Below are 144,179 nucleotides of genomic sequence, written 5' to 3' on the forward strand. Positions count from 1 at the left end.
TATTAAAAACCCAAGCAAATATTTCAGTCAGCAGAATTTCCCTTTTGATTCACAACTTCCCCATACCAAACCATGACACAATTTTACTTTTGCTCAGCATAGAGCTGTTTGAAACTTGATGTGCAAAAAGTGGAACCAAAACAGTGATTCCTTTCTGCCTCTCAGCTTAGAAGGGCATTTGTACACATAATGGAGTTTAATCCTCATTAAATTAAATTAAATAGGTTTATAAAATTTAAAAGTTTATTTTAGAACGTTTTGTTTGAACATAATGGCTGCATCTACACACCACGAGAGTTGTCCTTTAAGGTGCTGCAACTGTGTGTCTGTTTGAACAAGTGGGATTTCCTGCCACTTTAAAAGTCTTTTCAGTGCCTTAAAGGAAAACTGCTGGGACATAATTTAGTTTGCATTGCTGCCAATTACGTCGTCGCATCTATGGATTTGTTGCGTGTAAACACAAAAGCACTCAAAGACGTGTAATGAACCTCTTGTGATGCCTTGGATACCTGGCCAGGCAGTATCTGCGCAGCTGTGCATGGAGCTTTGTCTCATTTTAGGATGGCTATAGCCTCTCCCCCCTCACCCCCCCTCCACCTTGGACCCAGACCTACTGGTAGGATGTACAACATGGTGCGTGTTCAGCATAGTACAGCATCACAGCATGTCCACAAAAAAACTCTATAAAATTGACTCCTTTCTTAATGAAAATATTCTTCTGACTGTACTTGGCCCTTCCCCTCCACCACCATTAATATAATCAAATAATAAAATAGTTCCAAACCTGTATTACCTATATGTATATAATATAGCTCCAAAACTATATATATTAGTCCCAAACCCAGAAAAGAGCCTTGCCCTGCACTACCTCAAGTTTGAAGCAGTGTTTGAAGCAATGGTGTGTGCTATGTCTCAAGAGCTACCATTAACACTTCAAGGTCTAAGGCAGGCATCATTAACACTTCAAGGTCTAAGGCAGGCATCAAACAATCAAGACCTCTTGCAACAAGTGTCTGTATTCAACCCACACCCGGTTTTGTAATGGATCTTCATTAACACCCAGGCTACATTCATCCAGCTAACTGAGTATTGCAGACTCCTGTGCCCTGCTCTCCTCCCCTAACCTGCTATTTTTGATTTCGGCACCTCCCTCCCCTCATCTAACCAGAAGTGAATCAGTAATTCATTGCAAGAAAAGCAACTCTAGTATGCAAGCAACAGAGCAGGAGGCATAGGCAAGTGGCACTGTTTGGACAAAACAGTCAACCTAGATATATTTTCTTAGTTAAGCGTAATTTCAATATACAGCATACACGTATAACTTTGAGGTGTTCTGTACCTGTAGCTGTACTCCTCTTTGCATACAGATGTTGGCTCTGGAGAGCCAGGAGACAGAAGCCCTTTGTGAAGCTTTGCAACGTCACACTTTGTGAAACTTTGCAAAATTTCACATAAAAAGATGGTCAGCAACTATTGCAGTCCTCTGGCTTTCCAGATCTGGGCTCTGGGGAGTTGGTTTGATGATAAGAACCTTTACTAACCTCAGTGACCCATTGACCAGGCCCCTGGTGCCAGTGACCCCTGCCTGACCCTTCCCCTCCACCACCATCAAACATGCACACGCCTTCCCCATCCCTGGGATTTGCACAGAATGAAGGCTCTGTATGTATGACCTGGTCAAAGTACATTTGTAAGGCCAGGTCAAAGGACAGGGCTCATGTTTTACCTACACACAGTTTAGGCGCCCTGAGAAAAACAGATAGACAAAAGAAACAAAGTTTGCAGGATGGCACCAGCATGTCTGCGGTACAAAGCTTTTGCATCCAAAAGGGGGAACAGGGGGTGAAATGTTCCTTATTCCTATGGTTCTTGTGAAAAAGGTCTTGAAATGAAAGTTGTTACATTTGCCTGAGGTTTAGAAACGTGAAGAGTACTGCTCCTTAATAACAGTTACCTTGAATAATGCCTAACGGTTGGTTGCTTGTTTATGTAAGTTGGGCTTAATTATGTGCACCCCCATGACCCTTATAACACCCACCCGTGCAGCAGGAGGTGGATGCAGGTGACAAAGGTGGTAAATTTGCTACTGAGGGAGCATGCCCTGGCATGTTATCATGTTAGTGGTAACTTGTGCTGCTCCTTAAAATTACAATGGCCTTCCAGGAATCCCATGCACAGTGGACTACCTCAAGTATTTGAGTGCATTTCTGTTTGCACATAATGAATCCATGAACGTGACGCTTTAATTCATGACCCAAACTAAACTATGTCCGGATGAGGTTTACTTCAGTGCACCAGAAAGGCTTCTAAAGCACCAGGAAAGCCCATATGTGCAAATGGTAACACCACTGGAACACAAGAAAGGGCAAAAAATCATGAAGTGTACATGAGTCCAAAGAGGCAAAAAAGGCACTAATTCTCATAGAACATAACGTTTTTGCACCATGTCAAGGAATGAGAAAACTAAGACATTTCCTCCCAGCTCCTCTGCCCACCAAGTCTGCTCTGAAACTTGGCATCTCACTTGCTAACTTAATGATAGGCCCACAGAGTACCTGGTTTACTTAGTGCTGTAATGGATCTGGCTTGTGTAGCATTAAACTTCCTAAAACAAACCTGAAAAGATCAGTATTTTTAAATTTTATTGTATGGAAAATAATCTCTTTACAATCTGCAGTACTTTAATACTCCATTGTAAACAACAGTCAGTAGGCAACTGTTGATCCTCTGGATGATGGTGCACATGTAACACATCTAGTCATATGTCTAATGACTCCATTTGTGGCTGACAAGCCCAATTTGAGAGTAACAGAACTTGTTACAAGTTTCACAGATCCATATGTTGTCCGAGCTGGAGTCCAAGTTTACAGCATATGCTGCTTTCTTCTTTCTCATTTTGCCTCCATCCTTTGGATCAAAGGTGCTTCATGTTGAGTTGTACCTAGTGCCAGATGTTCCCTCCAGATTGGACAGGATTCTGTGTGCTCCTCCCAGCTCTCTACATTGATGTTGAACAATTTCATATTAGTTTTGTACACATTGTAGCCCCACCATAGAGGGTGACTCTTCTTTCTAGAGCTGTCTTGAACTTCGCTATACAAAATATTCTTGGGGATATGGTCTCTTGTTCTCCTGATGTAGCCAATCCCTTGCAACCTCTGCTTCTTGATAGTGGTTTCTAAACGGGCCAGTCCTGCGCACTCCAGTACCTCTGTGTTTGGTATTCTGTCTTTCCATTTCCCAACAGTTACCTTACCTTCAAAACATAACTTGTACTCAAAGGCATATTAAATTCAAACCGAGTAACAAATAAAATTGCCAAATATATCCTTCAACATAAATCCCATTGTTTTTCTCATCCTCTTAAAAAGTACACACTTTCTGTAAAAAACCCAAACCACAAGTATTTTAGGTGAAGAAACATTTTAAATGCCCTTTTTATGGGATTTAAGATGAAAGGGAAAAGTATATTTTCTAAATAGAAAACACAACATCTTATACACTAATACTTTTTTCATCATTCTATAGTAAAGTTAATACAGAGTCATTTGAAAGATAAAGGTAATCCACTAGTGCTCATCAGACACTCGTGGATTCATCCTTAATACATTAACTCAAAACCCTCTTCCTTTGTAGGATCCCAGCATCTCCCACACTTGCCACAGTGAAAGAAATTAGGAGCAACTTCTATAATGGAATAAAACTGGTCTGAACATGAAGAAGAGCCTGTTGTTGACTTTAACTGGGCTAAGATTGGGATGTTCAATCCAAACTGGTCAGTAGAATATGCCACTGCTTTTTAAAAAGTTATGCATTAAATGTAAGATACTAAAATAAATTAGCTATCCCACACATGAGAAAATAGGAAATGGGAGGAAAAAAGAATGAGACCTTTAAAGTGGCATTGCAGTTGACAAAAGGAAAATCCAGATTAAATGTACTTATATCCTTCACTGTTATGCTGGTGCTGTATGTGGGAATACAGTTTGAAATACCCTGGAATTCATATAATAAGTGCCTTTGCAACTAAGGAAATAAAAAGCAGCTTTTAAAAGACTGGTGAGCATAGATATGGAGTCAAGACCCAATGGAAATGAAATAAGCTCTCAGAAAAGCTGGCTTCATTGTTCAGAATTTCTTTAAAGGAGAAAAACATCTCAAGGCATGTTGGAGTAATGCTGGTTTATGATGACCTTTAAATGCATGTCATATTTAAATCAGACTGCATAGTTGTAATCCTTTACTGTTTGACACCTATTGTGGTTATCTGCAGCTGTGCAAATTTCATGTTAAATGCTACTATGCCAATTTGAAATTAAGCTGTACTGACTTTGAATAGGTGTAGAAATAAATGACTTACAAGATGCATGGCAGCGGGGAATTAGAACTGTTGCATACATCATCCTTTCAAATGTACCAGTGAAATAAAGCTGTACCAATGATTTCATTACCTAGTATCACAGATAGAATTGTATACCAGTGGACGATACCTTCTGAAGATATATACCTCCTCCCCCCACCAACACCACATATAGCTTGCCTATGGGACTTCTGCAGATTTAATCTTTCTCCTTATATCCCTTCACTGTCATTTCACCTTCACCGGTTGTCAACCTTTGGCAAAATGAGAGTATAACCAAGAGTGCTGCAGTGCCCATATGTCAATTTTTTGGCTGAAATCTAACTTTATAAGATATCAAACAAAATAAAAGTAAATAACAATAACAACCCCAAATAAAAAAACCCCAAAGCCCTGAACATGGCAGGAACTCTGAGAGATGTAGGGATGAGGGTAGCTTTATGAAAGATTTTAATTTTGAAGAACTAAAGCAGAGGAATGTGTTCTATATAGATGCTTTGATGCTCATGATGTTGGACCAGCCCGAATGTTTCGAGCTTTATAGGGTGGGTTTTCCTACTTTGACCTATTAGGCCTATGCTAAGCACTTTTTGAGAACTGCACCCATAGGTTCTTCTGTAATTGTCATCTATCAATGGCTCTCCCACATAAAAATTATCAGTGTGGCTTTGGTTGCCAGAAGTTGCTGCTTTCTTTAAACAAACTTTTTCAATTAAGGGAAATGCATAAATGCCAGCCAGTTTAGAAAATTTTTGCAAAAAAATTATATACTCAATTCAAGTCCAAATTTGAAGCAAAGCTTCCCTCAAAAGGATGGGAATGTATACATGAGAAAAAATAGTAGAAACATGATTCACTAAGATAGAGCACTACCAACAATGGAAAAAAGAATTTGGGGTCCTTAGACTCCCCGTGTTCTTGCAGTTTCCTGTGATATGCTTCTTTCACGAGGGCCTAGATCCAATTAATCCAACAAAACTAAATCAGAATGCAGTCATTTATAGTCTTGTACCAGAATCAAGTATTTAAAAAATGGCAACACCCACCCAAATATGCTTACGTATTTGTAACACTTGTGAAATAGAAAATATTAGGCTTCTCCACTGTTATTTGCCCAATGACTTGCTTATTAAGTTTATGTCAAGGGAGACTGATTAAAGCTCTATAGCATTCTTCAATCATGTGTTTTATGTTCTCTTTTAAAAACAAAACAAAACAACAACCTGCCTGGTATACACTTCGATTTTTTTTAATATATATATGCTGCTTTAGAATACTCGGCAATAGAGGCATTTTTACAATGCATTTACCGTAAAAATCACCAGCAGATTATTTTACATACTTTCAAAATAGCTCTGATGCAGACTTTTTGGTGATTTATCTAGAATGAGGGCTCAGATGACCAATACAGAACAATAAATTGCCAGAAACCTGGGATGACTAGAATGGTATTTACTTCCCATTCCATCTTGACAGTGATGTATGTCATCCAGCAGATTTCATAGAAAGCAGATGACTGATGCAGGGCTGGACTGTGATTCCTGCATGCAAGGTCAGTCTGCAGGCCGGATCCAGCACAGAGTCAATGCACAGGCATCATCTTGTGTGTGGAGTCACATCTTCCTCACCACAGGTCTCCCCAAAGGCCAGAAATTTGACAGTGAGGAGTGGTAGCAGAATTAACTGCCACGCTCTGAGAGCAATTAATGCTGCTATCGCTTTCCTGCCACCAAATTTCCAGGGAACCCTATGGGCCAAATGACATGTCTCTGTGGGCTGATTTCAGTCTATGGGCCAGAACTTTAACACCACTTAAAGCTTTCACAGACAAATTGGAGACAATTAATTCATGACCTGACTGTCCAACCAAACATGTTCCAGCAAAATATCCTGAGTAAAATTTTCAAGAGTATTTGAAGGTCAATTTATATCGCATAATGAAGTGCCACACTGAGATGCCCGAGGCATCTCTGAAACAGCTAGCTAAAGTATTGGAAGCAGGATAGTTGCATTCACTCAGCACTGTTTCCAGGACACTACCCTGCTTCTCAGCCAGGCGTCTACATGGCACAATGTTATGCTGTGTACAGATATTCAAGCTAGCTCTAAACAAGTAAGCTCTCATGTTGTTAAGTAGCATAACAGCCTTCTACTTCTCAGCAGAGCTAAATCTCAAGTGGCCATCATGCTACTGTGGCTAAATTGATTCCAGGACCTAAGCTACCTAACATATCTCTGTACTGCACTGCATAGACATATTTTAAATGAATATGGAGCCTAAATACTAAATCACTTCTGAACTTGGAGTTTAAGTCACTGAGACGTAGGTGCCTGAAAATAAAATTTAAGAATATAACTGTGATCTTCTAAAAAATGTAACCCTTCTTTCAGCTCCCCCCTCACTGTCTCTCAGTTCTGTGTGCGCATGTGTGTACATACAGAAATATCTGCTTAAAAATAAACATTTAAAAAAAAAAAAACAAATCAGGAAAAAGGGGCGAGGAAGACATAGGACATCAAGTCATTGACAAGCTAAACCATAATTCCCTGGATTGCTTGATGCAGGGTCTCAAAAACTCCGTTGTATATAAGATCAAGAAAAATGGAAAATGCTTGTGGTGACGATTGCTCCCTTGAGACCCTGCATGACAGTGGGGAAGAAGGTGTAGGGTTGTGGGCAGGCAGAGGGGAAGCGAGGCAAGGAAATCATGCTAATTTGGAAAATGTTTCTTAATTCTTTGAGAACAGAAAAGTATCACTATCCCCTGACTGGAGAATCAAGGTATTCAGTAAGTATTATCTTAGAGAAACAGTAATTTGCATACTCATGATTCTGCATTGCCACCCATCTGTGCTGAATACTGAAACATTGTGGTATGGGGTTCTTTTGAAACAGGTTGACAGTTGTGACAAGATGACTCCCATCTTTAAAATTATTTAAATTATTCCCCATTTTAAAGGACATTATGCTTAATTCTTTTCAAAGAGTATTTACCTACTTGTACATTGCCAGTGATGGAAAGTACTGGGAACTATCAACCTCAGTGCTTTGCACATTAGATACAGCATAAGCAGCATCAGTGCGACTTTTATGCTCTCTGGCCAATGCAGTCTTCAACCTAGGTGTATACAGAATATGTTCAATGAATGCTGTCCAGTCTACGAGCTGTTGAGCTAGCCTTAAAAACAAAGTGTCGACCTCTGTGAATAATCATGGCGTTTTCTAATATGCAAACAGCTGACCTTCACATACTGTCATATTTATCAATTGCCGTAATAATTATTAAGTGCTGCCATTCTAAATCATTTTCAGACCCGAAATCAAAGACTTGGTATCCCTTTACCGATTACCTCAGGATCTTGCAGCTCTGTGGACATCATATATAATTCTTGAGGGTGATGATGTAGGAAAGGAAGATAGTAAAGAGAAATTATTTGAAAAAAGAATTCTTATTGTTAAATAAAGGTTGTGCATTATATTCTTACATATCCCTGATATTTTTAGCTGAAGGTTGCAGTTTTTTCATAATTAAATAAATTCACAGAAATCAGTTTAGTCTGGTTGTATGCCATGAGAAAGAAGAGTTACTGTCCTCAGTCTTGGTTAGGGGCTGTCTGCCACTGTCACCTTTGTGAGGCTTCTGTGCTTTTAAATATCTTAATAAACTGATTCAATGCTTAAAAAATAAAAATACAGTACAAAAAATAAAATTATTTCTTGCTGAACATAGTGATTGCTCTTCAGTTCTCTTTATGTCAGGTTGACCACAAAGTTCTTGTCTCTGAGCATTTTCAAAAACCTTTGCTCAGCACTGATGTTGTGGTATTCATTCTAAAGGGGAGGGAGGAAACAAAAACAGATGAAAATGAAAACATTACTATAAGCAAAACAGATACTAACAATCGAATGGGTTATTTAGAGAGTGCTATAGTCAGAAATCCAACAATCAAATGTGTTATTTAGAGAGTGTTATAGTCAGAAATCTGTGGAAATAACTCATTTGTTAGGCTGGGTGGAATAGTTTCCCAAACTCTACTGCTACTGACCTGTAACAATGCCCTAGACTCTATTTTAAAGCAAATACTGCAAGAAAGAATCCCTCAGTAGCAGAGAGGTAGCCTGGATGACCATATACATACTTTCCATGACTCACTCCCAGGATTCTAAACTATGCTGCTGAGAAAAATTAATACACACACTCTTAGAATATTTCTTTTTAAAGAGGGTATCCAGAGAGCAATTTATTTTCAAAGCCCTACTTGATTCTCTTCTCCAGCCTGGAAGACAGAGGGGGGAAAGAAATGAACCCACTGGCAATGTCTCCTACTGTAAGGCCTGGGGATACGGAGAAGACTTTGGTGCTCCATTAAAAGAAATGGAGAACAAATTGAGCCCCTACGAATGCAGAAAGCTGAGGGGAGCAGTGAGACAGGGGGATACATGAAAAACTGGAAGAAAGTCACTGAAAATGGGCAAGACCCTTCCGCCATAGCTGGAGGAGAAGCAGGTCCCACACACAGTTAATCAATTATTTGCCCCCCTACCTCCACAGAATCATACATAGGCATAATTATACTTCATTGCTCCTCAAACAATTGACCACATTCCTCCTGTCTCTTTCTGTGGCTTTTCACCTTTTGATACCTTCCTACCTTTCTGTTTCTCTCCTCTCTCTCTGCATTGAGATTCAAGAACTTGTTTATGAAATTTGGCAGTTTTCCAAATTATGCAATTTTTGCCAGAAAAGCAGATTAGTGAAAATGTGAGCACTGCAGGCTACTGCTCAGAAAACTGTCTGTTGATATGCCACGATGACAGGAACACTGGGTTCTGGGAGCAAAACCAAAGCAAAACAGTGCAGGTAACAGACTAAAATTAATGCAAGAACTACAGAAGATGAAGCCATGATTATCTTTCAAACATTTATAATAATATTAAGCATTTATATATCCACTAGCCAATTAGCCCTCTTAACCCCATGTGAAGTAGACATGTATTAGTATTTCTGTTTTGCAGAGAGGAAAATTAAGGAAAAAATGAAGTGATTTGTTGAGGTCAAATCTTCACTCAATGGTAGCGCTAGAAATGGAACTCGGGACTTTTTCACCCCAATCCAAGTACATTCCTTCAGAACACTCTGCCTCCTAACTTATCAAAAGATGTATACTTTTTTCTTTAAACATTTCTGTAAAAAAAAAGAAAAAGAACAGTACATTACCTCAATCATTAGAGACATAGTCTCATTGCCATAATAGTGCAAAGAACTGTTTCTATCAGAGAAGTCGTACTTAAATCCTGCCAGGTGAACTTCATGGCAGAAGTGAAATGCCAAAGAAATGGCAATTAGTCCCGTTGTGGGATGCTTGGGTTTCTAAAAAAAAGAAAATAGGGACACACAAATTATAATTCTCATCTTGACAGACAACGAAAACCTGAAAATGAGGGTCTTAATAATAACAATTACCACTAATGACTCTGCAGTACCAACAGTTGGCAAAACTACTGGAAGTAGCTTGAAGCTTTTTTGGAGTAGAAGAATTTCAGAAAGAAAAAAATTACTTCATCTGAAGAAGAGGTTAGAGGGGAAATGTTTTATTTCTTACATCAAAAAACCCAGCAATAAATATCCACTTATCTTACAAGATATCACTTCATGCAAAGAGTATCTAGTGATTAACTGCACTGCTACCAGAAATGAAGTTTTAAATTAAGTGTATTACCAAAGCTGTCTTATTACTATATGTCCTATCAACTATTACATGGCTAGTTCATATCCATTTCAAAGCATGCAAACACTAAAGCAGTTCAGTCAAAGTTAAGCTACGGCATAACTGTTCTGGTGCAGCACAGCCAGAACACTCAGCTCCCAGGCCTTTGGGAACAAAATTGGTCCACACGGTAGCAAACAATTCTTCACAGGAAGGGAGATAGACTGGATAATGTAACTACTTTTTCTCCTCTCCCAGTTCAATGCCTCTAGAACAAGCTGGATTCAGTTCACTGAATCCAACACACCATCATGTAGCACATCATAGTGGCATATTTTGATTCCTTGAACATTTGGTTGAGGGTAAGAATTGACCAACCCCCACCCCACTTTTTCTGCTTTATAAGATCAGAACTAATGGTAATTTCTTTGAGAGGATATCACAATTATTTAATCACCTTTGGGGATTTTTACATCTTTATAAGAATCACAGTGTACCTTGTAAATAATATTAACCAACCACATGCAGAGTATTTGGCTGAGAGGCCCCACAGATTACCAAGATAGAGTTCTCCCTTTGAATATCTAGGGCATGAGTTCAGTGGTGTGATCCTAACCCCTGCTTGCTATCTACCTCTCATGTTGCCCACACCATGTGACACAACTGTCACAATGTTCTGAGGAGGACCCAGACAGATATGACAGGAATGCTGCAAATCAGGACTGAGGTGACCCAAAAGGTGTCTGGCAAATATTCCACAGAATTCACTGAGTTCTGTTTGGTGCTCTTTGCTTTTGACTTTTATGGGCAGGAAATCCAACTAAGATCAGCATATTGTTAAAGCATAAATCATATACTGTCATGCATGTAAAATGCTCTCACTTCCCAGATATACATGAGGGAAATGAAGAACTGGTATAACTCAGCTGTACAAAGAGCAATCCTTCCATAAGTAAAACTTTCCTGTGGACTTTACCTAGCTACAAATTTTGTCAGTTAAATGGCAAGGCTTAGAATCTGACCTCCACCGTAACAATGCTCAGGAAATTCTTGAGAGATTCTAGACTTTGTTAACAAAGTCCGCTGAAATCAAGACATTTAATGGGAAAAGATATGTAGCCTCTGGGTGACCTGTAATAATTTTGCTTTACTGTTGGCAAGGCAGTCATGTAGAGAGAACACACATGGTTTCAAAAATGGTGTTCCCAGAACTGAGCTAACATTGAGGGTGACACTGATAAACAAACTTGGAACATTCAAATAGAAAAAGAGGAAATGCAATGATGGCTTAATGGAAAATTCAAAGCTAGTTCAACATGAACACCAACAAAAGAAGGACTAAAAAACTGGACAGTTAGAGCCCAGATCACTCCCTGTTGTGGAGGTACGGAGGGAAGAGGGCCTGTCTGTGGGACAGAACACTCCAGGGGAAGTCACCAAAGACTTGTCCTTGGACCATTTTGTCAGAGATGAAGGGTACATATGTTTACTGTCTTAGAAATCAAGTCTGTGTTCAGACCCAATGGAACCTTCTGGGATCCATGGAAGACATGGGCCTTTTGTGCAGATCTGGGTCTCCATATCACCTCCAAGATATCACCCACATTTGTTTAATTGGAGCACGTCTTCACCAGTGCTTCAGCTATTGCTTCTTTCCCTGAGCCTTGTGGGGAAGGATGGGTACGGCAAGGGAGGGGATTTTCTATCATGAAGAGTATAAGGCTGTAACAGGGGCTGACTGGAAGCCCCAGTTACGGACAGCAGAAGCTGGCCAAATCAGGAGGAAACTTACTTGAGCACAAGGGAGTCACGAGGCCACTGGTGCACCCAGAAAATGGGTCTGGAAACAAACCCCGGGGAGAAGACATACTTCCAGGGGCACGTGGTCATGTGCCAGGGGGAGCTCGCCCCCACTGGCTCAGAACACTGACAAGTAGCAAAAGGGAGAGCTGTAAGATGGCCAGATATCAGTGTGGGAGGGAACTTTTGAGTGCCTGCCACTCAAAGGGCCTGAGCAGGCAGAAAAGGCAGCCTGCAGGTGGCCACACTCCTCAATCAGGAGTTGCATGGCCAGCAAGAGACTACCTGATTGGGGAAGAGGGCTCAGTTGCTAGAAATAAGAGCAGGCTTGATCAGTAAAGCCAGCAGCAGTTGCTGCAAACAGCTGGAGGCAGAACACCGCCTGTTTGGAACTGCTGCTCAGGAACACCCAGAGGACAGGGTAGGAACTATGCGGAGAGCAGGAGGGTCCTGGTGCTGGGGAATGACCTAAAACTACATCCTGCTGGGGTTTGATGGTGTGGTGGGGCTGCTTCTGGCAGGGAAACTTCCAGGAAATGCCACACCTGTGCTTCCTCAGTGAAGGGCGAGTATGGGGTGCCAAAAAGCCTAAGCCCCCACTGCCTTGTGGTTTACCCTGTGGAGGGGAAAACACCCCCCAACAGAAAAGCATTGCATGGGGCCTGAGGCAGGGTCCAGGTAAGTCGACAGATGCCCAAGGCCCAAAGGGGCTTAATGCCCAGAAGGGTCCAGGTATGTTGACAGATGCCTGAGGCCTGACTAGCTCAAGGCTGAGTTAGGAGGGCCCAGGTAAGTCATCAGATGCCTGATGCCCAGAGGCCCTAATGATGGGTTAGAGTTGTAGGGACCCTGCTGCCGTGTCGAGTAGGGCCTAAGACAGTCCGAAGGGCTGCACAGGTGCTGACTAGGCTAGCCACACCTGACAGCAATGGAGAGTAGGACCTGAAACCAATCTGAAGGGCTGCACAGAAGCTGACTAGGGTAGCTGGAGCAGAAGCCCCAGTGAGGGGCAGGAGTTAAAGGCCCAGGCACGTCCAAAGATGCCGAAGGCCTAGTTGGACCAGAGGCCACAGCAGCACAGAGAGGTGCCCGGGGAAGTAGTGGAAAATCTGGGTGCCCTCTGTGAGGCAAGGGACACAGTATAAGGGGAGTTTTGAAGCTGTGTAATATCTCGGCCTCTTGAAGGCTCAGATCGAGTGAAAACATTTACCCTTAGCATTGGGCTTTAAAATGGGCAGCCTCCTACTTTCAAAATAAACAACTTGTTATTTACATCAAGGTGTGGCAGGAGTGTGTAGGTGGGCAGACTGTCCAGACAGGGAGGTAGGCCAGCATGGTATTTGGCCCTGACAGTTACCCTGTTACAGTCGGCCTTCTGACAGAGAGGGGAAAATACAGCAGAGCCAGGAAGCTGTATGGTCTACATGGAGGTGCAGGGCCCAGATGCCCAAGCCAGGGTGTGAGAAGTGAGACCGGGATTCAAGGAGGATCTGAATGGAGGCAGAAGAGAGAGATATGTGAAGTGGGGTGCCGGGATAGTAAGGGCAGGGCCAACAGTACAGTGGATGGGAGGAGATGAGTGCCATATCTCGAGGCACCTGATGACTGCACTGTGATTGTAAATGCAGGGTGAAAGTACGTTACTGCATGAGAAGGGAATGAGCTCATCAGGGGATTGATTTGGGAAAGAAGGAATGAATGAATTTATGGGTATTAATCAAGAAATGAGAAGCAGATGAATTTGTAGATGTTTATGTTGAGAAATAAGTGAATTAATTTACAGACATTCTGAATGAATTTATATGACTGATTAAGCAATAAGTTAATTGATTGGTGGATATTCTGGAGGAATCTGAATGATCAGTTGAGAGATAAGAGTGACTTAATCCATAGATATTTGTTTAGTGGAATAAGGAATGAGTGAGGTCGAATGATGAATTGAGAAACCCAAAGGAGACCAAGACAGACTTAAAGTGGAAACATGAACATGTGACTGGTGTGAGTCATACACCACAGACTTGAGAGGAAAGGGGCAGGGTGTACGGAAAGTGAAGTTCTGTAAAAGAATAGGCAGTCCAGCAAAACAGACTGTCTACCTGAGAGCCAAACCTCCCCAAGAGAATTGGAACAAGGCTTGGTGAGTGAGCGAGGGGACAGGGCAGAGAATGGACACGTTCCAAGAGAGTGGTGGCTTAAGAATTCTTGCCTGCTCATAAAAGCCCATGGACTTTTTGTGCGGGGTTCAAGGATCTTCAGGCTCTCATCTCTACCTGCTCCTTTTTCTCCCACTTGACATCTTATAACTGTTTTGTCACACACTGCAGGTGTTTCCAAAGCAGCCAGTTGAACTACCATGCCCAGACTATGATTTGACGTGGGAGAAAATGCAAGAGGAGCAGATACATTTTTTTTTTCGTGAAAGTCAAACCTGCTTTGTAAGGGCAATTAAGAAGGTCAAATTAGACAAATGTGGTAGCTGATTTACAAAGGATACCTGTGAATAATATCCAAGGAGTGTCAGCTGCACTTTCAAGATAAAGCAGTCCATGTAACAGCTGTGATCTCCTGGTAAATAGCCTCATTTTCTGCACCTGACATTACATTTGCCTGGGCTGCCTCTGTAGTATTTTGGCTATACAGAAAAGATCTACATGTTAAAATCTACATTTCCCTCAGGGCATTCTTTAGTAGGAAACTAACAATTTTTATACATATAAATGACAGCCTGGTCCATCTAAAACATTCTGTGTATCCATTTACAAATAAGGCCACTAGACATTGCCATTTTCACTAGAATGTCAAATGGCTACTGGAAAAGTAGAATTTGAAAAATTTCCTTATGGCAGGACAGCACCCCAAATTTAAAATGACCATATTTTATTGCACACCACATGTACCTTTCCCCAATAAATCAGCTCTCCAAAACTGAAGCGAGTGTCCGCAGTGTGGAAGCTGATTTTCTGTGCTGGGACAGAGGCATGGACATATTATAAAATTCCTTTCCCCCTGACAGCCTCATAGGGAAGGAGCAAAGTTCATCCTTCAGAGTCACAGCTATGTGTTAACTCTTTCACAGCTGCTGCAGAGTCGGCAGTAGCCTTTGGTTGAGCAGCTAACCCAGGGGTGAGCAAAACACAGCCTGTGGGCCAGATCTGGCCTGCTAACTGATTGAATCTGGCCTGTAGGTGGGCACCTGCCAACTGACTGGATCTGGCTCATGGCTGCCCCTGCAGTGCTCCACATAGGGCCAAGCCCTGTCCAGTCCCACCAGGGGCAGCCTGCACCATGCTCGTGTCTGCACCTGCTGGAAGATCCAGCCCCAGCCAGCATGCACAGCTTCCTGGTGGGGCTGGCTCTGGTGCAACTGCAGTCACCCAGGTGCTGCTCATTCCCCTCTTCCTCCAGCAGCTCATCCCCTTCCTCCTGTTCTGCAGCACCACATCAGGCAGCAGGTAATGCAGGGAAGCCATGGGGATGTGTGCCCAGCAGCAGATGCCCAGCCAAGTGGGGAGGAGGGAAGGTGCAGCCAAGGGGCTCTTGCCCAAGTGCATGGGGCTCCAGTTCCAGGCTGCCTTCCACCCACTCCACCCACCTGGTATTATGAGCAGTTACCTGTGGGCAGTCAAGTGAGTGGATGGCCACTGGGAGCTGGAGCCCTCTGCACTGAGGCAGGAGCCACCTGGCTGCAGTTCCCCCCTGTCTGGCTGGGCATATGCTGCCCAACATGCATCTCCATGGCTTCCCTATACTGCCTGCTGGCAGAGTGAACCAGCAGGGGCAGGTGGAGTAGGAATCACTGGAAGCAGGGCGGAGTAAAGCAGTGTCCAGCCAGCTGCAGCTGCACTGGGAACAGCCCCACCAGAAAGCTGTCCACGCTGGCTGGGGCTGCAGCCATTGGTAGGCATAGGCAGGGTTCGGTCCCATGTGGTGTGCTGTGGGGACCATCATGGGCTGGATGGGGGGGGGCACACACCATACCTGTACCTACACTTGCCCTGGAGTGCTCTGCTACATGCACACCCTGTCCTCCACTCCCACCCCCAGCCAGCCCCACAAACATGTGCATAACCACTCTGCCCTAACCCCTGCACCAACACCCCCCTACTCTCCTACAGCTCCCCCCACACACAATATACAAAAGTAGACCTTAGTTTAAACTATCATGGAATCCCCTCTGTATACACTACTCAAAAAATATATATAAATCAGGACAAAAAATAGTTTTGTGATATTAAATTTAAAGATGTTATATAGTAGATATTTGATTTTTAGTATTTGATTTGTTTTTTTATCTATAATTTGGTAAAATTATACCTTCTGAAATATTTTGTGTGTGCAGCCCTTGACAGCTCACCAAAACTCGTTAAGTGGCCCTCCAGCCAAAATAATTGCTCATCACTGAGCTAACCACTGCTGGCAATTCACTAGTGACTGTGAGAAGGTTATCACTTTAATTTTTGCCTGAGCAGCACAGGTCAGGATTCAGCCCTGTAGCCAGGATCCCCTGCAGTCAGAATTCAGTCGTGAATCCAGAAAAATATTTTTTTCTTCACTCTGCTTTCCCAAAACAAAAGTGTGTATCTTATTTAAGGGCTTGCAGTATGTGACAAAATACAGTACAGGTTTCCTTTGCCAACCACTGGGGTTAGCTTCCTGAAAGTTCCTGTCGTTGGCAAAACAAAAGGCTTATGGGAAAAAATGGCAAGTGGCAGGCTGATGCGTGGCCATGGAAAACCATGGTTACTCAAAACTATATACCGTGGTAGCCAAAATGGTATATAGAATATTAAGCATGGATACTCAAAACTGTGGCTGGGAAAACCATGGTTGGTGAGGGAAACCTGTACTCACTTTACATTGTGCTTAAATCATGCATCCAAATTTTGGCCTGGTTTAGCAATACTCTGCATTGCTCAGTCCGATGTATAAGAGATGAAACCTTTCTAATGCCACTGGCTATGATGCGTTCAGTCTGCATTGCAGACAACATGCATTTTAGAAAAGTTTTAAGCAATTTAAATACACCCTCCCCTCCCCCATTTTTCATATTTCTTCTGCCCAAAAAGCTTTAGAGCCATGGATCTTACCAGGAAAAAAGGAAAACAAACAGAGGTTTTTGCAAATTCTGCATAATTATCTAGGTAGCTTTTCCCTATCATGCCTGGAAGGTGTGATATAGTATCAAGAAACCTTTTGGAGCTGAAGGGTATCCTATGTCCCACTGAAAAGCTAGGGTAAAAGCAATGGCATAATACTTTTTCTCTAGTCGTATGATAATGTTTTGTGTTCAGTCATGAGATGAAGTATAATGCTTCCTATCTAGTCATGAGATCTTAAAACCATAATTTATCTAGGGTAGAATATTATTTTGTTCCAGTGGCTAATGAAGTCACCCCATAGTTATTACCAGAACATTTTTATAACCCTTCTGTACTCAAACACTTTTGTCTCTGTAGATACATACTCAATGAATACATATGCACAAATGGAGCGTCTTCACTCTATGATTAAATGTATTTTCATCAGTTAGCTAATGCTGTTGGGCTCACCAGTTAACACATGTTAAAAGTACAATTTACCTTGTCTACACTAGAATTTTAGTATGTGCCAATTAAGATGCCTTAACTAAACTATTAAATTATCCGTTTTTCTCTAGTAAAGACAAGACCACATAGTACAAAGTATGGACAGTACCTACATTAAAATATCATAAAGAAGTACTTGACAGTTAAGAGATTTAGTCTCGCCTACAGAAATTTTCAACACACCAAACCAAGATTCCTATTTAAAAAAAATATATATATAATGCAAATCTAAGTGCTTCAATATAGTTAAATACAACAAAAAAATGATGGTAACCATTTCCTATAGTCTGCAAATGAATAAAATGTTAACAACAAAAATACCTACTTCCTTTCTGAAATATCTTGTAGGGAAATGAAGCCATTCATGTGCAGTTTTTCTGATAATACTAGGATCAAGTATCCTGATTTGGTTAGTCTTGTATATCATGTTCAAGGCTGGTTTTTTCCAAAAACTTTTAGCATTCTGCAATAGTCAAATACATATTTAGAGTTAGCATTAGGAAAGCTATGAAAGCAAAATTGACTAACTATGAAATGAAAGCTGGGGGCACAGTGATTCAGTGGGAGTACTGTATGAAAAGCTGAAGTGGAGGTGACAGGAGATGAAATGATGAGAGTGAGAAATGCTTCCTGGAAACCAAGATCAAAAACTAAATTGGTTTAGTTCAACCACTTGTTTTAGGTCAAGGACTGATTAGCTGTGGGAAAAGAAAACAACACTGATCTGAGTTTACAGTGGGGTCAGTAAGAACCGTAACCTGATTAACTAGGAGAGCTGCTGCTTTTCCTAGCTGGGGGAAGTAATAGAAGGTGAACATTCCCTTCTCCAGCCATCCAGCTCTGATTTACATTTAATCAAAATGACCTAAATTCACAGACTGTGCAAATCTAGGCCCTGCTGTTTGCTCCCACAGACTACTGGGAGGGATATGCTTTTCCTCGACTAAGCATTCAAATACAGATACCGCTTACTTTGGTATAAGTCAGGAATCATGCTAAAAAGTCCACAGAGTTAAATTAAGATTTTTTTTTAATAAATGAAATTAGTGGAACCATTATGACCATGTAGTCCATCTTCTTGTATAATCCAGTAATTATAGAATTACACTGCCCTCCATCTATGACACCACAACTCCCTTTAAAGCAATTATCATATACCCTATTAAAAAAATCTCTCCTTGAATCTGTAGTGTACTTATTCCTTGATATAAAGTATGAATCAAAAGAATTCTCATTTATTACATTTTACAGGGGGAGCAGAGAACAGATGGTGATGAACACTTACGGAAATCCAAGATCACATGCATAGATTACAAGCGATGTACAATTGTGCAGGAAGGAACTGGAGTGCATGATGAGAGTATTCTAAAAATCTACGTGACAGCTAGAATCAACCCAAGTCATACATTTTGCCCCATGGAAATTTCTGATGTCCTGTTGATTTCAGTTATGCTGATTTATACCAGCTAATGGTCTGAATTATAATATTTTCCAAAGTTTTTCTTCAGGTGCGGGTTGCTGTCCAACTATACTGCAGAAATGCAGCAAACACAGAAATGCAGCAAACACTATGCTCACACCAGCAGGAAGCTCCTGTAGACCATCAGTTCTATTTCCTAAAGATATCTGTTCCACTCCTTTGATTTGTTACAGCATGTTATATCTGAGATGATTAGGAAAAGCATGGTACACATGCTCAGCTATGACAGGCAGTCAGGACAATTTGACAAAACACAATAAATAAATAAAACTTACTACTTTCTCACCACCCAGTAAGCTCCAGAGCCACTTTAAATCATGTGGTTTGAAAACGACAAGAACAACAGTAGTATTAGGATCGTAGTGAATTGGGTCTGAAAAAACAGACTCTGGATAAAAAAGTCGGAAATCTGTCTTTCTCCCAACATCATCTTCATACCCTATTATGGGACCATTATTCATTCTGTGGAGGGTAAAAAGAGATATTAAGGGCATCGTCATAAATCCATTGTGTGCTATGGCTGTCATGTCTAGAATTCTGCAGGGCAAATGGCATAGCTGTAGAGTAAACAGCATGACTTGTATTCATACTAAATTAATGGGAGAGAGACAGTTTGGTGATGGGGTCCTGGGCTGATAATTTACCACAGGGACTTCAAACTTACAAACTGTTTTTGTCAAACTGTTCAAAATAAAAGTGCAATATTGCCTAACTTGCAGCCTTATCTCCCACTGACTTTGGCCCCTAAAGACATGATTAGCCAGGATCCTGGTTTTTCCTGATTAAAAAAAATAATTAAAAAATCACAAATTCTTTGATAAAAAAATCGCAAATTCTTTGATAAAAAATCCAAAATCTGTGAGATCCCCACCCCCGGCCCTGCTAGTGCCCCTCACTCCCCCCCCCCCAATCTTCCCAATCCTGCTCATGCCCCTTACTCCCCCCACAACAGCACCCCAGCCCCACCACACAGATAAACACACAGACATACACCCCCGCCCCCAAAAGCTAGGTGTGTGTGGGGAGACGGGGGGAAAGTAAGGGGTTGGGAGCACAGACTGAGAATGTGGGGAGGAGTGCATCTCTGTGCCTGCTCTTAGGGTGGGGGGGCAAGAGCAGGGGTGCCTCGCTGTGGGCTACACATGGGGTGCCTCGCTGTGGGCTACACATGGGGTGCCCAGCCAAGGAGCGGGGGAAGCTGGCTGTGGTCTGAGGAAGCAAGGATGTGTTGGGGAAAGACATGGAGTGCCTGCCAGCCAGCAGGCATTCTTGGTGGGGTTTCCCCAACACTTGCCCCTCAGCCCAGGCGCACAGGTGGGCAGGCAGGGAGAGGGGGGGAAGAGAATGCACCCCTGGGCCACAGTGGTGGAGGGGGACTGCGAGCCCCCCATCTCAGCTCACTCTGTGGCCACTCCCAGGAGCAGGGCCAGGGGGGCGAGGGCAGCAGTGCCCTTCTGCAGGCCACACACTGCTGCCCAGCCAGGGGTGGAGGAGGAGGGGGAACTTGCACGTGGCAGCCACTGCCACCACTGCTGCACCTCGCGCCACTGGCCTGCGACATGGGGTGGGGCGCATGGGACATGGGGTGCAGTGGCAGCCTCTGCTCCCTCCTGGCTGGGCGGGCATGTGCAGCTTGCACAAGGGCACTGCTGCCCTCACCCCCCTGGCCCTGCTCTGCGCAAGTGGCATGGGGCACGGTGGTGACAGTGCAGTGACGCTGGCACACAGTGGCCACCATACCACTGCTGGAGGCTGCCACTGCACTGTCATCTGCAGCTGCCCCCACACCACACCTTTGCTCACGCAGAGGTGGCCACCAGCACCACAGCACCACCACCGCTATGCCCCGTGCTGCTTGCCCAGAGCACAGGTGAAGGCAGCAGTGCCCCTCTGCAGGCCTCACATGCCTGCTTGGCTGGGGGTGGGGGTTCAGGTTTGCATGCAGCACCCACCACTGTACCCCACATCCCATGCAGCTTTCCCGCTGCCAGCCGCAGGCAAGCTACGTGCAAGCTCCCCCTTCCCCCCGGCTGGCCAGCACACATATAGCCTGCAAAGGGGCACTGCTGCCCTCATCTCCCCGGCTCTGCTCCTGGGAGTGGGCACAGAGTGAGCTCAGGTGGGGGGCTAGCAGTACCCCTTGCCCCTCCGCCCTGTTCCCTCCCATCTCCCCGCCTGCCCGGGCTGAGGGAGGAGAAATTGTTGGGGAAAGCCCCACCAGGAGTGCTTGCCTGCTAGCAGGCACTCCATGTCTTCCCCCTGGCTACCTCAGTCCCCAGCCAGCTTCCCCTCCCACCCCACCCCGCAACCCCCAAGTCCCACTTACCTCCAGGAACAAAGAAGACTGATCCTCTTCCTGCAGCAGCTTTCAGTAAGTGATTGCATAAGGTCCTGCCCTTTCTCCCTCTTCCTCCCCCTCCAGGCAGGACTGGGGCTTTCCTGCCCCTTTTGCAAACATTACTTGCAGGCTGGAACTCAGCCAGCCTGCAGAATTCTTTCCAAAAGGGGGAAATCCATGAGTTTCCCTGCTAAAAGGGAAAATCTGCATTTTCTCCAATTAAAATGGGAAGTCTGGGGTTTTCTCCATTCTTCTGTGGGAACCAGAAAACCCGGATCCCTGGTGATCAGCCTATCCCATACTCACGTGGCTCCTGAAACACACTGAAAGCACCCTAAGAAGGTCCACGTTACAGTTACATGTATCTAAATGTTGGGTGCAGTTTATGTTCTTCTGTGGCTTGCTGCTGTTAAGGTTCAGATTATGTCTGTTCACCTAGTTTTAAACTAATCTAGTTATATGCAACCTTTCCTCTCTTAGAACATGCTGAAGGACTGCTGCTTTGAGAGTCACAGTTAAAAGAAAGATGGTCAGGTGGGATATTGGGGACTGTCTTCTGCCCTGATCCGTGTCAGCAGAAGCAGTATGAATTGCATTCTCACTTTCTGTGGTTTGTACCTGTTCTGCCTTCCTTTGGAACAATCTGGCACCCTCATCTGTAAATAACATTTCCCCTCTTCCTTGAAATCCAATGTTTCCATGAAATCACTGCTTTGAAAAAAGATGATCCCTTCCCACACCATTTCATACACCCTCTGAAACTTCATCACATTTCTCAGAGTTATTTTTGTAAGTTCCTAGGCACTAAGCTTCATCAAGTGCTTTCAATATTTTTTCATCAAGAAACTATACAGATGGTTCCTGCATTCAAGGGAACAGTCTGTAGTGATACGGGGCCATTCATTTTTGACCCCAGAAGAAGAGCAAACTTAAAAAAATGTATATGCTGTGGTATCTATTATGACTTTAAATCTTTACTGATATTAAAAATCTCCCCAGGGACTTAGCTCATCACTAGCAGAAACGAAGTAACACCACAGTAACCCAAACCTGTTCTTTCCCTCCCCACCTTTTTTGGCGGGGGTTACTGTGCTGTTACTTCCTTTCTGCTAGTCCTCTTGTCTCACGTCTTTTGTTTTCTGTCTGTTTTCTACCTTTGTGCCTTTTTTCTTGCTCTTAGTACTTAGGACACTTTCTGTCAGAGCTTTTAGAGCAGTCTTTCCCCAGCCCCACCACCTCTACTTCAAATGCCTCGTCACAAGTTAGTTCTTCCAGGAATTCTGCAGCTCTCCTTCCCACCAGTATCATCTCCTGGGGCCTCTTTCCCTGAATTCCTGCCCTGTGTCTGGTTTTGTGCTTCCCAGGGTCCAATCTTAAACATTTGTTCCCAATCTAATTATCCCTGAGTAGTGGACCTTATTTGAAATTGAGAGCCTCTGTTAAGGCCTGCATTTATCAAAACCTGAATCTGTTTAATCATTTAACTAAAAATAATATGCTGTTATCAATATGCAAGGAAATCTAGAGCAAGATAATGAAGTGAACCTGAAATTCATAGTAGAGGGAAGCAGTACTCATCTGTTACTACCTTTGCCAAAGACTAAGCCACTGTGCTGTATATTGCAACAGTGCTGGGCAAATAGGAACATAAACTATGTTTATTTGCCCTAAAGAGATCACAATCTAATGTACTTTCCAAATATTTGCTATAAGTTTATTCTTGAAAAGAAAGCACCATGTAAGTTAAATTAAAAGAATAATTAAAACATCATTTTTATCCACACTGGATTTCAGATATTGTGGAAAAACTGTTCACTCTTACACTGATTAAATATGGAATGGGCTTTGCATATTATATGTTGGCAATATTTTGTCTGTGTGAATAAAATATCCCCTTGCGTTATCATTCACTGCTGCCCTTGGCTGTCACAGGGACACTCAGTCTCTCTCATAAGAGCTTCCTATACTTGTCTCCACCCTCCCAGGGTTGGTTCTTTTGGTGCCTTTTACCTGATTTACTCTGGCAAGCTGATAAACTTCATGAGCTTACCATCAAGGATAGGGTTGCCAGTAGCAAAACTGAGCACTGTTCAATTTAGATTTTCCCCAAAGACAAATGATTTTTTTCATCCTTACAGATGACTGCAGCGGCCAAAAGAAAGTAACATTTTGGCACTTGCTAGTTGCTCGGACATTTTGAGACTAGTTGTCACACACCAGAAAGTTACAAGCTTTGGCCATATACTCTATTTTAGCAGAGATGGGGGACTCAGGACGGGGAAGCACAGCAACAGCATGTGCCCTGCTGCTGTGCAACTGCTGGTGATGGTGTCCAGCTTGCAAAAGAGGGCATGACATATTCTGTAAGCAACAACATACTTCATCAGATTTTATAAAACCTTACGTATCCCTGAATTAGCCTATAAGGTACCCCTTCATCCTGCCTTCTACAATTTATGTTCATTAAACACACAATAAAATATCATACAATTTACTGTTTGAAATCAGGAGTATCCAAGCAACCATGTTGTTAAATCAAAGGTTTCAGCTATTTTCATTTATAACCACTGAACTATTCAGGGGGAACTTTGTCATAAATGAGAAAAGAATACAGCTTACCTTATTACTACATGATAGGAGTTAATTTTTTCCCCTAGTGTCTTGTTTCGAAGCACTCCTCCATTACCAACAACAATGCACTTTTTACAGGGCTCACTGTTGGACAGATATTAAAGATTTATACATTTCAAAACAAGATGAGTTTATGATTTTTCATTTAAGTTTGTTCCTGTCTCATGAATGCTTAGTTTCAGAAAAACAGTGTCCTGGGGTGGGATTAACTGTTCAGATCTCACTGTTTGGTTCAGTATGTAGCCATTAGCATCCAAAGCTATATTAGACATTCCATATCATATTACAAACATTCCTAACTCTAGCTGACAGTTTCTGAATTAATACAAAGCTTTGAAACAATTACTTTTTTTTTTTGTTTGTTTTTTATAGAACACTGCACTTATAGAGATCATATTTCACCTGCAAATTGCAAAGAAATTTGCATAGATGGTTCTTGGGATTTGCACAACACCTACTCCAAGGCACTCCCTTACCCACAAAGGATGAATGAATCGTGAGTGATTCATAAGTATTAGGAAAGCCTAAGATGAGTCAGGATTCCTGCAGGTTATAACAAAAATTCATTATATGCGAGGTAAATTCACTCTTATGCGATTTCTGTGGTAGAAGCCCGCAGTCAGCTGCTTTGTGCAGTGCACTGTGGGAGTGATGTGCACCAACATACAGTCTTCTGTGTGGATCTGTACTCCTTGCTCGTTGTCTGTGACACATTTCTGTACCTGCCATCCCCATTATGATAGTGTCCTGTGCTTGTGTGTACCATCTGCTGTTGGTGAGTCCCAAAACTGTCTTGTAAACGTGGTAGAAATGGGTCTGGGCGTCAGTACAGTCGAGGTCTTGGAAGGTATCCCTATTTGTTACATTGTAAAGTGGGTTCCCTTTACACAAATTTGAGTTATGCACCGTTTTCCAGGAATGAATGTACAGCATAAAGCGAGGGAAACCTGTACTAAATCAGGACACGTGAAACAAAAATCAGTGCTATGACCTTCAGGACTTCCTCAAGAGATCATTGTGGTCACATGTCAAAATAAATTCTGGCCTGCAGGCTTCTCAGCAATAGCTCTGTGGCCACATCTGTACTAAAACATACCCTTTCTTTACCAACAGATTCTTGCTTATCCTGTTGAAGGGCTAAAAGATCATTACACAGGTGCCTAACAAAATTAAACTGGAAGTGAGAAGGAAAGGGCTAGAATACCACTCCAGGTGAATTCAAGAGTTTTTCTTACAGAGCCTAAATTCTTATTAAAGAAAAAGGCAAAGTTTTCATTCCTGATGATTTTACGGGGAAATTTCCTGAGTGTGAACTGATTCATGATCACTTCAATCAGTTTGCAGAAAGATATTATGAGTTTTAAGTGGTGACCAGCCTCATCCATTTTAATTGGCATGGGATGAGAGGACTAATAATTATTTTCAAATATTCATAATATTACCTCTCTCATGGCTGAGCCTTTCAAGCAGGAACATCCACTTTTGCAGCACAGATGGATATCACAAAAGTTAAAAGTGGACTAGACCTGTTTAGCTATTTTACTCATCTCCTCCAAGTCTACTTTAGGACTAATTTTTCTACCATTTTTCTAATCTAGTGTAAAGATGTTTTGAAGCAAGAGAGTGTAATCTGAATTTTCTTCCAGATTCTTCTGGATTTCTTTACATACTCTTCTAGATTCCTTTGAACATGCCAGTCTTCTCTCTTGTACTTTCTCAGATGCCTCCACTACCTTCACCTCAATACTTACATCAGAGGATCAGTGAAGGTAGTGGAGGCATCTGAGAAAGTACAAGAGAGAAGACTGGCATGTTACAGGTGTGTTCAGAGGAGGCTGAAAGAAAATGTGGGAAAAGAAGTTACCAGAATGACACTACCAGGGAGAAAGAGAAGAGGAAGACTGAAGATAAGATGGAGAGATATAGTGGGGAGGCACATGAGATGGGAGTTGAAAGAAGATTTGTATGACCAAAGCCAGTGGAGAGCCCTGATCTACAACAACAATCTCATTTAGATGGGACAAGCGAGGAAAAAAGAAGAGCGCAATCTGAGTTTGACAGACTGACAGAAACTTTGAGAAGGGAAAGTGAGGCCGCAGCTGGAGTACTGCATTCAGTTCTGGGCTCCACAATTTTAAAAGGATGTGGAGAAGCTTCAGAGAGTCCAGAGGAGAGCCCTGCTCATGATTAAAGGGCAGGAGAACAGGCCCTATGATGAGAGGCTGAGAGCCATGGGACTCTTCAGCCTGGAAAAGTGCGGGCTTCGGGGTTACTTAGTGGCTGTCTATAAGGGTGTACATCAAGATCTGGGGGAATACCTGTTTACCTGAGCTCCCCAGGGGATGACAAGTTCCAATGGTCACAAACTCCTCCAAGACCGTTTCAGGCTAGACATAAAAAAAAAAGTCTTTACTGTCAGAGCCCCCAGGGCCAGGAATAGACTCCTTCCAGAGGTGGTGCAGGCACCTACACTGGACTCTTTTAAGAAACGTTTGGAAACCTATCTTGCTGGAATCCCTTGACCCCAGCTGACTTCCTGCTCTTGGGACGGGGGGCTGGACTCAATCTTCTGAGGTCCCTTCCAGCCCTAATGTCTATGAAATCTATTAAAATGAATTCCTTTTTCTCTGCCCCACTGCTCCTCATTAGGGTTCAAGGTGAGAATCTAGGTGGTGAGGGAACAGTAACCAAGGGGGAAGGTGAAAAGGAAACAAATGCAGGTCTTGACAGTGTGAAAGGAAGGAAAAAAATATCCAAAAGGGGAGCAGGTTAAAGAGGAAGGTGAAAAGGAAGGAGACAAGAAAGGGGCACAGCAAGGGAAATGGATGTAGATTTCCACTTATTGTTCTTTTCTTTAACTGCAAGCAGCACTAGCCACACAAAACAGTTTTAAAACAATTCAGCAAATAATCCATTCTTCAGTCATGTTTTTTCAACAGTCAACTACAGCCAGGTGTCTGCCAGAAATAACTGCCACTACCACGACACAAGTGGGTGAATGTTGCATGAGAAACATGGCCAGCAGCATGTGCAGGAGGATAAGAGCTACTTTTCCCATTGCATGCTGGTTTTCCAAACTTATCACCGCTCAGAATCCTGACTTGTACAATTCTAGCCGCTCCCCACCCTCAATCACTTAGCCACTGATCATCTTTTGACCACAGTACTAGGTTTCTGTGTCTTTACGTTTCATGGCTTTACTCTCTATTTTCTTGGGTTGTTTGATGTGAAGATGTAAGAATTAGAGACCTTTGTCTCTGTCCTGTTAGTTGTTTCGTACTGCTCTGATGGTGAGGAGGAGCCCTGGACCACACTCGATCTGCCTGCAGCCAATCAATTCTTCTCACATAAATTCTCTAATGATCTGGAGCCACCTAATGATTTCTAGTCTACCCACTTTCCAGTGTTTGAGGGGTTATGGCCAGGACACTTTTTCACCCAAGCCATGCATGATTGCTGAAATTATGTTAAATGGGCTGGTGTGAAATTAAAACAGCCCTTAGGGCTGCTCTTCTTTACACTATGGAACTGTGTCGGTGGCTGGGTACTGTCAGACTTGGGGGGATGGGAAGCTGACTTTGTAGTTTGGCTACAGCTCAGGAAGCAAGCTGATGTGGCTAGATAGTCTGAAAGATTACTACATACTCCTTCACATCACCGACATTCTGAGGGCGTCTCAAATTCTAAACTAGGAAAGCTTGATTTTAGTTCACATACGTTATTTATTATAAATAGATACTTTAAGCTGTCCCGTTTGCAAATACATATATTAAAATAAAAGTGAGGACCTCAAATGCCTTATGAGAAGGTCCTTTCCTCAGCAAGGTATTCAAAACAAAGGGAGGACATTCCTTTCTTAAGAAAAAAAAATTCTCTAAACAGGAGGCTGTTGAAAAAATTATATGATTTTCTTTAATGCTATATTCCTTTACCAGGAAACAGTGGAGAAGAAACTTTCCGTTTATCCATTACTGCATATTACATTTACTGCAGTTACTTGTAATACTAATATAAGTCAAAATTTGATTAGAGATTTCCAAGAACATCATGAGCTTTACTGAAAAAATGGAATATTTGCTAAGATGTGCAACAAAGCATTCCAGTGCTAGCACCCAGTTTTGTGAATCTCTCTCTTGTAGATAATTTCTTTGATTCTGATGGAAACACTCACTTGAGAAAGTTTCCAAAATTGAGTCTTTACACTATATGCACCCTACGTTGGACTGAGTCTGAAAACTGTATCACTAATAACCCCCCAACCCAAATTTCCATTGCTTTACCCTATGTAGTTTTACTGGCACCCCATATAATGTGGCTATCTTATGCCATTTACAGGTGTGCATAGCTTAATGGTCCTGAAAACTTTAAGCTTACTTAGGTCTCAACTAGAATGGGAAAGGTTATAGAAAAAATATACTCTTTGTGCGCTACACAGTTATCAAGACTTGACTGCAGACTAGCAAAACTAAGTAACTTAATGGATGTACAATACAGGGTTTTTACAATAATTCTTTCAGACAGCACTTACTATTGTAAAACGCATCTTGATAGTGTATTTTTGTACATTTACCCAAACACACACACACGCACACAGAGTTTCTAGGTATTTCAGTGACTCATACTCGATAAATAAATAAGTGCCACACAAATCAAACCAAATTATCACAATTCAAGTCTTTTAAACTATTGCTAGTAATTTAACAATACTACTCACTTCTTTCACACTACCAAATATACATTTCTGCTGCAAAAATGTGGTATTAGTTATCAGAACAATGTAAAAAAATTTATTTATGTACAACACCCATTGTATTTTGAGTGGAGCACCTGCATTCAAAGGATGAACAGTTATCTCATTCTTGGTCTAGAGGAAGAACTGTTACATCTAAAAACTTCCCCCACTTTATTACAAGTTTCTGCCCTGGTACCAATATCATTAAAATGCTAATAAAACATCTGCAGCAGACAGAATTGATTAAAATAATTTTCTGAAACAACATCTTCAGCCTGACATCAGATCAACACTGTTAACCACAGCATCTGTAGGTCTACCAACTATAAACCTCCCATCTGCAGTAGCATGGTCTTTCAGAGTGCTCAGAGAGTACTGCCACTGAATAACTAGGACTCCTCTACAATTCAGACAGATCAACTGGTCTCTATTTTCTCATCTCCTCCTCCATGACCCAAGATCTTTGGATGCTGGCAAGAACAGGGGATGGATTATTTTTTTAATTGAGAGTTCCTGGAACTTTCCAGAGGTGAAAAGTGTTGGGAGAGAGAGAAAAAACAGGTACTTTGGCCCAACATATGAAAACTGACCACTCAGAAAATTATAGGAAAACAATAGGTCCTAGAACAAACTAAAGCTTGGTCTTAAACTCCAATCTCTTCAGTAGGGAGTCCATGATCAATAAATAAATGCAGTTTGTTAAAAATAAGGCCAAGCACAGTAATTTCTATTTGGATATCCTCAAGGATAAGGGATGGCATACTGTGTGGCAAATTTTACAAGGCAATTTGCATGTGAGCTATGCTATGCATACCACTTATCTGTTTGTGTAACCGGCACATTTTTTTTTAATGGTACTTGGTAATTTGGTACTATCACCAACTTGCAAAACATGCTACCCAACAAAGAAACTGAAGGCCAAGGAAAGGTAGCTTCCACCTGGAAAACAGGTGCCTATGCTTTCTAGCTCTGTGAACTGGATGAATGATGCAGAACCAGTCCACAGGTCAAGCCCAAGTTCACAGGCTTGATTCAGTACAGAATCAGCATGCAAGGTTGGTCTGCAGGTACAACCCCATGCACTTGTTTAACCCTGCATATGAGATCTCGCTGTGAAGTGACTGGTTGCCAACATGACCTGGCGTACAGGGTTATGTCATCTGGATCATACGACTCCCCATGGGTCTGGAAATCCAGTGCCAAGGGAACCATGGCTCCGTTAACTGCCAGAGCTCTGGGAGCAATTAATGCTACTTTTCCTCTGCCCTCAAATTTCTGGGCCCATGAAGAGTCTGACAGGCCAAATGAAATGTCTCTGTAGGTTGGATCTGGCCTGCAGGCTGGAAGATGAGCACCACTGATCTAGAAGGTACCAAAGGACTACACCTAACATACTGCAATCAGTGTACAATGCAGGGTACACTCCATATACCCTGTAAACTATAAGTTTATCAAGGATAATATCTTATAGCTTAACTGCCAAACTGGATCAGAGGAAAATTCCTGTCACGTAAACATGACATTGGATCTACATTATGGGATTTTTGCTTTTTTAAAGATATTCCAAGCATAGAAAAGTACACCAAACAGATGAAAGCTCTTCTCAAGCACATCTTCTGAAACAGGATTACAATCAATTTAGCCTGATTTACAGTAGTGTTGGTTGTCAAAAGGGTTTTGGGGGTATCCACAATTTATTAAGGTTCTCAAGACTTTACTGGGGAAAGGGGCTGGACTTGTAAAGCATTCAACCTTCTTCAGGAAAAAAACAAGCCTCAAAATTCATCCATAGGATGATCATTGAACTGTGATCCTACATATATTTAACACTGGGATAAATTATACTTTGGAATCACTTACATAGTTCTTTTTGACAGACTGGGTCAGATTCTCACTTTGGCTGCATTTATGCAGAATTATCCTGCATTTGCACATCTCCTTTTCTGAATATTTAAATTAATTTTAAAACAGTAATTACATTTTAAAGCATGATGACTGTAATAGGAACAAGCAAACAACCTCACCCATCATCTTTATGGAAGAGATCACAGCTTTCCAGTCTTGAAAGGGCTAGGTGAAAATTATTCTCTGAAAAGCAAGCAGCAAGAAAAGGATTTGAAGTGAAAACATTTAGTGTTTCTTGGTGCAAAAATGGAAGTGCCACTTTGAATACAGCATTTTTAGCAACAAAGAAAAGCTTTTATCCATTTACATTTTCTTCCTAGAAAACAAGTTATAGCCATGTTGAGATTCCAGAACCATATGTTAGTCAGCAATCAAACCAAATCAGTCTTATTATAGCTTCTTGAAAATAACCAGCTGCCTTATCCCTCCCACACATGCCTTGGTCTGAGATCAGAACAAGTCATGTTCAGACATTATTGGTCTGAGACATGCACTGCTACAGTAATACAGTGAACCACTGTTGTACCAGATGGAGCTGGCATTAGTTATTTTATATGTCCACCTTAGGCACTTATAATTACTCCCTATTCTGCAATACCTGGGTGCCTTGGTCTACTATTTAAGATTCTGATCCACTGAGATAATAGCATTTCCCCACCTCACAAATGGGGAGTGAGGGGCTGAAAGAAACTAAAACCAAGATTATAAACTTAGCGCCATGCAGGACAACATCTATAAGGCCAAAGGACCCTACGGAACCTAAGGAAATGTCTACACAAAGCCTTGTCTTCAACAGGTCATTTAGGCACTTAGGAACCTAAGACCAAGTCTGGACTAGGAGTGTAGTCCTGGTATAGGAATAGCATGATACTATCCTGCAAAGTGCTTCTTGTGTGGATGCAGGTATACAGGCAAAACTGTGCTAGTTCTTCATCTCCTTCTTATGGAAACAAGTGGTAACCAGCCAAATTGTGATTCTTCTGGTATAAGCTGTGCCTGTGCTGGGAGTTTTTGTCAAAAGAGCTTGCCCATCTTCACCCACAGAGAATGTTGTGATGTTGACACAACAGTGCAAACATTGATATAGCTTTAGTTCCAATAATGGTGCAGACAAAAATGTAGCTCCCTGCTATAACTGAGAATGTTTTGCAGGAAGTGCACCGAATGACAACAATCCACTGAAACAAACAGAAGTTCACAGTTAGCTGCAGCCTGCAGCTGGTTTCCCCTAGCAAGGGCCCCTGCTCCCTACAAGGCTGCAAAGTTTTCAGAATGGGAGGGCAGGAAAGGGAGCAGAGGGAGCTTGTTCTAGGGTTTCCACAGCTAGCTCTGGTGGGTTGGGTGAGTGAATTGGAGGACCTCACTTCGGGGGGGGGAGGAAGGGCAGCTCCAATACACCCACCCCACCCTCCAGCGAGGGCTGAAAACCCCCCGGACTGGTTCCCTTCACTCCCTTTACCCTCTCCCATTCTGAAAACAGCTCAAGGCTGGCAGGCAGCACAGACAGAAGTTACAGAAGATATTCTTTTTTTAAACCTCTCCATTAAGGGGTTACCCTTATGCATAGATTCATAGACATTAGGGCTGGAAAGGACCTCGAAAGATCATCGAGTCCAGCCCCCTGCCCAAGGGCAGGAAGTCAGCAGGGGCCATAGGTTCCCAGCGAGATAGACATCCAAATGTCTCTTAAAGGTGCTCAAAGTAGGTGCTTGAACCACCTCTGGCGGCAGTCTTTTCCAAACTTTGGGGGCTCAGACAGTAAAGAAGTTCTTCCTTATGTCCAGCGTGAAACAGTCACAGAGGAGTTTGTAACCATTCAACCTTGTCATCCCTATAAACTTATAGGTAGCCACCAGATCACCCCTGAGCCTGCACTTTTCCAGGCTGAAGAGCCCCATAGCTTGCAATGAGGGGGTCAGATATTCACCCAAGCAGCCATTTTCCAGGATGTCTGCAGTCATGCAGTTGCGTTTGGTCACAGCTATAAACTGTGTTCTGTGGCCAGGTTGGGTGAAAATTGTCACTACTGTCTGCGCCCTGTGACCTGACTCCTATATCACTTGTACATTGTACTGGAGAGCAAAGCAATACCTAAAAATCTAGGTTTATGTGAGCTGCTCAATTTCACAGGGCAAGTATGGGGCAAAGCCAAGATTAGAACTCAACATCTCTCAGGTCCTAGCTCTCTACAGCACGTCTCCTCTTTATTAATAATAGATTAAAACCAGGTAGTATTCCTGAGTAAAAAAGAGAAAGATACATGTAGTAATTGACCATAACAGGTAGTTTTCATTTAAAACCTGACACATCCTTAATACTGACCTGCTCTCTTTATACCATACGGTAATTCAAACTTATCACTTCCATGGAATGCTGCCACTTTTAAGAAGTTATTAGAGCACAGGAATGGATATATTTTATCAGCACTGAGGGGAGAAAACAAAGTTGACAGTTAATATTTAAAAAAACTCCCTGAAACTATGGCACATTTGAATCATGCAACAGTTCCTGAAATGCCTTTTAACTTTTTAATCTTACTTGAAATAATAGGCAGCATCAGTTTTGAAATGAACACATGGGAATAGTACAGCCCAAGACAAGCATTTTGCAATATAATTATATCAAGTGTTCAGAAAAAGGAACAAATTCCCTGCTGGTGTAAGCTGACAACGTTCATTAAAACTAACAAGAATGAGAAAGTTTATTGTAGCATGGAATTTGACCCAAACTTTGAAAGATTCTTTAAGATTATGAGACAACTACAACTACTAGTTTGAAAAGTAGTTATTAATCACATTGGTGGGGGGAGAGGGGGGATGGGACGGGACAAAGGAAACCTAACAAAAATTTTGAAAAGAAAGAGAAAAAAAAAAGAGACAGGCCGGGTTCTAAAAGAGGAATTGGATGCTATGGTTTGACAGACAAGCTGTCTTTCAATTCCTTTTAATACATGTGAAAGATGCCCAGATTCCAGGGTGAGAGAGAGAACATATGAATCCAGATTGAGGAGACATATTAACCACTCACACTGGAATTCACTTAACTTCTAGAGGTGCACCAATATATCGGTTGCATATTGGATCAGCACTGATAAAAGGGAAATCTATATTATAGGCTAAAGGCTTTTTTTGGTTGGTGTAATCCATAATGTTCATCAATAAATATAATTAATTATGCCTTCTGACCGGGGTCCCTGGACCCTGCGTGCATGTGTGTGACAGTATGTATGCATGTGGCCAGATACACAGCTGGGCAGCCAGGAGAGCAGCTCCCTGCAAGTAAGTTTGTGGAGGGAAAGGGACATGGGGCGGGGGCAGATTGGGACCCCCACGGTTGGGTGGGGGGAGTGGGGCAGGGCTGGGGCAGCTGCTCAGCCAGGGCAATGAATGGGACCCAAGGCCAAGGTGGAGAGTGGGATGAAGCCGCAACAGCGCATAGAGGGGGCATGGAAGGGGCAGCTCCCCGCTGCTGCATGCACCCTTGAAGGAGGCATGGTGGGGGCATGTGTCCCCCCAGATTTGTGCACAGAATGGATATAGGTTGCTTGCTGTGAGCTTGGGGCTCTCTGCCATGCTGCCTTTCCCTTGGAAGCCCCGCACTGGCTGTGTGCCCCCTGCCCACCCTGCAGCACTGGGGGTGGCAAGTTGTGCCTCCTGCTGCCTGGTGGGTAGGGGATGCATGGGCAGCACAGTGCTCCCTGGGCAAAGGCAGCAGAGTGGGGAGCCCCAAGCCCACCATGGGCAGCCTGCATCCGCCCTCACCCTGTTGGGTTCTGCTCTGGTTCAAATCATCCCTGTTCTTAAAAATGGTGGCAGTGGTGCTTGAACTAAAGCTCATTTGGTGAATGCCAGGACACTGATCTCCTCCCATGCTCCCTGGATGAGCCACCCATGGCTCCATCCCACTCCACGCCCCAGCCTCATGTCCCAATTCACCACCCTGGCTGGGCAGCACCCCCAAGCCCCTGCCTCACTCCCTCCCTTAGCATAGGGGCCTCAATCTGCACCCCCCGCCACGCCCTTTCCCCTCCACAGACTTACCTGCAGGGAACTACTCTCCATGCTGCCTGTCTGTGTTCCTGTAAATTAGTTATTGGATCGGCATCAACCAATACAGTTAGTTAATAATCAGCTATCGTTACTGGCCAAGAAAATCTTTATTGGTGCACCCCTAATAACTTCAAATGAGAATTGGTCTCCCTATGGGAAGGGACTCTCTGAAAAAAGCTGCCACATCCAATCAGATGAACACACTGCAAATCTAAGTCTGTAATATCCACTGACTCCCGTGCACCTGATTTCACTTCAAGGACTAGTTTGACTTCAGTAAGAATTGAGGATACTCAGCACCTTACACAGAACTGACTGAATGTGTTAAAGAACTAATAGGGAAATGATTTGTGAAATCATTATACTTGGGTTTAAGTGCATTCATGGGAACATTGTTTTAATGCTATTTAATAAAATGACTAAAAAACAAATATTTCACCTTTCACAGCATCCTGAGTCAACACTGCTACCTCCGGAAACAAATACCTCACACACTAAATTAAATATGTACTCAACAGATTATACTAACAATACATGGAAAACTGGTTAATAAGCCACCAAATATGAAAATCAATATGAATAACTGCTTTAGTAACCTTCCTTGGTATCAGAGTCAGATGATAACCTTAACTAAGATAAGGCATTTGGGTCTTAATCGGTAATAAAAATGTGTCCTTAATTTGCCCCTCTATAAGTTGGAAGGTGCCTGGTTCCCTTGTTTGTAACCCACAAGTACAATGTACTGTACCTTTGGATTACAAACTCTTTCACCCTCCCCCCACACCCAGGAAAGGTAACATCAACCTGTAAGGGCTAGATCTTCATCCAGAAGATCAACCTGTAAGGGCCAGATCTTCATCTTTATCTTCATTCCATAATGGGGCTAAGGTCAACCACTGGTCTAGTACCACAGTTATTCTCCTCTTGTACCTCTCAGGCTACAACCAAATGAGACCACATGTATAAAAACAGGAAATGGGAAATTTTGTGTTATGCCTGAAGTTGGAGCTATTCAAAGTAATGTCCACAAAGGGGGCATAAGGATATCATCCATGGTAAAGATGTCATTAGGAGAGAGAGGTATTTGGCTCTGTTAGTATGACATCAGGCAGAAGGGAGGGTAGATTTACACCTAATTAAATTACAGATGTATGAACTTTCATAACCAGCAGCCTGCTTCATCAGTCAATATAAAGATGCCATTACCCTTCTTGACTGATGATCTTTGAACATTGTTTTTAAATAAACAGGACTGAATCAAACTCTGATTTCCCTGTAGGCAGAAGGAATGAAACAGAAGACTTGTTTCTTGGCATGTGGCTCTCTAAGCCTTGTCCAACTAAGATTTAGCATAAAAATCTCTAGGCTTTTTTTTCCCCAAGGGCCATGCCCTTGACTTTTTGCTCCTTCTCTGCCTCTTTTAGTGTATTTCTTCAGTGCTTCTCTCACAGACACATGCTTCTACTAAAAGCATACTCTGCAAAACATGTGTCCCTGCCCCAGATATGCCTTTATTTTGGGTGGAAGCTCTGCTTGTTTCAGTTACCTGCTTTCACAGAGGAACTTAATAACTTCTATTATAAATAGGATGACCATACTGCTGGCTGCTTACAGATTGGGGGGGGCAGCACTTTACTTTCAGCTTGGTGCACCCCTGCACCAAGCACAGCACATGCTCAGAAAAGGAACTGCATCAATATGGCCTGGCTCAACCAGTGTCTATATAGCTCACATGCTTCAGCTGGGCTTTTTGGCACTTTATCTAATAGCTGATTGAATCAGCTATTAGATAAAAGTGCCAAAAAGCCCAGCTGAATTGTGCAAGCTATATAGATGCTACAGAGTAGATCCAACTGACATGATTCCTTTTCCAGTAAAGCACTGTTTTATTTTTTCCTCATGCTTGTCTTGGGGAAAAAAAAACTAATAATGTGCCCATTATTATTAAGGAAATCCACGACACTGCTTCCTGTTTAATGTGCCCCCACTCCCATGCCACTCTGCCTCCCCACTGGACAGCAGGGGAAGTGGGGACTACCTGTGGAGAAATGGGGTGAGTGATGCCAGGCAAACAGGTAGCTGGTGCTCTGCTGGGCAAGAAATCAGGAGAAGGGCTCAGCTGGAGGCTCCTGCTGAGCAGGGAGAAAGTTGAGTAGATTTGAGACTTACAGTCATTTATTGGCAGTAGGTTTTCCAGGATAGCTAATGCAAATCAGCTAAAGATGTGAATTTAAGGGGCATAAGTTAAAGCACACGAAGCACTCAGATGGTTGCCCTCATTCAGATGCAAGGTTAATCTACAGCCAGTAGCCTATTTTCTATAATACGGGCAGCATCCACAGATAGGTAACAAGTTTGGGGAAATTCTGAATAACAATTTACCCAGCAAATTGCATTTGTTTTTATTTGTAACTCTATGGGTTAAGCACAGACAGCACTCTCCAAGTACTCACTATCTATCCTGGGGCAGGCAATTATTTTCGGCGGAGGGCCACTTACTGAGTTTTGGCAAGCCATTGAGGGCCGTATGACAGGCAGCCAGGAGCAGATAAATACTAATTTTCTAAATTTTTTAGGGGCCTCCCGGGTTGGACAGAATGGCCTGGTGGGCCACATTTTGCCCAGCCCTGATCTACCCATTTCCTAAAGGCTGAGCTGTACACAAGGCAGTTATGACTACCCATCAAGTTTATTTCTGTTTCTTAATCAGATAAGCATATTTGTGACCTTTAAAATAGACAAAATTACATGGAGTAGCAAGAATTATTTTTTTAAAGCATTATACTGTCTCACAGTATTAGGCCTTTACAAACTAAAGTAATGTCAACCCATTGAACTCAGTGTCAATACTCCCACTGACTTCAGGCCCTGAATGCATAAGATTGCCCTGGGTTACTGTATATGTAACAGCACAGATCAAATTCTGCCCTCAGATATACCTGTGAAATCTCACTTCAGTGAGGATAGAATTGCTGGAGAAATATCAATTTTAGTATATAGGAGCTGGATTTTCAGAGATGCTGAGGTTTCTGCAGAAGCACTAAATCGTGAAAATAGGATCCTCTTGAGTCCCTGAACGAAAAAGTTTTAGACATGCACTACATAAAGCCTCAATTTCCTGTACAAACCTGAAAAATGGTATGTGCAGCCTCCCTTGAAGATAAATTTATTATTACTTAATAATATACAATTACAATAGCTACCTATAAAATATACGTATCCTCATTTACTCACTACAGATACATATGGGAGCTCTTGCTGCTTTGTACTGCCCTGATGGCAAGCAGCCAGAAAGCTGCTTTTTACTGTCAGAGCAGTGTGAAGCAGCTGGAATATATCAAAGAAGCTGAACCCAAGCGTGAGATCTGTTCTACTGGAGAAGAAAAAGGAGAAATAACTCACAAATAGTTTAAAACCCAGCTCCAGCTCCACCTTGGGTGGGTAATAAGCACTTACACAACTAGCTTTAGCTGAATTTAAGACTGCTTCCATGGATTTTAACTCCTACTCCTCACTGTATAACTTACATTGTCCTTCTAAGCAAATTCAGAAGGAATCCATTCCAGCCACTTATGAAGTCATGCAACTTCACTTAAGTCCCTGAAATACCACTTTTCTGAGACCTGATGATGCCAGAGGAGGAGGAGACAATACCCCACAATTATTTCATGGAAAAAGCAAAAACACTACTGGGGCCAGTCACATGAAGCAGGGTTGAAAACCCAACATACTTCCCTTTCCAGGCATTGTTACTCAGTCAGAGAGCCTGGCTCACTCTTACTTGCTCTCTCTTTACATTCACATAGCTTCCCTTGATTGTCTGGTGGTCAGTTCTACTTCTCTGACTAAAGTAGAGTAGAATTTGGGCCTAAATGTGTAGATAACTAAGAACTCTCCTGTAATTAACACATCCCCCATAGCCTCAACACACACCTTGGACTTACCTCAATAGTGATGCAAAGGCTGGCTTCTGCAAACAAGTGGTTAGTACATTTTTTCTTTCCGTCGTCCTATATGAAAGCCTGAAAGAAGAGAATTTTAAAGAATCAGTAAGTGAATCAAGCATCTAAAAGAGGTGGCACCAACCCTTTTGCTAGAGAAATATTTTGATATAAACTACTAAGTTCTAATAGCCTGTCAATAGATCCTGCGAGTGAATGAAGTAGCCCTTCATTACTGCTTACATGTGCATGACAATTGGAACCCCTACTTGCTTTTGTGTTCATTTTGCTATGCATTACTGGCAGCACACTTATGCAGCCTAGCTCCAAGATATCCATCACTATCACCTGCTAGCTATTAAAGCATCTATAACTAAAAATCCTGCACTAGCCCTCTCTCTGAGAAAGCAGAACATCTCTCTGATGCCAACTGGAAGCTTGCTTAGGTGGATCTTTTAAGGTCTATCCAAAGGCCAACACTGAGTCCTTCTGAGAGAAAAGAGTAAATGAGATCTTGTGGAGAAAATCACCCTTCAGAATTAAGCTTCAGAGATAAGGCTTCTACTCATAAGCTCATTCCCACCTTTCATTTGTCTAAGAAAGGCAATAAGCTCTGGAGTTTATTCATGTGCAGCATACTGAGCAGGGTCAGAGCAACCCTAATTGGCAGGGGGCAGGGTCAGCCTGCCAACCTGGGGTTGCTCCTCCCAGTTCAACATGCTGCAGAGGGCTGGCTGGGGCACGAATGTGCTTCAGTGCAGGGCTAGCCAGCAGGCAGCCTCCACATTGAAGCAACCTTATGTCCCAGTCCGCCGGGGCAGTGTCTCCATATGCACTGCTGCAGAGTTTTTCATTCTGCAGTGGAATAGTACTTGTGTTTACAAGTACTATCCTGCTGCAGAGTAAATTAGTTTACTCCAGCCTAATAGGGGTGCACCTGTAGAGGCACAATGTTTACTACACATTAAATGTCTCATGTAGATGCAGCCAATAGGTAGTGGGGTCAGATAGATGTCATAACTTTAATGATCCAGGGAACATACACGAAGCAAGGTATGTTTGGACCAACAAAGACCAGAGATTACTCTTACCAGTAGTCATTTGTCTTCCACACATTTGTGTGAAGCACGGCATACATAAAAACAGCTACCAGGATAACCACCAGCAGGAACCGTTTCATGACTGGCAGACAAGAAATACAAAAAGAAAACAACAACAACAAACTTAGCTTTCAATTCCAGACTTACTTCCACCAACATATCCCAAGATGGAAAGGGAAGTGCTCATTATCACAGCTTGATCACAATGGTTGCTCTAGCCTTAATATCCCCAAATAAGGTACCCCAGTCTCTTTCAGCGAGTCATTCAAGATGTCAGTGACAACTGAACACTCTGCTGCTTTGCATTTATAAATACACACATTTGGTTGGGTCAATTTTACATGTAACCCTGGGCATGACACTTCCCATGCCTTCACCGGAATAATGGGATGCTGGGGTACCTGGTATAGAGTGGCTCCGCCCAGCTCCCTGGGTAGCTGCTGCAGGGTCTCTGAGCCCTTACAATCAAACAACCTTGCAGACTGTTATAAACTATTTACATGATTTAGTTATTTACAAGGTAACATATAACCAGTGCAATAGAACAAATGTTACACTGCATGACCTGGTGATGGTAGCCTAAAGGTTAATGCTTCTTGGATACACATTACACAAGGGGGAAGGTATACAAATTACCCACAGTAGATAAAGAACCAATACATAAATACATTGATACTCCAACTAATAAACCATTAAGAACTTATTTACACAGTCTGTAACTTGTACACAGGTTACTGAGGACCCTGTCTGCACTGCTTCTGGCTGGGTATCTCAGGGAGCACAACTGAATCCGTGTCCCAAGCACAGGATCTGTGGGTGGTCCCTGGTGTTGGCATCCCTCGCACGAGTTCCAGGGGTCTCCGTGCAGCAGGCGGTGGCTCCTCCCCTGCAGTCCCTGCAAGAGAGCTGATTACTGCCCAGACCCCTTCCCAGGCTCTGCAGGGAGAAGTGTCTAGGCTGCAGCTTGTAACACTTTCCCCTGCCCAGCACAGCCTCACAGCATCTGGCAAAATGCAGCCCCTCCCTGGGCCCTGCCTGCCCCAGGGTTTATGGTGGCTGGAGCAGTCCCTGTCCTTCTAGCCCAAGGCTCCCTCCAGCACCTGAGCCTGCCCCTTAGGGCTGTGCAAAATTTCACCAGGTGTTTCATTTTGAAGCTGCTTTGATGCATTTCGAGCTCAAAACAGTGAAATCGAAATGAAGCAAAAGGCTTCAAAACAGCTTCAAAATGGAGTAAGGGCACTGCAAACATTTTGAAAGTTTTGAAACGTTTCAAGTTTCAAAGTCAGGCTTACTTGGCTTCAGCACCTGTCCCAGGTTGCAGTGGCAGCCTCCTGTCATCCGGCGTGCAGATCTGGGGGCTCGCAACCCTGGGAGGGTGACGGAGCTGTGCCGGACACCTCCCAGGAGTGAGTGCAAGCCCCCAGATCTGTGCACTGGATGACAGGAGACTGTCACTGCCATCTGGGATCGGCGGCAGCAGCAATCTTCTCAGGCACTGGGAGCTGGCTGCACGCAGTGTCAGTCCTAGGCAGCAGCCTCAGCCTCCTGTCATCTGGCACAGATCCAGGGGCTCACAACCCCAGAAAGAGTCCAGCACAGCCTGGCAGCCCTCCCAGGGCTGGGAGCCCTTGGATCTGCACCCCAGTGAGAGGAAGCTCAGCCTGCTTGTCCCACCTGGGACTGGCATCCCCCACTCGCCTCTGTCCAGCCCCAGCCCCAGCCCCCCACATGACTCCAGCCCCCGGTCTGGAGCTTATCAGCACCAGCAGCCGTGCTCTTGGCCCCCTGCATGGTGGGTATCTGCCACCTTTGTCACAGCATGCTGCTGCTGCCCAGCTCTGAGCTGTCACTTGAGGCTGCGCACAAGTTGTGGGGACTGCTGGCCACACCAGCCTGGGTCCTATGCATATGAGCCCTGCACATCGCTTCTGTGCACAAGCAGCCTGAGCCTCCTCTCATCGGAGCACCAGATGACAGGACGCTCAGGCTGCCACCTGGGACTGGTGCTGGTGGCAGCCTGCACCCAGTGCTGGGGAAGATTGCTGCTACCACTGGTCCCAGGTGGCAGTGACAGCCTTCTGTCATCCAGCACACACATCCAGAGGCTCGCAACCCTGGGAAGAGTCCAGCACAGCCCCACAGCCCTTCCAGGGATGCAAGCCCCTGGATGTGTGCACTGGATGACAGGAGGCTGCGGCTGCCGGCAAGTGTTAGGACTTTTGGCTTGATCACTTTGAAGTGCAGTTTCCCAGAAATCTCTACACCCATCTCCTTGAAACCTGGCAGGCTTCATGCCCTCAGAAGGGGCTACCACCCTTGCAATTTTCATCCAAATCAGGCAAGAACGACAACGTTTTAGGCATTGTCATGATTCCCCATGATAGCCTCTGGGCGAAACGGCGAAACACGTCTAAACAGTGAAAGTTTCAACGAAACAAAATGGGACAGTGCTTTGAAACGAAATGAAACAAAACACTGTTCCTTTGAAACATTGAACCAGACGTCAAAATTAAATGATGGTGTTTCGCACAGCCCTACTGCCCCTCCCCGGTGCCTTCTCACACAGAGGAAAAACCAAGGCAGTCTCAAGCAGTCTCCGCATGGTCCTGCATCCTCCTCCCTTCCTGTGCTCTCCCAGCCACACAGGGGCTTGCAGAAGGGTCTTCCCAGGCTTGGAGTCTCCTCACAGGCAGCTCCTCTCTTGTCTTGCCCCAGCAGGGCTAAGGGAAGGGTGGGATAACGGATACAGTGTGGCCTCTCGCCGTGTAGTACTCTCAGCGCAGCCTCTGCTGCTACTTCTGCAAGGCTCTGCCAGGGGCTCTCAGGGGAGACGGCCATGGGGAAATCCTTTCCCTGGTCTCCAGCCTGTCTCTCACCCCCTCTCTGTCCTTTGTTTTCCCCACCGGGAAAACTGCTTCCCGCTTTTAACCAAGCCTCTCAGCCAATCACAGGCCAAGACTCTTTCCAGGCTTTTGCTAATGTGTCTCATTCAAATCCTGCTGGGTTCCATCACCCGTCCCACTTCCAAGGGGGCTACCTCCAAAACAGCTTCACTCACCCTCATGGCAAACGGTGTCCCTACTGGGACAAACTCTGTCTCTTTGCACTCTGCAGGGCAGCCCTTCCTAGTCCTTCAGGTGGGTCCATTTTTAATGCTGCTACATGTATTTGTGTAGCTAAACAAACAAGTTATTTTTCTGGAAAATATATACTGGTTGATAGGATCTTTGATTCCTCACTTTTAATCAATAGAGTCTTTCACCATCCTTTTTCACTGTTATATGTTGCTAATGTCGGACTCTGAACAATGGAGGGTTCTAAAGTGCATTATATCTGACTATGTATACCTTTTGAAGGCATGTCACACTGATGCTCTACTTCCCAGGAGTATATGGAACAAATGGTTGAACAAAACAAAAATATAAGCTAACAAGCAAATGTGTCAGGAGAAAAGAAGTGCTGGAAGAAAAAAAATCATAGTTTCAAATTGCCCCCTGTCTAGCACACCAAGCTGCCTTTTCCATAGTTATGAATGAACTGCCAGTTATTATACCCTATGAAAGTTTAAAATACTTCTTCCTGCCACAAACTGCCAGGGAAATTTGAGAGGAAGTTATATACCCTTTCATTCATTTTACTTCTCTCTCCACTATGCAAAATACTTCTTTGCAGGCAGATATGCTGCATATCCTCCCTACCACCGTTTTAAAGATATCTTTTTCAAAAGACAATTTAACTCCACTGGCCACAGGGTGAGAGAGGTGGATCATACAAAACCAAAAACACTAGTATATCTCCCCATGTAATTGAAAGCAATTACCTCTGGCTGTTTTTTTGTGCCAAATGTTGACTAAATACAGTGTGTTATGGCTTATTTGCAGCGGATGTTTTTAAGCAGCCTTACTCTTAAACCACTAAGCAAAAAGACCAAGACATCTGAAGTTAGCTGTCATGCCCCGCCACAAACATAAAACAGGTGACTTTACAACAGTAAGGCATATACTACTGCACCTCATTCCCATATCCAGATTAACACATGATGAAACAACATGAAGCTGCTTTACTGTTAAATTTAAATCACAGTCTTGCCATCTGATCCTCAATGACTGACCCATGCACTTGCTTAGAGTCCTATTGATTTCAAGGTACTTCTGCATGGATCTAATTTCAGGGAATTAAAGTCAGCATATGCAAAACAAGGTACAATCCACAAATGACAAAATAACACTATAAACATTATACATTCACGATATTTTCAATGTTCAGTTACAGCTATAGCACTGTAAAGTTACTATAAAGTCATTGCAGCCTCCCATTCCAACCTCAGCCTCCCACACTTTCTCTTCCTCTAAGCAAGTGGACACCTAGTCTAACCAGAGGCTCTCTATGCCCATGCACTGCAGAAGACAATGGCACGTGGATCTAGAGTGTATAAATGAAAAGTTGAATTCTTCCCAGTTTGACCACTCCCAAGCAGGAGTGAAGATTATAAGGAACATCATCAAATAAAATAATTGCCTAAATTGATTTTACTTATTTCAGCGGAGCTCTGCCAGGTTACGTCTGAGAATCTGGTTCAATAATCACCACAGCATAAAAGCAGTGCAACTAGAAGGCAAATCAGACCTCTCAATACTTCTGTCCAAGCAGCCAAGGTTTTCTTAAACTGAGAATTAACTTTGGTATGTTTAAAGAACACAAACTGGGAGTAAACTATACATTTTCTGTTGCTTAAAATGTAAACAAAGCTTTTGCCCAGCTACTCATTATCTCCTTGACCTTGCAAAGAAATTCACCCTTACAAAAGAACGTAACTCATTTCATTTTTCAAGTCAAAGACCAGGGTTATGATATTTCTGTTGTTACTGTTAGTATTTTAATCCATGTAAAATTCTCTACTGAAAAAAAATTAAGCTTGCATGAGCAGTCAGAAGTAGAGGCTGCTCATGTAACTGTAATCTTGTTCTGTGTGTACGTATTTTGATACTATCTTTAATGACATGACTCCATTTTTCTTCCTCCTTTGGTTCCTGACTTCACTCAGTGAATATCATGGGCGGTTAACAAGAGAGGTCTGTATAGTGAATACTGCTGTCCCCTGGAGGAGTATTACCTCATTTTCTGGAGAATTCGAGAGGAATATTTTTAACACTGATGGCTTTTGCGGATTTCCATCCCCTCCCCTCCACCCTCCACCATTTAACCTTCTTGTCAGCCTCAAGAGGGGCCTGAAAACACCTGGGATAAAACAGGCCCTCGTACCATTCAGTCAGTTTTGTTCAGCATGCCTGAAGATTGAAATGTTGTGACCTATTAGCTGAGTAAATGGAGGGCACTGATAGTAAAATCCAAAGTTTACAAGCATTTAAAAAGGTCCCTAAGGCCTGAAACAAAATGTAATAAACCAAGATCTGTGACTTTTTGAATTAATTGGTTACAGTCCTTTGTCAAGTATGGTTCAGCCATGAAGAGAGAATCATGAGAACTTTTTAATAGGAGCTTAACCAATCCTTTGAAGATGAACTGAACATCCTAAGTTTAGTTGAATTAATCTAACAGATGCTGTTACAGGATTAGATCTTTCCACATGTCCAAGAACACTGTAGGTCAGCTCCCACCAGTTTCAATCACAGATACATTTAGGGTATATCATGTACTATACTCAGTAAGGAGGTAGGGTTGTCTCTTGGGGAAGAGGGGGGCCAAATCAGGGCAACTGGCCCACACCCTGCGCTCTGGTGTGGCGATTCTGTGCTGCTGCCAGCTTTACATCTGGCCACTTGGCACCCTCCCCCCGCCGCTGAATCCGCCACAGCTCCCTTGCTTCCAGGGGTAGCGCCCTGCACAGGCTGATTTGCCCTGGGCCCCATACCCTGCTCAGGTCATCTCTGTAAGAAGGAATCGTGTAAGCATTTTGGCTACCATTCCTCCTTGAGAGGGTGGATCAGTATCCCTGCTGGAGTCACATCTTAGCCTTGGCTTTGCTACTTCACTAAATACAGCACCAGAAGTGCGCAGCTATTTCATGACAACTATGCAACCATTCATGCATACTGACACTAATTTACATATACAGTGGTGATAATCCCTTGTACAGAAGGATGCAGGAACAGCTATATTAGCAAAATTGAATAAGAGCAGGATTTGGTGGCAATCATCCTGTTCCTTCCTCAACCCTTTTCCCCTTGTACACATTTATTACCCTTATTCATCTAATTATATCTCTACTTAGGTGGCAACATGCACATGGGATAGAAGTCTTTTGCCTTCTATCCTATTTGTTCTGTAAAGCACCTTTGTGTGCTATTACAGAATAATACCAGTGGTACCAATTCTCTTGATACTATCACGGTTTTTGTGATGTTTGTGTTCCTTCAGACTCTGCAATGAAGAGACTGTCTGAAGCATCTCCGACAAATCTCTTCTTGAAAAACTAAAGCCCTTGGGATGGATCCCACTTACCTGATTAGGTCCCTACATGGACTTATATGCTGATCAAGTCCCCGGGGGGGAAAACCCAAAAGGTGGGTAAGTTTACTGCTTTTTTTGTGGATTACTTTTAAAGTGAAGGGGACAGCATGTTACAAAAGTAAGCCAAGTCAGTTTTTCAAGGACTTGGCTCAGGCTGGAACAGGATCATACAGGCACCTAATAGGTGGAAAGGGATTAGGCAGCTTGTGGGTCTGGAGATTGATCTTGAAGATATGAAAGGAGCTACCCTAAAAAAAAATACCAATAATACCGCTTTAAAATATTTTTGAGAGACCTGACTCATGACTGTTTTTAAAATGTGTGGGGTTGGCAACACTTTGACACAAAACTATGTATTGTTTGTTTATGGTCAGAACTTCAGTAAATTTCCAATTGGCCTACTGAACGTTAGGGTAGCAAATCCAGGAAGCACCAATACTAGGATTTACTGACATTCCTGTAAGAGGAAGTGTTTGAGGTTTTATTCTGAGATTTAAAAGGATATTTATACTGCCTTATCAATGCACTGTGTTATTGCTAACATTCTTTTGATAACTGCTACAAACTGTCTTTGACCAGTTTAGTATTTTCTATCTATTCCATGTTGAGCACAGCAAAATAGAACTGTGCTAGACTTAAGTTACTAATTTTGGGTGTGTACAGAAGTGCTCCGTGCACATTTTACAGTGCTGTAATTTATAGCACTTTTTATAGCACTATACAGTTACAACATCCTTAAACATGACAGAAGAGCAGTGTTTCATGTGGGCAAGAGGGGACTCTGAGAATCCATGCACTTTCTAGGCTAGGAGGCAGAAGGCCCTCCACATAGAAGCAGCTCTGGGCAGGCTTCAGCATACAGAAGTTAATTTAAAGTGCTATAGGTGGCTAAAGTGCTATAAACTACAGCACTTCAAATTTAATACCTCATTTAACAAGGGTTAATTTAAAGTGCTGTACTCATTTTTAAATGTGTTGTAAAGCTGTGCACTTCTGTTAGTCATGACAGTACAGCACTTTAAATGGCGAAAAAAGCAACTTCTGTACAAACACTTTACATTTAGCCTTGTCCTATATTCTTTCCTCTTTTTTGCTTTCAGTGCCCTATCCAAAGTTGATTTAGCAAGAGACAAAAGGCTTTTTTAAAGAATTTATAGTCAAATGAAGCTGGCAGATGAACTAGATATTACAGTGTGAATGGAAGAGAAAAAGCCGGACTGAACTCAGTGCAGCCAGAGCTGCACCTGTTGTGCCGGAGCGAGCAACGCTGAAAGAACAAAGGGCACCACGGAAACCTCAGACTACCCCATAGCTGTGCAGATATTTCAAGCCCACCGCCAAGAATGCCGGAGGAGTGAAACTGGCTGCAGGAGGAAGATGAGTGGCAGCAGCATGAAGATGGAGAAGAGGCTCCGGGGGTCAGGGAGCAGGCTGTGTGCCTGTGTGGAAGCTCCAAGCTCCAGTGAGCCAGGAGACACTTGTACTGAGCCCACCGCAGAAAAAGCAGTGGGAGATGGCAGAAGCTTCGTAGGGAGATGAGCCAGCCATGGGAGAAGTGGCTGCGCTCAATTAAGATTCTGGGTTTTCTTTTTTTTTTTCTTCTTCTTCATGTGGGTGTTACTTGGGGGGGCAGCTAGCTAAGCTGGACCCTGACCCCTAGAACTAAAAAGGGGAAAGGATAGACTGCAAGCCACAGAAAAAATTAAAGATACTGATTGGATGCCAGGCATGAGTGTGTGGACGCCTATAACCTGGCAAGGCCAGAAAAAGGTCCATGTACCAGGGGCTCGGACCCAGCTAGGAGACATCAGTCCAGCACAGAAGCCCCAGGGCTGAAGGGATCCTCTGCAAGCTGGCAAGACAAAGCAAGCCCAACCTGGATTCCTTTATTTTCTTTATCCGTAGAGGATGGGCCCTGTGAGGAGAGGGGAGATGTCTGCACCCTCTGAGCCTGAGAGAACAGTAGTAGATAAACTCCACTGATAAGCTGCAGGGTCCCAAAGTTTAAAGAAACTTACCTGAGTTCAAAGTAAAAATCCTGAGTTCTTCTTTATTTTTTTTGACCACTACCCTCTGCCAGGGGATTGTGCGGAGCCAGTGGTCCATCTTAACAAGGGAAATGGGACTGAGATGACCACGAGCCTATAAAGCCAAAGAAAAAAGAAAGATGTAGCCTGTCAAGAACCATGGGTGAGACCGACGCTGCAACATCTGGGTGGCACATGGATGGGGTATAGGTGAGGTTGAAGCTCTAGAAGAAGGATCTAGCCTGTCACTTCCTTGGCCAGCCATGGCTAAACTAAATACCTCCTGATGAAAAACATCACCTAACATCAAGATGTGGTACATGAGAGTTGGGTAGCTTCACAGCAAGGCTAAAGCAAGTCCAAACAGGCACAGGACTGTCAGGCCCTGAAGTCCTATCCTATACTGCGCCAACGACATATAGTTACCATATTTCACGGTGTACAGGTTGACCCCGATTGTCCAATGTGAAAAGTTAATCTTTTCATAGGAACAGTATATAAGTCAGGGCTGGGTTCAGCACTCAGCTGGTGCGGCCCGATCCCCTGGAAGTGGCAATGCCTGGGCTGTGCCAGCCAAATGCCAAGCCTGGTGCTGCTCACAGGGTACAATGATACAGTGTATAAGTTGAGGTTGAATGTTAAGAGCTAAAGATTGCGCTTCAAACCATGACTTATACAGTGTGAAGTGTGGTAAATGCTTCTGAATTAAAATTGCATTTTGTGAATCAGGGGCACAGGAAGACAAAGTTTTATTGCTCCCCAACTGTGCAGGTTTTATTTTGACTAACTTATAAAATATTTCTAAAATGAAACACAATATCCCTTGTAGAACTCTTTACCCTGGGTGTTCTATAACAATCCAAGACCACTGGAAGGGGCAGTTTAGTTTGTAAAAATGTTTTTGTCTGCTTGTTTGCTAAATATTTCCCTAATTAATTGTTCCCCAAACATTCAGCTTTCACCAAAGAAAGCATATGTTCTCTCTGGAGAGGGTTTTTTGCAAGGTAATTTCTCCGAGGGACATATCTGTTTAGTCATTTATTTTGCAGAAATGGAGTGCAGTGCTTGGGAAGATTTCTTAATGAGGTGCTACCCATGGGTACTTTCCTCTCCTTCCCCACAACCAGCAGTGGGATGCAGGTCTACAAGAATATTGCCAGGTGTGGGGCAGACAATTTCCTTCTTACATTTCATTTGCTCTCATCATCAGTAGCTTATAACTGGTTCTTGTTTAGCTGCTCAGTGCATTTGGACCACTCTGGAAAGGACAGCAGAGCACAGGTCTAACTTCATGTTGCCCTGCCCAGTGCAGCAAGCGGGGGAGCCGCAGCTGCTGCCACCACAGAGCAGCCCTGATGGGTGAGCCCAGAGGCAGTGCAGGGCCCAGGCTGGTTGCGGGGGCAGGTTACAAGCTGGTGCTGAGCATGGGAAAAGCGGCCCCTCACCCACCCGATGGCTGGTGCCCTGCACTGTGGATGCTCACAGCCCATGTGGCACTGCCTGTGCCTGCTCAGGACAGCCCCATGCAGGCTGCTAGTGGCTGCAGCAGAGAGGGGAGGGAAGGGGCCACTTTTCCCTGTGCTCAGCACCAGCTCATTCCCTGCTGGGGAGCAGAGGGTTGGGGCTGCACACTGCCCCCTGGCCTATACAGCAGGGCTGGGGGGGCACTGGCAGTAAGCGGGTGCATGGGACCCGTACCAGTGTCTCAGAGCCAGCGCTGGCAGGGCCCAAACCAGGGCCTCTATGAAGCTGAGCCAGCTCCCCTCTCTCCCTACTGGTGCAGCCCAACCCAGCTCCACAGACCCCTGCCAGCCTGTGCCCCGTTCTGGGCCCCACCAGTGCTGGCCCTGAGACACTGGTCCCAAGACTTTGGGACATTGGTCCCAAGATGGTGACCAGGGGACGGGGCACCTGTCAAGGGGTAGGGCTACCCATGTGGCCTGACAGCTTGCCAAAACTGGGTAAGCGGCCCTCCACCCAAAATAACTGCCCACCTCTGCTCTAAATTGTCAGTTTCAACTAGCTTGAACTAGGGTAAGACTTAAAAAATGCTTATATTCTAGGTTTCAGAAGCATGTGATATAAAAATATACAAAGACTTAAAGGATATAAATCCATAAGTATGGACCTGCCTCCCCCACTATGTCAGGGCTAACTTTCTCCCCCTCCAGCCTGCCTCCTTCTTCCTTAGCCACTATTCCCCCAAAGCCTTGGAGAATTAACAAGCTTTGCCACATGCTCTGGAGGTCAGGGTTCAAGTCAGTTCAACATTTTCTCATAATTTGGCATGCAACAAGAAAGCAAGCCCTAGTCCATTTCAGAAGGTTTTGTCTCTGAATCAACTGGCATTTTTTAGGAGAAAAAATAGGATACAACAAATAAGTGCAAGTCCCAGAAGCGGATTATCTATTCACACATATTTATGATAAAAAGCTGGTCTGTAGAGCGATTGGCACTTTGGAAGAAGGAAAATGCTCTTAATAAAAGGGCAGAGTTGAACCTCCAGTTCAAACAAGCAGCACCTCTTCTGTTCCAGGGGTAGGCACTAACGGGGAATACTAAACTGAACCCAGCTGAAACTAGTTTCGTTTCACTCTGTTTGGGGTCATAAACCATACAAGTGCTCTACACTTCCAGCAGAAACCACAAATCTACTGGAGTTCGCTCAGAAAATTCTGGACCCAGGTACTTCTGCCTGATTCCCATGTGGATGTTGCTGTAGGACAGAAATAGACAAACTGATTTGAAAGAGGACTGTAAAGTTTCTCTTTAACTATATCTATAGCTGGAAATGTTTTTAAGAGGGTCAAGGGATTTAGACACAGAGCTCTCACTGATTTTAATGGGAGCTGGGCATCTAGCTTCAGCCCTCCTTAAAAGGAATCTGAAAGATATGGCTCAATCTCCAACTCAACTTCAAATCTCAATTAGAAATTGTATTTGAAACTAAAACAAGAGTAGTATTAATTTACTTGCCTCTCACTAGCAGGCAAGAAGGTCAACACTGCTCAGCAGCATCAGTAAATCAGAGATAATCCCCTTCTCAGGTATAACAATCCAGGATAACTGCATTAGCTTCAGCAGAGTTATACAGATATACACTGGCACAATTAAGAATATGGTCCAAAATATAGGTTCTGATCCTTTCTCCAGTAGCACCTGGAGGCCTCAGTCTAGGTCAGGGTCCTAAAACAGTAGTGCATGCTCCAAACGCATATGATGCCAGGTCCTCTTTTGCAGGGAACGTATAGTCCAAGTTTAAATAGGGACATGTTATGCTTTGTTAATTCTGACGGGATAAACTGGCTCTAAGTCAGATGTACTAACATAACTCTCTTTCTGTACAATATTAACCTATCAAATGGGGTTAACAGGCCTTCACTCAGAGATCTTGGCTGCTGCCATTCCACAACAAACAAACAGGGACATTCATGCAAGGTTAATCCATACATTTCTCAAACAAGAGAAAAAGAATCAAATAAAAAACAAAGGATTTTGCGGTTGAAATTGCAAGGTTATGCAACATAAAGCACAAGACCTATTTGATTTCCTTTGATAGAGAAAGGGTGTTTAGTTCAATTGTCTTATGCTTACCAAGCCATTATTCTCCATGTGAAAGAAAGGGTTAGTTCTGGCATTGATTTTTGAGCATTTTGCTGTAAGCAAGATGATCTTTTTTTTGCCTGCTTTTGATAAAACAAGTGGAAGCAAAAAGGGAGGAAAACAGTGTAATAAAAAGTGGGGGACAGTATGGCTTTTTACGTTGGTATGTTGCTCAGACCCTAGCTCACTTTTCTGGTCTGAAACATTACCTAGCATAAACTCCCTATTTTTCGCTGGTTATTTTCAGGCTCAGCAGACCGGATAACCTACTATTAGAAGTAGATGAAAGGACAAAGGGTGAGAGAAACATATAAAAAAAAATTTAGGAAAGCTAGAACTCCTGTTGAGATCCCTGCTGGTGATAATCAGGCATCTTCACTGGTATGCTGGTCTAGACTGGAGCTTACCAAAGGAGAGAATCCTTTGCCTGGAGCAGAGATCTACCAGCCTTTTCCCTGGTCCTTCTTTTTAAAGCTCTGACAGGGGTGGCAATCACAAGGGACTATGCCCTTCTTCAACAATGAGGCCTAATTTTGCAGTTCAATAATTTTGTTCCATTTTACAGGTTTCCCTCACTTTTTGCGGGTTCTGTATGTGCAAATTCATTCTTATGCAAAGATTCTTTTTATACCAAAAATTCATTATATGCAAAGTAAATTCACTCTTAGGCGATTAGTGTGGTAGAAGCCCGGAGCCAGCTGCTTTGTGCGGTGCACTGTGGGAGTGACGTGAACCAAAACATAGTCTTTTGTAGAGGTACACTGATACATCAGTTCAACATCAGATCACTACCGATATCAAGAAAAACATCTATATCAGATATTGGCCCAATGGGGCTGATAAATGCTTGTGCTGCATGCAGTTACAGCCCAGCACAGAGCTGGTAAGTCAGAAGGGAAGCGGGGAGGGAAGAGGTGTGGGGGGGCAGATTAACGCCCCCTTGGCAGGGGGCAGGGAAAGGTGCTGCCCAGTAGGGCACTGGAGAGGGGAAGGCGTGCAGGACAGAGGTATAGCTCATGGGGTGGGGGCAGCTCCCACTGCTGCTTGCACTGTGGGAGAGCAGGGGTAGTACCCCCAGATCTGTGTGGTGCAGGTTAGGCTGTAGCTGTGGGGTGGAGCCAAAGCCAGCACTGCACTGCTCTTCTTGACAAGTGCTGGGCTCAGAGCAGGCTCTGGCGGCACTGGGAAGAGGCTGTAGCCACCCCAAATTTTGCTGCAGCTCTTCTCCCAGCCCCATGCCGCCAACTGGCATAGTCTTGGCTTTTCCCAGGATTTGGGTGGAGGTGGGATGGTCAGCTGGGGCTGCGCCACGTGGCGGTGCAGATCTGGTAGTGGAAAAATTTGGAGTGGCTGCAGCCTCCTCCCAGTACCTCCAGAGCCCACTACGAGCCCAGCCCCCAGCAAGAAAAGCCCAGCACAGCACCAACTCCACCCCACAGGTGCAGCCCACCCTGCACCGCACAGATCCAGGGGCACATGCCCCCCCAACCCTGCCCTCCTGGGGTGCAAGCAGTGGTGGGAGCCACCCCTATCCTATGACCCAAGCCTCTGTCCTGTGCCCCCGGCTGGGCAGTGCCTGCCCCTGACCCCTCCCTCAATGCAGGGGGCATTGATTTGCCTCTCATGCCCCTTCCCTCCCCTCTCCCCTTCCACCACACCAGACTTACCATCTGATGGCAGCTGTATTGGATATGAGATTCGTATCAGCCAATATGCCTCCTTAAATACTGGATATCAGCATCGGCCCCCAAAACATCTATTGGTGCACCCCTAGTCTCCTGTGTGGATCTGTGCTCCTCGCTCGTTGCCTGTGACATGTGTTTCTATAGTTGCCATCCCCATTAGGGTAGTACCAGCCAATTGCCCATCAAGAATGATGGGGGGAGTAGGTGGGAACGGAGCCCCGTGTCCCCCCACCATCCAAGCCTGCTCCCCACTTCCCACCTGCTGCTTGGGGTCCAGGCCCACTCTGTCATAATGGCCAGATGTGGGGGGTGTGGCGGAGGACTGGGCCCAAGGATGGGGAGAAGCTGACCTGCCACACTGGTGGGCTAAGGGGAAGAGAGCAGACTGCTCCACACCCTCAGGCTTGCTCCCCCCTCCACCCGCATCGGGCCCAAGCCCCACTCCTCCCCTCCCCACTGCCATACTAGCCCATGTCAGGCCTGCGGGCGGTGGCGATGGAAGGGGGGAGGGGCGGGCCGAGACCAGTGCCGGTGGCCTTGCCCGTCCCCACCGTGTGGCATCCTGACCCCACTCCCCCCCATGCCACCGCCACCACCTCCAAGGAGCAATGGGGAATGGGGGTGAGGCCAACTCCAGTGGCCTCACTTTCCCACTCCATTCTATCATCACCACTTCCAGGGAGTAGGGCAGGGGGGATGAAGCAAATAAAGCCTTATGGGCAGACAGATTAAGCCTTTTATAATATTAGAATTCATCACCACCCCGTGCTTGTGTATAGTGTCTGCTGTTGATGAGTACCAAAATTGTCTTGTAAAAATGCTAGAAATGGGTCTGGGGGTCAGTACAGTCAAGGTCTTGGAACGTATCCCTATTTGTTACACTGTAAAGTGGGTTCCCTTTATGCAAAAATCAAGCTATGTGCCATTTTCACACATATACAGCATAAAGCAAGGGAAACCTGAACTCTCTTCTCATTTATTAGACAGGATTTTAAGAGTCCTGGGGCTGTACTAGTAGACGTAAGTACTAGTCTTTAGTTGCCTCTTCTGTCTGCATTCATTTTTACTGGTCATTGTAATATCTTTTGATCTCTCCTCTGCTTCCAACAGCTGAGCTCACAGTTATGGTAGATTTATAGACCTCGACTATTATAACAATATCCCTTTTTTTCAGCCAATTCTGATTAGCATCAAGTTCTCTGGAGTAGGTTGAAGTAGAAGTGTTTTAGCAGAAATACTACAAGGAGACCATACATTTGGCACCTAGGGAAGGCTGGCACACATGAAGATTCTTTTAATTTTGCACTGCTGTGATACAAGAAAAGAAGTCCCTCAAACATGCCTGTTTTAGAGGTTATGGAGTACAACAAGTTTACAACTAAAAAACTCTTTGAAAGACAACAACAGATAGTGTCAAGATGGCCACACCTATACAGGGGTAAACAGGTTCCTTTTCACAGGTTTGGGTTATTTGATCAGCTTAACCTAACAAGTCATAGCCGCTTGTTGCCAGGCTTTTGAATGGACAAATCAAGCCTGTTAAATCTGGAGGGATAATGGAAACCATTCTTGCATGCATTTAGTGAGCCAATCCCAGTAAGCAGCAGTAGGCAACCACCAGCTACAATGGTGGAAGATAAGGTACTTATATTCTTATCCAGTATGAAAGGGGAGTTGCCGCAGGATGTTATGGAAGCTGATAGTACAATTGAGTTCAAAAAGGGATTAGACAAGTTTATAGAGAATAGGTCTGTCAAGGGCTATTAAACACAACAGTTAGGGATTTAACCTATTGCTGGTTACAGGACACTGGAGTAGATGGACCTATGGTCTAACCCAGTAATGCTTATGTTCTATGAATAGAGGACAGTCCAAAGACATCGGAGATAATAAAAAACCACCAATCCTTTCCCATCCATGTGATGACAAAACAGGAGTGAACAGAAGAGGAATTCTAGTCCAAGTGTAGCAGGTAACTGAGCTCCTATCCACATCAGCAGGGCACAGGACCTTTTGGAATTCCCTTGTCAACAGACCTACGTTCAGCTTTGCTGTGATGGTATACAGCAGGCTGTTCTTCACCAAAGGTAGCCAACCTGCAGCACAGGTGCAACAAATGGCATGGGCAGCCACTCTGTGTGGCACATGGCAAATTGGGGAGCACAGTGGCAGACAGGACAGGGAACACCAGATCAGGCAGGGTCACACAGGGAAGGAAGCAGAAAAGAGAGCAACAGATCAGGTAAAGGAAAGCAATTGGAGTGGCATTCAGGAAGGGTCCAGGGCTAACTTGTGGCATGTCTGTCAAAAAGACTGGTCCCTGCTGTCAAAGTGTGGCACTAGAAAGGCTGGCATGTATACAGATTATATTTTGCCTTGTAAGCATAAAAGGTACCTTATACACGAGCAGGGAGGCTGCTCCAATGCACTGTAATTCCAGCGTGTCAGAACAGACTTGATTAATTGAGTCTGCTGGAGTGGGGCAATTACTGTGCTCCAGCAGCCTCCTGTGTCTCATGAATCAGCGTCCCCACACTTCAAACTAGTGGCAGGGGCACTTTATCTAAAGCTCTGATTAAAGTCTTCCCTCCCCTCCCATGCGCACACACTCCTGGAGCACATGTATAAACACCTGAAGTGAGGCTTCAAAAATTCAGTCATATACAGGCAAAGGGTGGGAAACAGGCTGGCATATCTGCTCTCAAATCTTAACAAAAAGGTAAAAAGCAGCAATGACTTCTTTATATACCCTCAGTCTTGAAACTAGCTCCCTTGCTCCAGCTGCCAAAATTCCAATTCAAATGTACGTTCTATGTAGCTCAAACCTGAGAAGCTGCCACAGATCCAAAGACTAGAGGAGGAGCAGAAGAGACACCGGCAGTGTCTAGGGCTAAAGGAAAATCCTGTTATTGGATTTGTGACACAAGAGATACCCATACCTATGGCCCTTTCATTGATACCTAACATACACAAACTTCTGGCTACAAAACACAAAAAAAGCCTCCATCAAACTGAGCAATCCAAGCCCCTCCTTCTCTAGGATCCATGCTCCTTTAAGAAGAACAATACCAAAATATCAAGAGACATTCCCATGTCACACCCAGCAGAAACCCACTGCAGCAGCTGCCCTCTCATTTGCAACTGCTGATACACTGGCATTTCTGACCTTGCAAAACCATGGAAGAAATAACTGGGAACTCAAAACCAATACAAATTTTAAAGACGGCAAAAATGCCTGCCTTAGTACTCAGGGGAGAAATTTCAACCTAGAAATACACCATATGAACTAATGTCTGACAGTGGTTGGGAGGAGAGAGGGCAGGTAATCAAGACTATAGCAGAATTAGTTGGTGAAAAAAACCCCACAATTTTAAGATGGCGGGGGGGAGGCACAAGGAGTTGAAGGGGGGAAAAATGTCACCAACATTCTTTACCTTACTAATTAGTCTTCGAAGCTAATCTATTTTCTTTCCTAATCTATTCTCTTTCCTAGCAGTGGTCCCACCAGAACAGGAGAAAGATAAAGTTGCAGAACACTACAATAGAAGCTTGCATTGAAAGCATGAATACATTTCGAAAAAAATTATGCTCCAGTACTAACCACTCAAGATGCTCTGACAGTAGATTCTCACTAAACCGAATTTTGGAAAATGAACAGCACCACCATTTTAACTACTAGCCAGCCTAAGCAAGTTAAATCAAAACCCAAATCAAAAGGTAACATCAACCTTGCAAGACCTAAATATGTTGTATTTTAAAAGGTGCGTACATTTTCCAAATGCACATGTGGTTTCACTTTCCTCCATACCAATCTGTGTAAGGACTCCTTTCTTTAAGGCAAAAGATAGGCACCAATGAGCCACTCAAGGATAGACAAGCTGGTTGTGTACGCAAGGAAAGTTTTCAAGCTATGAAAGAACTGTTACATACTGACAGCAAGAATGATGTTAGAAGTATAACATCATCCCTTGAATGCTGTAGGCCAGTGCTTCCCAAACTTTTCCTCAGTATGACCCCATTTATGGCCCCATTTTCTCAGCATGGCCCCCCACCCCCACTCACTGATACTGTGACCCCATTTGGGGTCATGACCCACAGTTTGGGAACTGCTTTAGGCTATTTTTACAGCATGTATTACTTGTAGAAAAATGAACATGTTAAAACAGTGCTGAAGATTTCAGGAATTAGAGGATGTACAGCAAGGCTACATATCTGGTTCTAAACAAGAAAAATAATGCAAGCCTTTCATACTTAACCCTCTTAAATTGGCAGCCTTAGAACCCAGAGGGAAGGCACTGATCAGTTTACACCTGCGACTGATCAACATTAAATCCTTTCCTTCCTGTATATTTTATTTTCACTGTAGGACAGTAAAAGATCCAAAACCAACTTTCAACTCAGATTAATGGGACCATACCATTCATTTTTAATTAGAAGATGTTGACAAGACAGTTGCAAAGAAGGACTAACTATTAAGAGCACAGCTGTGTTCATTTTGTTTAAAAAAACTTGACCCTGCACTAAAACTACAAACCTTTACATTTTCTAGCTTTCATTTTGCCATAGTCTAAACTTTTTCTCACTATTGCATCAGTCACAAAGGAACGTGCTACTATCTTATTTTCTCCAGAAAAAAAATCTTATACATGCAATTAAATGTTTCTGTACCATATGATCCTACAGCTTAGACCTAAGGATCCAGATTCAGCAAAGGACATCTCAGGCACCACCCAGGTAAAATTCTGTCTTTTAGATCCATCTACAATGCATGTGGGTAGAAGGGAGATAAGGGGAGGAGGGAGAGTTAGGTGTCTGAGACAGAGACTTAGGTAAGTCAAAGCAATGGGTGGGGGCTACCGCAGTCAATCAACAGACAGACTCTTCTTCAGCACTTCCTTAAATTCTGTGGCTCCCAGAGGCTTTTGTGACTGCATATAAATTCATCCCTCCACACCCAGCAGGGGTCACTACTTTTTTTGAATAAGAAAGCAATGGAGCTGCCCCCTGCCCTTAGCCAACAGTTCAGGAATTGGAGCACTTGCCTTGGATATGGGAGACTTAGATCCTGAGGGGATTTGAACCCATATGCACTGGCCCAGGAGAGTGACCCAAGTAGCAAGCCATGGGCTAGACTGCAATGAGATCATTCTCAACCCCCTTTTGTTGAAGCTTTAGCACTTTGTACAGAATACTTGAAAATTTACTTGAGCAAGGACAACTCTCTAGCCTAGGAGTAAAAGCACCCACATAGGAAGAGAGCAGACCTACAGTCAGTCCACTCCCTACTCTGCAGTGCTCCCAGACAGCCTTTTCTTTTCAACAGCTTTTCTTTAAACAGCCTTCGGAGTTTGCCCTCCTCTCAAACTTTGGATGAGTACACACAGAGTACTGAGGGAAACAGTGAGAACACCTACCTGTGTAAATAATGCAATGCAATAAACTCCAGAGCTGTTATTAAGAGCACAGCTGTGTTCATTTTGATTAAAAAAACTTGACCCTGCACTAAAACTACAAACGTCATTGGGATAACGGAGACCTGGTGGGACTCCACCCATGACTGGACCACAGGTATAGAGGACTATACCCTGTACAGGAGGGATCGTGTTGACAAAAAGGGCGGGGGTGTAGCTCTCTATGTGAAGGAAAGCTACATGTCCCTGCAAGCTGATGTTGGCAACCAGCATGGACAGCTAGAGACCCTCTGGGTAAAAATTCGTGGGAAAAACGGCACAGGGGACACAACGGTGGGAGTCTACTACAGACCTCCCACTCAAAGTCCCGAGCTTGACCAGGAGTTCGCCCAGGAACTGACTGAGGCCGCTTGCTCCAGGACCTTGGTTGTCATGGGGGACTTCAATTACCCGGACATCTCGTGGGAAGATCACTCAGCTAAATCCGAGCGGTCGCAAAGCTTTCTCTCATGCGTGGATGACCTCTACCTGACTCAAGAAGTCTATGGGCCAATGAGAGGCAACGCGCTGCTCGACCTGGTACTGGCTACGAGGGACGACCTAATCGGCGACCTAGTGATCGATGGGAAGCTGGGTGACAGCAACCACGAGCTGATCACCTTCACCATCCGCCGTAAAGCTGGCAAGTCAGTCAGCAACACAGAAGTCCTTGACTTCAGAAAAGCCGACTTTGACAAGCTCAAGAGGCTTGTCGGTCAGGCCCTCAGGGACCATGACCCCAGGGAGATGGGAGTTCAAGAAGAGTGGTTGCTTCTCAAGGAAGCGATCCTCAAATGCACAAACTAAATCTATTCCAACACGGAGGAAAGGCAGCAAGAAGGCACAGCAGTCCTCCTGGCTCTCTAGGGACCTAGCGGACCTCCTGCGGCTAAAAAGGAAAGCCTACAAAGGATGGAGGATGGGATTCACTTCCAAGGAGAATTATTCTGCACTGGTCCAGTCCTGCAGGGAGCAAACCAGGAAAGCCAAGGCTGCAACTGAACTCCAACTAGCTTCAAGCATCAAGGACAACAAAAAGTCTTTTTTCAGATATGTGGGGAGCCGGAGGAAAAGCAAGGGCAACATTGGACCCCTGCTAAACCAGATGGGGCAACTGACAACTGACGCCCAGGAAAAAGCCAACCTATTAAATAGGTACTTTGCGTCAGTCTTTCATCAGTCCCATGGGACGCCCATGCCTGCTATGGGACAGGGAGATCCAGGTGTTGGGGATCCCCTACCCTCCATCAATGCTGACCTCGTGAAGGAACACCTTGAGAAGCTGGATACCTTCAAGTCAGCCGGCCCTGACAATCTGCACCCCAGGGTACTCAAGGAGCTGGCGAGTGTCATAGCCCAGCCCCTGGCACAGATCTTTGAAAACTCCTGGCGCTCTGGTGTAGTGCCCAAAGACTGGAAGAAGGCCAACGTGGTGCCGATCTTCAAGAAAGGGAGGAGAGTGGATCCGGCTAACTACAGGCCCATTAGCCTGACTTCTACCCTGGGGAAGATCTTAGAAAAGTTTATTAAGGAGGCCATCCTTGATGGACTGGCCCAGGCTAACATCCTAAGGGATAGCCAGCATGGGTTTGTTGCGGGTAGGTCTTGTTTGACCAATCTCATTTCCTTCTATGACCAGGTGACCTGTCACCTGGACAAGGGAGAAGAGATTGATGTCATATATCTTGACTTCAAAAAAGCCTTTGATCTGGTATCCCACGATCACCTCTTGGCCAAACTGGCCAGTTGTGGCCTTGGCTCCACCACGATCTGCTGGCTGGGAAACTGGCTCCGTGGTCGGACCCAGAGGGTTGTAATCGATGGCAGTCACTCATCGTGGTGCCTTGTGACCAGTGGGGTCCCTCAAGGCTCTATCCTGGGACCTATCCTGTTCAACATCTTCATTAATGATGTGGACATTGGAGTCAGGAGTGGACTGGCCAAGTTCGCCGATGACAGCAAACTTTGGGGCAAAGCATCCACGCCAGAAGATAGGCGGGTGATCCAGGCTGACCTGGACAAGCTCAGCAAATGGGCAGACGAGAACCTCATGGTGTTTAACACCGAAAAATGCAAGGTTCTCCACCTCGGGAGGAAAAACCTGCAGCATCCTTATAGGCTCTGCAGCACTACGTTGGATAGCACTACAGAAGAAAGAGACTTGGGGGTCATCATTGACCACAAGATGAACATGAACCTCCAATGCGATGCTGCGGCTAATAAAGCGATCAAAACGCTGGCTTGCATCCATAGATGCTTCCCGAGCAAATCCCGGGACGTCATTCTCCCCTTGTACTCGGCCTTGGTGAGGCCGCAGCTGGAGTACTGCGTCCAGTTTTGGGCTCCACAATTCAAAAAGGATGTGGAGAAGCTTGAGAGAGTCCAGAGGAGAGCCACGCGCATGATCAGAGGTCAGGAAAACAGATCTTACGATGACAGGCTGAGAGACATGGGACTCTTTAGCCCGGAAAAGCGCAGGCTCAGGAGGGATCTGATGGCCACCTATAAGTTTATCAGGGGTGACCACCAGGATCTGGGGGAACGTTTGTTCACCAGAGCGCCCTAAGGGATGACGAGGTCGAACGGTCACAAACTCCTGCAAGACCGTTTCAGGCTGGACATAAGGAAGAATTTCTTTACTGTCCGAGCCCCCAAGGTCTGGAACAGTCTGCCAGTGGAGGTGGTTCAAGCACCTACATTGAACACCTTCAAGAGTAAATTGGATGCTTATCTTGCTGGGATCCTATGACCCCAGCTGACTTCCTGCCCTTTGGGCAGGGGGCTGAACTCGATGATCTCCCGAGGTCCCTTCCAGCCCTAATGTCTATGAAATCTATATTCCAGCCATCCAAAATAGGACACAGGTTTCCCTTGCTTTATGCGGGTGGGTTCTGTATGTGTAAATTCACTGTTACGCGATGAACCTTTTTATATAAAAAAATTGTTATATATGAGGTAAATACAGGCATACCTTGGAGATATTGCGGGTTCAGTTCCAGACCACTGCAATAAAGCGAATATCACAATAAAGCGAGTCACACGAATTTTTTGGTTTCCCAGTGCATATAAAAGTTATGTTTACACTATACTGTAGTCTATTAAGTGTGCAATAGCATTATGTCTAAAAAACCAATGTACATACCTTAATTAAAAAATACTTTATTGCTAAAAACTGCTAACCATCATCTGAGCCTTCAGCGAGTTGTAATCTTTTTGCTGGTGGAGGGTCTTGCCTCGATGTTGATGGCTGCTGACTGATCAGGGTGGTGGTTGCTGAAGGTTGGGGTGGCTGTGGCAATTTCTTAAAACAAGACAACAATGAAGTTTGCCGCATCGATTGATTCTTCCTTTCACGAAAGATTTCTCTGTAGCATGCGATGCTGTTTGACAGCATTTTACCCACAGTAGAACTTCTTTCAAAATTGGAGTCAATCCTCTCAAACCCTGCCACTGCTTCATCAACTAAGTTAATGTAATATTCTAAATCCTTTGTTGTCATTTCAACAATGTTCACAGCATCTTCACTAGGAGTAGATTCCACCTCAAGAAACCACTTTCTTTGCTCATCCATAAGAAGCAACTCCTCATCCGTTAAAGTTTTATCATGAGATTGCAGCAATTCAGTCACATCTTCAGGCTCCACTTCTAATTCTAGTTCTCTTGCTATTTCCACCACATCTGCAGTTACTTCCTCCACTGAAGTCTTGAACCCCTCAAAGTCATACATGAAGGTTGGAATCAACTTCTTCCAAACTCCTGTTAATGTTGATATTTTGACCTCCTCCCATGAATCACGAATGTTCTTAATGGCACCTAGAATGGTGAATCCTTTCCAGAAGGTTTTCAATTTACTTTGCCCAGATCCATCAGAGGAATCACTATCTATGGCAGCTATAGCCTTACGAAATGTATTTCTTAAATAATAAGACTTGAAAGTCGAAATTACTCCTTGATCCATGGGCTGCAGAATGGATGTTGTGTTAGCAGGCATGCAAACAACATTAATCTCGTCGTACATCTCCATCAGAGCTCTTGGATGACCAGGTGCATTGTCAATGAGCAGTAATATTTTGAAAGGAATCTTTTTTTCTGAGCAGTAGGTCTCAACAGTGGGCTTAAAATATTCAGTAAACCATGTTGTAAACAGATGTGCTGTCATCCAGGCTTTGTTGTTCCATTTATAGAGCACAGGCAGAGTAGATTTAGCATAATTCTTAAGGGCCCTAGGATTTTTGGAATGGTAAATGAGCACTGGCTTCAACTTAAAGTCACCAGCTGCATTAGCCCCTAACAAGAGAGTCCTTTGAAGCAGGCATTGACTTCTCCTCTCTAGCTATGAAAGTCCTAGATGGCATCTTCTTTCAATATAAAGCTGTTTCATCTACATTGAAAATCTGTTGTTTAGTGTAGCCACCTTCATCAGTTATCTTAGCTAGATCTTCTGGATAACTTGCTGCAGCTTCTACATCAGCACTTGCTGCTTCACCTTGCATTTTTATGTTATGGAGACTGCTTCTTTCCTTAAACCTCATGAACCAACCTCTGCTAGCTTCAAACTTTTCTTCTGCAGCTTCCTCACCTCTCTCAGCCTTCATAGAATTGAAGAGAGTTAGGGCCTTGCTCTGGATTAGGCTTTGGCTTAAGGGAATGTTGTGGCTGGTTTGATCTTCTATCCAGACCACTAAAACTTTCTCCATATCAGCAATAAGGCTGTTTCGCTTTCTTATCATTCGTGTGTTCACTGGAGTAGCACTTTTAATTTCCTTCAAGAACTTTTCCTTTGCATTCACAACTTGGCTGTTAGGCCAAAAGCTAGGCCTCTTGCGCCAATCTCGGCTTTCGACATGCCTTCCTCACTAAGCTTAATCATTTCTAGCTTTTGATTTAAAGTGAGAGACGTGCGACTCTTTCTTTCACTTGAACACTTAGAGGCCATCGTAGGGTTATTAATTGGCCTAATTTCAACATTGTTGTGTCTCAGGGAATAGGGAGGCCCGAGGAGAGGGAGAGAGATGGGGGAACGGCCGGTCGGTGGAGCAGTCAGAACACACACAACATTTATCGATTAAGTTCACGGTCTTATATGGGCGCGGTTCATGGCGCCCCAAAACAATTACAATAGTAACATCAAAGATCACAGATCACCATAACAAATATAATAATAATGAAAAAGTTTGAAATATTGCGAGAATTACCAAAATGTGACACAGAAACACGAAGTGAGCAAATGCTGTTGGAAAAATGGCACCGATAGACTTGCTCGATGCAGGGTTGCCACGAACCTTCAATTTGTAAAAAACGCAATATCTGCGAAGCACAATAAAACAAGGTATGCCTTGTTTTATATGCTCATATGCTTATATAGTAGGTGTGGTGGAAGTCTGCAGTCAGCTGCTCTGTGCAGTGCGTTGTGGGAGTGACGCACACTAAAATACAGTCTCCTGCGTGGGTCTGTGCTCCTCACTTGGTGTCTGCGACATGTGTTTCTGTAGTTGCCATCCCCACTATGGTAACATTCACTGCCACCCTGTGCTTGTGTGTACTGTCTGCTGTTGGTGAGTACCAAAACTGTCTTGTAAAAGTGGTAGAGATGGGTCTGGGAGTCGGTACAGTTGAGGTCTTGGAATGTATTTGTTACATTGTTAAGTGGGTTCCCTTTATGCACGTTTGAATTATGCACCATTTTCCAGGAACACATGTACAGCATAACGTGAGGGAAACCTATAGTTAAAATCTTTTGAAATGCAAACCCAGTTTTCCCCAGAACAATCTCTTTGTTAGCCAAGGATCAGTCTGACCTGGCAAAAATAATGTAGGACTTGAATTCCACTTCATTTTAAAAATGGAGTCTTACTTTAGCAAAATTCACTATAAGCAGGTTTTACCCTGTCAGCCATAAACGTGTGCCCATTTCTCCATCAACCAGAAGCCTCTGTATCCAACATCATACCTATTCCAGTTCCAGCTCTGATAGAAGTTTCCCTACCCCGCCATCCTGTTGATACCACAAACCTCCATTAGTGTAGAAAACCTATACATGGCCAATAAATTGATTTTTGTTGTGCAGTGGTGTGGGGCTTGTCAATATTTGCCTTAAATATTATTTTAAGGCATAGAGCAAACCTTTAAACTTTGAACAGCTATGTAATACTGACCAGAGCATCACATTAGGACAACAATCTGTAAGCCTAAAGTGATATTTTGTAATACAACCAGGCTTTCCAAAGTTTGCAGGACTTTGTTATCTACACAGAAATATATTTACATATATGAATGCTTGAAGTCAGATATCTAAATACTATTTTTAAGGCATTAGCTGATTTAGGCATCAGATATTATTCATTCAAGTTTGAAAAATAAGGCCCTGAATAATAATCTTACAGAATATTTACTGTGTAATGGGTTTGTGAAGTCTGAAAAATGAGTTTCTTTAAACAGGCCATTCAGGCTCAAATTTCAAATATAAAAATTAAGTTTTATATTGGTATAGAGGTTTTCTTGACCTCTCTAAACTGCCAAACAGTAAGCACAAAAATGTAAACACTCCCTTCCAGTATCTAGAATCCAAAGGTTTCAGCAGCTCATTAGAGCAGAAACAAGAAATAAAGCTGACTATTATATTTCACTGCCCAAGCTAAAGCATAATACAAGGTTTTTTTTAAAAAGCACAAATGATGACAAGTACTATTTTTAAGAGGAGTTCTTAATAATAGTTCCATGACTCAAAAACTTTACATGATAACCTACTTGATGAGTGGTCATTATGCTGGAGAGGAAGCCATTGTCCAGGTGTTTGTTAGGAAAGATGTATAGCCTAACAAAGTTTTATTAGTTTACAGGCTATAATGTTGAGCTATAAGGGTGCCTATACACATCACAGCAGACTCTATTGATAAAGGCTGCTGGAGTGTTCCAATTAGAATGCTCTGGAGTGCTACGGCATCTTGTATATTGTGTCCCGCATTTCACAATGGCCAAGGGAGCACTTTAACTAAAGCTCGCCCAACAAGCTTTAGTTAAAGTGCCCCTGTGGTCATTGTGAAACACAGGACACTAAATACAAAAGATGCTGCAGCATTTTAATAAAAGAGGCTCCCAAGAGCTGCTCTAATTAAAACACCCCTCCCCCGCCCTGGAACACATGTACAGGCAACCTAAGAGATTTAATTAAACAGTGCTACCATGCCCCCTTCACTACGGAAGTCAGTTTTTAGAATGTGATAACAAACACGTCCTGAAGACAAGAACCACCTCTCTGGTGCACTCATACTTGAGAAACTATAGTGCAGCAGGGTTTACATACATTAGCTGAATGGCTGTTCACTCAGTGTGTAGGAGGACTGTGGTCTGTCAAACAACATTAAGCAAAGTCATATAGACCATAACTAGGGGCACAGCTGGGGAAGGATTCACTAGAAATAACAGCATTGCCTCAGCTGCTCTGTTAAAAATACACCTGGCAGAACCTGATCATATGAAAGGTTCAGGAATCCTCTAAACTTCTCAAGTAACATCTGGTGATGTTAGCAAGGTGCTAAAAACTGAGATTTAAACTTAGCACCAGTTTCTCGGCTGGTGAAAATCACTACAGCCCCCTGGAAGGGAATGTTGTGGAACACTTATGAAGACAGGTCAAGCTGGAGCTTTAACTTAGCAAATTTTGTTAGCATAATGTGAATCCCCAGCTTCTCCCAAGTGAAACAGAAGGTAATAACCAGTTGTCTCCACTAGGAAAGTTTTTCTGGACATTAGTAAAATGCAGTCAAATTTAGCTAGCACAGTCAAATCCAAATTTGCATTTACTTAATAAGCTTAATATTAGGCCTTTAGTTAATCTGATGCAAATTCCCTGCTGCAGTACTCAATCCTGCACAACAGCTACTAACTAAAAGGTGGTTATGCTAAGATGAATAGTTACTGTTTGGATGTTTGTAGCAATAAATGTAGGTAAAACTCAGGCTTGGATGAAATGCCATTTATTTTTGTGAGGCCTCTTTAGCCCTTATGGGTAAAGCAAAGAGAAGCCGTAGAGTATTATCCATACTGTATGAAGTGGAAATTTTCTGAAATAAGGAAACAATGAACTCTGTTTAGAAATAGTTTAAGATGTTAATACAGTCAGAATATGATTGTGTATTTTGTCAGTGTCCCAGCTGGATGAGAAGGAAAATTTATGAAAGGGGGGAAATAATTGGAGCAATGCAGAATCCCTAAGGAACAGGCATGAGAAAGCATGACCTGATGAGCAGCCCTGCCCCTAGATTGGATGCCTGATCATCATTACTTGGTGTCTTAACTGCTAACTATTGTATCTTAAAGGTGATACTCCATTATCTTAAACTTCCATTAAATAATGCTGCTTCAATTAAGTATGCTTTAACTTGGGCCTGGATTCTGAGGTTCACCTAATTCCATCCCCTAGGCTTTTTTTTTTTTCTTTCCTGTTAAATTATCTTACTTCAGAAATACTTTTTGATCACTCTCTCTATTAGCAGAACAAAGCTGAGGGGATTTTCCCACTACTAGCCACATGATTTAAAGAAACTGTGACTAAATGATCCTATGACCCCAGCTGACTTCCTGCCCTTTGGGTGCGGGGGCTGGACTTGGTGATCTCCGGAGGTCCCTTCCAGCCCTAGTGTCTATGAAATCTATTCTACAACTGAACTGAGAAAAGGACAGTTTATAGATTCAGAATGAAACAAATAAGCTTTTTAAAGGTCTGCCATAGCTTATCTAATGAAAGTTTCCTTTATTTTCACAAGGACTAGAACTGTGGTTACAGTAAGTTAAACCTCTGCAGAAAGCTAAGGCCTCTAGCCCCTCTTACGCCAAAGAAAGCTTTCTGCTGGCTAACAGTGAAAAAAACAAGCCGAGTTTTCCAGCTGAGAAGATTTGCTTTTTAATAATCTGATTTTGTATCAACATGTTTCTTTTAAATAAGAGCTTCATTGTTATCATCTCCTTGCTGCTGCTTCTCCTGTTCTGGGCCCATATAAAGCCCTCCCTTCTCCAGTTAGTCTAAGTTAGTGCTAGTTTGACTTTTGCGGGCCTTTCCCAAGGCTCCTTTGAGTCCTGAGAAGCTGGGGATAAAACTAATATGCTGTGTTCCAGCTTCATCCCTATGCCAGGGGCTGAGAGCAGAGACAGCATGCAGCCTTTATTTATACCAGCTGTACACAAGCAAGCAAGCCTCTCTACAGAAGGGATATTCTCAAGAGGATGCACTTTAATGGTCTTTTTTGTGGCCAGCAGGATGTAAAGGAGGAGCCTTAGTGTAAATGAGACAGGCCTGCAATGTTGCTCAGGAAACCTTATTTTTATATTTTAATTTAAAATATCAACTGGTGCCCTTACTCATAAGAGCTCTCCTAAAAAGATGCACTTTAAAGGAATTAAAAAGGTGTCCTTGCTTTAAGATAGTAGATGGCAGGAATCATGGGTCTGAAATACTTTTTGAATGCTTGAAAACACAGTGAGTTGAGAGGTGGCAGCATGGCTGCTCCAACTGCCTGTGTAGTGCTCCCATTACATCAAATACCCCACTAACCTTACACTACCCTGTTTCTCCAGAACACTACAACTGTTTCCACATAAAGTTACAAGTGTTTGCCCTGAAGGCACCCAGGTGTATGCTGTACTGTGCACTGAGCTAGGAGTTAAGAGAGTGAGACTTCAAAAGGTAGCTTGCAAAGAAAACCCATTGAATTCATGCCTTGTTTTTTCCTTATTTTTCCACACAAAAGGGCAGGCTGCATGGGTGGGTGGTGTGTGTGTGCGCACTTATGTGTAAGGGTGGAATGGGATAAGACGACAAAATGTGTTTAAGCATTCGAAATTCTACCCCACTTTTCTATGAATAACTAGAAAAATAGTAGTTGTACTGTATGCCACTGCAGATACCCCTTGAATTGAAAAGGGAAGATTTTTTAGAACTTTTTACTACATATATAACTCAAATGTACAAGAGCTGAGAGGAAAGCTTTGAAAGTTCTTTTGTTATAAATCAGTTACTCAAATTAGGAGTTTCCAATCCACATTTTAGGTCCTCTTTGTGACATTTCTAACAAAGTAGTAAAAGGCCACAGACACAAGAGCTGCCAATTAAGCTTAAACTCCTTCCTAACAGGCTGAAGCCAGTGTTTCCAGATTTTTTTGGGACCAATGGGCCATGGTCAACCATCAACATTTCACAGACCAACTCATACATTCAGCATCAAGTTTTTCACTGAGCACATTAATAGGTGTTTGGGGTCCAGTGTGACCTGTGGAGCAGGGATAGATCACTTACTGTACCCTGGTAGGTCACAATTTGGGAATCACTGGTTTATGCTAAACTTGAGTTTTTATTTCAATTAAATCTCCCATACTTTTCCTTGCAAAGACAGCTTTGCAAAATATTAAATAGAATAAAAGGCCTGGACTAAAAGGAACAAGGTGCTAGACTAGAGGCAATCCTCCACATAGTCCTTTGTTTCAAGGAACTTTGTAAGGATATGGATGTTCAAACAATTTTCTGTGGGGCTAAAGGGGACAGGGATTTGCTACACATCAGCTGCTCCATGATTACTGTCCAGATGCATGCTTCTAACCCACAGTAAGCAAAAGCAAAGCTGTAATAACTTATTCCTCTTCAATAAATAGTAAGTGGAAGCTTAACCAAAGTAGGTTAGCTCTCAAGAATAGCATAGATGGAGTAACAAACAGACCAGTGGGGCCTTGGCCCAGGGGCCCTGCTTGTGGCTCACTTCTCAGTGGCAGGGAAGCAAAGGTCGTGTTTTAAACTTGACATTGGTTTTGTCTCTGTACTGGTAGGGAGCAAGTGGAAGAGCCACCAGGGCCACTCAGCTGTGGAGACAAAAATGGCACCAGCGTTAAAACCACAGCTTTCACTTCCCTGCCAGTGAGGACTGAGCCGCAAGCATGGCCTCTCCACCAATCAGCAATGGGGGGGGAGGCTAGGGGAAACCTGCAAGATTAAAAAGGTGCTGTGTGCACGTGGCCAGGAACACAACAGGGTAGCCTAGCCAGCTCCCTGCAGGTCAGTCTAACAGGGGAAGGGGCATGGGACAGAGAGATTGAGGCCCTCACAGTGAGGGAGTCAGTGGGGCAGGGAGAGGAGGAGCTGCCCAGATAGGGCAATTAGTGGGATCCAGGGCTGAGGCAGGGAGAGAGACAGAGCTATGGATGGCTCACCCAGGGGGCATGAGGCAGGGTGGCTCCTCACTGCTGGGTGCACCCCCTCAGAGGAGACATGGGGGGCATGTGTCCCCCCAGATGTGTGCAGGGTAGATGCAGGCTGATTGTTGTGGGCTTCGGGCTCTCCACCCTACTGCCTTTCCCTTGGGAGCCCTGTGCTAGTTGTGTGGTCCCTGCCCATCTGGCAGCAGTGGGGGCGGTGAGTTGTGCCTCCTGTTGCTGGGCAGGCAGGGGACACATGGCTGGCACAAGGCTCCTGGGGCAACGGCAGCAGAGCAGGGAGCCCCAAGCCCACAGCAGGCAGCCTACATCCACACTTGCCCTGACTTGGTTTCACTCTAGTTAAAAGCATCCCCACGCTTAAAAACGGTAGCAGCAGCAGTTGAACTAAAGCTCATTCAACAAGCTTTAGTTTAAGTGCCTGGATACTATCAATATTAACCAAGAAAGTCTTTATTGGTGCACCCTTAATAACTTCAAATGAGAATTAGTCTCCCTATGGGAAGGGACTCTCTGAAAAAGCTGCCAAGTCCAGTCAAATGAACACACTGCAAATCCAAGTCTGTAATATCCACCGACTCCCAAGCACTTCAAGGACTAGTCTGACTTCAGTTAAGAATTGAGGATGCTCAGCACCTTACACAGAACTGATTCAACTTTCCAGGTTCAGGCCTGACATCAACATGTTAAAATACTAATGGGGAAATTATTTATGAAATCATTATACTTGGGTTTAAGTGCATTCATGGGAACCGTGTTTTAATTTTATTTAATACAATGACTGAAAAACAAATATTTTACCTTTCAGAACATCCTGAATCAACACTGCTACCTCTGGAAACTAATACTGCAAATACTAAATGTATTCAAACGATTATACTAACAATACATGAAAAACTGGTTAATTCCATCTGGGGGGCATGGGGAAGGGGGCTCCCTGATGCTGCACGCACCCCGGAGGGAGGCATGGGGGGCATGTGCCCTCCCATATTTGTGCCCAGGGTGAGGGTGAACTGCCTGCTGTGGGCTCGGGGCCAGGGGCCACGCCAGCCTCTTTCCAGCAGGGGGACTGAGCCAGGGCTGAGTGTGGCGTAGACAGTGATGGCATGAGAATGGTGGCTACATGAGGGCTGGCTAGGGATAATTTTGGGGTGGCCACAGCCCCCCAAGCCTCCCCACAGCTCCTGCTTGGGGCACTATACTCTGGTGCCTTTCCCTAAGGAGCCTTGAGCCAGCCACATCTCCCTTGCCTGCCCCACCAGGGGGAGCTCCCAAGGGAAAGGCAGCAGAGCAGTGTCCTGAGCAGGGGCAGAGCTGGGAGAGAGGGGGGCTTGGGGAGCTGTTGCCACTCCAATATTCCCTGTAGCCCCCCCCCAAAGAGCCACTGCTCCCAGCCCTGCCCCCCTGCTGGGAAGAGGCAAGCACAGCCCCTGGCTCTAAGCCCACAGCAGGCAGCCCACCTTCACCCACACACAAATCTGGGAAGGCATATGCTCCCCATGCCTCCCTCAGGGGTGTGCACAGCAGCAGGGAGCCACTTGCCTTCCCTGCACACCCGAGACAAGCCGCCCACAGCTGCATCCTGCCCCGGGGTCACATTCATTGCCCTGGGTGGGCAGTGCCTGCCTGCCTGTACCCCACTCTCTCCCTCACTGTGGGGGCCTCAATCCACACCCCCCATGCTCCTTCCCCCCACAGATTTACTGGTAGAGCACTGCTCTCCAAGCTGCCCAACTGCATTCATGGTGGGTATGCACATGCATACAGCACTTATTGGTGAAATTATTGGCTATGTTGGCCAAAAAAAAAAAAGCTGACAGCCAATAACGTTAATTTCCCTTTTATTGGTGCCAATCCAACATGCCTCCAATTTTGGGTTTGGCCAGGGCCTCAATAACTCTTAATCTGCCTCTGATTAGGATACGTTATTGTAGTTTCACCATCATGAGGTAAGTAGTATGCTGAGGCAATTATCACTGAGCAACTGAGCAGTGATATTCCAGCCCTTTTACTGCTGTTTTTTATGTCCATACCCTGTAACAATATTCCCCAAGAATTAGAGCTTCCTGCGAGCCTTGCCACCTTCCTTCCAAGTTGCAGGGAGCCACCCTCTGACCTTGATTTCTTAGAACAGAAATGTGGGGCAATGTATTACAAAAGAAAAAGAACCAGGACCATAAACTGACAAAAACAAAACAATGAATCAGGTACCTTCTAACTCCCTGGAGAACAGGACAAGAGAGGGCAAACCACTTGTAATGAGATTAGTTACATTAGCTAACTGACAGGAATATCTCTACTAGAGTCTTTCTATTGGTGACTCCACCTTCCTGTTATGGGCCAACCACCTGCTTACTCACCTGCCATGCCTTGACCTTAATTGATTAATTTGTTGTTGTAGTTGGCAGGAAGCACCCCCTGGCACTAGCAAATAAAGTGGGAAGTTATCTGCAGCTCCTTTTCCTCCCCTACACTGCAGCCCAAGCCTTGCAGACGGTACTGACATGGTTTTGACCTGGACCTTGCCCAGGGAAGTTGGGGAGAGGGCCAAATTACAGCTTCTCACCACCCCCTTGCTCTGGGGGCTGGAGCCAGTGCACCCAAAATGCCATGCCCTCTGGTGCCAGGGTCCCCACACAACCATGGAGCCCCTATGAGGCCTCCTCCAACCCCTAATAGCCTCACCCAGTCCTCCAGTGTTATAAAACTACAAAACAGAAAACACAAGCCCCTGGGCTATAACAAAAAATCTAAGCCATCTGGCTAACCATCATTCAAATCCCTACCAGGGAACTGTCTACCCCAAATCCACAAACAAAAGCTACTCATGCCATCAGGCTTCTCTACTCTGCTTGCTCCAGCAGAGCTCCTTCTCCCTTAGCTACTAGCAGAGAACTGCTCTTCTGGCCTCACTCCTGGGGTTTATATATGCCAGGCCCTACCCCTTCCTGTCAGCTGACTCCCCAGCAGTTGCCCTAGCAATCCACACTTGTGCCTCTGCTCTGAGAGCAGCAGGCACCTTAGTGTCCTGCTACACTAACGCACAGCAGCATGCACTTATACAGTAAACACTATAAAAAAACTGAACAGAACAGGCATTACCAGAATGGACAGGGCCCTAATTTTTTTCCTGCAGTAGTGTTGGAACAAGTAGTTTCATAAGATTGTCCAGAAACCATAAATGTGCTACAAACAACTCTGCTTGCTGATGTTAAGCAGTGTATGACCGAGGCAGCTGCATGCTGTTATCTATAGTGTCAGCTGTAACCAAGTTCACTTCCTGTGTCCAGTGTCCCTCAGGAACATACAATGGTTTCCTGAGCCTATTTCCCCAGCAGGCAGTTGGTGATAACAGGAAATTTATCTTCCTCTAACTGGAAGTTGCACAGAACTTTTTAAAAAATCCACTTATACTATTGTTTGGCCCACTGGGTGTGAGATATACCAAAGGATAAAAAGCATAGCTTCTTTGGATGCTCCTGTTAAGAGGCATCACTCAAAAAGTAGCCATCTGTTTGAACAGGGTTAACTGGTAACCCAGGTTGGATGATTAACTTTGTAGAGAGACATTTCTTCAGGTGTTGACTGACCAACTGCCTTTGACAAAGCCACAGGCAGTGAATTTAGCTAAGTTTCTTTGTTGGCGTGGGATTCTCCACACATAAGCAAGAAAGAAAAATAGCTTAAATGTCAGGAGGAAGCATAAAAAAGGGAGTGAGTAGGTCCAGTGACCCACCTACTCTGCCATACCTTTTGTAAACACACTAGCTCCCCAGTAAGGGGACAACATCTTTTCCCAAAAACCTTTTGAATTCTACCTGTTTCAGGGTGGGGGGTAAAAAAACCCAACCAAAACACATATTTCCCTTGCAAATAGAATCATAATGAAGTCAGGATGGAAGGGACCTCCACAGGTCATCTAGTCCAACCCCTTGCCTGAAGCAGGATCATCCCCATCCAAACCATCCCATACACCCATAATCTAAATTCTGCATAAGACTACCTGCAACCCCAGACACGAAGTACATTGGAGTGACTGTGCCTTTCATTGTTTTGTGAAAGAAGACTTTAAAATACACAACCTTCACCTAAGAGATACAGTACACACTATTAAATACTCTTGTGATGTGATCTTATAACTTCTGCCAAGTTGTCCTACATCCAGATAGCTCATTTAGGTGAACCAGCCCTGAACTGCTGGCAGGCGGACAACTGGCGTTCTATTTGAGCAACACAAATTGCTTTCAGCAAGATAAGGTACTGTATGGACATCGACTATGCATTGAACACAACAGATGGCATTAAAATAAAGTCATGCATGAAAATAAAGTGCATTTCCAAAAACAGTCAAAGCTAACTGATAACAAAAACAGTCAAAAAGTAACTGAATATGAAAACAGTATAAAGATATGGATCCACCCAACCAATTCCAGTCTGGGGAGCTAAGACCTGATGAACTGCATTTGATGGCATGGGGAAATTGCTGGGGGGGGGGAGGCAGGTGGGTTGCATCTACAGCAGTGCTTCTCAGTCTATCTGAGATTGGAAGCACCCCTACTTCAACTCCAGACACCCCGCCCCAGCTGTCACTTGGGGGGGGGGGGACACCACACACACTAGAGCAATCCTCCTGGTGCAAATGGCACCAACGTTTGAGAGCTGTGGGTGCCTGCCTAGAAGCTCCCGAGTAGAAGGGCTTGTGAATCCCCAAGTTGCAGCTGGGGAAATGTAGGCTAGATGCGAGAAAACACTCTCCCGGAGCACCGGAGCAGGCTGCCAAGCGAGGCGGTGGGACCTCCACCCTTGGAAATACGCAAGACCCGGGCGGACAAAGCCTTGGAGGGGCCGATGTAGCTCAGGCCGGTCCTGCTCTGAGCCTGCCGAAGGCCCCCCACCCCCCCATCTCTGGTGGCGCTGGCGGCCCCCTCGCCAGGCTCCCCCGGGCCGGCGGGGCCTGGCTGGGACGCAGCCACCCTGCCCCGCGGCCGGATCCCATTTCGCCGCGGGCCCTGGCAGGGGGGTTTCCTGCGGGCTGAGGAGCCGGGGTGCGGGGGCACTCGCCTGCCTGCTCTGCCGCCGGGAGGGTCCCCGGCCCGCGGTGGGTCTCTCCCTTCTCCCCCCCGTGTCGCCCGCACTCACCGCTCTCGGCGGGCCGCCGCCGGCTCCACAGCTGCTCCGGTGCCTCGTGTGCGCGCTGCCCCGCCCGGCTCGCCTTCCGCCCCGCGCCCTCAAGGCTGCGAGTGCGAGGCTGCAGCCGCTTCCGCGCCCCGGCAGGGGCAGAGGCGCCCGCCTCCAGGGAGCGGGGGACGCGGGACCAAACGCCCCCGCCGGCAGCCCTGCGCCGCTTGGTCTCGCCCGGATCCCGCCCGTTTCCCGGCCCGAGGTTCCAGCTGCAAAAGCCGAGCTCGGCGGTCAGGTCTAGCCGGGGCAGGCGCCCCGCATCCAAGCGAGCATCCCTCCCACCTGCAAGCCCCGGGCCTTGCGGGTCACATGCCCCCAGCCTCGCGGGCCACTTGTGCCTTCAAAAGGAGCGCCTGCTCTGGCACTCAGCGCCTCCGGCGCTCCTTTTAACCTTCCCCACCCCTTTTTTTGGTTGCCAAGAGTAGTTCAAGGTACTGCCTACGCTGGTGCAAAAGGCTCTGCTCCACCAAGGCGGAGGCCGATCTCCCGCTTTAGCAGCTGATAGACAGTGTCCCAGCAGATAGGTCACAAAGGCCATTTGTTTGCATAGGATGTGCCTTGTGTTGTGTCTGAGTCTCCTGCCTAGCTTTAGTAATACCTCAGACAAAGGATTTGTGTGGGGTGGTTTGCACAGGGATAAAACCCTGCCTCTGACAGGCGGCTGGACTAGTTTGTACCCGATGGTTTGAATAGGGATGAGCCTCCCTCAGGCAGGCAGCTGGACTACATTAGTGGTTCTCAACCTTTCTTGTGCCAGGACCCACTTGTCAATGCTGATGGCCAGTCCCGACCCAGTGCCCTCACTCCCAACCTGCTGCCACCTGTCTCCCGCCCCCCAGTGTGTGGGGCAGGGGTGAATATGTACAGCAGGGGAGGCCCCAAATAGCCCCCTGTAGGCCGGAGCTCTGCCAGCCCACAAGGGAAAAGCCAGAGTTTCCCACCATTTTCTCCTTTAAAAGAGAAGCTATTTTTAAAGTTTGTTCCTGACCCTGTTGCCCCTAGGATTCCTTTTACCAGAGACCCAAGGATTGACATGGCTCTCGTCCAATTTGGTATCAAGTGAACTTTTAATAGTAACCCCTAGGCTTATTAGAAGTATTTTTCTTTGCAATAGACCTGGAAAGAGGTTCCTTCAGGCTTTACAGCAGCAACCTTCAGTGGTACCAGCCTCAGATCCTCTGCTGGGTGTGCGGGATGTTAGTTTCTGGATTCCTTGTTGTTCAAACAAGAAGTCCAAGGCTGCTCCTGTCTCCCCAGGGTGGCAGCACAGAACACACATGCATTCCTTTGTCTGGCCATCACTTTTGTAACTTCTGTCACCCCAAAGTGTCCAATCCTCTGGCTCTGTGCCAAGCATTCCTTGCATAGTGCACCAATCCCCTGGCACTGTGCCAGCCATGTTCCTATAGAGAAACGGTTGCCGCTTGCTTGCCCAGTGCCCAATCACAGCACTCACATCTCCCACTGTCACAGAGGGCGCTCTGTCCAATTGTGTTGCTTAGTTCTGGGAAGGCCTGGACTATGGCTAAAAGCCTTAGCATAACTCAGTTTGCCTGCTACAGACGCTTTCATATATTCTTACAACCCACTTTTAGGTCACGACCTGTGGGTTGACAAACATTGGGCTAGATGACCTCTGGAGCTCCCTGCCAACCCCACTCCTCTATGATTCTAGACATCTAAATATTACTAGTGATCACCATTGCCATTTAAGCACTTGCTGGAAGGCTGAGTCACTGAGGCAGGGGTGCACCACTGAGGACTGCTGCAAACCTCATCAGGGTATGCAAAGATATCTTCATTCATAGGAAGCGGAGGAGGACCACCCAGTAAGTGACTGGCCAAGTCAACTCACCGCTGGCAACTTTGTGGACTGTTTAACATTCTGCTTGTAGGCACATGGGCTGCAGCAGCATTTGATCCCCATGCAGCTCCTGGGGTCCCCGGTACCATGGGTCTGCCTTGGAATAAGCAGTAGCACCTGCTGCATGGGGATGACACTCTCATTTTGGAGCTTGATCTTAAATTGCACAGAGCTCCTGTTTCAAAACCTCACTCTTAGCGTGCGGCACATATGAGTCTCAAGGCAGAGAGAGAGAGAGAGCCTCAGTTAGGATACAGACAGTGACGATGTGTAGGGGGTGCACATGTACCCCCTGAGAGTGCTGGTACACCCTCCTGACAGGCTGTGCTCAGTGCTTAGGCAACTGGTAGGGGGGACCAGTGGGAATGCTGGCCCTCTCTGCAAGCACCAGACAGGAAGTAGGAGTGCCAGATGAAGCACTGCAGCCACTTCCAGAAGTGCTGCAGCCAGGCTGCTTCCCGTTAACACAATCAGCTACAGGAGGACCCTCCTGGTCAGTGAGATCGACTGTAGGGGGACCTGCCCCCAGTTGCTGGCTGGCTGCTGGGGGGGTATGTGCTCCCCCCGACTAAGGTGGCACCAGTTGCCCATGGATACAGAGGAGGGCTGTGGTCCAGACTGCAGCCTCCTCTAGTGTCACCCACCAGATCCCCCAAACTGCCCTATCCCTGAATCCTCCTTCCCCAGCCTGTCCACAGCGAAGCTTCCCTTCTTGCCTGTTATCCACATGGAAGAGGGCTTGGGGTCTTACATCATTTCCCAACCTAAGCCCTGCAAGCACAAAGGAATCTATGTGGTAATGTTTGTCTCTATCCCTTTATGTATCCATGTCATTATAAGACCACTGGGCTGCTTCATGCAGCTCATTTCAGGGTTGTTTTTTGGTGAGTGGGGGGGAAAGACAGGAGGCTTGGGTTTTTGATTTTTTTTTCTTTTAACATTTCATACAAGACTTGATCTGGTTACGTTTAAAGAACAGGGATCTGTACATGTAGCTATGACTCAGTCTGATGCTTCTGGGCAAAATCTGTCCTCCCCTCCCCATCACCTCCCTTCCACACTAGACATAAAAGCTGCATGGCTGAATGCTCTGAAGACAGGCTTCCTTCTTATCAATTTTGTGCAGGCAGGACTGCTAGCTACAATTGTTTCTTTTCCTCTTCCTCTTCAGGACTGCCAGTTTGCTACCAGTGCCTTTTATCTGACAGCTGCTGCACTTAGAACTTCTAACAGAGAAGCTTGGAAAGGAGATGCAAAACTCTAAAACTCTTGGTTCAGAGATGATACCTTTTATTAGACGAACTAAGAAACTGAAAAAAAAAATTCTTTGCAAGCTTTCAGGCACACGCACCCTTCTTCAGGTTGAGGACAAATCCAAGATTGTAAACATCCTCTTACATAGAAAATAAACTTCATTTTGCACAAGGGAATTTTGAGGCTGGATATCTGTTCCCCTGGATCCATGAGAGTCCTTTGTGTGAGTTGGTTCTTGATGTGCAGATAGGGCTGTTCTCATCCCTAGAGGTGTCAGATGTCAGGAAAGCAAGGAGTCTCAAAAAACTTCCCTTCTTGTTCAGCAATGAAGTTTATATTTCCAAAATCAGCTAAAATATGGCATCTTTGATGTCTCAGGGATGTATTTGATAGCGGTGTTGGTCCAAGACAAAAAGAAATACAAAACTGTAAAACTCTTGGTTCAGAAATGATACCTTTTATTGGGCCAACTAAAAAATCACAAAAAAATATATATTTGCAAGCTTTTGGGCACATGCACCCTTCTTCAGGCTGTGGACAAATCCAAGATTGTAAAAATCCTCTTAGGTAGGAAAGGAGGTGGCCACTCACCAACACCCTACCTGCCTCTTGCCCTGGTGACAGGCTGACAATGACTCTGACTCCACTCATAGGCCCAAAATTATAGAAGGGAACAGTTGAAAAGCACAACTGCCAGTCCCAGGAGAAAGAACACAGCCAGCTCCATGCGTCCCCCACCTTTCAGGGTTTCTGCTCTTCAAAGATCTACCACTTCCTTTTTGGGTGCTGAGTCATTTGAAAGCCCAGTGGGTAAGCACAGGCCATTGCAAGGGGAGCACACTCCCTTTGGGAAGGTGACGTTCTTGGCCCACCCTGTCCCCAGGGGAAGGGAATCATCAGTTTCCTGTTCAGTATCCTCTAATCCCAGAGGCAGCCAAAGGCAATAGATTGCCAGTGTCAGAAGAGAATATTTTCATTAAAAAAATAATGACTAGAATATTCCACAGGTAATGGGAGGGGATGTTGAACGAGCCATTTAATTAAAATCATGCAACAGGGTTAATTTAATACCTGATCCATAGGCTAGGTCCTGTGTCAGACAGTCAGGATAACTGTAAAGGCCTTTCATTGTTTCTCATTTGGGAACTGAAGTCGAGCTCTCTCTTCCTCCTACATTCTTCCCTTATTGCTTTCAGCCTTTGGCACCACAAGTTGTGGTGCTGTAGGAAAAGTGCAGCTCTTTTGAGTGCTGGTTTCTATGAATACACAAAGTAATGGCTGGTAAGCACCATTCTGAGAACGAGTTTTGTCATATATATTTTTTTATTTTTAAAGGTAGTGAAGTCACAGGTAAGTCAGGATCAGTTTTGTGAAAGGTAATACCCCCTTCAAAGCCAGCTGGAATGGGTTGGCATGAGCTGGGTTGAGAACAACTCTTAACTATTGCCTAAGCAGGGCTGACAAACACCAGTCTCACAGTTTCCTAAGATTCTCCATACCCCTTCCTCCAGACTTCCTGGCCTTAAAAAATCACCATTCAGGTCACTGCAATTAAAACACCCGTCTTCTGAAAGTAAGGTCGCATTTGCATAGTAAACTTCTTGTCCCTGGCAGTGGCTGTGGTGCTCTGGGCAGCTTCACTCCTAAACTGGAAGCAATGTAGGCAGGACTGCATAATACCCAAGATGTGCTAATGAGCATGGGGGTGGGCAAACTGGCTAATTAGCCAGGGAGTGTCTGTCTGAATCATTGTTTTGAACAAGGATCCTGGTTTTCTCCGATAAAAAATCACAAATTCTCTGTCAGAAAACCCTGCTGGTGCCTCTCAGTGACCCCAAAGCCCCCCCACCAACCCTGCTGGTGCCTCTCACTGCCCCCAAAGCCCCCCCCCAATACTGCTGGTGACCCTCACTGCCCCCACATCCTACTTGTGCCTCTTGCCCCCCCACAGCCCTTGCCCCCCAGGCCTGCTGGAGGGACCCCCAGCTGCCAAAGCTATGGGGCCAGGGACCCAAGTCTGCAGTTCCCTACCCCCCACAGCAGGCAGCTGCAGCAGAAGCCACATGGAGCCAGCTCCCCCACTCCTGCCACCTGTCACTGGTAGGTGTTGTAAGGCTTTGGGGACTTCTTTGTCAGCGCCTTGCCCCACAGCAACTGGTGAAACCCAGTTTCAGTACCACCTAGTTGGTCTGGGCACTGCCTCTTTCTTGCCTGCCACATGTTGGATGTTATTGTTGGGGAGGCAGTTCCCTGTCAGTGGCCCAAAAGGGTCAACCCTGGGGTATCTTCATGGAGCTCCAAACCTCCCCTTTACCAAACCCTTAGCACGTCCTCGGCCTGGGTAGATGCTGCTCCCAGCAGGTCTTCCCCACACTGCCTGCCTTGAAAGGGCTGGGTCTTCCTGGCTATTAACCTTCAGGGGTCTGCCCCTTGTCTTCAGGCTAGCTTCCCCCCTTCTAAGAAATGAACTGCCCCGTCCAGAGTCAACTGCAATTTAACTGTAAACACCAGCTCCTGCTGGTGGAGCTCCTGAGATTCTCTCCCTCTCTCTCTCAGAGCCCCATTATCCCCTCAGAGAACTCATACATCCCCTCTCTTCTAGTAGGCATAGGTACTCGGGACCACCCAGTGCCCCGTTTCTACCAGTTCTTCTGATGTCCCCACCCTGAGGCCTGGCTAACCTTGAGGTCTAGTTGTCCTGGTCCTTCCATCTGGTGTCACCTCTCTTCCCCTTCTTGGGGCTTGTGGTTCTCCATGCTCTGCCCACTCTGGGGCTGTCTGAGGATGGCTGTGGGCTTGAGGGTCTGTCCTCAGCTACAGTGCCTGAGCTCCAGGCTGGAGCCCTGCCACTCCCCAGCAGCATCCCTTTTGGTTGCTGCCCCTCAGTGGGGCTCCCTTGCCCTTGCTGGCCCCCAAGGCTGCCTTCTGCCTCATTGGTCAGGGTCCTCTGGTGGACAGCTGGCTCCTCCTCCGGGCAGCTGGAGTTGGAGACTCCCAGCTCCAAAGCCAGCATCTCCCAGCCGGCGTTCTCCTCCTCTCTTCCTGGTGCCAGCCCAGCTGGTTCCCCAGCTGTCTTTTGAGCAGCCTGCACTGCTTGGAAGCCATACCCCCAGTTCTTGCCAATACGTAGGCTCAGGCAGCTGCGGAACTCCCAGGCCTGGACCTGCATCTGCGTCCCCATCTGCGTCTCTTCCCAGCTGCCGCTCATCCTGGCACCTAAGGTAAGTGCTGGGGCACGTTGATCAGGGGTCCAGGCCATGCTGGGGGGGCTCCTACCTCCGCTGTCACACTGCCTGCTCAGGTGTGGGCGGGGCTGGCTCCCCCTCAGCCCTGCCGGTGCCCCCCCAGGCATAAACTGCAACCCCCCCAGCCCTGCCAGAGGGGCCCCCATCCCCCTGCAAGCCCCACTTACCTCAGGCTCCAGGACAAGAGTGAGGCTGAGCTGAGCCAAGCAGAGCCATGGCCGACTGAGAGTCTCAGGCTTTGCCCTTTCCCTCCCTCTCCCCCTCTGGGCAGGGCTGGGGATTTCCAGCCCTGTTTGCAAACAGCTCTGGCAGGCTGGAGTTCAGCCAGCCTGCAAGCTGTTTGCAAAAGCAGGGAATCTGCAAGTTTCTCTGCTAAAAGGAGAAATTCACATTTTCTCTGATAAAAGGGAGAAATCCATGTTTTTTTCTGTGGGAAATGGAAAACCCAGATCCCTGGTTATGAATGTGGCTACACTCCTCTAGGGTGAGGAGCAGGAATGCAGGTTTCCCATTTCCCACAGAAAACCAGAAAAAAAGTGGATTTTCCTTTTCCACTGAGAAGCACGGAAGCGGAAAGGGATCTCGGTGTCCTAGGGGACTCCAAGATGAACATGAGTCGTCAGTGTGACCAAGTCATCAGCAAAGCTAATGGCACTTTATCATGCATCAGCAGATGCATGACAAACAGAACCAAGGAGGTGATATTTCCCCTCTATCGGGCACTGGTCAGACCACAGTTGGAATACTGCATGCAGTTTTGGGATGTGGATAACCTGGAGAGGGTCCAGAGAAGGGCCACTCGTATGGTTAAGGGCAAGCCCTACGAGGAGAGGCTAGGGCACCTGGACCTCTTCAGCCTCTGCAAGAGAAGGTTGAGAGGCGACTTTGTGGCTGCCTATAAATTCATCATGGGGACACAGAAGGGAATTGGTGAGGCTCTACTAAGGTGCTCCTGGGGGTGTCACAAGAAATAATGGCCATAAGCTAGCAGAGAGCAGATTTAGACTGGACATTAGGAAGAACTTCTTCACAGTTAGAGTGGCCAAAATCTGGAATGGGCTCCCCAGGGAGGTGGTGCTCTCCCCTACACTGGGGGTCTTCAAAAGGAGGTTGGATGGGCATCTGGCTGGGGTCATCTGAACCCAGCACTCTTTCCTGCCCATGCAGGGGGTCGGACTCAATGATCTATTGAGGTCCCTTCTGACACTAACATCTATGAATCTATGAGAAAAACACAGATTTTTCATTTTAACACGGAAACACATGGATTTTCCACTTTTGCAAAGAGCTTTGCAGGCTGGCACAGTTCCAACCTGCAAGAGGCTGGGGGAGCAGGAGAAGGGTGGTCAGGCAGGGGTGCCATGTGCTTGTGCACACATACACATGCACATGGCCACCAGGCAGCCTGGAGAGCAACTCCCACAGATAAGTCTGGCGGGGAGGGGAGCGGGGATTGAGGGCCCCATAGGGAAGGAGGTGGGGAGTTGAGCTGGGCTGGGGCTAGGGCTGCCCAGGCAGGGTGGTGCATTGGGCTTGGGGTCTGGGGCTGGAATACGTGGCTGCAGGCATGGAGTAGGATGGAGCCACAGCAATACTAGGAGCCAGGGGTTGGGGGCTGGCTCTTTTTCACTACGTCAAACATCTATTATAACATATTTCATTTAAAAAGTATTTTTTTCATGATTTATGGTTTTTTGAGTAGTTATATATAAAGATGATTGCGTAATAACTCAAAATTAAGGTTTACTCATATATTGTGTGTGGAGGAGGTATGGGGTTGTGCATGTGTGTGGGGGGGTTGCCTGCATGCTAGGTCCTGGGAGTTGGCCAGGGGTCTGGGAATGGGGGGTGTGGGAACAGGGAGCATGTGCAGCAGAGCTTGCCTGGGCAGTGCAGTGCTAGTGCAAGTGTGGGGCCTCTCTCCCAACAACTAGCCTGTGCCTGTCCCCACAACACTCCACATGGAGTTGAGTTCTGCCCAGAGCAGCCTGCACTGTGCTCCTGCCCTCACCCACCAATGGCATTGTCCTGGCCCCAGCCAGTGCGCACAGCTTTCTGGAAGGGCTGCCTTCCACCCACTTGGCTGCTGGCCAGTGGCTACTCATCATGCCAGGCTGGCAGAGTGGGTAGAAAGTGGCTGGGAGTTGAACTGGTGCCCCCATGCACTCAGGTAGAAGCAGCTCAGTTGCAGCTTCCCTCCCACCTGGCTGGGTGTGTGATGCTTTCATGGCCATGGCACTTTCCTACAGTTCCTGCTGCCCAGAACAGTACAGCAGGGGAAGAAAGAGGAACAGGAAAGAGGAGCTACTAGACATGGGGGGAGCTGAGCAGTAGCCAGGCAGCTGCAGCAGTAGTGGGAACAGCCTCACTGGGAAGTTGAGTGTGCTGGCAGGGGCTGGGGCCACTAGTGGGTACAGGGTGAGTGCAGTCAGAAGCATGGTGTAGGCTGCTTCAGGTGGGAGCAGGAGGGGTTTGGCCCCATGCGGAGTGCTGTGGGTGGAGTCAGGAACAGATGCAATTAATTGGTGGGCCAGATCTGGCCCACAGGCCTTATTTTGCCCACCTCTATTTAGGGCTTGTTATTCTTATTGCCTACTACTCTCTCAAACATGCAATTTACCTAAATAGTATAGACATACCTGTTGTTATAAATTGCTTTGTTCAAGTTAAGCAGTCCGTCCGTCAGTCCATCCTGTGGCCACACTGACCATTGGGGCCCCTTTGATGTAGCAGAAACTTTCCTCTATTCTTCTTGGTCTTTTGCAATCCTTGCAAGAATCACCAATGCTGCAAAGACAATCCAAGCATTTAGAGGTTACAAAATATTAGTCTTAAGATCACCTTTGCACCTTATCTTCAGTCCCCTGACGTTCAAGCTCCTTGATACAGCCTTTAATTATTACCCAATACACTATAGTCTGGGTTTTTTTATTTTACCCTCAGAACCTTGATTATTTCCATAGCTGTAAATATAAAACAAGCCTGCCTCGGAAGGAGACTGTTGCCCATATGACTTCATTTCACTGGTGGAGAAAGCTGGTGAATAGTGAATAAGGCAGAGGCTTGTATGAAGAGAAAGTATCCTCCACAAGAATTCTGGAGAGCTGGAAGCAACCCCTGTCTTTGTCACAGAAGGTAAGATTGCACTGTGGATAAAACATCTGTTTGTATCTTGTGTAGACATATCTGATCTAGCTTTAAGTTAACTAGCTTGGGTATCTACATAGCAATATCTGTCCAAGAATCTGCACTGAACTAAAATTAGGTGACTGAACTAAAATCAGCAACAGGAATCAAGGGCAACAAGAAGTCCTTCTTTAGGTATGTAGGAAGCAGGAGGAAAACAAATGGGAGTGTGGGGCCCCTGTTCAACAACTCAGGACAGCTGGTTAGCAGCACTCAAGAGAAAACTGAACTCCTGAATGACTATTTTGCTTTGATCTTTCACTAGGCCAAGGGGAAAATCATGCCCAATAAAGTACAGAGTGAGCAGGATAGAAATGACTGCCTTCGTACTATTGCTGTGGAACTGGTGTGTGACCAATTAAAAAAATTAGACATATGTAAGTCAGCCAGACTGAATGAACTTCATCTGAGAGCGCTGAAGGAGCTGGTCAAAGTCACTGCAGAACCTCTGAAGCTCTTGGACAACTCGTGACACTCTGGGGAAGTCCCTGTGGACTGGAAGAGGGCCAATGTTGTGCCCATCTTCAAGAAGGGGAGAAAGGAGAACTCAGGTAACTATAGGCCAATTAGCCTAACTTCTATCCCAGGGAAAATCCTAGAAAAATTCACTAAGGAGTCTTTGTGCGATAAGCTTGCAGAAGGTAGGATTCTGAAGGACAGACAGCATGGCTTCATCACAGGCAGGTCTTGTCTTGCCAACCTCATCTCCATTTATGACCAGGTAACTCGCCACCTGGATAGGAGAGAAGAGGTTGACATTCTTCTCAATTTGTCCACATCTCTCTTGAAGTGTGGGGCCCAAAACTGGACACGATACTCCAGGGGAGTACCCCACTAGGGCTGAATAGAGTGGAAGAATCCCTTGATTTGTTTCAAGATACACTTCTGTTAATAAATCCCAGTATGCTGTTGGGTTTTTTTTACAACAAGAATATGCTGTTGGCCATATTCAGATTATGGTCCACTGTAATCCACAGATCCTTCTCTGCAGTACTGGGCATGCAATTATTGGGCATACAATTATTCTGTCCCAGGTGCAAGACTCTATAGTTATCCTTATTGAATTTTATCTAACTGTAGACCATTTTTTTACTTCCAAAAAGCTTTAGATCTGGTATCCCATGATGCTTTCACAAGAAAATAGGAGGATTGTGGGCTTAACTGTAAGACAGTCAGGTGGGTAGGAAGCTAGCTGCAGGGTAGAATGCAAGGAGTCCTAATGAACGATCTGTGTCATCTTGGCAAGAAGTGGCCAGCAGTGTCCCACAGGGGTCGGTGCTTGGTTCAGTACTATTCAACATCTTCATCTATGATTTGGATGTGGAGGTGAAGAGCTCACTGGCTAACTTCACAGATGACACCAAGTTATGGGGAAGCATGGTCACACTTGAAGATAGGCTGCAGATACAGGCAGATCTAGACAGGCTGGGAAGTTGGGAGGATCAGAACCAGATGAAGTTCAACGTTGAGAAATGTAAAGTGCACCACTTGGGAATGAACAGTCCCCTGCAAAACTACAGGCTTGGCAACACCAATCTGAACAGCACTATGACTGAAAGGGACCTAGGGGTAATAATAGACCACAATATGAACATGAGCCGGCAGCACAACGCCGTAACCAGTAGGGCTAATAATACTCTGGCATGCATCAATTGATGCATCTCCAGTGAAACCAAGTGTCAGGGTAAACCGAACAGAATGAATTGGGCCCCAAGGTCACGGTGGGCCAGGGTGGGAATTGGATATGGACAGGTGGGATTAATGGCGTAGAGTCAGGAGATACGGACCCGGAGTGGATCGAAAGGCAAGAGGATTTATTTGACTTACGCTTCAGGCGTAGGCAGCGATGTCTTCAGTTACAGTTAGGAACGTACAAACAACAAAGGGGTCTGTTGGCCCACGAGGTTCAGTCCAAAGACCTAGTCCCAGGGCTGGTCAACAGCTCATTAATGGGGAATACACACAATAAAACAAAAATTGTAACGCATAAACGATGAACCGCGTGACGCCAGTCCAAGGTGATGGACAATTGAGTGGTCGAAGGAGAAAGCCGAGGTCGGAAGCCAGGAGGTGATGCAGCGGAGACGTCAGGTCAGTGGAGTGAGCCGAGTCGTAATCAGTGACAGAAGCCAAGGTCAATGATCCGGAACCGGGTTATAACAGAGTCCAAAAGGGTGATCCAAAATCTTAGCCATTAGTCAGTACCAAGGTGAATCAGAAACCAGGCGAGCGTAGTCAAATCCGTGATACAACGAGTAGTACAAAATACCAAACAACAGAGTCAAAGGAGAAGATCGATAGGCCCTAAAGCCTGAGAGACGGTCCCTGCAGCAGCAGCCTCTGCCCTCAGTTAACGTGATCTCCCCCTGGGGGAGGGGTTCATTGAACTTTTCTATGAATTTGGTAGCCAATCAGAACCCTCTCCGCAGAGAAATTTCTAGTCAGATTACCTCATGTCAGGTTCTGACTGAGCATGCTCTCAGTCAGAAGCTGACACAATCTGAGCATGCTCTGTGGGGAAAGTAGGTCAACAATGATTGACAGGTCTGTAGGTCACCCAGGGGGCAAGGGCTGGGTAGGCCTTGGAACTTTCCACTCACAGAGTCAAATGGTCATGTCAGTCCAGCTCTTCTGTGTTGGCAGCATATACTCAAAATTTTGCTCTGACACCAAGGAAGGGATTCTTCTGCTCTACTCAGCATTGGTGAGACCGCAGCTGGAGTAGTGTGTCCAATTCTGGGCACTGCACTTTAACAAGGACGTGGTAAAGCCTGAGAGAGTCCAGAGAAGGGCCACCCGTGTGATCAGAGACTTGCACAGCAAGCCATATGAAGAAGGGCTGAGGAACCTGGGACTCTTCAAAAGGAGGCTGGACAGTCATCCTGCTGGGGCTATCTGACCCCAGTTGTCTTTCCTGCCTGGTGCAGGGGGTTGGACTCAATGATTTTCTGACTTCCCTTCCAGCCTTACAATCTATGAATGTAGGTCAACACTTGGGCCATCTGCCCCTGCTGAAGTTTGTGCTGCTGTAGTTAGGCCACTGTGTAAATACAGTCATGCCATTGACTGGAATACAGAAGTACCTTAACCCAGAGATTCCCAAGAGGTATGCATTGCACACTAGTATGCTTCAATAGCAGTGGAAGTGTGCCAGGAAAAATGGGCTGGCTCAGGACCCAGCCAGACCAGCCCCACACAGCAGGTTTGGGCCCAGGGACTGGATGGGGCCCGTGAAGTACAGAGTGAAGTATTCCACCAATTTTAATTCAGAAGATAAAGTGTACCCTAGATGCCAAAAGTTTGGGAAACACTACCTTAACCTCTGATGCTGAGAAGGTCACATAAACCACAACAACCACAGATTCCATGTGAGACAGCTAGTTTGCAGAAGCTCTGAGTACCTGCAGTCACAGCTGAAGACAATGGAAGCTGAGCTTTGAATCTATTCAGTGCTGTAGAAATTCTAAGCAGGTGAAAAATCAGATTTAGGCACCTCAAACTGGTCACCAGAATTAGCTGCTACTTTTGATATTATTCCCTTGGCAAATAAAGCTGTTGACAATTCTGGGGCACTTCAATAACAGCGAAGAACATTCTGAAAATGCCCACCTGAAAAATAAACAATTCTTTATTTCAAAGCAGGGTTTCAATGTTCTGCAGAAAATTGAGCACAGGGACCACACACCAAACAAAAAATATAAACAAACTACTGAATAGTCACTCTTTTAGCGTCCCTTCATTCTGGTGCACTGAGTAAAGCACAGGTTCCATCAAATTAAAAAAAAGCAGAAAAAAAAAGCAGATGATCATGTAATAAAAGAACAAAATGCCAACTTGTACATGGGGTGCAAAATAAGCTTGCATGTGACATTTTCATTCTGGCATTTCCTCACTTTTGAGGACTTAAATTTGCGACCTTAACATTCTTTTAATATATGTTTTTGCAAGCAACTTCTTAAACTTTTTAAAAGATGAACTAGTAAAAAAGCCTCTCTCTCTCTCTTTCATAGTAACATCTACATGGACCCTCAGCAGGGTTAGAACCTTCGAATTCAACACAGACATTTCTGCTATTGAGCTAATCCATTACTTTACAGCAGTAGTAGGTTGTTATCCTCTTTTTGAACCAGTTATCAACAGCTGCCTTCTGAACATGTGCAAAGAAAGATTTTTCAAAGACTGGATAGGTCAGCAGCAGAGACCAACGTTTTTGGCAGGCAGACCACAAATTAGCCCTGCACTTTCCCTAAGTGCCACTCTAATCATCTGCCCCGCCTTATCTACTATTTTGCTTTCTGCCTCCTGCCCTGTGCTCCTTCCCCAATCTTCTGTTCTGTTTTCTGCTCCCTAACCTATTTACCACAGTGCTGCCTATTCCCTTCATGGCCTGCTTGTGTGCCTCACACAGAGCATACTCAAATTGGCTACCCTTACCCTACAGGAACAGCAAAAGGCACATCTCTGCTACCAGGGCGACACCATTGCTAACCTTCAGGCCCTTGTTTCAGGGCGTGGAGGTACTAGAAAAGGGGTCAGCAACCCCCAGCACATGTGCCAGAGCATGGCATGCATGGCCGTTTTCCTCGGCACACTACAGCTGGTCCAGGCTCTGGGCAGCTGCTGCCAGCCATCAAGCCTGGACTGCCTGCAGCAAGTAGCTGGGAAGCTCCAAGTCCTACTGTGAGTAGTCCAGGCTTCATAGCTGGCAAACAACTGCACTGGGCTCTGGAGCCTGTGTTCTGTGGTGGTGGCAAGTGCATGCATGGGTCCAGGTGGACCCCGGCCTCTTTCCCACCGTCCACTTGGAGGTGTGCGTGCAGCTGACAATGCTCTGGAGCCTGGTGCAGTTGTTTGCAGCCTGTCGGCCCCCTGCTATACAGGCAACCCCTGCATATTGCCGTTTCTCTTAGCGCCATTTTGCTATAATGCTTATTTTAAATTGATACCTGATTTCACTTAGCAGTCAGCCAGTTTCACTATAATGCTCAAAGTCGCCATCTTGGGTCATTAAAAATGCTTGCAGTTGCCATCTTGGGTCATCAAACACTTTCAGTTTTGCTTAATGCTCAGTTTTTCAGGAACCAATTAAGAGCACTAAGCAGGGGTTGTCTGTAGCTGCCCAAAGCCTGGGCCAGCTGTGGCAGGAAGCCAGGAGGTTGCAAACAGCTGCACTGGGCTCTGGAGCCCTTGGCCAGATTCCATGCTGGCAGCTGCACATGCATCTCTGGGCAAATGGCTGGGGAGAGGTTGGGATTGCACTACTTGGCTCCTACCCTGCCATCCACCTGGAGGCGTGTGTACCCACCACTGCCACGGAGCGGGTGCAGGGAATCTGGAGCCCAGTGCGGCTATTTGTAGTCTCCTAGCTGCCTGCCACAGCTGGCCTGGATTCTGGGCAGCAGCTGCAGAAGATGGTGGGCAGGTTGCAAACAGCTTCACTGGAATTCAGAATCCTGGCACCAGCTCCGTGCTAGCGCTGACTCCATGTGCGCCTTGAAGTACAGGGTGGGAAAGGATCTGGGGTAGCACAACCCTGGTCCCTCCCCTGCTGTCCTCCTGGAGATGCACATGCAGCCACCACCAGCAATGAGGATCGGGCCTCTCACAACTCCCCTGTAGTCTGCCCCACCATGCCAAGTTGAGGTGTGGGTCAGGGTTGGGGTGTTTTTGCCACTCTGGCCAAAAACATTGCCCACCCTTGTACAGTACTAGAACTTCCTACAATTTTACTGAAAATATTCTTCATATGGGCAAAATATCACTTTCCTCTAATCTTCTTGGAAGCAGCTGGACAGCTTATGCTGAAGCTTTCAAATAAATATCAGACATCTGAGATGGGACATTTTAGCTTAAATGGCTAAAATCGTAATTGTAAGTGACACCTACCAGCTCCCTCTATAATTAATGATAAGTATCTCTATTTCTCAGTTCACTAGTTATATTACTTAGCCTGTACCTTGTCTAATATGGTCTATACAAAACTTTGTTAATCAGTCTCAACGTTTTTTTTTCAGACTGCGGTTCCTTTCTGTTCCTTTATTTGAAATAGGGCTTCTATTAATTTGACTTGAGTGCCTGTAAAACCCCTCTCAGCTCTCACCATTGAAAATCCAAGTTTCTACCTCCACTGCTGTCAGTAGGGAATAGTCCCCAATCTGTGCTGGCCCATGGACAACAATGCTGAGCAAGTAATGTGGCATGAAGAATGATGTACTGCATTTCCTGTTATCTTCAGTTCGAGTGAAGAGGATTTGTTTGGTAATATTTTTATTGGGCCAACTATAGAATGGGGAGATACTTTAAACTGTTGGTCCAATAAATGATACTACCAAACAAATCTTGCTTTTGCCTGTTCCCTAGATCAGCATGGCTACATCAGTATTACAACACTACAACACCAGACCTAGAAACCTTAGTTTGGACTTCTTAATTTCCTGTAGCAGCAAGCAACCTTGGAGGGTCTTATAGGCAACATATTGCCCAAGAGCCAGGGGTTGGGAACAAGTGCAGTAGTTTATGTAAACAAAAACCCACATAACTGGATGTCTCGCTGGGAATAGGTATAAAGTGGGATTCCTTAGGGGTCTGTCTTGGGTCTGGTGGTGATCTCCATGATTTGGACAATGGAACCGGGTCCATGCTTAGCAAATGTGTAGATGACACCAAGTCAGATGGAACTGCAGACACTATGGAGGATAGGGCTAGGATTCAGAATGACCCTGGTAGACTGGAAAAAAATGGTCTATAGTTCATCAGATAAAATTCAATAAGGATAACTACAGAGTCCTGCACCTGGGACAGAATAATTGTATGCCCAATAATTGCATGCCCAGTACTGCAGAGAAGGACCTGTGGATACAGAGGACCATAATCTGAATATGGGCCAGCAGCATATTCTTGTTGTAAAAAAAACCCAACAGCATACTGGGTTGTATTAACAGAAATGTATCTTGAAAAAAATCAAGGGATTCTTCCACTCTATTCAGTACTTGTGGGGTACTCCCCTGGAGAATTGTGTCTAGTTTTGGGTCCCACACTGCAAGAGAGATGTGGACAAATTGGGAAGAACCCAGGTCAGGACAACAAAAATGATTAGAGGTCAAAGATGACAGATGAGGACAGGCTGAAGGTGGGATTTGACAAGTCTTTGAATACCTGAAAGATGATTACCGAGAGGATGGAGATAGTCTTATCTCTGTTGTTGTAGGGGACAGGACCTGGAGTAATGGCCTCCAGTTACATCAGAGGACATTTAGATTGGACAGAACCTTCTGACTATGAAGGGAGATCAAGCTCTGGAACAGGCTACCTAGGGAAGTGATGAAATCTCTGTCCCCAGAAATTTTCAAGAGCTGGTTGGACAGACACTTGGCTGGGATGGTTTAGTCAGGAAAGATCCTGCCCCACACAGGGAGCTGAAGTAGATAATTTCATGAGTTCTGTCCCGCCCTACTTTCCTATGATCCTGTAAGTGCCCAATCTTCTCTTTACATGTGCAAGAGCAATTCCCATTCATGTTAGTAAGATGTTATATCCATGTGAGCAAGGGTTGGGGATACAGAGCTAAATTCTACACCAGAATACAGAGGCAGATCCACGGTGAGGAGCTGCGGTGCACTCCCTGCTCCAGCCAGTCTAGGACCTGTGCTACATGTGGCATCTGTGAACAGCGTGCACAGAATGGGTCCCAGACCTCCCGGAACAGAAGTGGTATGTGACATGGATTCATAGAGCAGCTGTAGGGTGCAGTGTAGCTGGTCAAGGATCATGCCCCCACTAAACTGTGCTGCATACAGCACCCATTCCAAATGCTCCAGGATCCACAGTGTGGCTCCCAGACCATTTGGAGTGGGTGCTATATATAGTATACTTGGAAGGGGGAGAGGGGGAGGTTTCTAAGCACAATGGCCCATTTGACTCATCTAGCCTGCAGGGCTGCATGACTTTGGCATACCTGTTCTTGATGTTGCACTAATCATTATCCTTTCTCCTGCAGTTCTGCTGGCTATTAATGGCTTCTGGTAACATAGCTCCCATTTCACCGCTTTGTAGGCTGTTTTTACCTCTAGCTAAAAACATTAATTCAAGTGTGGAAATAATTTTTAGTGAAGCACTGGATGCACTGCCAAGGTGCTCAAGAAGGCTAGATTTTGTTTTATGAATCTGAATAAAGAAAAAAGATGTGCATTTAATTCCAATGACTCCAGGACTAATGAAACAGCATCTTTTAATTAGTTTTGCCTAGTTTGTTTTGTTTTTGTCTACAGAATATATGATAAAGCAAATTAATTCATATTCCAATAAAATATATTTGTTTGTGCTTTGATCTTAAACTGAATATATCCTTAGGTCCCCTGGCGTATTAGTAAAGCTTCTACTTTCTTTTTAACTAGAGCTTATACTAAAGCTATAACTAAAGCTTCTACTTTCTTTTTAATGTGTTGTGTTGTATATGATGATGCAGCATACCATCTGCATTACCCTTTTCAAAAACTTGGATCTGCCCATGCCAGTGTAAACAGGGAGTAATTCCACTGACTAGTGAGTTACTCTGCCTTTATGCTAGTTTGTAAGAAAAATATATTACCCATGGGTTTTAAGATGGCATCAGCCAGTGTCTCTTTAAATGCAGAAATCTAGGACAGTAGTTTATCTCATCCAAGACTTGGACTCAACTACCAAGAACCCTACATGGGGTCTCAAAGAAGATTTGATGCAAACTGTTAGGGTCATGTTAGCTGAGTACACTTCCCTATTTTAAAACTACACTTGTTTGTTCTGTCCTTAGTGCTGCAAAACATTTATAAACTTCTATCCCTTTGCTGTTCACATGGCATGTGCCAAATCTTAGGAACCTGTACACTCATCAAGTTTCAATTCACATTTTTCAGGTGTAGGTTTTCCAAAGTTCTTTCTTTATACACAACACATTTCCCTACTTACCCGGTTCATGTGCTTCAATAATAATGGATGACTGAAATAATGTATTATTGTGTTAATTTAAAAATTCAATGTACAGAATAATACAGAAATTGCTTTACATTTGCTACTGCAATGTAGCATCTTTGGAATGCAACTTTGTTTGAACAGTGCAAAGGAACTGCATGTTAGAGTTTAAGATGACATATAAATAACATTAATATAATAAAGATATAAATAGAACAGCAGAAGAAATTTAGCTTGGCAGAATGTATATGTAATCACTCCATGTGGTAGTGTGCCCACCAGGATTGAAGCCCTTTTTCTAGCAAAGAGGGCCTCTGGGAGGCTTGCAACTAAATACTTCAAGCTGTTAGCAGGTTTTAATTTTACTGGAATAGATTAATTCGTTCTGTGATCTAACTGTGGCCCTGCCTACACTGCAGGACCATATATGAGATAGCTTTAAGCAAACCAGCTTTGATACTAGAAACAAATGATCCCAGAGCTCCAAACTAGCTAATTTGGTTTTGGAGCCGATTCCCCCTCACACTGCCCTTACGTCATCTAAAACATACATTCCAGTTTTCTCTGAACTTCATCTTCAGATGAAACAGGGGCATTCATTCAGTTTGGGGGCATTCATAAGCTTGATTCAGAAAGGTCTCTCAGGGTTGGATGGAGGGTCCTACTCATATACTCAGGTGCAGTGGCATGGATGCACCTCCCTTTAAGACCTGACCATACCAAGGGGACCTCTGGGGATTTTAAGTCCCCAAAGCAGGTGAGAATCCCCTCTTACACTCCATGTCAGTCACATCCCTTCCCCTCCATTTCCCACTGCCCCTACCTCCTGCTGCTGCTGCTTTCCATGCTGCCTCAGGAGTGGAAGAAGTTTCAGAGCTGCTCCTGCCCCTTCCATCTGGGCTTCATAGAGCCTGGGCTCAGCTGGGACAGTGACAGCAGCAGTGGCAATGGAGGAGGAGGCTTCTCCTCCCTGCGCCTACTCCTGGGGCACCGGGCAGGGTGGGGGAACCCACCCACTCATCACCACTGCCATTATCCTCTTGCATTCCCAGATGAGCCCAGCCCCTGTGCAGCCCAGGTGGAGTGAGCAAAAGTGACTCTGAAGCTTCCCCTGACCCCAGGGCAAATAGGAAATCAGCAGGGAAGGTGAGGACATAACTCTGACCACAGTGAAAAGGGAATGGGACTTTTATCTGGTTTTGGGACTTCAAAAAGTTTCTAGAGGCTCCCCCAGCCTGGTTTGCCCACACCAGTGGATGCAGGGGAAGTGGTAGGGGGTGGGGAGCCTGGCAGTTGGGGGGGATGCAGCCATCCCTACAGCATGGATTGCTGCTCCTGCATGCCTCCTTTGCCAAATAATGGATCTACCGCTGTATATGACCCTGTAAAATTCCTGAATGCTGAGCTTTTGAATTGGGGTACTAGGTGAAGGGGTATGGAGCAATTAGTAGGGAAATTCTCTCTCCTCATCTTGGTCATCTCATGGGGGAAAAGGTACGACTTTTTATATTCTCATAAAGAAACAGGATAATATGAGCATACCCAACTCCATCCCCGGAATCTCTTTCTAACTGTAATGGAACCCCAAATTTTGGATTAGTAGGTCAAGTCAAAGAGGTAACAATAATCTACTTCCTTAGGAGATCTCTCCATCTGTAACAATGCACCCACATTATAAATGGGAAATGTCTCTGCTGGACCTAGGCTGGAGGCCAGAAGCTGGAAAAATGTAGCAGCACTACATCATTTCAAAACTTCCAGTTCAGCCAAATTCAAGCATGTCATGGATGTGATCTATAACATGATGAAAGACATGTGCAGAACTTAGTTTAGCTTCTCCATAAGGTCCACCCAAAAGCATGGGATGCAAAATTAAATCCATGCCACCAAGCATTTTATTTGAACCTGTTAAGTGTCAAGGAGTCTGAATGATCTCCTTTTCTGACTAATGCAGGGGTTGTCAACGGGGGTATGTGTAGTGTACCCCTGGGGGTACTTTGAAAGGTCTCGGGGGTATGCGGGGATGGGCAGGGACTAAGCATTGCCACCCCACGCCCCTGCCTCACAGGAGCAGGGCTGGGGTGAGGCAAGAGCAGGGCCGCATAGGTGCTGCGCTGCCATCACTCTGCCGCTAGCCACGTTCCCCCCCATGTCAGGCTGCTCACCACCTGCCACTCTCCCAGGTGTACAGTTATTAAAAGGGGGCTGCCAGGGGTACACTTATTTAAAAAAAAAAAGGTTGAAAACCCCTGTACTACTGCATCACAACTGGATTAAATGCCTGCTGACACAGATGCAGGAGACAGGCTCTTTGTGGGATCAACAGACCCCCTCTGGTGTCAGGTAACAGTTACTGAACAGGTTTTTCCATTCAAATTCATTTCTCCTTTCTTTCTCAGATTTTTTTTTGAGGGCGGAAAGAGAGGTGCATTCAAACAAGGAAGAAGCATTCTTATTGCCATTTTAAATAGGCAGTCTGGAGACAGTTTTACGATATTTCATTTCAGATAAGTGACACAGAACTCAAATGTGGGACCCTAGGGACTCTGCTCACAAGAATATATGCTATTCCCCACTCTTTCTTCCCCAGAACCTGACTGGGTGTGGCTCATCTTGATCTCCTTCACCCTAGGGAGAACACTTCTGAGTCCTATCTGGCTGCCCCTCCCTGTCAGGGAGCTAAACTCCAGAATGGAGAGTACTACAAACCTGTTCAGTCCTTGTAACACTCCTATCCCCCCTGCCACCTCCCCAGCAGAGTAAGAATCACTTGCTGAACCCAGTTACACAGAATATAGTCACTGCCAATCTCCCTGTGGCCAGTTCTACCACCAGCTGCAATACTGTGTTGTTTCTGCCAAATACTTCTTGTCCAGAAGCAGCTTGCTCATTCCTGCCCAAGAATTTTTGAAAATAGCATTAGGTACTGAGACGTCATCTGAACCAGAAACATCCTGCCAAATGCACCTGGCTCCTTTAGTTCAAGTCCAGGTTTGCCAAAGGCCTAGTCATGCCCATTAGTTGTCTCCTACTTTGTAAGGAAAGCTTGCTCCTTGAAGAACTGGGTAAACTGTACACGCAGCACTTCTCCCAGCCCCTTTGCAGCTACAATGGTGTGGGTATTTGCTGTGGAGTTCTGTGACAGTATGTATAGGACCTGATGCAATCAAGCGGGGCAAGGAACATGGTGGAGGAACCAAGTTGGCCTGGCATTTTTCTTTCGCTCTGGGCAGACAGCCAAATAAAGGTATTCTAAAGCAGTCAGAACCGCAGTATGCACCAATGGCCCAGCTCCAACTGCTGGACAGTGTGAAACCTCAAAAAACATTCATATGCAAAAAAGAGCATGCACAATCCCCAGGAAGAAGGGTATGATATAAAAAGCAGCATTCAATACTTCTCACAGCATCTGCATGCACACAGGGGAGGAAAAATTAAGGTTTAACAAAGATGGTCAAAATGACAGGAAGCAAGAATCAGAGTAACCACATATGATGCAAGCATGACCTTTCCTTTGCCTCTGCATGCTACACGGGCTAAAACACACAGCAGACTTTATAGAAGAATAGGGCTAGAGGGGCCCTCAGAACATCTAGTTCAATCCCCTGCTTAAGGCAAGATTATCCCTGTCAACTATTCTAGACAAACGGTTGCTCAACCTGCACTTAAAAAAGTAACCTTTTCCCTCAAAAATAGGACAAAGGCTGACTGTTCCTTCCTTTGGAGTGGAATGCAGCCCAAAGTCCAAAGACAAGGCTTCAAGGCGCAGAGAAAAGACTAGGAAGCCAGTGTGCAACAGTGACTCTCCCCTTTCTCCTCTTTTTCTTGTGTGCCTGTTTAAGACATTTTCTTCTGGGGGGTGGGTGTGGCACAGTGAGATACAGCTTTCTTTTTGTGGCACTCCCATTGCTTCATATGGCCAATGAGCACTCCTGGCATAGTCCATGCTGTTTCAAGGAGTAAGCAGGTGGTCTGCCAGATGCTGCCACCATTTTGAGTACAGTTCAATGCTCAGTTTCAGCACATCTGTCTGCATGCAGGCGGGGGGGGAGACACCCTCCCCCTGAGTTTCTCCCTGCCTCTCTCTATATTGCCCAGCTTACCTTGCTGTCCTCCTTGCTCTGTTCCTCTGTTCTCCTTGCAGTTCCTTTCCCATAGGACTATGCCTACTTGCCCTTTGGTCTCACCTGTGCAGTAACACAATTGCTATAAGCAAAGATATAAGAACCCATATTTTGTCTTGAGTCTTTGCAGGCTCAGTACTTTATGAGCATAGTTAACAGTGCTGGGACTAGGAGGAGTGTAGGGAAGTGCCAGAAAAAGGCAAGAATGAGAAGAGTAGGTAGATGAGAGCCTCTGTTTTTACCATTGTAAGTCAGGGGGAAATTCTAGAAAATTTATTCTTTATTCTAGAATAAAGCTACACAGCTTTAGGAAGAGAGGGCTTTACATCAGCTATTCTGCAGAGAGTGAAGTATGCACCGTGGCTCTTTCAGCAACCTTAATGCAGAATGAGCTTTCTTGGTCTCTCCAGCCCTCCCTCACAGACAGATCCACTGGATTTGACCTTTTGCCCTTTTCAGGTCCCCTCCCAAATAAAGACAAGCCTTGGCCCACGTGGCCCCCTCCCAAATAAAGACAAGCCTTGGCCCACGTGACTTTATCAAATGGCCTACACTGAAGGATGCTAGGATGTTAATGTGAGCAAGAGGTTACTGCTGTCCCTTGGGATCCTGGCTGGACAAAAGGCTAGGTCTAGAGGTAATGGAAATACTAGCTAATCAACAGAAAACCATCTGTAGTTGATGTACATTGGTGCAGTTTATATACCAGAGGAATAGAAGAAGAGTACATGCATAACAAGAAAAGCAACTGGTAGGAGAATGAAAGGTAAAGAGCCCCCTTTTACCCTACATGTAAACTTTTTGCCTTTTCTGTCACCCATCTAGCCTCCCTTAGATAAAACTGTTTATTTACCAACCTGCAACTGGTACCACTATTAGCACATCCTACATTTGGCATCATGTCTACAGCCTCTTCTCTCTCGCCAGTTTCTTCTGATAGTTCTGCCAAACTTGAACTGGAGCATTATGCAGTGGCCTCCTGTGCTGCTGCTCTGCCTCACTTCACTGGAAACCTCTCTGCCAGAAGACCACATACTGAAGAAACCAACACCATCTGCTATCATGGGAGAGGACTCACAGGGTGACATCTTCCCCTCCTGTTGAGGAAAAGGGGACAAAGTTCCTTGAGACCTGCACACAACTCTTCTCCCATTTCATCCTCAAGACATGAGCCAGAAGAGAATTTTTTAAGGCCCACAGACGGGGACTGTGGTAGCTGGCAATCCCTGGGGCACTCAGGGGGCAACTAGCCCCTTCCAAAATGTCTTGATTTTCCCCTTCCTTGAGCTACAAAGAAGAGTAATGTTGCCATGCTGATATTAGCTCCCCAACCAGACAGGATTTCAAAAATTTGGAAGAGGTATTACTGCACTGAATGCTGTAGCTGTTTCTCCCTCTACTTTGCTATGTTATTAAAACCCTCAGGGCCTCTCCTGAGCGGAAGAAGGTGTTGCTGCTTCAGATCCATTCCCCTCAAACACCTGGATTTACTAATGTGAGGGTTCTGTTCCTTTTATCCCTTCTACATTGAATAGCAACAGTCCTTGGTCCAGCAGAATCATGACTCATGCCCCTAAAGTCATGGTATTGCTATAAGAAGTGATATTTTTCTCTTTTAAGTGTAGTTTTTGGAATATTTTTGTCTTGTGGTTCTTGCTATAAGAAGCGATATTTTTCTCTTTTAATTGTAGTTTTTGGAATATTTTTGTCTTTTGGTTCTTGAGTCATTTGAGTTCACATTTGCTGCCACTATGGGACCTAGAGATGTTATTTTATATGAAAGCTGATGCAATTGCCTGCATTACAGAGAAATTACAAATAGTGTAGGACTCAGAATAAAGTCATAAGCACTGGCAAGGCTGGTTCTCACACAGAAGAGGAGATGCAATGTTTTTAGAGGCTATACTACTGGGAATTGTCACAGGGAGATTTAACTTTTCGGATGCAAGTTGAAGCACAAATGCTACCACAAATGACAGGCCCAGATATTCCTGGACGTGATAGACAGTAGATATCTTCACCAAGTTGCTTCACTGAACAAAAAAACTGGTAATGATATTTTGGGGTAGGTTTTAGTAAGTATAGTGAGGACATTCAGGAAGATGTGGTCATAGAAAATAACCTTGGATTGAGTGACTGTAAGTTAATTTGATTTTAATTAAATGGAAAGATAAATAAAAGCAGGCTTGAAACTAAGTTTTTCCAGCAAATTCTAGCATTCTAATTTATTAGTCATTTATGCTGTTTCTTCTCAAAAGACTTCACCAGCTGCTACTGCTGCCCTCCAAGCAGGCGTTCTGCTTCTCTTGTAATGAGGCCCACACTCTTGACTAGAACATTAATTTCATCAATGAATGAAATTCTCCCCTCCCCCATTAAGATACAATACCTTACTAGTTGCTTGAATAGAATCGAATGGAACACATTTAAAGGTCTAAAACACTGTGCGTTAGCACTCCTAATCCTCACATTTCTCTCAGAGGACGAGGAGGAAATTCCAAAGTGATTTCAGTATCCTGTCTTCCACTATCTTCAGGTTCCCAGTTAGTGCCTTGGGAAGTTTCTTTCCAGAAAAGGCTTTTTGTTTGGGTTTTTTTGGGGGGGGGGAGGGGGGAGGGTTCTTTTTACAGTCTTTTCAAGAGGATATCCAGCAACACACTCCTATCCCAAACAACAGCAACTTCTTTGGAAGCCTAAAATTGGTTCCTTGCATAAGTCAACCGTTCTTTAAAAAACAGCAACAATAATATATGCTAACATTTTTAGCTTAATTTTCATTGCCAGATTATTAGATTGTGTGATGGGCTAGCTAGCAGTGACCTAGCCCAGAGGTTTTGAAAGGGCAAAAGATGATTGGATTCCCTTTCTTCACCAATCTGGTAATGATTTGGCCGGGGAAGCGGGGGGCGGGGGCGGGGGGGTTTGAAAGGGTAAAAGATGATTGGAGGACTTGGGATTCCTTTTCCGCACCAATCAGGCCCCAGAGACTCACCCCTGTGTCCCGATTGGCCCCTTGGGTCACCTGGAGGGGGATAAAAGGGGCAGCGTGGCTGACTCAGGAGAGACCATCAAGAGATGTCAAGGAAGGGGCTTCACAGAGCTGTTAAGAGCTAAGCAATACTTACCTGGCAGGGGAAGCACCGTGACCACATAGGCAGTGGTTGTCCCTAATATGTCCTCCATAGGAGGTCTGTATTGAGCAGATTTTTTGTGTTGGGAGGTGGAACTGGAGTTTGCTCCACCCTCTCCATGTATCGGCCTGGTATTGCAGTGCTTCCAGGAGCGGTGCAATAAACAAACAAACAAAAAAAATGTTAAGAGCTGAACCAGCGGGGCAGGAGCAGTGCCCCAGAAGAGCCTGAAAGAGCAGGGCCTGCAGGCAGCAGTGGGACCCTCAGCAGTGCGGCGTGCGGCTGGCAGGAGAGGCTCCCCACTGGGCTCCAGGATCCCCCGGGAGAGGCTGCAGCCAGCAGGAGAGGCTCCCCCTGCTCCAGGAAGGATCTGAGCAGCGACCTGAGAGGGTCCCAGCTCTGCCTCCAGCTCCTCCAATCAGATGCCAGGCAGCTCGATGTGAGGCCGGGACTCTGGGAAGGTCAAGACCCCTAGCAGGCTGGTGCCATGCTGGCAGTGGTGGCTGTGTGGCGGTATTCCTGCCTACCTTGTGGGACATCTGGGTTTAAGTCCCAGCAGAGGTGACTTGGGGTAGGTGAAATACCAAGAAGTAAGCCTTCTTGCAGTGGAAAGGGGCTGTTGTGTTTTCTCCCCCTCCAGGTACCAAGGCCCTATGTTTCCTTGTCATTTGACATTTTGCATTTTGTGCCTTTTTATATTTCACCAACCTGTATCATTTGTTCTGCTGTTTGTGTTTTATATTTTGTTAAACCTGTTTTTTGTCAATGATTGTAAGTGTCTAACCTTTGTTGAATCCTTAGGGCATGTCCTTGGAGCATTGTAGTGTTCACTATACCCTCTGATTTATGCCTGTTCTGTTCCCAGTATTAAAAGGAATATGGTTAAGTCCCCATTGGTGGTCTGGCTCTGCTCTATAGGAGAGGAGAGTCCCTACACCTCCCATAGCACTTGTGCACCTGCTTTGATCCCCTCAGTTGGAGGGGGAGTACCTCTTGGAGTACCACCCGGGTTACAATTGGATTTTCCAATAATTTATGTTAGGCATTCATAAATCATTACTAGATGAAAGATGAGGGCTTTGACTATGTATGTGAGACAAAATACTCCTTGCCAAGTGATGTATTCCTGAGACCATTTAATGCTTCATAAAGTACCATGAGTTAGACTGATCCTCCCAGCCCAACGCTGGCTGTTGGGTCGAGAGGGTGGGAATTCGAGATCCAATTTGGAGCCAATCCATGGACAAAGGCTGCATCTCTGCAGCCTCCTCCCCCAGCTCCCCTGCTCCGCAGTTCCTGTTCTGTCTCAGGATAGGAGGGGAAAAAGGCAGGGGAGGGAGGTCCATCTGGGGTTTCCCCGGCTGTGCTGGAGGGGGGAGGTGGGTGGATTGGAGACCCCCACCTCAGGGGGCTCCAATCCACCAACCTCAACCTCCAGCAACAGCTGGGCAACCCCCCAGAATGAGCTCCCTCTGCTCCCTTCCTCCAACCCCCCATTCTGACAAGAGTGCTGGGAGCAGTGATGGTCTATGTCAGGTGAGCCCTGCTCCCAGCCTGGCCAGACACAAGTTAATGAAGGTACTCTGCTTTGGAGCACCTTCATCTGAACCCTCATTATATGGGTTAGGCCCTTTTAAGGCACTCTACAGCTGTGCACGTATGTTTGGGCACGGCTGTAGAACACGTTCAGGGACCAGACGGGGTGAAAAATTTCACTTCTTTCTGCACCTCCAGTGTCATTTTCATCACTACTTTGCTTGGAAAATGGATGGCTGTGTATTTTAGGAAATAACGATAGATCTATACAAGAACATAGCACAGTTGTGCTTTTGTCTTCAAACACAGTTGTGCCCAAGCAAAGAAATCAAGGATGAAAAACGCACCATTTTGGAATAGGAAAAACAAAGTGTTCCCATTTGGTATTTGTGCCTATTAAAAAGAGGCAGAAAAAGCTATTGTCAAATGAAAGGAAAAATGAAACACAACATAGGCAAATGGCACAAAAGGCACGTGTCTGCTAGAAACAAAAGCATAAAGAAAAAAGTCAAATGAGAAATAAATCACACTCTCCCTGCTGTGCAAATAAGTGGTACCCTAAATCAAGTTAACAAACAAAAAAGCTATTACTTAAAACAGCATTAGAAAAGATAACCTGTAAGGAAGAACTGACTATAGAACCTACTAGGACTGCATTAACATCCAGGAAAAATAACGGGGTCTTGGAAATGTTTTATACAGAATACCATAGGCCTATTTGCCATACAGCATTTCTTTGTCTTTTGATCATCTTATGTACATGAAAGCGCATTAAATCGTGAGAGCAGGAGTACAGGATTCATAACCTAAAGCAAAAAAGAGTCAACCCTCTATCCCATTATCATTAAGTTTTGTCATTTTTTAAAATGTTTCACACATGAAATATACTTACTATCTTCACTACCTGTTGCATAGTACCAAATCTCTAACAATTTCATGCAGGCCCTATAAGCAGGTCGCTTAGCCTGTGACGTCTGAAGGTGAATTCCTTCCCTAAGGAACTCCTTAGTCAGCCCTCTAAAGCAAAGCTGAGCCTTTTAAACGAAGGAAAGAAAATCCCTTTGTCTTGTTCCAGACCAAAAGGGTGCTGACAGACATGAAAAAAAAAGAACCACACCTCCCCCCCACCCCTTACAAAAACAGTGCTTTACTGGAAGAAGCAGCATGTCAGTTCAACCCAGCCCTGCAGTGTCTGTATAGATTGGGTGGGACTTGGTGCTTTTATCTAAAGCTAACTCAACCAGATAAAAGGCCCAAAAACCCTGCTGAAGTATCCAGTCTATATAGACACTGGGCAAGCTGGGTCCAACTAATGCAATGCCTCTTCTGGGCATGTACTGTGCTTGGTGCAGGGGCACACCGAGCTTAAAGTAAAGCAACAGTTTGGGGTTTTTCCCCCCCCATGTCTCTAAGCAGCCTAGGAGGGGCCCTTGCGCTCTGGCCCCAGCACACAGCAGTCTAGCACATTCTTGTGTCAAGCTTCTATTTCAGAGTGGGGGAAGGGAATGTGCGGGGGGTACATTCCTTCCCCCACTCTAGGCCTGGAGCTGGGGGGGAGGGGGTGCAAACAGAGCTCCTCAGATGCATGGGCCTGGCCCAGCTACCCTTGCTGGGGTCTTGGGAGGAGCTGGATTTGGCCTGTGAAGTAGGGGGGCTCTGTCTCCCACCCCAGATCCGGGAACAGCAGCCATGAGGCTGCTACTGAGAAGATGCTCACGCAGGGTTGGGGGAAGTGAACCCCTGGTGCCTCACAGGCCCAGCCTGGCTCTCCCTAACACCCCTGTTGCCAGCTGGGAGGCGGGCAGGGCTGGAGAGAGGGACAGCCCAGCAGTGGGATGGGAGACTGCTGGAGTGCCCTCACCTGCCGGCCTGAGCCAATGCAGGCAGGCTCCAAACTCCCCACCTCCACCCAACAGGAGAAAACCTGTTAGGTTCAATGTCACTCTAACTTATGGTGCTTTGTGTAAAACACCATAACTAGAGTGCCTCCCTGACATGCTGCCTAAACGTTTGTATCCAGCCTGTATCAATGTTTTTGATGTCAGTAATGAGAAGGTCCATTGATGCTGCAATATAGTGCATGTGGCTAAAGTAAAGGCTTCAGTTGACATCAATAAATGTCTCTTGTATGTTTTTGCATTATTGTAAACTGGGAAAACAGAGTATGAAAGCAGACTCTGCCCAGTATTCAGAAAAGCACATCTTAATCAGACAGTGAGAAGGTTCAGGGCACCAAAGATGACCCGAGCAGGGTACAGGGCCCAGGGCAAATCAGCCTGTGCAGGGCCCTGCCCCCGGATGTGAGGCAGCCGGAAGCGGAGTTGGCAGTGAGGTGGGGGTGCCAAGTGGTCGGCTGGCCGTGAAGCCAGCAGCAGCGTGGAGTTGCTGTAGTTGTTCCATCTTGCTCCGCAGGGCCCCCCAAAAGTGTGGGGCCTGGGGCGGTCTCCCCAATTCCCCACCCCCCCAGGGACGGCCCTGCAGGGCACAAATACAAATAGATTTACTATGGAGTCAATGTACATGACTTCATAGTAAAAGTGGTGTATATGCATGGCATGCAGCTTAGGCTACTGTAAGTCGATCCATTTGGCAAGTAAGTCTGGGGTGGGCAAAATGCAGCCCGGGGGCCAGATGTGGCCCTCCAGGCCATTCTAGCTGGACCGCAGGGCCCCTAAAAAGCTTAGAAAATGAATTAATCTGCCCTGGGCTGCCTGTCATGTGGCCCTTGCTGGCTTGCCGAAACTCAGTAAGCAGCCCCCTGCCCAAAATAATTACCCACCCCTGAAGTAAGGAGTAACTGTACACAGGTAGGAGTTACACTGCTGCACTAGTGTGTCCACTCACCCAGCTTCATCCCTGGCTACTTTCCGGTGCAAGAATTCTCCTTGAAGCTTTTAAGAAATTAGATAAACACTTGACTGGGGTGGTTTAGTCGGGAATGAGCAGGGGCTTGGACCACGTGACCCCCTCAGGTCCCTTCAAGCCCTACTTTTCTATGGTTCTATGAAAACAAACTAATTCCCGCTCTCATGCGGGCAGCTGGCTTGGGACAAAGTTTCTAAAGATCCTGAGTTTCACTGAGAGCTTTAGCGTTTCTGGAAATGACTAAAGATGCAGGTTCTGGGAAACTGCAGTAAGTACCTTACACAACAGAAAGAGGAAGCAGGCATGTAAAACGAAAGCAACTGCCACTGCCACACTGATGTAATACAAGGTGATTCAGTCTTATCTATCAACACAGAGAACATTAGGTGACTATATCTGGGTCCCTCCCAGTGCAGATGCAAAACTAAAAATAGTGGTGGTCTTCTTTCCAGGAATGCAGCCAAACTAACAAAAAGCCAGGAGAGAGTCACTGACATCCACAACTGATAACCTTGTAGTTAGTTATTCATGGGATAATTCAAAAGTGTCTATTACAAAAAGGGACCTATTTCAGAACACAGGGGAAATGTTGCTAAAGTTACCGGTACTTAAAGTAAGCAAGACGTTTCAAAACAACAGCTGGAAAGGAGGGAAACAAAAATGGCTCCCACAGACTAAATAATTTACCAAGGACTGTATGGATCTGCTGTGGAAAGGTAGGACACATTCCTACCCTTTTTTTCTAGCACAATGCAGTGCTTTCCCCCTTACTAGAAGAGGCATAAATATCAGGGTTTCTGTTTTGGGGAAGTCAGATTTGAAAAATCATAGATTTCATAGACATCAGAGCTGGAAGGGACCTCGGGAGATCATTGAGTCCAGCCCCCTGCCCAAAGGGCAGGAAGTCAGCTGGGGTCATAGGATCCCAGCAAGATAAGCATCCAATTTACTCTTGAAGGTGTTCAGTGTAGGTGCTTGAACCACCTCCGATGGCAGACTGTTCCAGACCTTGGGGGCTCGGACAGTAAAGAAATTCTTCCTTATGTCCAGCCTGAAACGGTCTTGCAGGAGTTTGTGACCGTTCGACCTCGTCATCCCTTGGGGCGCTCTGGTGAACAGACGTTCCCCCAGATCCTGGTGAACCCTGATAAACTTATAGGTGGCCATCAGATCACCCCTGAGCCTGCGCTTTTCCAGGCTAAAGAGCCCCATGTCTCTCAGCCTGTCATCGTAAGATCTGTTTTCCTGACCTCTGATCATGCGCGTGGCTCTCCTCTGGACTCTCTCAAGCTTTTCCACATCCTTTTTGAATTGTGGAGCCCAAAACTGGACGCAGTACTCCAGCTGCGGCCTCACCAAGGCCGAGTACAAGGGGAGAATGACGTCCCGGGATTTGCTCGAGAAGCATCTATGGATGCAAGCCAGCGTTTTGGTCGCTTTATTAGCCGCAGCATCGCATTGCAGGCTCATGTTCATCTTGTGGTCAATAATGACCCCCAAGTCTCTTTCTTCTGTAGTGCTATCCGACGTATCAGAGTTGTTGATTTATTTTCAGCTGCTATGACACAATTTTCTTGGCCAATAGAAGACAAAAAATCTTAGAGTAGGTTGGCTGGACTGGTCTTCCCTCTCATTCTTATCCTCAAGGCAAATTGCAGGCTCAGTATTTCTACAAATGAAAAATTGCTATAGCCCTGCCACACTGGTAACTGGTTCCTCTGAGAGAAAAGAAAGCAACATATGCTTCCTGTTTGTGGGCACATCTACGTGTGTACATTTACTGTACAGTAACCAAAATTACTGAACAGTATGGGCACACGTCTACATGTGCACATCTGTACTTCACAGTAAATATGGAGACTTATGCCAACTTGAGCATAAATTTGATCCCTGCATCATGCAAGTATCAAACTTACACCTGATTAGTTACTGTGCAATAGTAACACTGTGTGTATGGACTGACTTCACACTAACTTTAGTCCCAAATCAGTTGACTCACAGTGTTAATGCACTTTAATGCTTGCATATGTAGATGCCAACCAATTCCCAGTCACTGTGCAGTAAATTTAAGCCGATGCAAATGCATGTGTAGACCCACCCTGTATACTGTAAACTAATTCACACCTATCCGTCTAACTTAGCACCAGCCATGATCACCAGCTCAGCTGAGACTATTATCTCTCTGTCAGAAACAGAGTTAGAACACTGGTTTATAATTCTAAGCCTGGGTTCAGTCCACGTTTGCTGTCTATTTTTTTGCTTTTCTATAAGGCATAAAAGGAGCCTGAAAGAAGAGTTTGTCCATACTAGTCCCTTAGAAATATCAGGAATGTCAACTTGTGCCTTCTCCTTTTTTTGCTGAAACACTTCTTTAATGGCTTAGAAATATGGACTGAGTTTTTCCATAAGAAGAAGGAGCTCTGGAGTGGCAAACTGAGAGGGGACAAACAGCCCAGAATGTTGCCTCTGTGAGCAGGTGAAAAACAGCTATGACCGCAGTGAAGACTGAAAGTGCCTCTGCAATCAATACTCTGGCAACTGGCACTGCCCCAGGCATTGCCTAGCTATGACTCTGGAGCTGTGAATTCCTAAAGAGGGATTTTTCTCCCAAGTGTTTGGGCTATATGGATTAAGAACCTCAGTATACAATACTTCGAAAAGCCTTACTAAAATTACTTTTCCACTCAGTTATATATCACTTCCTTTGTACTTGGATTATCCCACTTATTTGTTCAGGAAAAGCAGGGCAGACAAGAATGGGATGTCTAAAGTGAGGAAAAAAACAAGTTTAAGCCCCCTCTTTGCTTATTCTGGGACAGCTGTCTTGGGAAAGTGGGGCATGGAAGCAGCAGGCGACTTGAAGAGGAATGTCTTGCATTCAAAAGTTCATCTAAGTTTATCCCAAATACAGAGTTGGTCCAAGAAAAGATGGACGTTGTTGATGTAAGACAGAGCTCATCGCACACTTTGTTCGTCTGCATCCTAAGAAGAAAGATCCCCAGGAGTTCACCTGCACTGGGAATAAAATGGCGGGTGCCCTAGGGCCTCCAGTCTTTAAGCTATTGCAACAACAATAGTTTCAGCTTCTCATGACTCCAGCTCTTTTCAAAACTGGCTTAGCTGAATATGAGTTGGAATATTTAGAAATTTTGAAACAAATAGGCCCTTAGCACAGACAACTTTTCTGCTTCAAAAACTGTTTCCTGCACCTTGTCAATGACAACTGCATCAGTTGCACTTAATTAACAAAGTGCTGAAAACAACTCGGACAGCTATACATTTAGGCTAAGTACAGAGTCAAACAGCCTACAGCTGAATCAATCCAATCTTTGCAGTTTAGTCTAAACTGCAAAGATGGAACTGAGAAGCAAGCGAACAAACATTTGCTTTTGATTTTGGAAATGCAAGCACATGCCTGCAGTAGCTCAAGCTAGAAGCTGGGGTGGGGGACACTAGAATGAGCCTTCCCTTCCCTTCCACAGTGGCCAGAAGTCTGGAAGGAAGATGGGAGAGAAATCCTTCAGGCTTTCCCCACCTCCCTGCTCCAGCTGAGGGTGGTGGGGTATGGCCAGGCCCCAGCAGTCCCACTGAGTATGATGGGGGATGGGGTTAAACTTTCATGGACCCCAGCCAGGCTGTCCCTGGGCAGGGGAAGGGAGGGGGGAAGCAGCCCCTGCCAGGCTTTTCCTCTGCTCCCTGCAGGAGTGGGGGTGGGGGAACGCCACAGACTGACCCTAGTCTGAGCCCACATGGCAGAGGGGAGGTAAGGGAGGTTTAAATCCCCTCCCCTGCCCTCATGGGGACGCCAGACAGGTTCTGCTTGGCAGGGGTGCAGCAGCCCCTGCCAGCTTTGCTCCACTTGCCACCCCAGCAGCCAGCACACTGGGGTGGAGGCGAGGGAGCAGGGTTTAAATCCCCTATTCCACTGGCACAGGACCCTTGCTGGGGTCTGCTTGGCATGGGCACAGCAGCCCCTGCCAGGCTTTTTCCCACTTGCCACTGGAGTGCAGGGAGAAGGGGGTATGGCCAGATGCAAGCCCCAGGCCAGTGTGCTGAGGCAGAGGAGAGAGACAGAGGTTTAAGTGATCAGAAACCTGGCTATGTCTCCACCCCCTCCATGCCCCCTGACCATGTTCCCTGCCCCCTCCACTCAGGCAGTGATTGGGGAAAAACCTGGCAGGGGTTTCTTCGCCCCTGCCAAACAGACCTAGGCTAGGGTACTGTACCGGTGGGGGAAGGGTTTAAATACCCTTCCCTCCCCTCCACCTCAGCATGCTGGCAGTCCCAGTCAGCATCTGGCCATGCCCCCCACCCCCTCTGCTCAAGCAGCAAGTGGGGGAAAACCTTGTTGGGGTGGCTGTGTCCCTATCAGGAAGACCCCAGTGGGGGTCTTGCATGGGTGAGGGAGGGAACTTAATCCCCCACCCCCCTCTGCCTCATTCTGCCAGCCTGGACAAGGATTTGGCCACCACTCCCCACCCCCACTCCAGCAGCAAGTGAGGGAAAAGCCTGTGAGGGGCTGCTCCACCCTGACAGGCAGACCCAGCTCCAGTCTCTAGCCAGGTTTCCAACTCTCCCCCTTTCACAGCCAGGTGGAGAAGTGATAGTGCTCTGGTTAGGGAGAAGAGGGGGCAGGTATAACCCTGCTCCACTGGAACAGACAGCACAGCCCAGCTCAGGGCTGCAAAGCATCCTGGGATGCTGGGGGACTGTGAGTTAACTTGAACCAGGAAAGGGTCTGGGACAGAAGTTCCATAAACCAGTTTGACCTAAATCAGTTAAGTCTGATACTACATTCAACCACATTTATCTTAAACCAGTTTCAGCCATTTTGAAAGTGATTTTTGTGCACTGAACTTCTGTTCTATTACAGGTTTGAAACTCCTTTCTGATCAGTTAAACTGATTTATGTGTAGCTTCTGTCCCTAGCCTTAAGGTTCCCAGTGTTGCAGTCCCAGTGCAGCTGAACTGGTTGCAATAATGGTGGCAAGTGTTTTTAAAAAGTCTACAATGTAAACAGAGTTTCAAGATGAAATATTTTCCATTTTGCTAATGGAACCAATAAAGTAGCAAACATTTCCTTAATTATATTTAAAGGAGGAAGAGTTCTGTTGCCACAGCTCTTGCCAACATCCATCATTTTGTGCCAATAGTTGAACTTAAAACTTAAAAAAATGTTCTTATTTAGGCAGCAGTGTGCAGTTGCACAATGTGTTTTTATAAACAACTCTACAGCCAGACAGACTGATTTATCAGTATCTTCATTTTACTTCTTGCCAATGTTGGATGAATCTTAGAGGGTTATCCAATATATCATTAAATGTGAGGGAAGAGACAAGGAAAGGACATAAGCTCTTCATATAAAATGGAGCAGTCTCTGAACACCAAAGGAAAAATGCAAAAGTGGCATACTGAATTTCAGTGTTGCCATTAAAGAGCTGGATCTTAATTTTTCCTTAAAACTTGTAACTGGCTGTTGGGCCACTTAAACCTTTGTATTGTAAAGTTGATTTCTGTTGCTTACAGTGTGTGAAAAGTCTGCTACCAGTAAGGTTAGCTATAAACAGGGATCCTGTTTTTGTTATTGTTTTTAATCAGAGAAAACAGAAAATTCTCTGATAACCCCCTGCAAATCCATGATTAAATTGAGAGGCTGCTATGTATATAAGTATCAGTTGAACACTATGCTTTATTGATATATTTACAGTTTTAAAGCAATTTGGAAACCTGCTCCCCTGTCTTAAGTTCTGTAGTCCAGACCCACCTCGGCTCTCCACCCTGCTCAGCCCTCCTGGGGCCACTCACTCATTTGATGGACCCCTGGCCTCTGCTCCTTGGGCCTACTGGGATCTCTACTTGTCCACAGACCTGTCCACATTCCACCAGATATTACCTGGCCAACAACAAACTGTTTCCTCTGCTTTCTGGCTGGGGCTTATGGACTGCTAGCCCCATGCACAGAAAATGTAATTGCTTTCTCAGTTACTGGTTAAATAGGGGTCACCAGCTATCCTGCCAGTCAGACTGAAGTGACCAGTTCAGTCTTCATTAAAACTGCCTATAACAATTTATTTAAACTATAAAAACCACTGGCTGACATGAAAACACACAAAAGATACAATGACATACTAGCTGCTACCACAAAGACTCATCTGTCACTGCTCTGTTGCAAATCCTGGGATTTTCTCTGATTTTGCAATTTCTATCATACTTTTTTTTCTCTTTCACTCCTTTCTTATATGCTTAACAGAGAATGAAGTTAAATGTATGTAAACAGCTGTAAATAAATACTACTTCTTTCTTAGTGGACTCTTGTTCTTACAACTGCTTAAGGGTCAGCTAGTTCCAAATGCCCATTTCCAAAGCTTGCTTAACACTTTATGCAATGTCGGAGGTAGAGAGGGAGGGGGGCAGGCAGGCTCCTAGGATCTATGGAGCAATGGGAGACTAAGGGCATGTCTGCAGGGGCTGTGAACAGGTGGAAGGCTTGGGGGGAGGCCAACTGTGGGGGGAGTGAACTATGAAGATGTCCCTAGGCAATCCCACAGAGTGCGGGGGCTGGGGTCACAGATAAGACCACTCTCTACAAGCTAGAGAATTATGTACAGGAAAACCCAAAATTATGCAAAATTAATTACTTTTGGGGGGGAGGGTTTCAACTTAAGCTAAATGCAACACTATTTAAACCTTTAGAAATATATGCAGGTACTTTGTATGGGTGCGGGGGTTGGTGTGTGGTGTAGGGGGAGACTTGTGAAGGTGTTGGAGGTGGATGTGGGGTTTGTGGGGAGCTGTGAAGGCATGTGGACATGAGAGTGTGGGGTATGTAGGCAGATGAGAGTGTGTGTGGGGGGGAGTGGGTATGGGATCTGTGTGCTATTTGCCCAAGTGGGCTCTGTGCCTCCATGTGAAGCGTCCCACAGGAGCGCAGAAGCATCACACAGAGGCATGAAGCCTGGCCCACGTGTGTGGACTGGGAGCTGCTGAGCAGGCTCCACACCTCCTTGTGAGGCTTTCTGTTCCCTTGCCCCAGCTGGTTTTGGCTCAGCAGTCCAGGCAGATAGCATACATGGGATCATCTGCCAGCTCAACATGATCCCAGACCACACTACCCACTTGTTTCTGGGATGCGGGTATACTTTCCTCCTCCTCATCAGGCAGAGGCACAGCAAAAGGAGAAGCTGACTCAGTTGAGCCACTTGCTTCCACCTGTACATTAACTTCCTCCGAAGTGCCTTCTGAGGAAGGAGAAGCCTTCTGCTGGAAAGTCTGTCCGCCACACCTCTCTAACCATTTTCTTCTCTAATTCATCACTTCTCTAACCCAGACCTTCCCACCCCCCATCCACCCCATGGAAGAGCACTGCACACCCTGAATCTCAGAGACAGTAGTAGCCTGGGTCATGGTATCCTAGGAATCAGGGCTTACATGTGAAGGCCCCAGCTTGGAAACCAGCCATCATGTCCCCCTGTGCCTCTCTACTAGAGTTTTGCTGATGTTTTTAGCAAGAAAAATACAAATACCCTGCTGCTGCATCCACCTACTGATTTACAATGTGGTACCATGGTGTCCTTCAGCTGCCAGTATTCTTTATCTGAGCCAGAATGGGAGGCCCAGGGGAATATATACAGGAAAACCTGGCCAAGGGATTCACTCCCCTCCCCCCCTCAGTATCCTCAGCGGATGTGTCCATCTTTGTTAAGAAAAAGGACATGGTTGTGTGTGGGGTATTGTAACCCTGTTTAGGGCCCAATCAAGAACATGTACATTTTCCCTATAATCAGTGAGCTATTCAGAAGGATGGGGCATGTTTACATAGTCTCAAAGCTGAACCTCAAGGGGGCCTACAATTTACTCTGCTTCCAGGAGGGGGACAAATGGAAAATGTCTTTTTGGACTAGATATGGACATTTTTAATATGTTCAGGCTCACAAATGTGCTGGCCACCTTTCAACATTTGCTAAATGATTAATATTCCAGGACATTCTGTACTAATGTGTGGCAATCTACCTGGATGACCGACTCATCTTTCCAGGAATGAAGAAGAACATACCCAGTGCATCTACCTGGCACTGGAAAGACTGTGCAGGAACCAGCTGTATGCCAAGCTGGAGAGATGTGAATTAGACCACACCACAATAGAGTTCTCAGGGTACATACTCAACCCTAAGGGATTACAAGTGGGCCTCACCAAGGTGGCCATGATGCCAGACTGGGCCCCTTCAAGAGATGTATGAGGTCTAGCGATTTTGGGGGCGTGGCAATTTCTATCGAAAGTTCATTTGGAACTTCTCTGCACTGGTGGTCCCTGTGACAGGGGGAAGACTCAAGGCCAGACTCAATGTGCCCTATGCCTCACAGATGACATCCAGATCATTATCCCTGTCCTGGCCCCTAACTTTGGCCACACTCATTGGGCTCCATGCCCCTCACTCATACTGAGAGTCCTTACCCCTCACACACACTTGGGGCTCTTTGTCCGTCATTAGGCTCCATGCCCTTTATTAGGCGCCATGTCCTTTCCAGACTCTGGGCTCCTTCCTCCACTCTGGACCCCTTGGTCCCGCTGATTTCCTTGACAGGTGCTTTTCTCTCAGGGTGTGCTCCCCTAGCTTTTCTCCTCTGTGGGGTAACCCACAAGGGAGTGGAGACTCAGGCTTCCTGGTGCCCCGTGCTTGCCCTTCACTGAGGAGGCGCAGGTGTGGCATTTCCTGGCAGCTGCCCTGCCACAAGCAGCTCCACTACACCATCCAACCCCAGCAGGGTGTAGTTTTAGGTCATTCCCCAGGACCAGGAACCTCCTTCATCCCCATAATTCGTGCCTTTACCTCCAGTAAGTTGTGAGCAGCATCTCCAACCTTCAGTTGCTTGCTGCAACTGCTGGCTGTACTGCTCAGGACCTGCTCTTATGTATAGCAGCTGGGCCCTCCTCCCAATCAGGTGGCCTCCTGCCTGCTATGTGACTCCTGATTAGGAGTGCAGTCACCTGCAGACTGCTCTGCTACTTGTTCTGGCTCTTAAAGTAGAAGGTACCAAAGATGCCCTGCCACAGTCCCTATCACAGCCTTCCTAAAAAAGGGGGTCAGCTGCTATTGGTTACCAGAAGCCCAGTCAGCTTCTGATCACCTTAAGCAGACCTTCATTAGGGATCCTATTCTTACACAGCCCAATCCAGCCCTCCCATTTGCAGTGGAGGCAGACACCTCCAGTTTCACAGTTGGGGTGGTCCTGTCCCATTGCAATGTGGCCTGAGGACTGGTACATCCCTGTGTGTATTACTCCAGAAAGATGACACTCAACAAATGTAATTATATTTGGGAAAAGTATCTTGTTGCCTTCCAAGAGGCCTTTCCTGAGTATTGGCATAACCTACAGGGAGCCCAACACCCCATAGAGATCTTGGCTGACCACCAGATCCTAGAATACCTCCACTCAGCAAAAAGCCTGAATCAGCAACATGCTCAATGGTCCCTGTCCTCCCATTTCATTTTATCATCCCTTATTGGCCAGCGATCTGCAGAGGCAAAGTGGATGCCTTCTCCCACAAGGACCAGTACCTGGACACCATGACACAGCCCCCATTTATGATCCTGGGGCCCAAGAACTTTTTCAGCAGGGCCAGGCAGAGGGATTGGATGGAAATCTTCATATGAGCTCTCTGCTACCTGTTCTGCAGAGCTGCATCCATGCGGCTTGACCAGAGGACCCAAGCAGGACCCCATTTCAGACTGAAAGGGGGAGGGAGGATCCTCTATCACCGAGCGTGCATCTATATCCCTGAAGGACAACCCCAAGTAGAGGTGCTTGGACTCTACCATGACTTCTCAGTGGCAAGACACTTTGGCTACAGGAAGACTAGAGAGCTCCTGGCCCATAATTTCCAGTGGCCAAAGATGTGGGCAGATGTAAAAGCCCACATTACATCCTGTGAGACCTATTTCTGCACTAAAACTTGCAGAACCCTTTGGTTTCCTGAAACCCTTGTCCATTCCTCTCTGTCCTTGGGCCATGGTCTCCCTCAGCTTTATTGGAACTTCTCTGCTCCCAGGGACACACTACAATCCTGGTGGTGGTAGATTCCCTCACAAAATTTTTTCATTTTGTTGCTTGTAATGAGCTTCCCTGTACCCATGAAAAAGCTCATTTGTTCCTGGAAGGCTTCTTTTGGGATGGGATGCCTGCAGGCATTGTGTCAGACTGGGGACCTCAGTGCACTTCCTTTTTTTGGCATGAATTTCTCTAGCTCTTGGAAGTGGAACAGTACCTTTTATCCACATACCACACATACACACCAATGGGTAGATGGAATGAGTCACCCAGGTGTTAAAACAATACCTCCAGGGTTCCTTAAACTTTCACCAGGATGACTGTATCATCCTCCTACCCTTGGCTGAATTTGCTTCCAACAGAGGCAGGAAAAATATGGCCCACAGGTTGCATCCAGCCCGCCAGGCACTTTCATCTGGCCCACGGTGCCCACCAATGAATTGTGCCCTGCCTAGCCCTTCTGTCCACAAGGGTGGGAGCAAGGTACCTATACCCACCTCCAACATACTCTATTATGCCTCACTTCTGAGGGCCCAGACCCCCCAGCACAGGGCAGGGCTGCTGTTGCAGGCTCCCCTGCACCCTGCTCCCTCTGGACAGCAGGTAGGGAAGCAGCAGAGGCAGGGGTGGGCCTGCAGATTGGCTTGAGCATGAAGCATGGGGCTAGGGCTGACAGCCTGTGCACAGGGGGTGGGGGCAGTGCCGAACTGAGCTGGGCAGGGTATGGGTGTGAGAGAGGGTAAGGGGAGTGGAGACTCCTTCCACTCTCCTTCATGGTGCGCAGCCCTGGTAGGCAGTGTGGACAGAAGCAGCAACAGAGGGATGCTCATGCCTGACTCCAGCCAGCACTGCACATCACGGGGAGAAACACAGCCCCTGCAGGGCTGTCTGTATGGCCAGTGCTCCCAGCACTTGCACAGCACAGGAGGGAAGCCCATGCATGAGAAGGAAGTCCGAGGCATTGGAGCCAGCTTGGGGGGGCGGGGGAAAGCAGCCAGCTCCAGGGGCTAGAGCTTCCCTCCTATGCCTCGTGAGTGCTGGACAGAGCCAGGCACCAGCACCCCAGCCTGCTGCTGTGCCATGGTGGGTTGTATAGGAGGGGTCCCCACACCCCTGCCACCCTCCCTTACGCCCCCCCCACACCCCTCAGTGTTGCCTGTGTTGACTGCAGGAGAGGACAGTGTGTTCCAGAGCCACATACCCACACCCCACAAACACCACATAACCCCACAACATATCCTATGTCCCTCACACAGCCACACTCCCTCACAAACTCCCCCACCCTCCACCACCCCCCCGGTATACACACACACAAACACCCCCAACCACACCCCCTACACGATGTAAAAGACTAAGAATTTATTTTTTAGTTATTATGCAATTATCTCTATATACAAGACACAAACACAAATCATGACAAAAATATTTTTTTGTATAAAATTAAAATATGTTATAGTAGGTATTTGACTTTTAATGTATCATTTGTTTTTTTCTGGTTCTAAGATGGCAACCACCCTCCCAACAGGAGTATGGGGGGGACAAGGGATGGAACTTCCAGTGGCAAAGGTCAGGGGTTGGTGGGGGTGGGACTTCCATTCCCAATACAGCAAACAGGGGGCAGGGCACCTGTCAAGGGGTGGGGCTACCCATGCAGCTCTTGACAGCTCACCAAACCTCAGTAAGTGGCCCTCACCTGAAATAATTGCCCACCCCTAGCTTCCAACAATATAGACCACTCTTTTGCCCAGCATAGCCCCTTCCATGACAGCTATGGATTCCACCTGTACTTTCACCCCAGCTCAGTGGCCTTCTCCCTGCAGCTACCTGACTCCATGTAGATCCATCCTGTTTTTCACATCTTCCTGCTGAAGCCACACATAGAGGACCCCTTGCAACCTTTTAAACCAGTGTTTCTCTACCTTTTCAGACTCAAGGCAACCCTTATTTGATTTGAGCACCCATCCATAACTTCTGTAAATGGAGAAGCTCCCCATTTAAAAAATGAATTTATGTATTACAATGTATGTATTCCCTCCTTTTGGAGAGAGGTAGGGCATTGGCCAGGCAGGGACAGGCCTGAGTTTGCACTTATGTCCTCATACCTTGCAGCACCCTTCATAAGATCTTGCAGCATCTGAAGGTGCTCTGGCACTCTGACTGAGGATCACTGCTTGTAAAGGAAGCTGCTTATCAGAAATGGAGCAGGCTTTTCGAAGTGTAGGCCATAAGTCAGCATAACCACAACAGAGAACAACAGCTGCCCAACCTGATTTGTCACACACAAGTTAGCACACAAAAAAATAGTCTCCTTGATTTTTCTCCCCTCTGTCAATCCAAACACTTTTCAGGTTGCCATTCCTTACTAGAGCACTTGAGAGTTGTTCAATGCTTTGTCATAAAGCAGCATTTCTCAACTTGTTGCTCACGACCCAAAAGTGGTTTGCAACAATATATGAAAGGGTTGTGAACAAACTTTAAAAATCAATACAAAAAACTTTTAAAATGGATTCTTCTTTAAAGAAGAAAAACATGGGAAATGGTGGCTTTTCTCTTGTGGGCTGGTAGAGTTCCAGTCTGCAAAGGGCTGCTTGGGGACCTGCTGCCCCACACCTCCTCCTCCCTACTCCACACATTGGGGGCCTGGGAGCAGTGAGTCAGGAGTGAGGGGCACTGGGTTGGGACTGGCCATCAATGCTTACAACTGTGTCCTTGTACAAAAATGTTTAAGAACCGCTGTCGTAAAGTTTAAGCTCAGCTTGACTTTAAGCAAAAATATAACAACATTTGTTATGTAGTAACAGAAATAACACATTTCATAGGTTCCTGTTATGAAGTGGCAGATGTTTCAGAATAAAGAAAGGAGGATGCAGGGCTCATATTGGTTATTCTAACTCTCATGCAACTTGAAAACTATGCCAGACACAACACTACAGTGTTTGCACATTGCTCAGGATCCCCACAAGGGGCGAAATTCTAGTCCCACTATCAGAAACATAAGTGGACTCAAGTGCCTAAGTGCAAATTCTATTCTACCCAGTTCAAGTCCTGAAAAAATCCATTAATGCATCTACTTTTGCAGCACTGCTGCATTAGCTGTTTTTCAGGGACTTGAGCAGGGTGAAATGGAAGCACACAGAGGTCCCAAAGCCCACTTATGTGGGAATAGATTAAATGGAATCTGGACCTAGATGGCTGATAAATGTATCCCCTCAATGTACCATAAAACCTAACACAAGGGTTCACACTTCCCTGACCATGACCAGAAAGCATGGGAGGGAGGGAGGGAACTCTTACCTTCTTTTCTCTCAGCTTTCTGGTTGTTCCAAGTGGAGCATGGGGGATTTGCATCATTCGGTCATCATTTCCTCAGGCAGTTCCTTAACTAATGTATTGTTTACTTCCTTTTTATCATTTCCCCATAGTCACTTGGGTATCTGGGAGAACCCCTTTTGAACGGCAATCTGGTTTTACAATGATTTGGTGACTGATTACAGAGGTTCTCCCTTGCTTAGTTGTAAACTTCTCCAGAAAATCTTTCAGTTGGTCCTTGTTTTTTACAGTAACAAACTTCCTTCTGTTGGGATAGGAATAAATTCATTCCCAAAATTACCTCATTGGATGAGAGCTGACTGGGACTTCCCATGTCTTCTGTAACCACTGGGGTTTCAAGAGGTTGGTGTGGTATATCTGTGACCTATGTCATCTTCCCACAAGCTGAAATTTATAGTCTAGATCCACCACTCACATTATGAACTCATATGGCCCCTGCCATTTAGTGACAAGAGGAGTAACAGCAGGACACAGTCTCTGGGCTGATAGACTTGGTGCTGCACATTCTTGTTATAACATTGTTCCTGCCTGTGCTGTGCAGTTCTGAGGTTTTCCCTGACAAAGTCCACCCCCCCGCCACAGTCCAGTCACTCCTATAGCACATGAATGACATTCTCGGCCTTCATGCCTTGCTCTTTCCTCGATGCTGCCTCCTGTATAGGAGTTCAAAATGAGAGAACTCAGTAGATGATTGGGGAATCTCCCAGGCTGAGTTCCTGCTCCCACAGCCTCTGGAGAGGAACTGCTCTCCTGGCCTCCTACCTGGGCTTAAGAAGGGCTAAGCCCTGCCCCTTCCTGTCAGCTGGTTTTACTGGTTGCCTCAGCAACCAGCACCTGTGCAGCCCTGGTGACTGGCAGCTGAGCCTTCCTGCCACTAGGGGTCTCTCTCAAGCCTTGTCCGCTTTCAGGCTCAGGGCACCTGAGTGCACTGCGACAGGGGGTTTTTAAAGGAAATTTTTTCATGTTCCAAGTCAAATCAACCAAATCAATTCCAAATCCATGAGTCATTCAAGAACCATATGTGGTCCTACTACCAGCAAATATCCTTCACCCCTGCTTGGGGCTTCAGATGCTTTCAAATCATTTGGCAGGCATCCTACTTGGAAGCCCAAACCTGGAGGTTTGGGGTTCGGATGCCCTGGAATTTCACTTGCCCTCAGCTGTATGGCCACAAGAGCAAGCTAGGGAGGAGTCTCCCATTTCCATAAAGTAAGCATAAAGCCAAGATCTTCCTGCTGGAAGAGAAAGTGGGAGGTTAACTATATATTACCTCTGCCCATGTACTACCCCTTGCCAAAAAAGTGGTTATCCCCAGCAACTAGGAAAACTGCCTTAGTAGTCATGATGTTTCCCCCACCAGGTAAGTACTGAGCCCATCCTTATTGTTTCAGGGAGTGAGATACGAATTCTGGGCCGAGTGTACAACCACCACCCAATAGTTCATGAGCCACACCTGACTTTCCTCGTTTTATATTTAGGTAGGGAGACCATCTGTCCCATTTTTCCTGGAAGAGTCCTGGATTTTGGTGGCTGGTCCTGGGTATGGGGCACAGATTAAAATGAGCATGCCAGGTGTGGGGCACAGTCCATCAGGAAAGGAAAGTGGTGCGGTGCCCCAGGAAAGCAGCTAGGCAGGCTGTCTATCGCAGCATGCCACTCCATCTCTGCCTCTCCCTGTAGTGGGTTGCTGACTTGGGAGAGAGGGAGGGAGCAAGGAGGAGGAGGGGAGGTAGAGCAGTGTCATAGAGAAGTAGGGCTGGAAGGGACCTCCAGAGGTCATCTAGTCCAACCACATGCCTAAGGCAGGATCACCCCTATCCTATACAATCCATAATCTAAACTCTACATAAAACTACCATCAAAACTGACACAACGCAGACCTAACACCCTAAGATACCACAGGTAAAGCAGATGAACCATAGTGGCCAACATCCTGCTTCTATGAGATGTGGTCAATATCCTGGATATCTTGTATTGCCAGTTGGGACAGATGGTCACCCTATATTTAAGCTTTGGTGGGCCCAGCTGGAGACTTCCCACAATCTAATACCACCTCTAAAAAGTCCTCAATACGGCAAACTGCTTGCTTAAAGTCCATAACCCAATGTGCATGGACCCACTCATAGGCTTCTGCTGGCAAGATCTGTCTGAACCTTTTGACTGTCCCAAATTCCATGAATTTCATGGGCAAGTTGGATTCCAGGTGCATATGTCTAAAGTGCTGTGCAACTCCTTGAGGTCAAGAGTCTAGGTCACAAGCTTTGCCAGGAACTGGCATCTACCTTCTTCCTTCATGAGCCCCACTCAATTTAAAGTGGTAAGCTTGAGGGTGTCATAACTGTAAGCCATCTCAGCCCCCAGGACCCAGTAGGTTGCTTGAGCTACCCCAGTCAGGTAGGATGCCAGTTTGGTAGCTCATTGCTCCTAGGGCTACTGATTTATCCCAACCACCCATTCAAATGTCTCTAAAAATGCTTCAGGGTCATCATCAGGCCCCATTTTGGTAAGAGTTTCACTCGCTTCTGCCTGGGTTAGGGAAATGTCACCCACTTGCATGCTGGGCTTCACTTGTTCCAGCAATTTAAGCATTAAGTGTTGTTGCTCCTCTTGTCATTTTTGCTCAGACTGGTGCTGCTGAACTGGGAGCTGCTGGAATACCTACTATGGTTCCTGAAATGCCCATTGATGCTGTGGTCCCTCCATCTATTGCAGCGGCATCTTGGGGTCCATTCTGATGGCCTATGTCTGAGGCCTGACCACATTTTCCACTACCAGTAAGTGGGTTGGGTGCCTGCTGCCATACAGGTGGGCTTTGTCTCCTTAAGAGCCCCTCAGCCAGTCCAAACAATAGTCTGCAAGTGGACTTGGATGCCTGTAGTCTTGCTGGCTGGCTTTGCTCCCTTAGGAGCCTCTCAGCCAGACTTCTTAACACAGACAATAACCCTTGTCCCAAACAAACAAAGTAAACAAGCAAAGTAAAATCTTCAGCCTCTCTCCAGGTAGCAGAGAGGGACCTTCAGCTCTGGCCCTTCCTAGAAGTGAGCTTTTCTGGGTTTCAGGCTACTTCCTAGCCATAAAATGCTCCTTCCCCATCTGGAGCTCTCTAATCTCTCCTCCCTTGGGCTTTTAATGGTTAGCTAATCATCCACAACTGAACTCTTACCAAAGGGCTGGCTGCCCCACTTAAAGGGGCAGACTGCCATGGTAAAAGGCCTACTGTACTAAACTGGTATAAGAGATGAAAGACAGAAAATGACGAGTTGACTTGAATCTATCCACAAGGAGCTCATTGAATAGTTTCTCACATAGCTGCCCTGTCCCATGGTGTTTGTCAGCAAAGTTGAGAGGAAGCAGCAGATTCCCAAATCATCTGTCTGCAGATATGATAAAACAGCACTGCTCTTGTATTTGTTTCCTTTTAGCTTCTTGCATTCCTTGGGGTCTCAGAACAGCAGAGACTCCCTATGCCTGAAGAAGAGTGAATATACCTGAAAGCTTGCTAAGAACGTTTTTCCAACTACTCAGTTGGTTTAATAAAATATATCACATCTACTCAAAGAACCTTGCCTGCCTATTTCCTGTTTAGAAGGCTTTTACTTCCATAGCCATGAAGGCTAGAAGCTCTCAGTCTTTCTCTTTGTCCCTCCCCACCTCCCTCCCCCAAATTACAGAGATGATTCTTCAGAGGCTGATGGTGCTTGCTTGAGCAAGTCTTCTGGTTTTTTTGAGAAAGTGTATTGACGGGTTTGTATTCAGTGCATTTACCAGAACTGATGCCTGCCTTGTTTAGATACTAGGATGTCCTAAAGGGAAGTGTGAACTTTCAGGTGCTTCTGCCTGCATTTGATCTTTCTCCCAACCCCACACCAGTCAATCCAAACTTTTATGACCCCTAGAATCAACTCATCATTGAAGCTTCAGCTGAATAGCAACTTTTTCATTACAAACATGTGAAAGAGTTGTATATCATAGTCTATTAGCAGATGAAATACAGTATGTACTGGATTCTAAAATGAGGGTTTTTCCTTTAATTGGAAGAGTTGGGGGAAGGGCAGAAGCTGTGGGGAGCTGGGGTGAGAAGGGGTGCTGGTTGCAGGCGGGATAAGAAGGCTGCAGGGGGAAGAAGTGGGGACGCAGAGGTGAAGGGGGATGCCTGAAACCCTCCGGCTACCCAACCCTTCACCCAGCCACTGCTTCCCTGCTGTTGTAGTGGGGGAGCAGGGGATGAATTCAAGACAACCTTCCAATACTTAGATTCTATACCTCAAAAATTATAACAATGTTATATTTTTCCATATATAGAATCTAATTATTGAGGGGGGCTCATCTTAAACTCAGGGTCATCTTAGATTTGAGTGAATACTGTAGCATCTCTAGTACAGGATGTAGCTGTTGGAAGAAAGGAGGTAAAGAATTTTCCTTTTGCTGTAGCCAGCACTGTACCTAGACTCCTGGTGGCCCTAGCTGAACTTTTAGTATCAGGCCCCGCTTCACCAGAGATAATGATGATAATAATAATGATAATCAGACAAAAAAATTACCATTTTCAGGCCCTCTTTCTGTCTGGACCTGGGTGGCTGCCTGATTCACCCATGCCTGTGTCTGACCCTGGCTGTAGCATACTGCCAGAAAGCAATGTACCTAATAGAATTATTGGCTTTGTAAATAAAGTACATACATTATCATTTGTTGATGTTATCACAGCATTTAGGATCACAAGCCATAGATGAAGATTTATTGAACTAGGCACTGTACAAATACAGATCAGAGGCACTAGGCTGAGCTTCTTTTAAGACAGGGCTGGAGGGAGGAAGGGACATCGGGGATGTTCTTTAAGGCAGGAATTCTTAATTGAAATCCCTCTTTTCTTTTAAGAATAGGTACAGAAGAAAGGGCTACAAAGGTAATATAAACAAGAGAACCAGAAATATTTGAAAGGATAATACTGAAGACCATGGTAGTTGGGAGTGGAAGTTACAAATAAAGACTTTCTAAGCCACTAGGAAGGGTAACAGATCAGCACAGATTCTGGTTTTCTCTGTTTAAAAATTGCAAATTCTCTGATAAAAATCACATATTCTCTCATTTAAAAACCCCAAATCTGTGATTAAAATGGAACAGTACTACACACACACACACACACACACACACACGATCTTCATAAAATCCTTGTGCACAACCTGAGTTATTAAAGTTTAAAAGTGCACAAGGACTTCATAAAGACCCTGTATAGCATATATATATATTAAAAATATATATTCATATAATCATAGATTGTTAGGGACTGGAAGGGACCTTGTAGATCATGGGGTCCAGTCCCCCTGCACTGGGCAGGAAAAGACAACCGGGGTCAAGTGACCCCAGCGAGGTGAGCATCCAGTTTCTTTTTGAAGATTTCCAGGGTAGGTAACTGCACAACCACTGGAGGGAGTTTATTTCACAATCTGGACTGTGAAGGAGTTTTTCCTGGAATTGAGCCTGAAGTGGCCTTCCAGGAGTTTGTACCCATTGGTCCTGGTGCGGCCTGTTGTTCCCGGGATCCTGTCATTCCTCCCTGCACAGAAAGGGGCTCAGGCTGAGCTGAGCTCTGTGTTCCCAGCCCCAGTCACTGCCCAGATGTGCCCTGAACACACAGGGCAGTGATCAGAGAGGGGCTGAAGATCTGGCACCAGGGGCTACTGTTTAACCAGGACCCCCTGGACCAGGGCTGTCACTGTTGTTAACCTCCAGCCAGGGCTGTCACTGTGCTTGGTCCACATGGAGAATGAAGGAGAACATGCCCAAAGAGTTCTACCACTCAGGCAAAGTGTCCTATGCCAGATGTTTTGGCAGGGGTCAGACGTGTGCTGTCCCCAACCTCAGAAAAATTCCTCTAAACCAGGGGCAGGCAATTATTTTGAGTGGAGGGCTGCTTACCAAGTTTTGGCAAGCTGTCGAGGGCCATATTGGTAGCCACACCCCTTGACAGGTGCCCTGCCCTCTGGCCACTATCTTGTGACCCCTAACTCCTGACTTTTGCCACCAGAAGTTCCCCCCATTGCCCCCAGAAATACTCCTTTCAGCAAGGGGTTTTGCCATCTCAAAACCAGAAAAGCAACAAATTATATTCTAAAAATCAAACATCTACAACATTCATTAATTTGATTTAAAAAAATATTTTTCTCCTGGTTTACATGTATTTGTGTAGTGTATACAGAGGAGACTGCACAATAGCTTAAAATGAAGGTGTACTCTTGTATATTCTGGGAGGGCATGGGTATAGGCTTGTGGGGGCTGTTAGTCTGTAGGTATGTGGGGGAAGGATGTGGGTGGGGGGGTTTGAGTATGAGGTGATGGAACATGTGGGTGTGTGGGTGTGGATATGTGAGGTGTGGGTGGGTATGCGATTTGTGGGGGATGGTGTGTGGGGGAGGGTGGCAAGGCTGGGAGGGTGTGTGGGTGTGGGGGTCTGTGTGTATGGTAGTGCTAGGTGGGTGTGGGTGCATGTGCATGGTGCGGTGTGTGTGTGGGACACACACAGTCTCTCCCACATGCACATACACATGCACACACAAATACACACAGCCTCTTCCCCCCACACACAGCACCTCCCCACACACACAGTCTCTCCCTACCTCATTGCTCCCTCTGTCTCTCTCTCCCTCTCCCTCATTGCAGGGACACAGACACACAGACACATATGACCCCACCCCCTCCCACTCCTGGCCCTGGGGTACCCACATGGGCTGTGCTCCTGTGGCCCAGCGATGCAGCCATGGCCACATGGTGCTGAAGGTGGCTGCATGTAGGGAAGCACTGCAAGCTGGGGCAAACAGAGACTTCCAGGTGTGGGGATGGGAGGATCTGGGGATGGACAGAGCTGGACTGGCTTTGTTAGTGAGTGCTGCCGGCTTCCCCTGGGTCCTACTGCCTCTGGTTCCTGTCATCCTTGACAGGAGCCAGGAGCAGATAAATATACATTTTCTCAATTTTTTAGGTGCCCCATGGGCTGGATAGAATGGCCTGGTGGGCTGAATCTGGCCCACAGGCCATATTTTGCCCGCTCCTAGTCTAAAATGTTTCAGAACCACTGTAACAAAGACACTGCTTTTGCTGAAAACCATGTGTTTTGATTTTTTTTTGGCAGATATCCTAGGTTTTCTAAGTAAATACTCCTGCCAAAGGGACTGGAAATACTTGAGATGATCCTCATGGGCTTTAAGGACAAATTGTGGATTACATTCCTGGTGTTATTGTACTGTGGAAGCCTGCACTTTTCCTCCTGTCTCTGCCTAGTTGTTATCTATCTAAACAAGACCATTGTGGAATTAGAAATGTCTCAAAATGTCTTTGATTGCAATGAACTTCATTGCAGGAACATCCCAGAATTGAATGTACTTTCTGCCTTTAATTTTTGGAATCAGGTCAAGCAGCTGATATTTCCATATGCTTTGACTTTGCATTCTAATGCTCTCAGCACAGGTTGTGGTCTGACAGAAAGCCTAGCTATTACATTCTAGGAAATGCGTGAAAAGGCAAAAAATCTGCACCCCCCACCCGCTTCCACAGACCCTTCATGGATACAGGGGGCCCAATGACAGCAGAACTAAGGCTGCTCTTTTGTTTAAGGGGATGGGAATGCAATGCAAAAACAACCCAACTTCTTATTATATCCTGTGTTCAATGGAAAATGTTTATAGGAATAATAGGGAATATCAACAATTTCTGAACTTTGCCATATAGTCCCCCTTGTTCTACCACGTAGACTCCCTATAAAACTGTTACATCAGGTCCTGAGTTTTGGACAAAGCCTGAATTTTTTAATGAATGTGGGTGTCACCTTGTTTAGTGTCACAAGGCCTGAGTGATTTAGATCCCTATACCTCATTTTCAAAAGTGAAGTAAGTACTAAGGCTTCTTTGTCCCACTGAAAATCAGTTGTAACTTGGCCCTAGGCCTCCTAGTTCTCAAAGGGCAAACCCCCCTTCTATAGCCTCCTTATTCAGAGAGACAAAAATGAGCCACAGAGAAGTGAAGTAATGTCTCCAAGACCCAGTACTGAGAAAACTATGTTGAGGGAAATTCTGTGTGAATAGCATGCCTTATATGCCTTGGCCAGGGGGCATCTGGTGTTTTCTTTATAGGGAGGAGTTAGAATGACAGAAGGAGGCTAGATCTTGTGAGCAGCTCTTGGAAAGCGAAATCTCTCATGGAGAGGAGCATTAAGTGGCTCCTACAAAGAGAAGGAAAACAGAACTCAAGGATGTAACCCTAAGGGTCAACTTTTCTTCACAGGGAACAGAGTAGTAGGGAAGAACCCCTGGAAAGTAGATGGCATTTTCATCTGGTATTCTTCTGAGTGCTGCAGGGGAAGTCCCGAGTCCTGTTACTTTAAAAGAGAAGAGTGGATTTGAAAAGAAACCTAGTGGGGAAAGAAACATGCTGCTGAGGAACAGCATAGTTTGGGATATCTTTCTTTTGTTGTGTAGAGGTTTAAGGATATTAAATTCCCCTGAGAAGTGTAATTATAGATGACAGATAAAGGGCTGTGTCACAGAAGTGGTAGGCTGTCTAAGAGCAATCAGTGGGGCACCAGGTGTAGATGAAAGTCTGTGCCCCAAACCTAGAGAGCAGCTGTGTGCATGAGTCTTATCTCTGTAGGAGGGATATGCTTTGACATCAGGACTCATGTCAATACAGCAGGAGGTTTCAAGTGGAGTCCTACAGGGTTCTGTTCTGGGCCCAGTGCTCTCCAGTAGGCCTGTGTGAAGCAGCAAGTCTTTGATTGTGGTTTGGATTCAGCCAATTCAGAGGGACAGTGATTCAAGTCACTGTCCCGATTCGATTCGGCCGAATCAGATTCGGAGATTCGGACATAGACTATAATGGAGAATCACTAAAATACCTATAACTTTGTTATTTTTTTGCAGATTTGGATGGAAACAGCAGGGATGGTAGTCCCTCTTCAGGATATAAAGTTTGCCAAGTTTCAAGGAGATAGGTGTAGGGGTTTCTGTGAAAGTGCCACTCAAACTGTTGGAAGCAAAAGTCGTATCACTTGTATGTGTTAAGGGGTGTAGGTTGTAGCCCTGTTGGTCTAAGGACATAGGCAGGCAAGGTTATTTGGGTCAATATGATGTCTTTTATTAGACCAACTGAATAGTTGGACAAATATATCTTAGCAAGCTTTCAGGTTTAAAAACCATTCATCAGGCTGAGGTAGCATCAACAGTTGGTGTGTGCGCTCTTCCTGGATAGAATGAATAGTAAAGAGGCCAGAGGCTGGTATACATGCAAGAAAGCCAGTCAGTGAAAATGTAAATTAAGGCATCAGGGGGTGAGAGATAGGCTTGGTGGGGGGGTCTATATTGAGTTCGTGAGTTTTTGTATCTAGGAGGTTGATGATGTGAAGTCCATAGGCTCGTCTGTGAAAAGCGTTTTGCAAATTCAAACAAGCACTGAACCTCGCTAACCTCATCACCAATAGCAAACTTCTTACAGCCCAAAACACACTGAATGGATCCTGACCATGTAATAACAAGAAGTACAAAAGCTGCCAACGTATCTCCAGTACCCCCACAATTACTACACCCTACAACAGAACCATTCCTGGATCTTACAGCTGCACCTACAGAAACATTATATATCTGATCCAGTGCACCAAATGCCCTGATGGAAAACACATAGGAGAGACCAAACACCAACTGTGCACCAGAATGAATGCACACCGGAAATCTATTAAAGACAAGAACACTCAATTACCAGTGGGGGCACATTTCTCACAAGAAAATCACTCTCTCCAATCTTTCAGGCCTGATCCTCAAGGGGCACACTCCCTTCCCCACAAAGGTAGATGAGTAACCCACAAGTCACATGCCAGGTAAAACCCAAATGCCACTCTTTATTATGAAGAAAAAGTCAATGATACACACAGAAATCATTATAACAAGCTCTGAGCTGTAAGTGCGTCGGGCTGGAGGAAAGGCACTCCACACCTTATCCACTGTTATTACCTGATAGGTCTTGGGAACCCCACCCTGCATCCAGGGTGGCAAGACTACCTCCTTTATCAGGTCCTCAGCCTTGTCCTCCCTGAAGTAGATCCACTTGGGACCCATCTCTCCTCATCTTATGTACCTTTCCTCCCCCCATTATCTCCTCCAAGAGGGGGAGTTCAGTCTTAGCCCCACTGCCTTTTCTGGGATTAAAGCCAAGCCGTTATCTCACTTTGCAAGCTGTTATTTTTCAAATTTAGAATTGCTGTCTTTGCACTCTGCTGTGCCCAGGACTTTCCAGGGCAGAGGTTCCCCTTTTCTCTTAGCAAGCTGCAGCAGACACATTAGGTCATGGCCTCCAGGTTCCATGAAACTCACCCCGCCTTCAGGGTGTCAGGTTGGCCTCCTCCCAGAGGTCTCTTTGGGTTAGGGCTGTCTTGGGCCTGACAAATTTACAAAACATTTTTCACAGAGGAGCCTATGAACTTCACTTCATCAACCTTTTAGATACAAAAACTCATGGACTCAATATAGGCATTGGATTTATGACATGCTATAACCTTCCTGACATCTACCTCCCCAGGTACCTCTCCACTTTTACCCGCTACATCCCCCTACCCCCACTTCCCCCCAGCCTGTCTTTCACCTCCTGATGCCTCAATTTATATTTTCACTGACTTGCTTTATTGCATGCATACCAGCCTCTGGCTTCTTTACTATTCATTCCATCCAGGAAAAGCACACACACCAACTGCAGATGCTTCCTCAGACTGACAAAGTTTTTAAACTGGAACACTTGCTAAGATATATTTCTTCAACTATTCAGTTGGTCTAATAAAAGATATCAGACTGACCCAAAGAACCTTGTCTACCTTGTGTGTATTAAGGCAGAGCGGGATGAATGCAGCAGGGATGGTAGCCTGTAATAGAGGGCCTTTCCAGTGCAAGTTAGATCTTGGCCCACCCACCTGTTTCTGGGCCAGCTGCCCGCCCCTCTTTCTCCTGCCATGCCTTGATGGAAAACTAATTTAGATGTTACCCAGGCAGGAGGCTCCCCATTTAGGTCCCTGATATCTAGGGGTTACATCCATTCTGCAACTCTGTGCGTTCCCTGCAGTGTGGCCCATGCCTTGCAGATTGCATCCTTCACCTCCTCCAGCTGTGGTCCCCTCTCTGGGACCTTTGGCTCCCACTTAGGCCCTGGCCCTGCCTTCAGGCCAGTCAGTATCCCAAGCCTCTTGCTCTGGGCAATCCTCATGGTGGGCCCCTGGCCCTTTGACCCCCCTGTGGATCCTAGTCCCAGCATGGACCAGTTGAGGGTACCTCAAGTCAGATCTGAGCCATCTGTCTGTTCTCACCCTCACAACTCCACTACAACCAGTAAGCCTCAGGCCTCTCAAAGATCTTACAGGTCTGGGCTTTCCCCAGCCAGGACTGTCCATGTGTGTGGTGGCTGGAGGTTATCAGGCACCCCCTACTCACCATTCACCAGGAAGATTTCCAGTCCTGGCATTTCCTGGGGCTGCCGTGTCATTGGCAGTCCCACTGGGCCTCCCTACCCTTTCAGAGTGCATCTTAAGGTCATGCCCAGGACCTGGGGCATCCTCCTTACCCATAGGCCCGGGCCATACCTCCAAGTTCATCCTGACATGAGAGCTCAGCAGGGACATGTTCTTCCCCTACTATCTAGTGAAAAACTAAACTGCCACCTCCACCTCTGACAGCAGGGCATTAAGTGGTTCTGAAATGATTTAATGTGGAGTGATGAGGGTGGTACTCACTCCATCTGCATGTGGAGCTTGGGGAACCCCAGCAGTGGGAGGTTCACCTTCAGGAATACTAGCTGCTCCACCAAACCAGGATCCAAGGAGGTGTGATGGGGTGTCACAACATCACCAGCAATGCTGAACACCTTCTCACTTGGAACACTAGTCGGGGGACAGGACAGGTGGTCCCAGGCAACTGTGGTCAGATCCTGCCACACCTGGCTATAGGCTGCCCAATAGGCCAAGGAGTTGCAGTGCAGTGCAGTGGCTCCATGTCCTCAGTGAGATAGGTAGCCACCAAGGCCTCCGTGCTACCTGCCAGATTGTGGGGTCTGGTGCCTCTATACCCCAACATTGAAGCCATGCCCTTGGCTCATACTGGCAGTGGCTGTGGTGGAGGAGATTAGCTGGTGCTTTGAGTGCTGGCATGGGAAAGTGGATTCCTCTCTTCCACACATCCCTCCCTCTGCCCTTCTCCCTCCCTGACTCTGTTCACCAGCACCTCCTGTGGCAGGCCAGTAGGGAGTGCTCCTGCACTGAGACACCCAACTCACTGTGCCTGACCACCTTCCAGGCTCTGAGTGCCTCTCTGGGGGAGCCTCATGTCCTGCTGACCCTCTTCCTGGAGCACACCTGCCACCCTGGGGGTAATGTTGCTACCACCCAGGGTCTGGACTGTTTTTGGCCCTGCACCCCTTGGGAACCACAGGCCTAGTAGTCCTAGAGGGTAGTCAACCCACTGAAAGAACTTGGGGTGCTTCCCTTAGTCTGAAGCACAAATGGTGGTCTCCCTTATTCAGCTGGACCAAGGGGATCCCAAGGCATAATCTGGATGCTCTCCCAATAACATGCTAGGGACAGAGGAGAACTTTATTGATTACAAGGAGTAGGTCTGGAGTAGGGTACAGGACAGAGCAATATCAGAGAAATACCTTAGAACAAACAGGGTGGCTGGGTACCCTTTGATCATGCATCTGTGTTACTTCAAGCTATGTATCTAGTTAGATCTCAAGTAGCTTACTCACAAATATCATCCAGAGGCTGATAGAGCTTTCCTCTGGAGGCAGGCAGTTGGCAGTGTGTCCATGTGTTTCAAGAGAGAGAGAGAACAAGAGATGCAGATGTCCAGCTCATCTCTGTGTCTTCATAATGGCTGCTGCCCCTCCTTCTGGGCAGTTTTTAACTTATATAGACCTTATGACCTCATCTGGGGTCCAATGGAGACTAGCTGAAGTTGGCTACAAGCCAATCAATTGGAAATGCATCACTGATTGCCAGGTAGACTGGCAGGGGCTCCAGCCCCCTTCCCAGTCATGAGGTCCTTGTTAAGATAATAGAGTTTTAAGTCCCCTTCCTGATACCTGAGGTCTCACATGTAGGCTAGAGGGTTGCTTAGCAACTACAGTGATAGACAAGTAAGAGACCTGGTCGCCTGGCTGGCAAGAGCAGGAAACTTGAAACAAATGGAGCAGGTTCCCTCCCATCTCAGGAAAGTCAGCTTAGGTCATGTAGTCAGGTAAAGATAAAATGGCAAAGAGGGAAAAAATGGTGAAGGAGGTACAGGGAGGAGGTTGGTCTGGAAATTCTCCACAACCCCATCCAGTGATCAAGGGTTTTGCTGCTGTAGATGTTCCCCTTCACCCTCGAGTTTCACATGCCCCCCAGCACATGAACTGTACTGGATTGTAATGGATCCAGCCATTTTTTTATGCCCTCCTTCAGCCACTTCAGTGCCTGCACCTCCGGTGAAAGCAGCTTGACCCAGCCAGGAACAATGAGCCCCTGGAACTTCTCCATTTGATTCTCAAGCTCCTTCATTATGGGGATCACCTGACTAAAGAGGGCATCACCAGTGCTGAGGCTCTTGGTGGCTTCAAGGAATGGCTTGAGGACCACCAAGATTTCAGAGATGGTATCCCACTCTGTTTTCTTAAGGGGGTCACAAATCCCAATTTCCCCAACCAAGGCCATCTCATGGATGGCCTTCTGATGCTTAACCAGCCTTTTGAGCATGTATGTGGAGTTCCAGTGAGTCTCCACATTCTGCATGATTTTGTGCTGTGGGAGGTTCAGCTCTGGATGTTTGCCCCACAGCATCTTGCCCCACTTGATGCTCTGGTGGAAGTAGCCCACCACCTTCCTACATTTTGAAATAAGCTTGCTGGTAGTGGTAGTAACAGTACCATCACCAGGAGCCCTGTCCCCCTCCAAGGCATCCCTGACTATGAGGTAGAACTTGTGTGCCACACAGCAGATGCCAACAAAGTTGGCATCATGCACCACCCATGATCCATTGTTGGCTCCATTGTTGGTGATTATGACCCCATGAGTGAGCTCGCCCTGCCCAATGAGGCACCCCTGCACCATGCAGCTCATGGCCACCACGATCTTTCTTGCCATGTGGGACTTGTTCATCACCTTGGCTTGAAGGAGAGCACACCAACACCCTGTCTGATCACACCAGTGCCCTGTGAGGGAGAGACAGGTGTGATTTCCACCTCAGCTGCTCCAGATGTCCAAGGTGAAGTGCAAAGCTACTTGCGGCCCTGTCTTCCACAGCTCCTCCCTCAAGTACTCCCTGCATGCCTCATGCAGGGAGGGCACTACTGTGCTGCTAATGTGGTGCATATGGGCACTTGGTAGGATGAGGCCACAAGCGCCATGAGCCACCTAAACCCTGGATGCTCAACAAAGGAGAAAGCCTGGCTATCCTGAGCAAGCATTCCCCCCAATGCTCTGGGTGATGTTGCTCGGCTTCAGAATGCACCCTGCTTTGTCTCTGCCTTTCCCCACTGATCCAGGCATGGGCAATTGGTGCCTCCTGAGTTGGGGGGGCACTTGCCTCCCCAGTGGCCAATCAGTGACTGGAGGGGTTCCCCCCATGGCCAATCACACCAACCGGGAGGAGTCCCCCAGAGGCTAATCACACCAATGCAGAAGTACCACTGGCACTTCCAAGCCAACACAATTGGCTGCAGTGGAACCCGCCCCCGCCCCTCGGTTGGCATGATTGGCCATGGGGTGACCGCAGGGATCACTTCTTCTGGTGCCCCCACTCCCTAGCTGGCACACTCAAGGGGGGCACCAGCACTCTTGCCTGCCCCCCTGCCCATCACCTAAGCAGGGAATGCTGCTGTCAGGGGGTGCACTAGAGCTCTCGGGGGTGCACATGCACCACCATGTACCCCCTACTCATCGCCACTGGGTCCAGGGTGACCTGCCTCTGATTCCTGGGGATGGGGGCTTTGGAGCGAGAGGCAGATTTCTTTTTGGGCAAGATCCCACTGGTGCCAGGCTGAGGAGGAACAAGTGCAAGGTGGTGCTGCCTCCTGAGATGCAACAGCATCGCTGTAGTGGTGAAGTGTTTCTCATCCTGGCCCCACCTGATCTGCTTTCAGCAATGCTGTCAGGTAGCATACCTGGGATCATCTGCCACCTCAGAATGATCCCACACTACACTACCCACCCTCTTCTGGGTTGAGGGTGGGGATTCTGCCTTATTTCCCTCCTCACCAGGCAGAGGCACGACAACAGGAGCAGCTGAGCCACCTGCTCCACAACCTCCTCCAAAGTGCCTTCCAGAAGAGACCTGCCTCTAGGGGAACTTTGAGGGGTGTGGAGCACAAACTCAGATTCCACTTCCTTCCCCAGAATTTCCTTAGCTATGGCACTCAGCTCCACTGCTTCCAGATTCAGCTTCTCCTCTGGCACTGGAAGGCTCACACTGGGAACTGAAATTGGGGTGGAGACTATCATGCTGGTGCTGGTGGTTATTACTGGTGTTAATGAAGGTGTTGCAGGTGTAGACACTGCTCCCACCTCACTTCCACTAGCAGCAGAAGGCTTGTCACTGCCAGGAAAGAGGGTGTGTCTAAAATTGGGGGTGGGGGGAACTTTCAGCTCCTCGTCTATCCCTCTCCCTCCCTTGCCAGAAGACCTGGCACCTGCCTTTCCAGCATGTTTCATAATGCTTGGTGTGCTGCAAAATGCGTATATATCTATATCATATGTTGTGCTTTTCTGCACAGTGATGACACACTATCAGGGAAAACACAGAAGAACAGGAACTAACTAGCTACCAAGAGACTAGATAGCAAGCGAGAGCCTTTCAGATGCTGCTGGTCCAAGACAGACAGCTCACAAAAGGCACAGATCACTTTGTACACAGCTTTATATGCTGTTTCTACCTCCCTCCCCTAGAACACCGTGATTGGAAGGGAATTCAGGGAAAGATCACAATCACTCACCAGCTACAGATGTCAGAATCAGAGCAGTCTTTCCCCCACTCTGCCCCCACCCTCTTCTCAGTTTCTGTTTCCTGCAAGCCTTCCACATCTCCAAATCTTTCTGAATCTTTTGGACCTTTTAATGGGTCTCCTGATTCAATTCAGATTCGGAGATTCAGCCACCGAATTGGGCCGAATCCCCTCCGAATAGAATCAGCTATTGAAGCTTTGTGCAGCTATGGGGCAGGAGGGGACAGTGATCTCTACCTCTCTTCCCCCCTTCTGCTTTTTTATTCAAATTTCTCTCTCCTTATACACAGCTTTGTGCACATCCTTTCACAACATCTGACAAAGTGAGCTTCAGGCCACAAAATCTTGTGCTACGTGCACACATACACATATATATATACACACACACATATACATATATACACGCACACACACTATATATATATACACACGTTTTGATTAATCTATAAAGTGCAGCCCTATCCTGCCTTCAACTTTGACAACTAAGCCACATAAAGCTAGATCAGTGCAAGATAGATGAAAAATTAGGTATGAAAGGAAGTAGAAATTGTTGCTCTTTTTGCAAACTCTGCATGCTCCAGCATCCTGTTGTTAGCTTCTGTGATTACAGAGGTGTTCTTTTTCAAATAAGATGTAATGGAGATTTTGAAGATCTCTTTACACCTGTCACAAAACTGTTGGAAATTTCCCACTATCTCAGCCAAGTTTACTTAGCTGGTTTGGTGATTTCTACTGGTAAGATAGACCTGGCAGCCTACTATGAGCAGCTGGTAAACAAATGTGATGTGTCATGTCACAGATGATTATATCAGTGGTAAGTGTGTATAGTTTGCATACCAGCTGAAAGGCTCTTCATTGCAAATACTTGGTGGATCAAATTGTTAACTCTGGGTGCTTCTACAGAAGACATTATTGAAGATTTGCCTAATTAGCTCTGCAGTAAATGTCTTGGCAGCTACACATGTATCCCCAGGAGGCCACAGGAAATGAATACACTCTGCAGCAGGTTAGTACTTCTAAATCCAAGTACTATCCTGCTGCAGATGTTTTTGTATACAGCAATGCATGTTTAGACACTGACCCAGCTGGCTGGGGCATGAGGGTGCTTCAGCATAGGGGCTGCCTACTGGCTAGTCCCACACCAGAGCACCCTTGTGCCCCAGCCAGCCCCTCTGTAGCACATTGAGCCAGGTTGGAGTAGCCCTAGGATGGCAGGCTGAGCCACACCCCCAGGATCCCTGCCAGCTGGGGCTGCTCTAACCCAGCTCAACATGCTGCAGTTCCAGGCACACATGTAAATGCAGCATCTGGGAGCAATAAACTCTGGTACAATATGCACCGGTGTTTATTGTTCTGCATTAATATATATGCATACATGTGCACATCTTGTATTCAGAGAAGAGTTTCACATGAATAGTACTCCTAATACAGGATTCTAAGTTAGTAAAGTCTTTAAGGATCATTCAGGGTGGAAGGGGCTATAAAAATTTAAGGAATATTTATTAATAATTTTAAAACTGTAAAAGACTGATGTAGAACAACAATTCTGACTCTCCATTGCCTTGCATTTGGAAGTCATTTTATACGGCATACCTTTGTGGCTGTAGTGATGTGGTGACATTTTTACCCAAACATCAGAAAACTGCTCAAGACTGAATCAAAGGTCCATCTAACTAAGTGTCCTGTTTCTTGCAATGGCAAAGAGCAGATGATTTGGAGGAAGGGAATAAAAACAGGGCAGTTTCTTCATTTAAAAATTTGCTTTCAGTTTCCTTTCCATTCCTCCAAAATGGTTTTCTTCCCAACTCAGCTTAACATTTTTAAATACAGCCAAGGATAGAAATTAAAAAAATCATTTGGCTATTCCGAATGGCAGCTAATGGAATAAGCAGAATTTATCATCACCTTTCAGAAGGTTTATTCTCTCTTTCCAGATGGACCTTCTTAGCCTTATAATTGCTGTGAAAAACACAAATATAAGGACATTACTTTGTAGGTAAGACATTTGCTAAAATGTATCTAGTGTAACCAGCTGTTAGATGACACTGAGAGAAGAATGAGGGGCAAGGATTTCTCTGGGCAATATCTTGCATTGGATGAACTGCATACTTGGGACTGACTCAGACAAACTTTCCAATGCAGTGCATCTTTCTTCATGTCACTTATGAAGAAATGCTTTTTGACATTTTGAGAGGCCACTCAGCAGAGAATGCTGTGCCAAAGGGGCACATCTGAACCTCCGTGTAAAGTGCTCAGGAGCCAGCTGTGCAACAAGCCATAGCCACTTGCTCCTTCTCTGCACATGCTGCATGTCAAAAAAGTGCCATATGCTGTTCTAATGGAAGCTCCATGAAATTATTTTGTGCGTAGTGTAATTGCATAATTGAAGGGAGGTTTTAGTAGCAAATCATAATTCTTAGCATGCAACCTCTCAGTGTGTGTGTGCATGTGCACATGTGTGTATATACACATTATACACACACACACACAGCTGGGGCGGGGTGTCTGGAGTTGAAGGAGGGGTGCTTCCCATCTCAGACTGAGAAGCACTGCTGTAGATGCAACCCACCTACCTCCCCCCCCCCCAGCAATTTCCCCATGCCATCAAATACAGTTCTTCAGGTCTTAGCTCTCCAGACTGGAATTGATTGGGTGGATCCATATCTTTTTATGCTATTTTCATATTCAGTTACTTTATGGGGTTTTGACTGTATTTAGAAATGCACTTTGTTCTCATGCATGACTTTATTTTAATGCCATCTGTTGTGTTCAATGCATAGTAGGTGTCCTTACAGTACTTTATTTTGCTGAAAGCTATTTGTGTTGCTCAAATAGAACGCCAGTTGTCCACCTGCCAGCAGTTCAGGGCTGGTTCACCTAAATGAGCTATCCGGATGTAGGACAACTTGACAGAAGTTATAAGATCATATCACAAGAGTATTTAATAGTGTGTACCATATCCCTTAGGTGAAGGTTGTATATCTTAAAGTCTTCTTTCACAAAACACAGGGCACAGTCACTCCAATGTACTTCGTGTCTGGGGTTGCAGGTAGTCTTATGCAGAATTTAGATTATGGTTGTATGCGGTGGTTTGGATGGGGATGGTCCTGCTTCAGGCAAGGGGTTGGACTAGATGACCTCTGGAGGTCCCTTCCATCCTGACTTCATTTTACACACACACACACACACACACACACACACACACACACACACAGAGCCTGTGAGAAGCAGCTAGCATTCACTTTGGATCTGGCTGATTTGGAGGACATTGATTTGATTTGGCGATTCAAATCACCATCACGCATCGATTTGGCTGAATCTGATTCAGAGATTCGACTGCTGCCAAACCTCTGAATCACTTAGGCCCATTCCCTGCCTGCTCTCCCAGCCCAGCAGTGGCTGCCCCACCCACCTTAGCTCCCAGTTCTTTGAAGAAGAAGAAAAAAAAAGCCCCAGTTCACCGGGTGCTGTCACTGTGTGGGGGCCTCTGCCTGAGCCCCCTGAACTCCCCCTCCCACTGTCCCAGTCACCCCCCCACAATAGCTGCCCCGTCCACCATGGCTCCGGTCCTTTCAGGAAAAAAAAAGAAAAGAAAAACCAAGCACTCACCATTCCTGCCAGTGGGGGGAGATCCCTACTGCCCTGCACCACATGCAGGGCTCTAAATGAGCCCCCGAAAGCCCTGAGTCCACTGCAGGAGCAGCAAGTCCAGGGTTTTTCTTCTTAAAGGGCTGGGGCTGGAGCAGGCAGGGCAACCTTGCAGGGGCTGGGGGAGTGAGGAGGGGATCAGGGGGCTCATGGGAGAGCTCCTCATGCAGTGTGGAGCAGTGGGGATCTCCCCTGCCTGACAGCACCTGGGGAGTGGGGCTTTTTTTTAAAAGGACCAGGAGCTGGGGTGGGCAGGGTTGAGGGAGTGGACAGGGTATGAGGCCTGGCAGGGGTTCCTCCTTGGTCTCCTCCTCCAGCCCCTCCTCCCCCACCCCTACTTATCAGCTCCAAGTCCAGCTGCAGCTCCCTGCTGGCTGAATCGTCGAAGCTTTCTGAATCTTCCAAATCACTTTGGAGAGTTTTGAATTGATTCAGACCTTTTAACTGGTCCCATGATTTAATTCAGATTCAGAGATTTGGTCACCAAATCAGGCCAAATCAAATCATCACCTGAAGCTTCGCACAGCTCTAATACACACACACACAATGAGAAGACTAGACTGAGACATACACGTGTGTGTATATGTATACAACACACGCATGCTAGATGTTTGCGGAAGTGTGTGGTATGCTCTATGAAGGTTACAGAGAACTAGTGAGAGAGAGGACACCAAGTCAAACCTCACAACTGTCCTCCAGTGCTTGTTAAAAAACGATTGCTCAGAAGTGAAGCCATGTGACTGCAAAGTAAGCATTCACTACAGTAACTGATACAGAGGCATCCTGCCTGAAAGAATAGCTCCTTCATATGAGCAAGTGCTGACTCAGATGCCAGTGATGTACTTTAAATGTCAGCATTGTTAACTATTTCCATGCTCGTGAAAGTAGTTTAGGTCAGGATGGGAACATCCCATTATGAAGATCTACATAAGCACATCTGAAAGTTGTTAGGTAGGGTAAGTAGGGTAGGAAATAGCTGTGGAAGTTGAAAAATGAGTTGGAAGAATTAGTTGTGGGTTGAATCTGACCCATGAAACCATGCAATCTAGCCTGTGGGACTCCCTGAAGATCTAGAAATTTGGTAGCCAGAGAGAGGTAGCAGCATTAGTCACTCCCAATGCCATGGCAATTGATGTTGTCACCACTTTCCTGTTGTCAAATTTCCATACCCATGGAGAGCCTTATGTGCTGGGTGACATAGACCTGCTCAATGGATGGCAGAGTGTGAGGTTATGCCATGGCTGAATCCAGCATGCAGGGTTGAGCCAGTGCATGATGGGTCTGTGCTTCAGCTGCATCCAATGTGCAGGACTGCACCAGCTTGCCAGATTATACCTGTGTACTGAACATGCATGCTAACCCCATGGTAGTTCTGACCTATGGCCAACCCTGTGCTGGGATCCAGTCCATAGGCCAACTCTAATGCCATTCATCTAGCCCGTGGGGTCAGAAGATTGCCACTGGCTTGCAGCACCTCCTTAAATGATGCAAGTTAAGCTGACAAAGGTATTCCTCCCCTGCCATGTCTATCCTGGGATTTGCTGGCATAGCTAGGCTTGTGATTTCCTTCCATACTCCATGCCACTTTAGCTGGGCCCGAAGAATTTCGCAAGCTAGACCAAGCCTAAAATAAGTAGGCCTTTAACTATGCATGGTGAAGGGTTTAGGAGGCAATGTAAAAAAAACCCTGGAGGGAACACAAGTTCCCTAAGGTGCTGTGCTTTACAGTGCCTTCATCTAATACTTGATTTGACCAGGGTTATTTTCGTTTGATTGGCCTTTTAAAAAGTGCTCTACAGATGTGCCTGTCTGTTACGCCATGACTGTAGAGTGCTTTCAGGGGCCCAAATGAATGAAAAATGTAACTTGTGTAAGTGTCCATAGACAGACCAATTAAGGACTGTGCATGACAGGCATTCCTGGCTGTAAACCTTCAGCTGTTTGGCACATGACATGACACATAAGCTGCAAGTGATTCAGGTCAACTTGTTACTGAAGACATAATTTTTATACCATCACTGTAGTTTATGCCTTGACAGTAGAGCTGAAGATATAAGCTATGACAACACTGTAACAACAAAAATCATAAGAAGATGCACTGGTTACTAACATGTTACAGTTCTTAAGGCAACCTAGATATAAACCCACACTAGCCATGTGGATCCTTGCCCTCTTCCCCCACTGCATCCTGACAGAATACCAGAATGATTAGTGGCTTATGATTATACTCTTGCTTCAAATAAAGTTGCACTAAAGGTTCAGGTTAGAAGTAGATTTTTACATATATTTGAGGAAGATCGATTTGTACTAGCATTGAGCCTATGTGATGTCCTGGGTGGCAGGGTTTTGAGTGATTGACGAATTTTCTTCCTGGGGACTTGCCTGCCACACTTTGATTTGATGGAATAAAGAAAAAGTAAATTCCCCAATGAGATGCAGATTAGTCAATCACCCCACGCAGAAAGTAAAAGCGAATTGGTTTATTACGGTGCTCCCCATAAACCTCTAGCAACAGCTAAATAAGCAACCAGCTGAAATCCCTGCTTCCTCCCCATTCTCTAAGTCTCCCTGCCAATAGGTTGGCTCCTGAATAACTTTCTTTTCTCCACCAGTCGTCTCAATGTCCATTCTCCACGGGTCATCCCGACTGTAGGCCTCTATGAAGGCAAGTACCTCATCTTTCCTCATCTCTTTATGAGTGGATCTCACCATGGTTATATCTTCACCCGCTGGGCCCAGCTCTGGTCTTTCTCTATTCAGCGGTTTCTCCACTGTGTCTTTTCTCTGCACCAGCTTCCCTCACTGTTCCTCTCCATCTTCCGTGGTGCCCTGAGGGGGGTGAGGAACTGCTCCCCTCCTAGTCCTTTTATTTGTCTTCAACCACCAGGTTGATTGTGAAGTTCTAATCATTTCCTGGTGTGCTACCACCTCAGCCAAACCTTGCAAGTAATTGGCCTTGCCCCATCTTTGATCCATGTTCTCTTTACTGCTAATCTGCCGAGCCCCTTGAGCTTCCATAGTTTCATAGTTTCTAGGGTCGGAAGGGACCTGAGTAGATCATTTAGTCCGACCCCCTGCCATGGCAGGAAAGAGTACTGGGGTTAAACGACCCCAGCAAGGTGTTCATCTAACCTCCTCTTAAACACCCCCAGGGTAGGAGCCTGCACCACTTCTCTTGGAAGCTGGTTCCAGATCCTAGCCACCCTGACAGTGAAGTAGTGCTTCCTGATATCTAGCCTAAACCTACCCTCTGCCAGCTTGTGAGGGAACAGCGACTCCCCCAATGCCTGCTAATCCCCCCTGACTAGTTTATAACAGGCCACTAGATCCCCCTCAGCCTTCTCTTTTGGAGGCTGAACAGGTTCAGGTCCCGTAGCCTCTCCTTGTAGGACCTGCCCTGCTGCCCCCTGATCATGCAAGTGGCCCTCCTCTGGACCCTCTCCATGTTGTCCACATCCCTCTTGAAGCGTGGCACCCAGAACTGGACACAGTACTCCAGCTGCGGCCTGACCAGTGCCGCATAGAGGGGGAGGATCACCTCCTTGGACCTGCTCGAGATGCATCTGTGGATGCATGACAAGGTGCGGTTGGCCTTCCTGACTGCCTCCCCACCCTGCCGGCCCATGTTCATCTTGGAGTCAACGATGACCCCCAGATCCTTTTCCGCCTCCGTGCTGACAAGAGGGGAGTTCCCCAACCTGTAGATATGGTGCCGGTTGTTCCTCCCCAGGTGCATCACCTTGCACTTGTCTGTGTTGAATCCCATCCTATTCACATCCACCCACCCTTGTAACCTGTCTAGGTCCAATTGTAGTCTGTTGCTTCCTTCTAGCGTGCCCACATCCCCCCACATCTTAGTGTCATGAGCAAATTTGAACGGGTGCTTTTTACCCCCTCATCCAAATTGCTGATGAAGGTGTTGAACAGTGCGGGCCCGAGGACCGAGCCCTGTGGAACCCCACTGCCCACGTCCTTCCAGGTTGAGAAGGACCCATCCACTACCACCCTCTGGGTGCGGCCCTCCAGCCAGTTGGTGACCCATTTGACTGTGTGGGTGTCGACACCACAGTCCCCCAGTTTTTAATGAGAACGGGGTGAGAGACAGTGTCGAAGGCCTTCCAGAAGTCCAGGAAGACTATGTCCACTGCTACCCCTGCATCTAATGATCTGGTAACCTGATCATAGAAGGCCACCGGGTTGGTCTGACAGGACCTGCCACTGATGAACCTGTGTTGGTTGCCCCTAAGCATGCAGTCCCCAGCTGGCCCCTCATGGATGTGTGCCAGCATAATTTTCTCAAACAGCTTGCCCAGGATCAAGGTAAGACTAACCAGCCTATAGTTTCCTGGGTCCTCCTTCCTCCCTTTTTTGAAGATTGGAACCACGTTGGCCCTCTTCCAGTTCTCTGGGACCACACCAGAGCACCATGAGTGCTCAAAGAGCCGTGCCAGGGGTTCTGCAATGACCTCGGCCAATTCCTTAAGGACTCTAGGGTGGAGATTGTCTGGGCTGGCTGATTTGAACATGTCCAGCCCTTCCAGAAGCCCCCTAACTAGTTCCATGCTAATCTTTGGCCCAGGTGTGCCTCCCCTGGGGCCCAAGGGGGGGCCCAGCAGGGAGGTGGCTGTTCTGGTCCCTACTTAGGAAGACAGGCAAAGAAATCATTAAACATGTTAGCTTTGTCATCTGGTGTGACGACCAAATTCCCCAACGCGTCCTGCAAGGGCCCCATGTTACCCAGGACCTTCTTTTTGCCCCCTATGTATTTAAAAAAGGACTTTTTTTTTGTTCCCTTAGGAACAGAGCAAATCTCATGCACAAATACAAACTAGGGAATGAGTAGCTAGACTGCAGAAAAGTACTGAAGAAAAGGACTTGGGAATTACAGTGGACCATAAGTTGAATATGAGCCTACAACATCCTCTGTTGGTGGGGGTGTGGGCCTCTACCAAGGCCCTCTTGAGTGTACTTTGATAGCATTTACAGTTAGGCTTTGGAGCAGTGAGAGATGTGCGGGTGAAAGCCCGCTGTGCCCCCACACCCCCAAAGCCCCCCAGAGACGCCCCCAGCAGCCACGGAGCCCCCTGCCAACCCCCAGCACAGCCGGAGGCAAGCAGGGCCCATGGTGGAAGGGGGTTAACCCCTCACTGAGTGGGAGGAGGCGGCTGAGTGGAGCTGGGCTGGGTCCAGCCCCCCTCAGGCCCCTACTTCGCCCAGTTCCCAGAGAGCCACACGACCGGAGCCACACGCCTATTTGCATAGCCTGTTCACGCTTGCCTGCCGGCACATGAGTTAGCACAGAGTTCACGCAGGAGGGTGCGCGGAAGGGCCCGAGACCCTGCCTGTGAACACCCCAGGGTAGACAGTCCCAGCCGTAGCCAGCCTACCAGAGTCATGACACAGATGGGCACATGCTGCACCCCAAGGGTCCCCTCGAGCTCTGCGGGCCTCCCCACCACCCGGCACCTCAGAGACCACCACCCAGATGGAGCCCAGGGTTCCGGGCTCCACACTGACGGAGCCCCTGGCTCTCGGCTGTGCAGGCTGCCGGTCCATTTTTCAGGCTCTGGCAGCTGGGAGCATGGCTGCCTCCCCATGTAGGGTCTGGTCCCTTTTGGGGTCTCTGGTGCGCCAGCTGGAGGAACTTCAGGCCACAGTCCAGAGACTGCATGCCATCAGGGACAGTGAGCAGGAGATCAACTCCTACTGCCAGGCCCTTCTCGCCCAGGAGGCGGAGGGCAGACCACAGTCTCCCTCCAGG

General features: G+C 46.1%; 1 protein-coding gene, 1 long non-coding RNA gene and 1 pseudogene across 5 annotated transcripts; 1 reads left to right on the forward strand and 2 right to left on the reverse strand.

Annotated features, from left to right (window-relative positions):
- Positions 1-2,625: 2,625 nt before the first annotated feature.
- On the reverse strand, positions 2,626-75,642 carry ST3GAL6 (ST3 beta-galactoside alpha-2,3-sialyltransferase 6). Of its 4 annotated transcripts, XM_090056004.1 has the most exons (11): positions 75,205-75,612; positions 48,120-48,243; positions 39,622-39,712; positions 38,534-38,611; positions 32,863-32,966; positions 30,660-30,723; positions 23,892-23,987; positions 19,210-19,396; positions 17,780-17,917; positions 9,580-9,732; positions 2,626-8,192 (listed from the first exon to the last, which is right to left on the reverse strand). In XM_090056004.1, exons 2-11 carry the CDS (start codon positions 48,205-48,207, stop codon positions 8,112-8,114), a joined length of 1,080 nt encoding a protein of 359 aa, XP_089912130.1. In that variant the 5' UTR covers positions 48,208-48,243; positions 75,205-75,612; the 3' UTR covers positions 2,626-8,111. The 4 variants fall into 4 exon arrangements, with proteins under 4 accessions (XP_089912130.1, XP_089912133.1, XP_089912141.1 ...); XM_090056007.1 differs by lacking the exon at positions 48,120-48,243 and having other exon boundaries at positions 75,205-75,610; XM_090056015.1 differs by lacking the exons at positions 48,120-48,243; positions 75,205-75,612 and adding an exon at positions 40,339-40,681.
- Positions 75,643-78,403: 2,761 nt separating this feature from the next.
- On the reverse strand, positions 78,404-99,189 carry LOC149874068 (uncharacterized). Its single transcript, XR_016439898.1, has 4 exons — positions 98,723-99,189; positions 97,845-97,928; positions 84,249-84,396; positions 78,404-79,620 (listed from the first exon to the last, which is right to left on the reverse strand). It is a non-coding gene; the product is annotated as an uncharacterized LOC149874068 (long non-coding RNA).
- A 1,846-nt stretch (positions 99,190-101,035) lies between these two features.
- On the forward strand, positions 101,036-101,161 carry LOC149874069 (U2 spliceosomal RNA; annotated as a pseudogene).
- The last annotated feature ends 43,018 nt before the right edge of the window (positions 101,162-144,179 follow it).

Source organism: Crocodylus siamensis, chromosome 1 (assembly GCF_052110815.1).
Source record: "Crocodylus siamensis isolate JL-2025a chromosome 1, ASM5211081v1, whole genome shotgun sequence".
NCBI classification, from domain to species: Eukaryota; Metazoa; Chordata; order Crocodylia; family Crocodylidae; genus Crocodylus; species Crocodylus siamensis.

Bases quoted from the DNA above. Each gene is read 5' to 3' on its own strand.
- ST3GAL6 (XM_090056004.1), bottom strand. From the start codon at position 48,207: ATGGACCACTGGCTCCGCACAATCCCCTGGCAGAGGGTAGTGGTCAAA. The intron at 23,988-30,659 runs GTGAGGTTGTTT...TCTGTCCAACAG, and splicing joins CTCTTCCATAAAGATGATGG to TGAGCCCTGTAAAAAGTGCA. The intron at 8,193-9,579 runs GTAATGTACTGT...CCTCCCCTTTAG, and splicing joins CTATGTCTCTAATGATTGAG to AATGAATACCACAACATCAG.